The sequence below is a fragment of the Micropterus salmoides genome, unplaced genomic scaffold, assembly GCF_014851395.1.
Source record: "Micropterus salmoides isolate LMB-PRFRI ecotype aquatic unplaced genomic scaffold, ASM1485139v1 Ms_hic_scaffold_4, whole genome shotgun sequence".
NCBI lineage: Eukaryota > Metazoa > Chordata > Actinopteri > Centrarchiformes > Centrarchidae > Micropterus > Micropterus salmoides.
The window spans coordinates 33,569,652-33,713,830 of NW_024043372.1; the positions used below are offsets into that span (position 1 = coordinate 33,569,652).

At 41.5% G+C, this 144,179-nt stretch overlaps 1 protein-coding gene across 1 annotated transcript; it reads right to left on the reverse strand.

Moving 5' to 3' along the window:
* Positions 1–6,361: 6,361 nt before the first annotated feature.
* pdzrn3b (PDZ domain containing RING finger 3b) lies at positions 6,362–100,762 on the reverse strand. Its single transcript, XM_038696736.1, is given in 11 exon segments — positions 6,362–8,756; positions 9,414–9,530; positions 9,773–9,874; positions 10,097–10,159; positions 10,343–10,441; positions 12,316–12,403; positions 15,451–15,704; positions 92,684–92,791; positions 95,156–95,242; positions 99,924–100,477; positions 100,480–100,762. Coding segments are annotated over 11 exon segments (3,150 nt in total). The 5' UTR covers positions 100,637–100,762; the 3' UTR covers positions 6,362–7,235.
* Between the last annotated feature and the right edge of the window lie 43,417 nt (positions 100,763–144,179).

The window sequence follows — 144,179 nt, forward strand, 5'->3', positions numbered from 1 at the left end:
ATTCATACACTGATGGCAGAAGCTTTGGTGTCAACTGCAAAATCAGACACAGAAACTAATCATTCACACACACACACACACACATGGCACGGCCTTCAGGAGCAATTTGGGGTTCTGTATCTTGGCCAGGAATATTGACATGGGACATGCAGACCTTCTGATTAGTGGTCACTCATTCTGATTTACCACCTGATCCACAGCTGCTCATGAGATGTCAGAAATACATTTACATTCATTACATTTCCTGGAGATTCAAGAGAACACTTAATCATCACAGTACATCATGTCGATTAAACTTCAGGGACATCACTCTGTCCAGTTAGGAAGCATAAGTGATTGTGAATCAGTGTCAACTGTTTTGGTGCAAATGAAAGTGACAGCAGGTGCACAGCAAGACAACCCCCAAAGAGGGAATGGTTTTGCAGGTGGTCTGTCAAAGACACTTGTTCTCTCTGTACCTGCAGCCCATTCAGGTTTTACAGACAGTCCAGCTCCTCCAGGTTGGCGTATTCATACATGCCAATCAGAAGAAGATTTGCTGTGTCTCACAGCATAGAGAAGATACTAAGAGATGGGCTGTTACAAGGGCATCATCTCAGTAGCAGGACCGGTCTCTGCTTCTTTGTGGGAGGAGCTACAGGAGGAGCTCTGCATGGGATGTTGTGTATCAGTGCGTCTGATGCCACCATGTTGCGCCACAGACTCTCCAGAAGCTTCCTGATGCTCTGGTCCAGGTGTGGATACCATCCACCGTCTCATCAGGAGCATGCCCAGATGTTGTCGGAAGTGCATAAAGGCACGTGGGGGCCATTCACAGGTCATATTATGAGTTGCCGTGATGAAAGTCACGCAAGTTGGATCAGTCTGTGCCTTTGATTTTCAATGTGATTTTAAATCTAGCCCTCCATGAATGGATGTTTGGCTCTCAATCGATTGGTTAGTTAGCTGTGAATGATTTTTCAAATAAAATGACAAATGTTATATATTTTAATATTTTGTAAATCTGATATAAACATTTTGCATTCACTGCACAACCTGCCATGTTGCAAATATTCTTGCCTATATTCTTTGTCATTCTCTTACATTTTTTTTAATAACATGTCAATTAAATATTTAAATATTTAATGTTTATTGTTATGCACCAAGTCACAAAAACTGATTATGATAATAATTTTGATTCTAATTCTGAAGAATTTGAAAGGCTACTCTTCCTTAACCCACACCCTTCTGTGCTGTTATATAAAATACGGCATATCTTTGTACTCTAAATGGTTTGAATTGACTGGGCAACTGTTTACTGTTCAAATATTAACAATATTCAATTGGGTTATTATACAAATCATATAGCATTTTCACTGGTGCTGAAAAATGTCATATGTTCTTTCCTTTTTTTTACAGTCCCTTTTATACCCTTGACAAGTAAAATATGATTTGACTTGACAGAATGGTATTCAAGTATCAAAGCACGTGATCAATATCTGTCTTCTGATCATCTACTACAATCTCAACTGATAAGTCAGGTTCTTGCATGTTGTCCAGATGTCCCGCAGGTAAACATGTCCCTGTGTTCTTGTCCTGGCATCAATCATTGTAATGGCTCTGTGTTGTTCCATCTCATACTTGTGATAAATCAGAATAGCTTGTGGATTTTATTATTCATTTTATGTTTGCGATATACGGTATTCTGTTACCTTTGCTCATCTATCCTGGCTGTCACATATGAATTCACAGCTAAAATGGAAAATAGAATGACGTCACTTCTGAAAAACAATCCGTAGCTGATGAAAGGCTTGTTGCTTGAATTGTTTCCAAGTTTGACATTATTGCAGGCTGCATGAAAGATGAAGTCAGTCAAGATACAGATAAGTGTAATTTATAGTTCTTCACAGAGTTGTGCTAAGTACATGGGGTTTGCGCTGTCCCAGTCTGTAGCTCACATAGAAAAAGATGTTTGTTATTTTAATATATTTTCTTTTTAACGTGTAATAGTGTCATATTGGGACCTATTTGTAAACCATACATAAAAAATGTTTTAGTAGTTGTATTTTCATTCCTGCAAACTGTAAAATCTTTCAATTCAAGGGGAAAATGACATTTTCTATGAAACCATAAACCCAAGTCAAGAATCAGTCAGAATCATTGCTCTAGACACAAACATCCACTAATTATATTTCAGAAAAACAATATGCCAATCATTATTGAACATATGTACATGATTCAAATTAGTAGAGCTGGAAATGTATTATCTTAAGTTAAAAAGCATTATTTTGTGATATTCACATATTACATGCTGAGCTCCAGGTTTACCTCAGCAATATTTTGTGGGTTGCAGCTTTAAATTTCATTGTGAAATCACATTTTTTTCAAACAGAACTCGTCAAATATTCAGAAGGCAGAGACTAAAACGCTCAAAGGACGTGCCTCCACATCGAAGGATAACCTTTCTGACTGATGTTCAGACATGATGGAGAGTGTGAATATGTAGTTCAGCATTTCTTTCTGTTTATCCTGCACCTTGTTCTCTTTAATCCACGATGTGAGATATGCTAACACAGTCTCAACCCCTGCTGATCTTGCTGAAGTGATGAGGTGCCTCTGAGGTTTTTCGCATTGAGTAAAAGAAAAACAACTTTTTTTGTTTAATCGTAGTTTAGGTCATGCAAGGTCTTACCAAGACGTGCCACAATTGGTTCTCTGAATTGAGTTCCACTGTCAACTGTTACAATGAATATTGTAACAGGCGAGCAGACAGCAGAGGAGCCGCCTCTTTATCAGTTAATGGATGAGTACACTGGAATGTCGGCCTGTTCACCACGCTGACATTTAAACTGATGAGTCCTGCTCCCCAGCCCAAACACAGGACTGTCAAACGGGTGGGGAGACGAACACTTTCATCCCAAAGATAATAAAAATACAAGGGGGTAGTAAAACCTACTACGTGATCGACTAATCTCCCAGCATTCTGTGGTGGTAGGGGGGGGCATCCCAGAATTGATTGGTAGAGGCTTTTTGTTTGCCTTGCATGCCACATTGTTATCTCCCATTAAAAGAGTGTGTACAGAGATTGGTACGAGACATAAATCACAAGGCTTGGGTTCGGTCAGGCTTAAGAAGGAGCAATCAATTATACTCTACCAGACACAGAGGAAGAGGCTGAGCATGTACCCCCAGCTGCTCTCATTATCATAATCATCCCCCTTAAGTGATACAAAGTCAAACATAGAGAAAAGAGATGAATGCATGGACTACCAGGTCTGTCAGTTAACACAAACTAAAGACAGTACCTTTGCGTTCATAAAATAATCCCAGATTTTACGAGTCGCACGAGGGAGGGAGATTTTGTGGCGAGGGTGGTGGGACGTTTGAATGCGAGTCCGTGACCGCAGCGTGATTAGTCATAGCTGGACATGGCTTATTTCCTGATGATAATAAATACATCCCAATCTAACTTTAAAGGGCCATTTCATTGATCTTGAATGTCAAAATCACTTCACTGGTTAAAGGGTGTATACTCAGCCTGTGAAAACACTTAATGTTAATAGCACTAGGAAAGTCTGAGAAAATGACTGAAATAACTTCAGATATTTAATTTGCTATCTCTAAGTGTGTGTAAATGAAGTTCAAAGATTGCAAATCCTAAACCAGCATTACAGTCATGGCGTTTGAAAGACGTGGGCATTTACAATACCAAGCAGAGAGGGTCTCATGAAAGAGGCTGTGACAGGAAGAGTCGGATTCATGGTTTTTGGAGATTGATTATGGATGTCTAAACTTCTACTGCTCCAATTTTGATAATTGTTGTTTTTGTACTAAATTGCTGAAGTGCCGCTTTAAAGGTTCAGTGTGTAATATTTAGAAGGATCCGTTGACAGATTTGTAATATAAGATCTAACTATGTTTTCAGTGGTGTATAAAGACCTTACATAATGAGCCTTTATGTTTTTATCACCTTAGAATGAGGCATTTCTATCTACACACACCGCGGGTCCTCTTATATGGAAGTCGCCATGTTGCGCCACCATGTTTCTGCAGAAGCCCAAAAGGACAAACGGCGCTACAGAGCGCGCTTTGTCACTATGTTGAATACATACGAAGAAGAACAAGTAACGTTAGTTGTAGTAGTAATATGAATTTTGATTCGTGTAAAATCACATATTGCGTATACATATATTGCAAAGATGTCATTTGTAATATGGTTAGGTTGTAATACGGTTAGTTTGCTGTCCACGTAGAGTGAACGAGATGTCTGCGATTCAAACTATTTAAAGCAGGATTTATTGGCCACTTGGGGCAGCAGTCATAAACACAACATTGATATGTTATCACCTTATGAAGCTGCCTGTTTACACATCCAGCATACATGGAGCAACATTAGCATTCATTTGGAGTTGTATTTATGGCCACCCAACAATATTAAAATCTTCTTCTAGCTGTTTTGGTCTCTTCCAACTCTTGAGAAAAATTTCTAGCTTTTGAGCTCATAAAATGGTTCAATATCTTCACCAATTAGTTGCTAACTGTGTGTTGCTGGCCAAGTAGCATATAAAAGGTTTATCTCAGAGTGACCCATTGTTAATATAAAAATATTGATGTGTGAAGCTTTAACCTCAACGTTACCTTAACTGAAGTATTCCATTATGATTAGAGTGCATGACTTATTACGATACAAGTCAAAATACTGAATCTGCAAATGCACTGGAATATGAATAAACAAAATAAATGCATGTTCATTCCCCCTAATTGTTGCCTTATTAAAAAAAAGATGTGTTTGATAAAGGTGAGATGACAGAGGTAGTGCTTGGTATCAGCAGAGAAGCAGCGAGTCTGAGTTGCCTTTGTCCTCAGTAATGAGGCACTGAGCTGCTAATTGAAGGATCATATGGGAGTGAGGGTACAAGGTCCCTCTAACAGATGGTAGGAGTTTTGAGTCAGATAAATAAACCATTAGCACTGCAAGAAGATATTGCCATGTGAGGGTGCCTCATGCCAGCGTCACTCACAGCATGGTTTCAACATAAAACAACATATTGTATTATGTCATATATTCGTTATGAACTAATGGACCACTTTGTTTGGCTGAGGAAGCGCAATCAAAAGATGATGGAGGGCAGCCGCCGAATCCATGTAAGGGAAAAGACTGTCATGATGACAGGAGAAAACAACACATACATATCTGTTGTTTTCTCTTGTCATCATGACAGTTCCTATTTTTGTTGTTAGCCTTCAGATCTGGACAGCTGGGATCTCTGCTCATTGGTGTCTGACATGCTGTTGCCCTACTTGGGCTCTGACATGAAACACAGACACAACCAACAGACTTCTTTTTGCCTCAGGACTTCTGAAATCATTACTGCAAGTTGGCAAATTTACATAAACAGAGAGTCTGATTCTGTGATACCATTAAGAATTTACATTCTGTATTAAAATATTTATTCAACAAGAGAGCGGGGGGGGGGCTTTCATTAGCCAGTGTTAAACGCCACAATTGTAATGTTGAACAAGCCCCAGAAGGAAACAGATTTAAAGTTGGATTGGAAGTGAATCCATTCATTTTCAACCCTGGATCCCCCTCTGATGGATTATTGGGACTCTCCACACTTGATACTGCTCTATAAAACTGTGTGGAATAACGCTGTGTGGTGGTTCATATTATAAACAATCTATCTGTATTCATCACTACAGAACTGGCCATCCATACATAATGGTAATTGGAAACAGTTGTTCAGGGTATAATTTAGAAAGTACAGGTTCGCTTTTGTAAGCACACACTTGCACATAGGAGATCAATTTTTAAAAGCTGATTATATTTTAAAAAGGCCCACACAACCATGTCGCGCCCACACAGGTGTTTCTTCTAATTTGCCTGATTAGACCTGTGTGACCTGGAGGCTGGTGTGGGTGTGTACAGACTCAGCTTGTAGTTAAAAAGAGAGCAGCTATTGGTTCATGGAGTTTGGTGATATCATTCCAGCAAAGCTACAAAAACATCTACCAGAGCTTAGAGAAGGTGGCTAGAATAAGTGACAGCATCTGTCCTTACGTGTGTGTAAAGGTATTAATTAATTACATTGCATGGTACAAATTAGGTTATTTGTAAATGACTGTGTTATTGTTAAAAACTAAACAAAACAAACCAAAACCTTGAAACATGGGACACTTCTATTGTATTACACTAACTGTACCGGTAAGGATGTAAAGGGAGCCTGACAGGCAGAAGAAGTTATCGGCTGTTTCACTTGGACGATGACACAACTGTGCCTTACTAGTTTCCATGTAAAAAAAAACACTTTCCCTTGTGTGGTTATAGTTTTGGTGATCCAACAACTCTTACAAATGACAAATTCCAACATTTGACAGCTCATCATATATAAAACAATAATTTATTATTTCTCTCATTTTACAAGACATCAAATTGTGTGGCTAACTAAGGATTTGTTAAGGTGTTACTCCGTTCAATACATGACACCCTAAGAAAGCAAAAGTGACTACGATGTGTGCTTTAACAAACACAGACATTTAAATTTCAATGTGAGAGACATCTTTCTCTAAAGATACGTACATACACAATGATATCACGGTGTGATGTTCTCTAAATTATGTGAGAGATGGTACATTGCTGGTGGTATTGACTTTGGGAAATCAGCATCATTAGAGAGAAATTAAAACTAAAAAAAGTGGATTTTTTACAAAAATTTTATTTTTTAATTTACAAAAGTCCTTTTGAAAAGGGTTACTTGTTCTACCTTGCAGGAAAATAGCATTGTTTCCATAAAAGCATTAAGTATGCATAACAGTAAAATACTGATAAAGGATTATAGTACGAACAAAATAATGTAAAATAGTGTAAATGCTGGCTGTTTATGTATGGCACACCGTCTTTACACACTTTCAAAACCTGAAAAAGTCAAATATTGTGTTTTTCTCGCCAAAATTATTCAAAAGAGCAAGCACAAAGGTAGAAAAGGTAATTAAAAGAAGTTAAAAAAAAAAAAATCCAAAATCATCCTCATAGCCCATTCATGTCAAGTCCAACCATCATTTGAAGGACCATCTCTTCACCGCCGTGGTGGAGAAAGTTCATCCAGGAAAGGCTTTCTTTATTTCCTATTTACAAAATGTTGCCACATTGAACGAGGCAGGAATCTCTACCCCAACTGGTAGTGTCCTATGTACAGTCCATCACACTCCAGGCTGTCCTCCTCTAGCTGGCCGGTCACCTGAACTCAGAGCAGGACTTAGACTGTGGTCACAGACAAGAGTGAGTTGTAAACCCTTGTGCCATCTGGTGACTTGGTACCGTGGGTCAGCAGTTCCTGGATGGTCATCCAGTTGTCAAATATTTTCTTATTCCTCTTTTTCATCATCTTTTTGTGGCTGAGTTCGATGATGTTGGGCTCCTTTTTGTCCTCTGGGCCGGCCTGCTCCTTCAGACAATCGGCTCGGCTCTGCTTCATGAACTCGCGACGCTGCCTCTGCTCTTTGGCGCGAACGGCATGCTGCTTCCTCTCCTCCTTGCTCCAGTAGCGGCCCATCTTCAGCTCACTTATGGCGTCATCATCCGTGGTCATACCGCTGCGCTCCTCGTGAATGCGCAGGGCACGCTCCCTCAGCAGCTTGTCCCGGACAGGCCGCTTGGTGATGTAGCGTGTGCCGTCGCTGCGGATCTTCACCTTCCACTCCATCTTCGGCCCCAGGTCGTTGGAGGTGATGGGGTCCCGGCACATGCTGACCAGACTCATCTGGCTCTGGGCATACTCCACGGCTGATTTCTGCTGGATCAGCTGCATGTAGCTCTGGTAGTGCTGGGCGTGGGCGGGGATGTGGGCGTGCTTGTAAGGTGAATGTGGCTGGGAAAAGCTCCGCCCGGACTTACTGGACTCTCCCAGCTTCCCCTCCTTGCTCTCCGCCTGCACGGTTCCATCTAGATCCTTGGTGGAGCCTCTGCTCCGGCTGGGGCCACAGGCTTCCTGGACAGGAGACAGGAGCGGTTTGAGCATCCTGCCAATGGAGCTGGTGGAGCCGGACGCCCCAGCCGGACCCTGATTCTCTGCTCCTCGACGGAGCGAGTTGTCTGGGGACAGCTCCAACGTGAGAGGGGTGCTGCGGCAGCTCTCGCCAGTGTTGTAGGCACTGGAGCTGTCTTTGTCTGACTTTTCTGGCAGCTCTGTGATGTCGGACAGCTCATGGCGCCGTGCATCGATGCTGGTATTGTAGTTGCGGAAGCCACTGTTGTGGAGCATCCAGGACTCGCGGCACTGCTCCCTCAGGAGCTGCATCTTGTGAGCACGGACTATATTCAGGCACTCCAGCTCGATGGTGCGCAGCTCCTCGTTAAGCAGCTCCAGCTCTTTGTCTACGCCCTCCTGGTCCTGACCTTCTGCCCCACCACCCTGGTAGTACAGACTCTGGGCTCCACTGTTCCTCATCTGGCACTTCAGCTCCAGGAGTTCTCTGAAGCGCTCGCACTCATCCGCCGGGATGCCCAGAAAGTCAGTGTCAGCGTAGTCTGCAGAGATGAATGACTCGCTGCTGAAGGGCAGGTCGGTGCTGCCGAGGGTGTCCTGGCTGTAGGTCAGCTTTCTGCAGCTGCCCAGCGTGTTGGAGGCCGTGGTCTGGTCGTCGCCGAGGTTCTCCTGCTCCGAGCTCTCGTCGTTCCGCGTACTCTCATCCGTGCGCCCAACCCCGCTGTCCTTCTCGTGGTGGTTGGACAGAAGTGTGGCTGTGTCTGTGGTGCCTCCGTCCTCCTCATGCTTCTTCTGTAGAGACAGACAACAGAATGACTCAGAAATAGTGCTACTCCCAAGGACAAAGCAAGGGCACTGATTGTGAGCAGAAATATTGCAGTCAACATAACTGAACATTTATATTGTGTAACTACACGGGATACTGTGGCGTAGAATTTTTTTTTTTTTTTGACAAATCATTGTAGCTGATGGATTCCTGCTGATTTTGTGAAAGTGTGTAAAACTTCAATTTTGCATTAAAAATCAGAAGCCCATTAATAAAGCAAAAAATAAATAAAAAATGAAATATTTAAGTATATAATGCTGTAAGGTTTTTATTTTAGTAGGGATTCTGTAGTTTTGTTAATTCCAATACTATGTAATATCACAAAGCACACATAATGTTTAACAGATGTCATTTATTTACTTTTATTACTATTAATAAAATGCTACTCATGAAACCTTTTAATTTAAAATGGACCTATAAAAGGGACTGAGCAAGTGGTTTCCATATGACGGTTTCCATTCAAAGAGAAACTCAGTTACTAAAACAATGGAACAGCTGTTCCCTCAGCAGAACTGGCTCGGCCAAAATAATCTATAGATGAACATATGTGTTAGTACAGATTGATTGTGCTACTCTGCCTCTTCACACTGTGTCTGTGTCTGTGTGTGTGTGTGTGTGCGTACCTGCTGCAGCATGCTGGCGGTGAACTGCATGGCCTGATGGTGCTGCTGCTCCAGCATGTCCATGTGGAGGTCATCCAGGAAGTCGTTCCTGTCATCATCCATCCAGCCCTCATCCAGCTGAGTCGCAGCGGTGGAAAAGAGACGCCTCATTAGACGCAAACATTCAGCTGCTAAGTCTTACTCAAATAATGGAGCCTCTACTATTGAAAGTCCTACTCGGTTTTGTTTGGAGGAACACAGAACTCACTTTGAAGGACACCATATTTTCTTCCAAATGTGACTATATGAGGTTTTAACATGAAATGCCTTGTTGTCATTAACCTTTACTGAGTTCACACCCATAATGACTTCCTAATTACCTGGATCTCTGGTCTGGCCACCAGCAGAGAGATATTCTGGTTCCCCTCACTGGTCAGCAGCGCAACAGCATCCTCTCGGTTCTGGATCTCAACACCATTGATCTGAAGGGACAGATTCAAATACCTTATTCAATAAAATAAATAAATAACTATTCGTACCCTTGAAATTTAAATGTAATTCTAACCACCACTTCTTAAAGTTCTTAGCAAAGGTAAAATATTTCTTTTTCAATATATATTCGTTCACAAGCAAGCACATAGGTCATAGAAAAATACATAGAATTAATAGTGAAGAGACATGTGCTGAGATTTCAGTGATCTTACCTGAATGATTTTGTCCCCTTCTCTAATTCTGCCATCCTTTGCAGCAATGCTGTTTGGATCAATCTAAAGAAAACAGAAGGAAAGAGTAAGAGATTAAGGTCACCACTCTGAGATCACACTTTCTGTTGTTTATATTCACATTTTTGGGGACATTTCTTCCATTTCTGAGTTGGAGTGAATGAACATCGTCACTGCTGGCAGCCAGCAGTTAGCATTTACTCACTGAGAGCTCCCTGCACCACATACCTCACTAATGTAAATCCCAGCTTCATCCTCGTCATCGGTCCTGTAACAGATCGTCAGGCCAAGCTTGTCTTGGATATTGGCTCGGTACAAATCCACTTCCTGGTGAGACATATGCACAAATTATTATTCCATTCATCTAAAATTATCAGTTGTTTTTTTTTAAGTTTGAGGAGAATATGGTTGTATATCGGTTTTTCTGGACAGACTGAATATATTGACTCCGAAATGGGATCCTGGAGCAACAGTGATTCATCAATCACTGTAATGAATCTTTCAGCTGGACCGTGGAAGCCATTGGCTTTCTTAGAGGCCCCCTGACAGAATGAGAGATGACGCAGTGGACAGCAGACGGGCAGAGTCTCGTTTTTCACTTGTCAACACCTGTAATCTCACAGATACAGATACAGATACGAGCAGTGCTGTTCTTTGAGGGCAGAGGTGAGGATTAACCCCCCAAAACTGTGTCGTGGTAAAATCATAAAGACTATCTTAAAGAAATGTTTGACATTTTAAGAAGTACATCGACTCCTTTTTTTCAGAAAATTCCATCGCCACCACCATACAAAGACTTGCGTGTAAAATTGAGGAAGGGGAACGTGCCGGAATATTTCTATGATTTGGTTGCACCAGCTATTTGTAAATCCTTGTTTCTGAGCAACTACTAACCAACTAACAAACTAGTGATTTACTTAATCAGTGTGGACCGTTTTAACTTAAGGAACGTCTTTGCTGTGAAAGACTATTAAAGACTGTTGCCAATGTAGCAACTTTCTCAATAGGTTTGATGACTTTTAAGTCAGACTGGCTGTTCTATCGGTGTGTGAATGTGTATTCCAATCACTGATCCCCCTTGTTTGTCCAGGAAACTCCTTTTGTTTTTGTTCTAAATGATTTAACGGGACTATTGAGGTATTTTCCCCAAAATACACAAAGTTTACAAGAGTGGGTTAATTCCAGGGTCTGGGTCCTGGATACGGTTGGTGCAACGGACGTCTGGAGTCACGGCTGGTTGCCTGGCAACTTTACTTTACAAGACACCAGGAAAGAAAGCAAATAAACCTTATTCTCAAATTGTATTAACTACTGTTACATCTGCTGACAACAAAATATTTCACAGAATTAGACAGAAAAACTAAGAGGGCAATCACAAAAACCCCCAACAAATCATATAACAATATAACCAATTTGCATTACTTTACCACTCATAGCCACCTAAACGGACATCCTATTATTTCTATTATATATGTTCTTGTGCAAATTGGAAACATTACAATGCATACTGAGTGACAAACCATGAGGTCCTGACGTCCTGATGCAAACAACATCAGTGGATCCTTTGTCCTTCGTAAGACAGACAGTCATTCTACACGGACACTGGGGTTAGTCAGTGTGTGTCTGCGGCGCATCTGCCATTAGCTGCCCCGAACTTTACCTTTCTGCTCTCAGCCTCATAGCTCCTCCCTCGATATTATTAATATCAAGCAGTAGGTGGCTGGAGTTTAATGGGAGGGGGTGTCAGGGACGGGCGGAGGTCACTGAAGGAGCACAACAGAGCCTTGATCATGGCCTCATCATGGCCTCATCCAGGCATTGTTAGCTTGCATCATCAGATTCATCACTGCAGACCTATTATCTGTCCCATCTAATTATTCACCAGGCCTCATCTCCACTGCGTAGGAGCCGAGGAAGACTTATTAGGCCTTGTCACTAATAAGTAATGATGTCACCGTTGTGCATCTGCTGGAACAAACCAGCAGCTCGATTCCTGTCTGGCCTACATCTCAACGTCTGTATATAGGGAGAGTGCCCCATCAATAACTGTGATGTACCAGGACTTGTGGTCGCTAGCAAGGCCATTGGACTGGAGACAGAGGCGACCTTGGGTCTGCTTATGTAGCAATAATGCACTGCTGTCTTGATGTAGATCTTCATTGAAAGGAGAGTGGAGAAGACGCAAGGGAGCTGATGTTTACCTCATATTCCAGCTCCTCACGCTCTATGTCCTGCTGTATGCCCTCCAGGAAGTCATTGGGGTCAAAGTATGCATGTCCTGGAGGATGCCTGAGAAAAGACAAAGAGTATAAGATAAACTAGAAAAGAGTGGAATGCAAATTAAACACACTCACATAAAAAAAAAGTCAATTACTAACACATTTGTCAATCTGGATTTAGTTTTGCCCTAGAGTATGAAAAATTAAATCAGAAGTAGAAAGGAAGTAATAAGAACTCAATGTAGAAATCACTCTCGAATCAGATATATTGAAGCTACACCCAGAGGCTAATCACAAATTAACACGCCATGTTATTAATTTGTCTCAGAAATCAATTAAAGAAATCTCATTTATTCATGAACGGGCAACTGCGGCTGCTGCCACAGAGTGTAAAATGTGGCCAGACTCCCTGAGCTCCAGGGCCTAACACACACTCACACATAGAGAGAGACAGACAAACAAAAGATGCAATTTGGTAATATGCAAATCCAACGAACTGAACCATCATTTTAATGCGGCTGTGTGCCCCGGAGGAGCTGTCATCTCCTAAAAGTGACAGGGACATTTTCCCTTCAAACCTCCGACACATCCGTGTGATCACAACAGTGTGGTCTGGAGAAGAAGATAAGGTGTCGCTCTCTTAATGAACTATTAAAGGGAAAGGTCTGATTGTGTCTGAGAGTGAAGTGACCTTTTTAACATTGCTGAGTTCTGCTTGAAGAATTTCTGTATAGTCCCTTTGAAAGTGGATTTTCTGGAAACACTCTTAATAATCCTTTTGTACCACAGCCATACTGCAACTAAGCAGTGGGTTTTAAAGTCAGTCTCATGTCAACCAGTTCTTATTAATCTTCTATTTACCTGGGTGGTATATAAAACGTGCAAAATCATTTTCTACCAAAAGTCAGCACACCTGGCACTGGGCGAGCAGACTAGACTAGATTTTGTGGGTGTAGATTGGATATATTTAGGCAAAATCACAATCAGTTCCACTTTGAAGGTTAGGGTTTCCTGTATCAAACCAATGTGAGGATGATACATTGTTTACATTTTCTAACTGATCCGGTTTGTGTTCACAAAGGCAAAACTGAAATGGTCCAGAAATTGTAAACAAAAGCCATGTGACGGAAATGTCATTCAGGGTAAAAATAACACTCCAAATTTCTACCTGGATTTCGTACAACATGTTGGTGTCAGAGGGTCACGCATATGGACGTCTCGTAAGACAGCAGGTATTAAATAATTTAATAATGCAGGGTTAGCATCACAGGTTATACCATGACTTGTTTGCATTTGACATACAAAGTGGGCCTCAATTGCAAACATGCAAAAAAAAACGTTGGCCCATGCAAATGACTAGTAAAGGCCTATTATAGAAGCAGCTTGTGTTTCCAGAATACATTTGTATCTCCTTGAATAATGCATATATATCCTACGACGGAGTATTAGGGCCACATTGAGGTGTAAAAAAAAAAAAAAAATTCTGAGATTATGAGAATAAAGTTGTATTTTTAAGCTACATGTTAGGGGAAATATCAGAAGAGCAGCCTGCCGCCTCCATGTGTTAAAATGAGGAACGTGGAGATGCTTGAGAAGTTATACTTCAGTATAGGTTTCACAAATAACGAGATACTCAATCTTTTGGCACATCAGCACCAAATTATCATAAGTATCAGGACTTTGAAAAGACTATGCAAGAAACTGTCTCTAGTCTGAAGAAAGAATCACACAGACTTGGAGGAAATTGCCTCTTTTGTGGAAGAGGAAATGTAGTGGTCGACTGCAAGGCTATCCTTGGTTATATCTGCGTGCCATTAAAAGGGGTTTTGTGGTTTCTCAGGAAACCTATACTGAAGTATAACTTAACAAGAATCTCCACATTCCTCATTTTAACGCACAGAGGCGGCAGGCTGCTCTTCTGACATTTCCCCACATTTCAACATGTAGCTTGAAAATACAACTTTATTCTCGTAATATTATGACTTTATTTTATTCTTTTATTTTATTACTAGTTTATTCTCATAATATCAATTTTTTTTCTCTCCTCAATGTGGCCCTAAATACTCCGTCGTAATATCCCTACATGCTACATACATAAAAATTCAATAAATCAAAAGACGCCAACCTTTCATCAATAATAAATATTACATTATTATAATTCGCCTATTATTATATTATATATTGTACATATTTGTTGTTATAGTATTTTTTATAGCGTATCTTTCATGTTTTGATTGTAATTTTCTTTTATCTGTTTTTATACTAAATATCAAGATCAAGCTAGCGTTTGCCCTTCTGTTCCACGGGAGGTTTCTGTCCTCCCTTAGCTCGCCTTCGGACACCTGTGTTACTGTTTAACAGGTGTATATATTTAATATATTAAATAGTACAGTAATAATGAATGAGAACTATTTTAAATGGACACACACAAATGTAGCTTCCTGTGATTGGTTCAAATGAGCCACTCCAGAGACCACTCGTTCGAGGCGGCCCGAGACCGGTTGTTTGGTCCACACCAGAGTTAGAGTCAGGCATTTACACCAACCCAAACAAACCGCGCCAAGGGGGTAAATGCTCTTGGGTTTGCTTCAACCAGACCAAGAAGCTCGGTGTGAACGCACCCTGAAAGCACCTGTTCCAGATAACAACTGTGTTGTCCCTGACCCATGAATTTAAACCAAAAACGTGCAAGGTGCTGCACTGGTGGGGGCTTTTTGCTTCAGATACAGATAAGACGATTAAACATGATCCAGTGCTGGTTTTAGTGATAGATCAATCAGTCAAAAAGGCTTATGAGACACCAAAACACTGTCTGCCCAGTTTACAGCTCTGACGTTATCACAGCAACATTCAGTCATTTTATCTTTCACTGCAATGATAGCGACGTAAACTGTAGAAAAACAGCCTTCATGGTACAAAGTAATTTATGTTATTTAATTTAATGTGGCCTTGTAGGCTGACACTGACAAGAGTCCAGCAACCCAGCTGGGTCAGATTTAGGCCATTGCAGAGAGTACATTTTGGCTACCTGGGCAATCAGGAATATGCTGAAAATGTTTTGCATACTTTAATCTTTAATTTTCTCTCTAGTTCTTCATAAACGGAGTTGGTACTTACTCCTCTGGAAGCAGATACTCCTCCAGCTCCGTCATGGGGGGTGAAGAGGGAGGCAGCTTTGTAAGGGCCATGATGTGCTGGAGGGTGATGTCGGTCTGGGTGCTGATGTCTGAGACCTGGGAGTCAGCTGCCGGGCTGACCAATTTGGGATGCGGTGTACGGCGCAGAACCTGGACCATGATGGGCTCCTTGGCGGTGCGGAAGGCCTCCACCGCTTGGTCGTGGGTGGCCTTGGAGAGGTCCTTGCCGTTGACCTGGAAGAAGATACAGATAGAAAGATGAACCATCATATGTTGTTAACCTTTTTTTTTTCCATTTGGTGTTATGATCTCTTAGACTGAAGATGATATTCATTATTCCAAACGGATGTAATCATTATCTCTCATGATTAAGGCCTCTCATGAAGCACTGTGCCCACACAAACTAAGCAACAATATTCTGTTTGAGAAATGACTCATTACCGCCTCAGCTTGTTTTACAGGGTCACAGCCAGACCAAGTAGAATAAGACCTTAATTAGGAAGAGTCTCTCTTTAATTAATCAAGGTCATTAGCAGAGGCTGCATGGAGGAGCCCTCATTTAGCTAAGTAATTTCTCAGCAGAGGATAAATTTGACCTCCTGTCAGAGACAGTGGAGCGGGTGCCGCGCGTTAACCTGAAAAGATTCATTTTAGCAAAAGGCTGCAGCGTGTCGCAGGGAAGAGGCTAATTAAGTTTGGTTGAGCAACTTAAGACCTCTGTATGCTGATGAAAGATGAGCGCAGACCCTCGAAAGTCCCTGCTCTTAAAAGACTGTGTTTACCAGATCCAATCAGACTTGAAATTAAATAAGACACTCTGAACACAGATCCATGCTGTCCAAAATGTCAGGCCGAGCACACAGATTAAACGCCATCAAGTTCACCTCAGCATCTACTGTGGCAACACAAAGAGGATATGTAAAACCCAGGACAAGCAGTAGTGTCCGCTGCAGCCGCCTGCATGCATTTTGCATCTTGGGTCATCACACTGGCCTTACACAGAGCTTCTGTTCCGCTTTCAATCACCACATCATACGGAATTTGTTGGTTTGTGATTCCTGGATGTGTTGAAAGCTTTGATAGGATCTCAGCCTGGGGCTCTTCTCATTTCACAGACGCTCCCTCCTCCTGAGTCTCCACAGCAGACACACACACACGCTCAGTTTTCTTAGAATGAAGCTACTTTCTAGCAGGAGTATGTAGTGTTGCAGTTCATTAGGCATGAAGGTGTCATAAATCTTTAGCATCCCTTCTCACTCCTCCTGACATCCAACCTACATGCAAGTCCATGTTTGAGAATTCATTTTCTGATAAAACATGTGGATGGTTGGTGCGCCTGCCTCTGGCTATGGCTGTCTCATTTGAATTCATGGCATAGGTTGCAGATTTATTTGGGGAGCTGCACATAAGGAGTAGCAGAAATATTAAATCGTCTCCAGGGAATGAATGCTGTGCATGTAAAAAACGTCTTTGACGCAGACAATGTAAAAGCTGAGTACATATTTCTTTAAAGTAGTACATACAGAAACCAAAGGCACTGGGGTTATGAAAGTGTGCTTAGAGGAAGGATGAAGAAGACAGGAAAAGGAGTGAACTTAATTCAGAAGTTAGAAGAGGCAATGTGCCCACTAATAACCAGAGCAGATTAATGCTAATCCTGAGCCAGCAGGATAATTGGATCATCTCAGCAGACTTAACCTTCTACTTCTTCTACATCAAAAATTAATAGCTCCTCTATTTGCAGTTTGCTCTGAATTATTAGACACTGAGAAAACCGAGCTATCGCATGCAGAAATCCTACTCAAAAAAGAGCCCCAAAAGAGCGACCTTGACATTTAAGACCACTGCCCTCTCATGCAAAGAAAAAAAATGAAAAACTGGCCTCGACTGTGGGCCGAAACACAATCAAAACAAGTAATGTCACATTAAGAAGGAAGCCATCTAAAATTCTTATTTGTTGCTGTTGTTGGTATCAGTAATAAGCCCTCCTATTCTCACACAGGACCGCACATCCTCAACCATCTTTGTTTCCCACAGCGAGCCACGATGTTGTACATCAGCTGAGGAATACAAGCGCCTTTGTGCTTTCTTCTCTCTGCATGCAAGCTCCAGTAGACAAACCTGGTTGCCAGGAATCCCAGGCCTACTTGAAGGCAGTGAACCAGAGACAAAGCCTTTAGCCCCCGTCTTGTTGGGCCCGGAGCATTCTGCCTCAGTGCTCTCAATGGGGGGAGTCCCCTCCCAGCTGTGGAGGGGGTCCCACGACCTCCATTCACCATGCTCACCTCTGACACAGAGCAGCCCTTTGCAGCACACTGGGAAAAAACACACAACACTCCCCTGACACAATACACAATGCTTCACCACCGCTGGGCTCCCCAACTATGCCATGTTCAGCCTGTGCCTTCACACAGCCGCAGTTCAGCTGGTTGTGAGGAACAGAAAACTCAATTTATATCAAGTTGATGCAGTAATGAGCCAAAGAAACCAGACTTTAACAGTTGTAAAACCCCCTTAACTGTAATCTAAAGCTAGATTTGCCTTTACAAATACCAGACACATGAGCTGTTGTTCATGTTGACACAATGCAACGATGACTGACACTCAGAAATTACTGTGTCAATCTCTGGTGCATCCTCCGAGAGGGGTCTCTGTTAAATCCATTTTAATGACAAGAGGGCTGCTAGGCCCTACTTAAAGGAATACTAATTAGGTCTAAATCACACATCTGCTGTGTCTGGATCTGGTGAGGAATTTACACAGCTGTGACTTTGTTGTTCACAGCCTATTTTCTTTAATTAAAATATCACATTTGACCTCTAAAGAAACAGTGGAATCGGGTACCAGTATCCTCGCACAGGATTGCCAATTCAGGATTTCAGTTTTCCTCATGTAATAGCTATGCCAGTCTTCAGCCTTCTGGGTAATAATTAGGGGCAGCAGGGGTGAGCTGTGCCGCGAGCTCCGGCGCGGTATCTTCCATGGAACGCAAATCGAGCTAGATTGAGATGTTGATGTGGGAATCTATGAGTGCCTGTTCAGTGATTGCAAACCTGCTGCCAAATAAGTTTATCTGCCAGGCGGCGAGCTCCCTCTCTTTCATTATTATCTTTGTATTATGGTAGATGGGATGAAGCTGCCTCAGGTTTTCATTTATTCTTTATTTAATTTGGCCTCATTGAAATTGAACCTTCTTATTCAGTTAATATAAAATTGAACTGACAGTTCGCCAAGCGCTTCCCCCCTTATCTACTGTTGCTATGCCTGTCAAGCTTTCTGTAATACATCACCCATATGCAGTTTACAATGACAACGGAGGCAGGGTTACCTCTCAAAATTCCTAGTGTATTTCTGAAAGGTAGACAAAAGCAAGCTACTAGCCAACCACTTTTGATATTTCCACCTAAGTTGGCAACTGTCACTGACGTTATCAGCGGCAGCTAGCTAGCTAGCTAGCTAGCTAACTGAGGTAGTGTTGCCTCCATAAGCTGACAGCTCCATGTTTTAAAAACTGTAAAAGTGGTCTTAAATATACACTTGATGGCTACATGTCCAACACTGTTGTGCAGCTGTGCGCCTAGGATGACAGAGAGTGAGGGAGTGTGTGTTTGAATAGGTTAAAGAGAGGCAAAGTGTAAAGTGCATTGTCTGTCAAGGTAGAAAAGCGCTGTATACAGTAAATGCAGCACATTTACCATTTACATGCACATTTGGGTTTCTCCTGCTGGCCTTAGCGAAGGTGTTCTGCTTGCTGTCTGTAGACTTTACATTGTGATGATGTCACAACTATAAAAGCTCACCAGTCTCTGGAAAAGTTTTACAAATATAGAGAACCTAAGTCACTCGCATCCGCTTCCGGCCCATGGGACCTTATTTCGGAAAAAATATGCACGCTAGTCATGGGCAAGAGACAACTTATTTTTTGATCCTGTTTGAACTGTGTCCTGAATTACACATAATTTCTTTTCGGAAGTAAGGTCCCATGTTGGTCCACTGGAATGGGAGGGACTTAGGCTCTCTCTAAAACCTCCACGGCTTAAAAATTCATTAAAGTTAAGCCAACAGCCAATTATAATTATATAATTCTAAATAAATAATTATGTTAACACACAAAAAAACAGGAACATTAAAAGTGAAAAATATTTGCTTAAAGATTAATTGACAGTGACAAAGCTCCCATCAAAAAAGCCATTGTGGCAGTAACACAAGCCCATGTTCTAATCATTATCATACAGAAAAGCCTTTGCAGGATATTAAGTCAATTCGCTGACTGTCTTGTGTAACATTAGTCTTTGATACGGCCATTCAGTCACCACGTAATCCTTTAATAAAGAGGAGAAGAACATCATTAAAGAGACAGTGTTTCTGTTCCTTGGGGAAAAGCAGTGAGGTGAACAGAGTGGAAACTCTGCCAGGCAAACGGTGCCTTTCAGGGCCGGGCTGAAGAAACCTTGGGAACTTCACTTTATATACAAGCATTTTAAAGAGCCTTGAGAGCCGGGGCGCTCGCCTCCTCTTTCTGGTCGGATACACTTCTTAGACGAATTCTTCAAAGTCTGTATTTCGGAACAGAGAGGAGCTGACGTGATAGAGAGCATGAAGACTTGAAGGCTTATTTCCGGGGGGCCTATATAACTTTTGAGTGGCAGTTTGAATGTGGGTCATTCTACTTGAAAAACACAGTTAATCCCTCTTTTATTTCACTTCTAACCATTTTCATAAGAAAGAAAAAAAATTCAAGGACCAGACAATGATTTTTCAATATGTGTGTGTGGATGCGCACACTTGAAATCTGAACATATCCTTCTTTTAACTGACCTGACCGAAAACTGGTGAGGTTTAAAAACACAGCAGTCTTTATTTCCCGCAGTGTGTGAGCTTACTGAGCGTTATACAACAAACAGCTAAAACCGTAATGCTGACTAAAAGAGACACAACTGTTTACTTTCACCCAATCTGATTTAAGCATGGAACACTGTTATCCACCGTTGATCAATCCCAGATCACGTACAGTATGCTTTCTGCTTCTTCTCTCTGGTCTAATGAGCCTAATTGATGGTGGGAAGTGAGTCTCAGGAGGTGCCGAGCTATACTTAACTTGGAGTACCTTTTGTATGACTTTTATTTGGGTATTTTAACTGAAAATGAAGATGCAACATGAGAGGAGAGCTGCATATTAGGTTAGAAAGATACAGTGATGTCGACAAAACACATAACATCTGCCAATAAACACCATTAGTAATGAGCTATAATCTTGTGGCCCCACTTGTAGAGACTCAAACAATAAAATATGCTATGTGCAGCATTTTAACACCAGTAACTCAGTCGTCAGTGTAAGTGACCACAAATAAAACATTCAACTGCTGAAAAAGTTTCAGCCTCCTCTAGAGGTTACCAAGCTCTCAAAAAACTGATAACTTGTAGCATCTTAAGGCCACCTCACAGAGGAGGCTGGGGAAGATTGCCTGACCAGAGTGCAGCTACAGTACACTTTTGCCTGCCTCTTGGTAAAGATTTTAGAACAGGCATATAAGTAATATCAGCAATGCAGGGTTGTGTCATGCTTCATTAACACTGTTATCTTACTCCCTTACAACCCACACAGACACACACAATGAACATGCACACCTCTTCCCCTCGAGGGCTCACAGCACAGTGAGCTCTATGCTGGGGCCAAGTCTGTTTGTTGTCAGCAAAGTCAAGTTTGCAGAGCTGCACAGAGATACACTCCACTGGAAGAAGGGGAAACAGAGGGAGCAGACATGGGACACGCATCATTCACACACACAAAAAAATACCCAAATATGATAAAGCAATAATAAGCGTCCAGGATGTCTAATCTCCACAGACGGATCACAGCTCCTTGGCACCCTCTAAATCACACTGTTAGTGATACAAGATGCCAGACTCACTATCAGAGGAGGAGCTCCTGGGCAACACATTGCTGGCAGAGGCTCCATTTTACAGCCTGACAATGAGAATAATCATCAGTGACTCAAATAACAACAGAAAAAAAACTAATAGACCTCATGGGCCACTCATGTTTTTATTCATTATGGGTGTACACACACAAACTAAGTACTGTACATAGATGCATGTACACTAATTGTATCATCAGCAAACTCTTAATTGTGTACCTACTGTGGCAATCAGGCTAATGTTCTGCTGCTCTCATAAAACAAAACTTATTGATGTAAATTATTAAGAGCACTGTATTAAAAAAAATGATTTTAGTTAATTATTTAAATATTTGAGAAAAGAATCTGACAGATTATTCAAGTCAAGGTCACTTACATGGTATATGTAACATATATCTATATGTATATCTATATATCTATATCTATATCTATATATATCTATCTATATATATAGTAACGTAACTAGTTACTTTTATCACCCAGTAATAAGTAAAGTAATAATATTACTTTTTTAAGGAGTAATAAGAAACTATTTCTGAGTAACACTGGTCACAACTGTCTGGACTCACAGCGCTACAGCTGGTTCTTGGATTACCATCAGTACATACGCCGGTATCACATCAGCTGGGTGGAGTTGATTAGCTTTGCAAGTCTACGTTATCAGTTAAACATTTGTTTTTCACTGCTTCAGAAAGTTTATGTGTGGCTTGACAGCATGTGAAAAATGTCAATTGCATGAGTGTCGCAGATCTCTTCACACCCCTACTGTATACAAAATAAAGACATCTTGTTGTAAGAATTGTATGGCTCCCCTACATGCTGAGAACATTTTACAGTTTATCTCTCCTGAAAAGCTAACATTCCTATATGCTGCATCAATGTCACATGTTAATGTGCTCTCAAAGCTCATTCATAGTTTGGTTTGCACAATCACTGCTGGCTTTCTCACTTCTGTCCTGCTGTATTGTCTGGATGTTGTATATTTCTGTTGCTGCGACCCCTCTTTGTCATGTACTCTGGACTGACAGTAAGTACACAGGCTCCTGTGAGTACTCCCCTGTGGCAGCCGGCCACCTGCTCCAGTGTTTAACAGATGTGACGGCACACCAGGGCTGATCTTAGCCGTTATTAAAAACACACAGTGTCAGGCTCCAGTGGCTGCACTCGGAGCTGGTGATCCCTGCTTTGTCTCTGTACGCCGTCTGTGTCAAGCCTCATTACAGGAGCTGGGACCGAACTGGCCAAGCTGCATCTTTGCTAGTTCCCCTTTTCTTGTAACTGCTTTGATGACGGGGATTTCTGACAGTGGGGTGGGGAGAGGTTTGAAGGGATGAGGGGCTGTCTTGTACAAATATTTCCATCTTATTTTTCTGTCTGTCTGGTCCAGAAGATTTCATACGGAGACCATCTGGCACTATGGCTGCTCGAGCTGAGCATGACATCTTTGCAGCCTTCAATCAGAAATATTGCTAATTAGGCAGCGGCACTTGGAAAGCTTCAGATAGGAAATGTTCCAGCAGGCTCATTTGTAAACTTCTATTGCTCAGCAGATCAATCGTTTTTTTTTTTTTTTTTTGTTTCAGATGCTGTTCCTCTGCAGGGAACAGAGAGAGAAACATCAACAGAGACAAGCAGATTCAGAGAGACCTAAGAGCTTAGCGGATAAACAATAGTCCAGATCAGTTCAGCATGGACCAGAGCCTCAATAGCCAGCTTGTGCTAAGGCTCTAATTAAGCTCTGGGTCTTGTAAGAGCCGCAGCACGGTGCCACAGCCATTACAGAGTGCTTCTGGAGAGATTTAGAGCCCTAGGACTGTCAAACAGAGTTTCCAAGACCTCTACCTTGAAGTCCCTGACAAAAGCAGCTGAGCTTACATCTCCACATGGTGCTTACCTTTAGCTTTGAAGAGAGGACTGAGGGGTTCACTGCTGTCAGAAGGGTCAAGTTTAAAAGGGTGCACTGATCTCGGCACAGCTTAGGCCTTTAATGATCATAACGAAAAGGGAAAACACTAACTAACAAGGCCTTGATGTTTCATCTCAAGGATGGTTTCACTGACAGTGCTGTAAACAACAGTTTGCATAAGTGGAGTTCCTACAATCAAATACTGTATGCAGATACCAAAGTTCTTAATTAATTCTATCCAAATAGACAAAGTTACCAAGTCAAGTGAGCATTTCTAATCCTGCCAGGATTGTTAAAATGCCTTCAGGTAAATAATGATGTACCGTCCGTTGACTTTTATAAAACAGTGTAAAAGCATTTTTTTATGCTTTCAACATGGGAGCTGGAGCTAAGGTGTTAAATGAACAGGAAAGATTTCAAGTGTTCTTGGATTATTGAGTCCACAGAGAGATGACGGGGAGAGCAGACTGGGCACAGTGCCAGGCTCGCTGATCACGAGGATCTGCCTGTATTATCAGAAAGGAGAAATAAGACCTCCCAGAATCCCCTCAGAGGTACAAGCTAGGGATTGCTCACACAGATTTCATTCACTCCATGGGAAGGGCACGGCACCACAAACATGGTTAATACAATTAATGCAAAGAATAGGTTTATGTGTGAGTCCTGTGGCCATGACCAGAGAAAGCATCAAAATATATTCTCGTAAATACTGAGGCATCATCACTGCCTGATGACAGAGCTGTCGTCAGAGCAAGACTCAAGTCCTTGAGGGTAAGTCTAAGCTAAGTCTCAAGCCTTAGCAAATATAAAAACTGCAAGCCTTTATTACAACATCCCAGCACTGGGCTGAGTTGACGTGGTTTGCGTTCACAGATTGGATCAAGCGCTTCAATGCAGTTCTTGTACCACAACTACAAAAGTTTTAATAACCTGCAGCCCTCAAATACATTTGTTGATTGGAGGCATGACTCGTCGGGTAATATGAGCCTGAACTTGGCCATCATTAACCAGCCAGGCTGTGGGTTATGAACGCACCTTCTAGTGGGACACATGTAATGATTAAACACAGAAAGTGTGTCAGAGGGCTGGGCTAGTTGCCTCTGCTTTGATATGCGTTGTCTTGAACTGGTTTTTGTGGTGTAATTGGAGAATGGCCATGGAAAATTCATAATTTCTCATTATTCTGGGAAAATAGACAAAGATATTATTGTAATTTATTCACTCTTTGAATGGAAATAATTACATACAAGATGTGACTTTGGAACTTTACTGGGTCAAAACGGATCAACATTTCACTTTAAAGTCTCAAGTAAGTCAAATATTACAGCATCAACTTTAGCCTGACTCAAATCTAAGTCTACACTATACAGGACCAACCAAAAATAGAGACATCCAAACAAGAGCTCTCTCCACCCGACTGAGAAACACCAACCTTTATACCTTTCAATTTTTTGGTTTCTCACATCTAAGGATAAATGAAGAAACACTGAAGGTCAAACGTTTGGTTGAATGATGCCTTGCTTTTAGAAATTTTACTTTAGAAATTTTGCTTCCAGCTTCTCATTTGGGAGGTTTTGCGGCTTTTCTCTGTTTTATGTGACTATAAACTGAATATCTTTGAGTTTTGGACTATTGGTAAGACAAAAGAGGACATTTAAAGACGTCACACACACTATTTTCTGACTTTTCATAGACTAAACGATTTATCTGTTAAGCAAGAAAATAACAGATTAATCAATAATGGAAATAATCCTTAATTGCAGCCCTGAAGAAAAGGAGTTTCAAGGCTTCCACCTTTAAAAGACCTTTTCCATGCTCGGAAAAAAAAGTGTCCCAGCCTAGACGTGGGTGGAATGACAAATTCCTTCCATGTCTCTTCCAAGAGCCTTTCTATTATTAACCTTTTAAAATACAACATATACATTCACAGTGCACCGGGACCCATCTGTGTTATCTCTGCTGTCATGTGGGGCAGTTGATTGGCTTGTCTGAGGGAAGCAAGTGACAAATGGCTTGTCATGTTTAACCCAGTGTACAGACTTTCTCTACAGGGCCTTAAACGGAGTAACTGACAAAAGTAAAGACTGTTGTGAGACAAACAGAAGTAAGTGAACGGCCTGCCAATCCGGCATAATTGACAGGCAAGATGACGCTGAAGACAAAGCAGAACAAAAGAAGTGACAGCCCTCTTCGATACTCTACGTTTTTGGAGTGGTGGGCTTTCTGACCCCAATATTAGCACACATAATCCATTTATTATGCCACTGCCTAACACCCTTCTTTTCTTTGAGACACGCCAAAAGCTTTTAGTCTTTTTTCTCCATGAGCAGACCTGATCAAAGCGGAACTGTTTGCAGGCACACTGTCAGACTCCCCGTGTTATCTTCCCCTGATGGGAGGGAGCTGTTTTTTAGGGGAGAATAATGAGCGAGATCCACAAAGAGCTGGATCATTACGTTCATTTAGACCAGCCACTAGCCACCCGGCACCCTGTGCAGTAAATCGAGATGTAATTTGGTGTGATAGGAGGATAACACATTTTGGATGAAAAGAGGGAGAAACCCATTCCCCAAAAATCTGATTTGAGGGTGTTAACAGAAACCGGAGTCTATTTATCAAAGTCGTACGATGTCTGTCGTCAGATGGGCCGCTGTTTCACATGGACTGGTGCTAGAATCCGAACACTCACAAATGAATAAACCAGCCCTCTCAGTGCCTTGTCTCAATTTAAGTTGACACCGAAGCAAAGCCTGCAAAGAACAGAGAATGGCAACATGCTGTTGGTTTTGTTCTGGGGAACTACATGCCAGTCACAGAGCAAAGGATATGCTCACGCTTTCTGTTCTGAAGGAATACATAATAATTCAGTCAGCTAAGTTTCATTCGGACTTCAGTATGAAACCACAATAAATGATGTTGAGAACAGAGCTGGAGAAGCTGGGTGCATACTGAGGGCAGAGAAGATTCAGACAGAAATGTGGAAGATGGTTCATTGCTTTGAAATGCTGAACAGCGTCAGGGGAAATTGGCTAAAGCAAAAATTACATTTGATCATTTTCATTTACTTTTCATTCATCATTTACTTATCTTTTCCAAATAAATACAACATGCAAATTCAAATATCCTAAACTTCCAGGATTGGGGCAACTATGATTATTTTTATTAGCGATATATCTGTCAATTTGTTTTCCAATTATAAAACAGTATCAATGCCATCACAATCTCCCCAAGGTCTGTGTGAGGTCCTGAGATTTGTTTTGTCTAACTAAAAGTCCAAAATCCAAAGATATTCAATTAGGTACAAAAAGATATAAAACAAAGAAAAGTAGTAATTCTTCACATTTGAGGAGCTGGATGCAGACATTTTGGGGAAGTTTCTCTTTGACAAATGTTGATTAACTTTTAGTTGCTCAACAAATCAATTAATTGTTTCACCACTAATCAGGATTATACCCAAGTACTGTTTAAAAGATACTTCAAAAAAGAATGATAAAACCTGTCCTGTTATCTCTCTGTGTTAATGGTGCATCTATAACACGCCTGCTTTACTTTCTTGGGTGGAAAAAAAATGTGCAAAACAAGCACCGAAGTGTTAAATATAAACTTTAGTGAAAGTCAAACAGGGGTTAAAGCTGGAAAAGCACAGAGTCAGCATTCAGTTGACAATGAGGAGGTGGGCAGTGATCGGCACACACTAGCAGACACATTGAGAGAGCTGTCACCTCTTCATCACCCCCTCCTTTAAGCACAGCGCGCCACCTCCCGCTGACCCCTGCGGCCAGAGTTCAGGCTGCTCAGCTGCAGGAGCTCTAGCCGGCAACAACTCCACTCCACTCCACTCTACTCTACTCCCACTCAGGCAGTGACCCCAGGGACATAAGTGCAGCAAAGTCAGAAAACACACTAAAATACTAAAGTGACCGCGGCTGTTGCAACAAAAAAAAAAAAAAAAAAAGAGAGAGAGAAAAAAGGACAATATAACAGCCACAAGAGAGTCTCAAAAACTCTTCCTGAGGCTTGGTCACAGTACCTGGCAGACTTCATAGAGTAGTTTATATTGCTCCTCAGGCTTCTGCAGGGTACAGAGGCTGCATCCCATGGTGGAGGAGATCACACCATCCAGGCTCTCCCTCCAGCCACTCAGACAAGCTGAGAGTGGAAGCAGATATCTTCCCCTCTCTGAACGTGACTCCCTCTGTCCACTCTGTCTTTTTTCCACAGCCACACAACGACTTTGGCTGACTGGTCTGACTTCCCCCCCAAGCTTGTGGCTGTATCTCTCCGCTCAGCCTCGTCTCTCTCGCACACCCCCTCCTCGCCTCACATGCTCCCTCCCTCTCAGCCTTCTGCTGAGCTTACTGAGGCCAGTGCCAGAGCTGGGCTATATACACCCCCTCATGTTTATTAAGCAGCCCCTCATTGATTATTCATGAGGGGTGGGGGGTGGGGGGGTGTAAATGAATGGGGGTCACCAAAGAGGCTGTAATCATGCGAGATGAAGTCTTCTTAATTGATGAGCACCATTAGATCTATTGTGTAGAAACAAGTTGAGTGACAGAAAGGCTTTTCATTTCATGACAAGTCTAATATGGTTCTCTCAAGGGGTCCCAGAAGCTTGTTTTTTAACAGTTCCAGACTCAAAATCCAGTGTGACATTCATCTGTGACAACGGATTAACCACTAAATATTTGTGACTTATGTGTCCAAAGCTATCCTCTGCAGCTTTGTTACAGCATACCCTTTCCATGCCCCGTTTACATTAGCACTCTGGTATACTAATCCTGCAGACAGAGACATTCTTTCCTCATGTATTTCTCTCCAAATACACAGGCGCAAAGAGAGGGAAAACAAATAAACCAGATAAATATTTATGCTGGCCCTCTCCAGTGCAGCCAGACAAACTTTACCCAGTGGGGGAGTTGAGCCTAGTGTCAGAGAGTACAGTTCTTTAGGTCCTTCTATGTGTCTGCTGCCTGCAGACAATGGGCATGACTGCATAAACCAGACCTGGCTGCTATTCTGCTGTTTGCTGTGCCACACAGTCAACCAAAGATAACTGCTCATTAGGGGCAAGAAGGGCAACAAATGTTGTTGCTGTTTTCAAGCTGTTCAGAGTTGGGAAACTTTACTTCACGGAGTACAGTATTTGACCCTATGAAGTCTTCGTTCACCCTTCACGATTCAACCTCGCTGTGAAATTCAAAAGGACTGCTTCAATTAAGTGCATGGTGCTAAGCCACATACCTGGATAGATTTCATGGCGGGGGGGGGGCTTTAGTTGAATTGCTGGTGGAATTTCCTCCTGCCAGATGTGTCCAGTGATCCCTATCTATCAGCACTTCCACAGCTCCAGTGCTTCTCCAAGACAGCTGGATTAATACAGGCTCCACGTTTCCAGTCAAATGCCATACAGATTTTATGGAAATTTTTTCAAATGCCACAGAGAACAAAATGTGAAGCCCAAAAATCAGAAAAAACAAGCAAAACGAAAGCCCTTTTATGATGTTAACTACTGTTGGCCATATTTCAAACACATAAAATTACTCAGACACAATGTTACTGCTCAAATTGATGGCCCTATATCCACAAGTTGCAACTCATACTGTACATTGGTGTGACAGTATGTACAGCATTTCTGGAACGTTTTGGTAGACTCATAATTCACATTTTATGTCTACAAAAAATACATTTTTTAAGTAGCTGCCACAGGTTTCATGCTATCATTTATGTAATGGCGCTACTACTGCCTCAAGCAAAAGTTTTTTTTTTGTTTCTTTTCTTTTGTTTCTTTTTTCCAGAATTCACCATTTCTATTCATCTTCCCTAATTTAAATTTGCATAAAAACACTTGGATGGGAATCCAGCTGATGAGATTTCCCTTTTCCATTTAATCTCTGTGCTTGTATTCTCCTCCAAGAGCTATTTACCAAAGGCTGAAATTCTCATCTTTTTCCCACAACCATAACAACAAAGACTATTGGACAATCTAAAAAAAAGAGATCTTAAAGTAAGATCCTTAAGGCAGAAGAAGTGCTGGTGACAAAAAGTTGCCTCGGGCAAACTGTGAAGGTATCTGTATTAACAATCATTCATAATTACTGCAGGCTTTGCCTGTCTGGGTGCTAGGCTCAAACTTTCATCCAGAGAAGCATGAAAACTAATTCTACGCTTACATTAGCTGTACTGTTGTGCCTGGGGCTGGGATCAGTGGAGAGTTTTAGCCGGCGCTCTTGCCCAGCTAATCTTTCTTTCACACTGAGATTATCCCATTCACAAAGTCAAAACGGAGACAGTGCTCTGATACGAACAACTGCTCTAAAGGTTATGGCAGCTGTTGCAGAGAAAATAGGCGTATTAATGAATACTCAGTAGCAGTAAAATATGGAGCAGAGAAGTCAACTGAAGACCACAAACAACTGTCCGTCATTAAATTCCTTGCCCTCTTTGGTGACAAAACCTGTCTACTCCATCCTTGTGCTGTGGATTGATCTGTGGGTTCAGCAGCAAGACACACACATTTCAACTTTATTCATTACTGGTCTAGACGGTGACAGTGTCAGAGGTTCCTCTCTCAGCGGGAGCGAGGCCAAATGATAATAATGTCATGCGGTTTGTTATAATAAACATCAACATTTGGGGTTTTTCATGGAGACAAGAGAGCGAGAGGTTACCCTATCCCCTCCCAATTAGCGATGTGGTTCTTGGGTCCTTTGCATTTGATCTATGCTTGGTTGGATCATTCATATTCATAGAGGCTGCCCGGTGTTGTTTCTGGGTCCCACTGGGCCCAGTTTAGAAGTCATGGCTTTAACTAGAGCCACAGCGGGATCAGGTGGTCATCCCTGCGTGGTGTATAGCTTTCTAACAGATCATCTCCCCTCCCTCTGAGCTCTTTATGCTCTTCACATAAATTGAAAAATGGGCAATTTCACCTGAAGAACATGGCTTTACTACCTGGGCTGCAAGCAATTACTATTTTTATTATCTATTGGATTAAATGATTGTTTACACAGAAATAAATTGTGAAAAATTGCACAGATTCCCAGAACACAAGGAAACGCTTGTTGTATCCAATCAACAGTCCAAAGCACAAAAATATTAAATGTCTAGCAACTGTTTGTCATCTATTATTGTTTTAACTCACCAATTAACATGTTATATCTCATTTTGATATGTACAAAAACTGAAGCATGACAATTTGGCATTTTACTTCCCCCTTGGCCGACAAAGAAACTGTCAGGCACATAACATCCAAGAAACTCTAAATTGTTGGTCAGGTTTTGTATGGATTGTTATTAAACTCAAGGCCGCTCAAGTGTATTTCCAAAAATGTTGAACTATTCAATTGACTATCTCAAGATTTACAGTGTGTAGCAATAATTGCATATGCATGACCCTCATTGTCTTCAGTCCACATGGCGGCATCACTGCAGATCCACTGAAATTAATGTAACCTGATCTCAACATTTCAGCCTGCCATGCGAAAAAATGCCAAGCCATTTATCCCCACATTTTGTGAAGCGAGATCTCACTGATCACAGGTGGATTTAACAGGGTGTGGAGACAAAGTCTGCAGAAGGTGTCAACGTGGCAACATGTGAAGAAACAGGACACCGATGGCTGATAGCGATAACACAAGGAAAAAGCATGATGTCCAGGTCTTCTCACACGACTCTAATGCGCTGTCCAGACGGCAGGATGAGGGAAAGATGGAGGGAGGAAGGGTGGAAGATGAGGAATGATAGAGTGATGGGGAAACTAAATTGGCTACATATTGTAAATCCAAAAGAATGTCGTAGTGTGGCATATTCTGTACATCAGCGGAAGCTGGATTGATGTCACTTTTTTCCAACATGGGTGGATAGACAGACAGTGTCTGGGCAGTGACTTAAAGCAAAGGCCCCCTTTATAAAGTGTTTGTCAGTTGTAACTAACTGATAATTTTTTTCACTTTTTAATAAACCTTCAATTCTGCAGTAATAAACGTAAGTAAGTCAGTAAGTCATGGCGTTCTCACTGTATAATATACAAAGTCCACATTGTTATAGCAGAAAATTGTGTCCTCTTACATTTGATCTTTTATGTATGTTCTATTATTACTATTATTGTTATGTCTTATATCTATATCTATCTATATATCTATATCTATATCTATATATCTAGATATAGATATATATAGAGATATAGATCGATATATATTGTTCTCCTCTCATGGAATGTTCATTCATGGTGTGTTTTAGTACTTCTCTGTTTATTCTCTTTTGTTAATTCTTCAAAGACAACAGTTTGTCTTAACTCAATTATTTACTCAACCCCTCGCCAGGAATATAATTTCCACACACACATCAATGGTTAGTACGTTTTGACTAATTATCACTGCTAAAGCAGCAGTGTGTAAGATCTCATTACGCCATTAGGCGCCCTCTGCCATGATATCCATACTGAGAATATAGCTAACTTCTTCGTACATGGCGCCGTAAAGCATTATGCTGTTCTCGCGATAGGTTTCCTGCCGGGATTCCAAGGCTACACAGTGCAACAGCAGGCACTCCGGGCCGTCAGTGTGCCATCAAAATGATTGTGAATCAACACCAGAAAGGAACTAACAGTAGCCATGATTGTCATGCGAATTTTAAGCAAACTTTTGAAATATAACAAAAAAGAAAATAAGCTAATTAGGTGCATGTCCATCAACTGGCTCGGAGCGAATACACCCGGCTACAGCAAGCGCCGTTACGTCAGTAGTTAACGTTACACATTGACGCTGTAAAAAGAGAGTAGTATGGGATGCCAAACGGAAACAAAACCAGTCGCATGGACCTGAGGACCATGCATCTGAGAAAAACGGAGAATGTGTTTCAAGCAGACAAGCTGCTACTAGCCAAGTCTCCGCACGTCTCTGCACATCTGGAGAGACACCGACAGCGGAAACTAGGGCTGGACGATATGGCCAAAAATGTTATCACGATAAAAGGTTTCATATCTTTCGATATCGATAATTATCACAATAAGTATCAAATCGTTATTTCTTTCAAGTTTAATGGCTGGATTTTGCTCCTGAGTGAAAGTTGAAGTGGTTTAATTGTGGTTTAAACTCTTCTTTATAGTCAACACTTGTGGATCACTTCACAAATCTGATGCAGAACATTCAAAACAATTATCTTTGTTAACAAATTGAGTAAAATTACGTAAAGGTTTTTTCAGTCCTTTTTCTGCAACAAAATAAACATCTTAATGAAATAAATTAAGGCCTAATTTGTGTATGATTCAAGTGAATAAATAATATTATAAATAAACATTTATTGAACATTTGTTATATTGTTATTGAAAAAAATTATATTGAGATAATTATTGTTATTGTTTTATTGTCCAGCCCTAGCGGAAACTGTTCATTAGTTGTGAGTTACATGTTCGCTTGTTCAGAACTTATTCGGCAAAAGTGTTTCCATCTCCCATGTAGTGCATTAACTCTTTTTTGACAAAGGCAAAAACCACCTCATGCTAGCGTAAAACACTTTTTTTTTGCAAAATTAAGGACGTTTTTTACTGATTAGAATTCGCCCATAGCTTAGTCCCCTTCATTTGGTTTGGTTTGAGTCCTCATATCAGCCCTCTAATCTGTAGAGGATATGAGAGGAGAAGGGAGCTACAATGCCGCTGTGTTAATGGAGATACCACATGAGCCAACAGGAGCGGCAAGATGGAGTAAACGCTAACCCAAGGGATGTAAAAAGAAAGTGTGAAGAAGACAGACACATGAGATGGAGGGAAACACACAACCCACAGAGGAGGGAATGGGCAAGGAACACAAACTAAACGTGTGGAGGAGTTTAATGAGTCTCCAGTTCCTCTCAACTGTACCGCTGGGGCCTGAGCGCGCAAGGATCAGTGTGTGTGTGATGTGGGTGCGAGGGTGTGTGTTTGTGTGTATCCACCTCTGAAACACTGGGCTGTGCATAATTTATCAGACAGCTGTCAGCTTTGTACTCCTATTTACTCTGCAAGCTAGATCCTCTGCCAACAGGGAGCCCAGCCAGCAGGAATGACAGCCACCGAAACTGTTTAATTAGAGACTCAAACATCTAATAATGACATTACTATCACTTCAGTGTAATTACTTAAGTATGAGGGGATGTTAAAAAGACCGATATGTTAAAATGCTTTTAATGCTTCTTTCACACACAAATCCCGATATATGACATCGGATATTTTGATATTTTGTTTTTGTTAACAGAAGATTTAAATCTGTAAACCTGTTTTCCTTTTTTTGAGTTCCCTGAGGCTGTCACCCATTATCAACAGCCTGGCAGTAGAATGCACATTATTTTGCTCTGGGCTGAATAAAAATCACCTTCATTGTTTGGGGTTTTGGAAAAAAACAAAAAAAAACAGCTTCAGGCATTTGTTTTGGTGCGGTCACCGAGGTAGTTTACACAAACATTATAACACAAACGTAATTATCAGTTTTTGTGTGTGTGTGTATCAGAGTGGGACCTCTGTCACTCTGCCAACACATGACCCAATTTCCAAAAAGAAAATCACTCACAAAAGGAGTATAGAGGACATCTTTCAGGCTTTCTAAATGAGCCAGAATCACTGCCATGTGGATGCAGGCATGGACAGGATGAGTTTAAGTGTAAATTAATTGGTCTTAGTGCGGACGCACTAGCTCTAGTGGTGATTCTCTTGGCCTGTTCCCCGGCCGACAGTCCTAAAATCCCACATGACCTATGAGAGACCTGTATTTAGCTCCATAATAAGGCTATCAAAATTACCGCCTAACCTTTGCTACTATAAAAACGAGGTATCATAAAATGTTATTTACAGCTAATTATCCAAATGCCACAACATTCTTGCAGAAGGTAACTCACAGCGCTTGTCAACACAGTTATTAGGCGGCATATTAAAAAGAGTTCATATTTCACCCCCTCGCCTGTACTGAGAGCGGGGCTCGATGATGTGACTCCACTCTGAAGCTCCCTGTAGGGCTCTGCCAACTCTGGAGTCCACACAGAGTTCCTGTCACCAGCTAATTCCCCGAGCCTTCATCACTCTCCAGCCTGTTGGCAGCCAAAGTTACCAACGAAAGCCTCCAGCTACACAGAGTGAGGAAGCGCGTGTGCACACACTGCTGATACAGTAGGCAGAGGTGGGAGCTTATGAAATGTGGACTGAGACTGTAAAAGGGCAATCCCATAAGTTCGATAAAGGGTGTCACAAGTTTGGAATATGGAATTGACAGCCGTCCATTTTTTTTGTTTTACAGCATTAGAGCTGTATTTGTCAGTTCAGAGTTGAACAGTCAGTTTTACAGGACTCCCTTGTAAAAGAGACAGTGTCTCAATGGGACTTTTCCTGTTTAAATAAAGGTTTATATATATATAACCCACTTGTGAGTGGGTATCGTTAATTGCACGGTTGGCGGTTCGATCCCTGGCTCCTTCTGTCCACATGTCAAAGTGTCTTTGAGAAAGACAATGAACCCCGACTGCTCGTGATGGTTGGGCGGGTGTGTAAGCGTCTGAATGGGTGAATGAGCGGCAAACTATAAAGTGCTTTGGATAAAAGCTGTAAAAATGCAGTCCATTTACCTTACCTGGAACAGGCCACTTTCTGTTATTTAAGTCTAATTTGGTAGATTAGAAAAAATTTGAAGGGTCAGAGCTGACGTCAGACCTCAACCAGAACTGCCAACAACAGAGGAGAAAGCGGGGCAAAATGACGGCCATAATAGCTGCTCCCAGGATGAATTACCCTCCCACCCTGACCTCTCTTTTGCACATCTTTGTAGCCACAATGTCAATAATCTTACAAACGGGAATGAGTGACTGCTTACATACAGTCTCTCCTCGAAGGTAGTCATGATGTTTCACTCGGTTATTCACACAAAAAGTGATGGAAGTACCGTAGGTGTGTGAAGAAAGTTCAACAGCTTGCTTTGGAGCCTCCACACATCAGGGACAACCACTGTATGCCGTATTGCCGAGGTTCAAAGCCCCCACTTTTTAGAAGCATACAGAGTCACTAACATTTCACCCCATGACCAGCTTCTACTTTGCATTACAGTTGTATTTTACAAACCAGGGCACTCTGGGAATACAAATCAGGTGGTGGTCCAAAACCACAAAGTGCATCAAATCACTTGATGTTTTGTGGTTTGCTCTGCTATGCTCCCGTTTTATGTATTTAATCATTTCTCTGTACTAATTCACCATGTGGCTTTATCCCCAATTCTGCAATATCATCGGGTACAGTACACATTTTGTTCTTACAGTGGATTCCAGTTCCCTCTGGATGAGATCTTCTCCCCACGTGCTTGAGACACCTTTGCTTCACCTATCACCATTGTCAGCACTGCTTGTACTGCAGAAGGAACCTGCGACTTATTATCACCTCCTGCGCAGGGCTGACATTCAGAAGTTCTCCCTAAAGCATGATAATAACTGGAAATGGAAACAAAAGCAGATCCCTTGACTGAATGTCTGCACGTTCCAGTTAATTTGGTTTAGTTCCTGTAGTGGAAAGGGAGAATGTGTCAACCTGTTTGAGTGAAAGGTTCTGAAGCGTGAGTTATAGCCCACCTTCCATGTTGAGCCCTCAATCTCATTACATTACGGTGCTCGTTCAAATGAAAAGCTCTGAGTGAGAGCTGAGGTCATTGACAGGTAAGTGAGTGACATGTTGGTTGACATCACTCAGGGGCCTCAATACCCAGACAGATAGCCGGGTTTAACTGCCCAAAGTCAACTGTGATAAATGGGCCGACCACTCTGGGGAGGGGGTGATATTACACACATTCACGTCTTTAGCAATCCATCAGAATTTGATGAAATTGCCAGTGATGCTAACTGGATATCTTGACCAGTCAGTAAATCTCTCTGCCACGTGACCCCCGGGCCATTAACCAGGCCGAGGCAGTGACCTCAGAGGCCATATGGGCAGTGAAGACCGTGAGCCAGTGAGCAATTTCTCTTCAGATGTGTTAGCCTCCAGTGGCTGCCCGATGACACTTATTCTAAACATCACTTTGACTGATAGTTACCACTTCATATATGGCTGAATAAACCTTTGCATACAAGTAATACACAGGCAAGCTTTTAGCCTGTTCACAGTTCTTCATGTTCCCTTGGCAGCGAAAAATGGTTCAGACAAATCAATTTGGGGGCTTTTAATATTTTACTATAATCATTATTATTATTTATATTCTATTTCCCAATCCAAGAAAAGGGCACTGAGGTAAATCCAACTATTGGAAGCCTTCAACATTAATGTAATGGCTGTTGAAATTGTGGCTAAGATGGACACTGTTCCTTTAACTATTCCAGGATTTGTAAGAGGTGTGAAATGACAAGCTGTACTGGATATCATCATTAAGTGAGAAATCTCACGGGATACCTGAGACAATCTAGTGTGATGATGAAGGTTGACCTTCTGGATTAGACGAGCCACAAAATTCATTTTCTGTCACTGGTAAGTTAAAATGTCTTTGTGCAATGCATTAAGCACTGACATGGTGAATTCAGCTTATCTGTCCTTGCTCTTTATCCTTTATCCTATCCATCGCCCCAGGGGCAGGGTTTAAAAGGTTACATATTGCAAGATTGCATTGTTCTGATTTAAATAAATCAAGACATAAACAAGCTGCAAGAAAAGTCTTTCAGATTATAAGATGTAAGAACATTTCAAAAGTAAAGAAGTATTTTTACTACAAATTTGTAACCAGTAAATATATAATTGCAACAGAAGCAAGTAAGAGTTTGACCTGAAAATAGGATTTTACATGACTGAGTATGCGAACAGTCATGGGTAGTGTGTAATGAATTAGATTTGCCAATAAACCCCTCTCAAATGCGTCCCATGACACATCTGCTCATGACAATACAAACCAGGTTTGCCCAAAGTAAATTTAATTATCAACTCCCAGGATGTGTACAATGTCCCCATTCTCCACAACTGATTCAATGAATACCCCAAACAGTGGAGCTTTTAACAGAGGAAATGCTAATTCCATTAGCATTTTCTGAATGGAAAATTAATTTGTAGCATAAGTCAATAAATGTACTGAAATGAGTGTGCAAAGTGTTTTTAGAGTGCAACTGAAATCATTTGCCAATGTGTTGTTCAGTGAGAGTTCTGAATTTTAATGGAAATATGAATGGCAACTGCAAAAAGATGCTCATGCTGGTATTTTCCTGTTAATTTTCCACATAAACAAGATTGCTACTGACTTAACTCAAAACGAAAGACAGTATTATATTACAATTAAAGTGACACACTTTCCTGCCAGGACAAGAACATGCTAATGTCAATGTGAGGCGCAGGGTGAAAACATTTCATTTCTGATTCAGCCAGTGGGCTCAGTGTACTTCACCTCAAATTGAGAATTGGAAAATGTTCCCAAAGTGCAGGTTTCTCCTCTGATGCTCTGAGCATCATTTACCCAAATATAATTTCTCGAGCACGGTTTCCACCAACACAACTTCAGAACGAGAGTGTTTGATTGAAAATAACAACAACAACTGCGAATTCAGACCATCTACCCCTTTACACCCCAGTCCCTTCTAAATGGAACGGTAGAAAAACTGAAGCATGCTTTTAAGGAACCCAAGCCTGTAATTTCCATCTCGTTCCAACTTCATTTGCGCTGAAGTACCCCGAAAATGCTGCCTTTATAGAGCACAATGCGGTGGTGGCGCTAAAAGGACCCAGTCCATTAAGAGAGACGGGGAGAGAGAACCATCTTCTCTCTCAAGAAGAGCAGCAGAGCAAGGGCATAGAGAAACAAAAGAGCAACAGACAGAGGGGAATGGTGGATGGAGGGAGCAGAAACTGGGGGTGTAAATGCAGAGAAATGAGAGAGAAGGGAAAAGATAGAGAGAAGGCTGTAGTTTAATGAGGAGACAGTGATTTTAAGAGCAAGCAGGGGGTTGGGGTGATCTTTGACCTCTCAGATCCCTGGGTGCGTGTGACAGGCCTGAGTTCAGACGGAGGATTAAGGTAATCAAGGGTAGCAAAGAGAACAGAGCAGACCCGGACACTCCCCGAAAGCAACAATTATGTACCTTGGCCCCGTTTCTCCAGTGTGTGTGTGTCTATACCTACACATCATCTTTGCATGTGGTGGTTTACTTCATGACAGAAGGGGGCCACTGAAGACAGATATAGACATGTGAAATAATTAATGGGATACCTAGCCTTCGTCCCACTTCTTTACGAGGACACGTGTCATTTAACTGATAAAGACGACACCTCAATCCAACTTGATAGGAATGAGTTATTGGAAAGTAGATACTTGAGGGAAAAGAATCATCCAGTTGCCTGTGGTGAAGCTATGCTGTGGTGCTAAAATAAAAAGTCGAACATGCAACAGATATTCAATGGGCACCATTGTGACAACTGATTTAATGAGCAAAAATGTCAAACATTAGCTGTTTCCAGAAGCTGAAAGTGTCTGAATGTGAGGATTTGCTGCTTTTTAAAATCGTTTTAAATTGAATATTTTACAGTTGGTTGGACAAAACTAGCAATTTGAAGGGATCAACTTGGAGTTTGTGAACGTTGAATAAGTGCTATTCACCATTTTCTGGAATTTTAAAGACTAAAAAAAGAATCCACAGATAAATTAGCAATAAACACTAAAATAAACACAAAAATAGTAACTAATTTTACTGTCTTCATAAATTATTTAGGGCAGCAACTAATGATTATTGCCATTATCAATAACTATGTTGGTTATTTTTTGATTAGGGAAACATTCTGAAATACTAATGATGTAAGTATAACTTTGGCATTTTTGCTTGAAAAATTACTTCAATGATTAATCAATTTTGAAAACAGTTGCAGGTCGGTTTTCTGTTGATCAACTTAGAATTGTCACTCTAAAATGAATAATGTCCATCAGATCAACGAGTATCCCTTCCATCCAAAGGTTGGTAGACTGATGTTAGAATTCCCTCCGCTGTCATTACATAAGGGTAGAATAATAATGAAATTCTGCTTTTTTAAAAAGTTTTATATGTTAATTTTTTCTCCGGATAAGTCACAGTACGTGTCTCCGTTACTACCGGCCAATCACAAGTTTAGAATGTTGAATTTGCATCATGAGGTTTAGTTGAAAAGGTGCTCAGCTCAGTTCCTGTAGAACATTTTTTTCAAATCCTTAGTCCAATAGCAAGATGAGGGATAACAGCCTTTCTGTATCCCAGCAGACACCGTGACAAGGTCAAGAGTGAGGAGGTACCTTAAAAGGCCACGCTCTGTCTGCAGCAGACTGGTGGAACATGACTTCATTTTGAGGTCGGCACAATCCCTTCAATTGCTTCAAAAATCCTGGCTCCGGTTTTAACACCTACAAAGGGGATGTTTAAATCCTCATAATGAGGATGCCACATGCCAATATCAACTTTCACAGGCTCCAGTTGACCGGTGCTCCTGCTGGAGTCACGTTCAGTGGCGCACATCCCTTCTTTTCACATCCCTTTAATCACATGTTTTCAATTACTCCGGGATTGCACAGAACCAACTTGTGTTGTAATTCAGTAAGGACACAAAGAGGCGGGTCGAGCAGGTGGGACAGCCGGGCATTGTCCTGGGACAGCTGAGTGACAGGGGAGAGTTTAGGGGCCTGAGAGCACACAGCGGTCACTTTGTACCTGTCAGTCAAGCTGTGACACGGACAGCCTGCCGGGGGGACTTGGGGGACGACTTGAGAGGCGAACGAGGCGAGAGGGCCCCAACCACAGGGCAGTCCCCCACCAGCGGGTCACTCCCACCCTCTGTCAAGAAACGACTTCACATAACAATAAGAGGGGCAGAGCAGCTGGCTACTGCAACACAACAGTCGAGTGTGCAGGGGCGGACATGCACTACACATCCTTAAAGGCCGTCAGTGATGCTACAAGAGCAGCCAGGACAATTACTTGTTGATTATTTATTATTCATTGTTATACTTCAGTTTCTCTTTTAGGACATAAATATCACTCAAAACACTGTTCGTACTGTATATACTGTATATTTCAGACCCACATACCTCATGTACTTAAAAATACCTGCACAAATATATTTATTCCAGCATCCTTTGCACTCTACAAATATTAATAATATTTATGTTTGTGTGTATCTGTACATGGAAGTTTGTGTCTGTTTTTTGTTTATGCTTGTTCTGTGTATGTTCACTGACAGCAATGTAAGACCGTTTGCTTTTTGTGATTAGCATAAAAAAGGACCTTCATCTCATTATACAAGTCTGTGTAGAAAAATGCTAAATAAATCCACCTTGTACCTTGAATCAGTGAAAACTGACAAGCTGGTGGTGTTAGATGAACAGTCAGGATCACCAAAGTCAGTAGACTTTATCCTCTGGGAACCATGACTGTATTTTCAAAATCTGTGAAAAGCTCAGGTCGCTTAACTATATTGACCATGCCCATGTGTCGACCAGGCTCTAGTAAAAAGGGTTGATTTTTCTGGTTAACAATTACATTATAGCGCCAACAGTATGTCTACATACTTCGATATATAATGGATCTGTCTGGATCTGTTTTTAATGGCCCGTTTATTTCCATTAAGGGAAATCTTAATGTACAATCATAACACACAATAATAGTTTAGACTAGAGTGTGCTTCCATCTTCATGACAAGAGTCATAAAGTCTGCTTCCACATGTCAGTGATCACATGACTGCTCTTGAGACTGCAGCCAGGTTCCACTTTGGTTTTTTGGATGCCTCCCCAGAAGAGTGGAGGCTGTTATAGCAGCAAAGTTTGAGCCAACTCCAGATTAACGCCCCTGGTTTGAAAATGAGATGGTCATCAATCATATATGAATTAATGGTCACAGGTCTACTTACCTTTGGCCATATGGTAAATAGTTACAATTACAGCACAGTCCAATTAAAAATCTCCCAAACACAGACCTCTTAAGCAAATAACAATCTAATAGTTTACAGCTCCGGTAGAATATAGTGCTGCAGAAGGCAGCTCTGTTTGCAGTATCAAAATGCATGCACCACTCCATGCCAGAAGAAACTCGGATTTTCTTTCCATTGAGGCTCACACTCCAAGCTCCTCCAGCCCCATCTATCTCTGTCAAAGCTTCTCACTACAAAGTACTCTTTCCTCAGTCCACAACTTACTCCTTCCTTATCTACCGCTCTCAGCGAACACACCATCATTCAGACCGCTTCCGAGCCAGCGAACGTGCCTCACCCAAGGAAGAAAGATCGATTTTTGCAGCTGAGTCGTAGAGGTAAGGAGGTATTATGTGCCAGTCACGGCCGGCTGTGCTGCCAGCTGGAGTGAACGGCTGCAGACAGCAGATCACACAGACCTAGGCCACTGAATAACCCTAACAAACCTGAAGATCAGAGCTGAATACAAACGCTAAAACTAAAGCAGACGACTGTAGTCAGGAACATTGTGATTTACTGTTTGAGATTCCAGCAAACAAGACCGATTATTCAGTCACAGAATACAGGCATGATAACAGCAGTCACAACCCAGACTGATGTACTCATAATGACAGTCCAAAAGGACCAGCATGCGTCTTTATGTGCATTTTGTGTTAGTCGGTTGGACTGACGCTGATATATACATGACCTAAAATAAACAAAACTAGCTAAACAGCTTTGAATATTTAGTACATAACAGAAGAAAGCCCTTCAAATCTGAAAACATAAAAACACAGTTGATGAGTATGGAAGACTAAAATATACACTAGTCTTTTGGGTTTAAGATGGGATTCTGTGCTAATAGATATTCTCTCTCACTCCCCCTCTCTTTAAATGGGGTAATTTTCATTCCAAAAAGGCTTCAAGGAGGCAGTTATTCTAAAGATCTGCAGAATTGATAATGGCACCACATCTGACCTGATGAAGCGGATATGGTATCGGCCATGACGTGTCTGACCCAGATCAAATACATTTTCTTTAATAATGCCATTATAAAAGCTGGAGGCTTTCCATTTTCAGTTCCATTCATTCAGTAGGCTGGGTTTGCACAGTAGTCATCTGTTTCCTTACATGAAAATGATTCCACTAAGTTCTGTGGACTAATATTTTTTTCATTAATGCAGTGTGGTATACAGTAATCAGCATTGGCAGATATCCTGAGTAGAGGTATCAGAATTGGAGAGAAAAGGCTGGATTCTTACATCCGTTTTTCCAGAATAACTGTATTACTGTCAGTGAGAAACAATCCTCTGACACAGCTTTCAAGACCGGGAAAGTTTTGCACTGAAACTAACTTTAATTCGGCATATTTTAAGCCTCAAAAAACTTCAGAGCGGACACGTACACAGACGGCTGCGGACACTACGGACGCAGACTACTTGGTGAACTCGTTCCACACGTGGGTAGCAGATTGGTTGGTGCCCTGGTAGCGTAGTGGGTCACAAACAATGGGAGACACGCGGATGTCCCCACAGAGCTTACACGTACACCCTCTGATAACAATTTTTTTGTCACGGGGACCCTAGCAGTCCCTCGCGTACCCACAGACGCGGAAAGTAGAGCGCTTGCTTAGGTGGAAGCAGCTCTTTAAGGTAGAGAAACTCTGGGTACATCACTAACGGTAGATAAAGAAAAAAAGAAACTTTAATGAAAACTATTAATGAATAAATGTGCTGTCAAAATAAAAATCTATCACAGGCTTTTCCGACAGACTGAGGTGGACAATATGACTAACAAAATATATAAGCATCAACAAAAAAGCCCAAATCAAATCCCAGCAAGGCCAGAAAAGATGGTTGGATTTATGGCCCAAATTCCCCACCTGTCTCTTCTCTCCTCCCCCTCCCAGGTCCCAATGTGCTGTCATTAGCCATACCAGGGTAATATCTCCCCCTTGCTCCTCAATGAGAGCCACAGGTTGACACGGTGTCACACTAAACCCTGTGGCTAATACAGGCTGGAAATTTACAATGAATTTTAGATCTCACCATAATGACCTTGATGAACGTTTGTGTGTGTGTGCGCATCTGAGAGGACTGTAACAATGAAGCTAATACACACACTAGGCAGGACCCCAGTCGCCAAGGAAACACAACCTGTTTCTGACTGTAGCCATGGCAACCTGCATCCCAAAAGTGTCAAAGGCGCTCTTCATGGGCCAATGGCCCATTGTTAAAGATTTCTTTCTTGAGGTTAAATATCTTCTTCAGAGTGTAAGTTACAAAATTAAAATAAGCAATTCTACATGAATTCTAAATGAATGAGATTTTTCATCAAAGTGATCCACGATTAAAGATTGTGCAAACTCAACCAACCCTCTGAGGTCACACCGTCCTTTCAACTGTAAAATAATCTGTGATAATCCTTTCCAATTAGCAAGAAAAGAATTTGGATTCTGAAATATCACTAAATGCGCCCAGAAATGCTAACTAATTCTTTGTTTTTCCATGTCTTTCCTCCTAAATTAAGAATGAACACTGATGCTCATTGGGCAGTCAGTCCAACCCTGTCTACATCAGCGGGCTTGGCATTTGAGCTCCGGCTCTGGTGGCTGTTCAACCAGCTCAGCTACACGCATAGTCATGTTATGCAACCTGAGCCAGGCCGAGAATGTGATTTTCTCCGTCCAGCGGGCTCTAATGCTGCTCTTGATGTGTAATGAGAACGAGGGTTCAGGTAAACTGGAGCTTTTGTTCTCTCCCGTGCGCTCACTTTGGTAATGAGATTATTGGTTCAGATGGGAGTTGGAGGGTCTGAAGGATGGCAGAGCTGCTGATATACGGTGTGTGTGTGTGTGTGTGTGTGTGTGTTTGGAGGGTTGAGGTTTACATGCACGCCTGGGTTGACTGCCCTGAGGGGCTGATCGGCAAGCAACAGGGCAGAGATTAACTCCCGATTACAACACAAATCTGCCCCAAGCCGCTGTCCTCTGCCAATATATGTGGCACTGAGATTTGGATTGTAGAATCCACCCCTCATGACATACACACACACACACACACACATACACGTGCTCTCTGACATGCACATTCGCTCTCATTCCCCCACCGGTGGGGAAACAAACAAGCTTTCCCATGCAAAACATACATAATAAGTGAAACCCTTGCAGAGAGAGAAGCAAGGCCTGCAGTCCAGGTGAAACAACCCTCGGGGAGCTGTGATCACTTGATCTACTCTCATTTGACAGAGAGGTCATGTAATTTGAGAGGGAGAGAAGGAGTCCGCCTTGGGGTTACATCCACAAGGTCAGACCTTCACGGACAGCAGGAAAAAGAAAAGTTAAAAAAGGATTAATAATGGGCTCAGTATTCGTCTCCGGACCTTTGTCACATCATCTCCCTTTAATCTTTCTTCTTATTTTTATTCCTCGTATCTTAAGGAAGCTTCAGAGCTTCTTTAGAGTGAAATCTGTCAATACCGTTGCCCTGAATGCTCAAACTGCAGAAAATATAGGTACATTGCACTGCAATTGTTGTTGTAGCAAAGATCCATAACAATCCACCCTTGTGAGGATCTCACAATACATCCTGTAAAAATATACTATACTGTGTGAGAATACGCTGTGAGAAATTTGCTGTGAGAGATCCAACAGGTAATTTGTCCACAAACACAGCTGGCCTCCTCTAGTGTGGCTCCCTGATGAACAGCAAACCACGGGGGATTGTATGTGCCCCACTTTCAAATGCATATTCATCTACCTCGTTACAAGCAAACAACCTGAGACATCTAGGTCTTTAAGAACACAAAGCAGTAACATGAAATTGTTTTGCATAAGGGGTGTGGGATCAAACCAGGCCAAGGGAGAGAGGCTCTTTAAACACAGCTCTGAGTAAGCTTCCAAAGGGTCATATCGCCACCTACTGGTGATATTTAAAAGTCTGGTTGGAAGACATTGATACTGAGCAGCAAAGGAGCCCCAAATCATTCAAAGCTTTCTGTTTTGCTTTCATGTTAAACAGAGACACTGTAATGACTTTCACAGATGTTCAGTAAGGAAAGGAAAAATTAAATGAGGACAGGGGATGAACAAGTAGATAGACATCAAGTGAGAGTAACAGGGGGTGTGTGTGGCTTTTAGGAAACCGACAATTTGTGGCAACAGCTTAAGCAACAAGTGGCTTAATCCCAGAGTGCTGTCCTGTGGGGGAGGAGGGACTGCACTGGTGTTTACCTGCTAGATTCTACAGCGGACCATCAATCGCAATGTGGGCCTCACACCTACCGCTCCTACTCCTTCTGGCATTTCATCACTCTTCCTGTCCTCCCATCAAGCACCTCTCTGGTCTGCGTGTGTTTGAATGATTCGGGAGGCCAGCTGGTCATGTCGGCAGTGGGAGGAGAGGGAGGAGGATAAAGAGGGAAAGGAGCTTAGGGAGCTGGAGCCATGGCTCCAGTCTACTATGACTCAGTCTGGGTGCATCCATGCCCCTGGGGAAAACACACAAAACATGTACCAAAACACACTGCTCTCACCCCTCCTCACCCTCTGTAATCAGTGTGTTCTGGCGCTCACTTTCCCCCCTTTAACAAACATTTCCATGTCTCTTAGCCCCCCCCTGCTTAGAGCATTAATAATAGCAATGACAGGAGGACGACTGGAAAAGCATTAGTGTCTGTTTGGGCTTTCCTACAAAGAAAGAGAGAGCTGGGAAGAAAGATCTGTGCTAGGCTGCTTCCCTGCTGAAGAGGCTGTGCTGTGGACTGAAGAAAGAGCCCAAACTGCTCGACATGAGAGGGGCCGGAGCGTTCACAGCCCCACGGGGGGATGGCCCACCTGTTTAAACAGCCAGAGCTATCCTGAGGAAATGAAAACTTCCATCTCTGCAGAGCTGTGCGGATCCTGCACACCAAATCCCTTTCACTTCCTCACTGGCTCACTCACTATCTTTTGTTTCCACAGCTGGCTCCGGGACCGTCTTTCTCTGCCTATCTGCACATCTAGACCCGCACAGAAAAAAAATAAAAAATAAAAAATCCAACTCAACTCATTCAGGTGGAAAATTTAAGTCTTAAATGTTTTCTGCAGATTGTCACATATATATCTATAAAAGTTATGGTATGCAAGCAAACATAAAAGTGGGTCACTGGTGCCTGGCCCAGTGCAACCAAAATTATTCCCCAGCCTTCACACACATAAAGAACCCGTAGGAGCTTTGGTGAAGCAGCAGAGGTCCCAAACAGAGGGCCATGGATCGGTAGCAGTGATGAGGACGGGGACAAATGTGAACTGTGACCGACCTTAGCCAGTCACTGCTCACACCAAGGCGTGCAATGACTCTCAAGGTCGAGCTGGGGGTGACCCTTTTTTTAGACAGCAAAGAATAGGTGCCTTATACAGCACTGAATGAACATATAAACCTCTGACACTTTTATTTTCTAACAAAAATAACAAGAAAATGCTAATTTAGGAGAATTTAGGAGGAAAAATGACTTCTGACTTTTATGACTTATAAAGTGCTGTGTCCCCGCCATAAACGAGTTTATAAGGCTAAATGGAAATCTAGCAATTTACTGAGCTGTGCCATTGGACAAATGGGAATAAAGTTTCTGTTGTACAACTTTACCCTAGAGCAAAAGCAAACGTCTCCCAGATTGTGGGTATTAACCTTGAGTCCTTGTCTCTTCCCAGCCAGTCTCGTCCTTATCAGCAGACACAGACTCCTGGCGTCGGACGCGGCAGACAGAGGTACCTGGAAATAAACACCGCCTTAACTGCACCCATCGCTATGGAGATACCCTCAGGGGGGAGGCCAATGAAATACCTGACAATGGGGGAACAGCCTGCCAGCAAGTGCCATCAGCTCTTTTTTACGAGCGTCTAATGTACTCCCATGCCTCTGTCGGGGCTGTCCGTTATTACCGCCGTTCACTTAGTACTCTCAGACAGACTCATCTGATGACTCATGCTGTGGAGCAGGAGGGGAAGAACAAGAGGTGTTGTTAATGTATTCTGTCACCTCTTCCCTTCACCGCAGGTTGAAAAGCCTGAACCTCTGGGTGTCAGAGGAGAGGGTGCAAATGATCACAGTGAGCTGATCCCTGCATGATTTGACAGCAAAGAGACACTCGGTTTTCCAAGTTTCCATCACAACCTCAAATTACACCTTTCAGAGGATTCACAAATCAGAGCTTGTTGGTTAAATGCTTTTGCGTCAGACATAAAACATAAGCATGACAGGTGGGCAAAAGTGAGTCAGCTTGTAAAATGAAAGGAATACATGTAACTATGGTGGAGAGCCATCAAAATTAAAATTCACAATAACCGCTAGTGACATGCTCCTTTCACTAGGACTTTGTAACACACTGCTTTGCTGAACAGCTCTGAAGTTGTCGGTGCAAACTGTAGCCACCAGGGGTCGCTCCATCCCTCTAGAACTGGGCCTCTTTCCAGATTTAAAAAACAGCCTGCAAGGAGCATGCAGCTCCAGCAGGTCGACCTGCGCTCTTTTAACAGACAACAGCTCAGGTTACATATATAATGCATATTTTAGGGAGCACATAAATACTTTATAGATCTGCCACAGCTGGCACTAAAACTTGTAAATCCATTCTCATTTGTGAAAACATCTGCCAAAATATCCTTTTGTCTTGGGATTATTACTGGAGTACAACTCCAGGGCTCCTTTGAAGAACAATGCGAAAAATAAAGCATAAACAATACACTGTCAGGCTAAATTAGAATTTACGTATGAAATCAGCTTGTTTTGCCAATGTAACACACAATGTATTCACACCTGAGAATAGGGAGAAACACACACACAAGATGAGAAATGCAAAGCTCCCTGCTTAACATTTAACTCTCTCTGCAGATGTTGGTGACAAATTTATCTATTTTATTACAAGAATCCAAGAGAACAGCAGAGAGCGTGGGAGGTGGAAAGAGGGGGAAAAAATCAGTTGGATGTTTAAAGGCCTTTTGCTGGTCCCACAGGGCATTGCAGGAGCAGCAACGGCGCGAGGCTCACGGTTGACTTAGCCCATCATGGCCGCATTCAGACTTTTCCAGCAGGCAGACAGGAAGCACCTGGGTCCAAAGGCTGGAGAATGGCGGAGGCCCCCGGCCCCACCCAACGCAACACATCAACAGCTCGACTAGAAGGATCCTGTGCAGGCTACGTAGCGCTAAACAGCACTCCCTGGCTGCCTGTGTGTAAACAAACATACCACCTCTGTATGCAGCAGCGGCACAGGGGGGTACGTACTTTCATTCTGCTTCAACCCTCAGGCATAGAGAACACACAGGAAAACAGCGTGGGGTAGAACTGTTGGCTCTGAGAACTGCCTCTTTACACTAAAACCTTCAACAAATTAAATGCTTTTCCCTCCACTGGCCTAGCAAACCAAACTGCAGCGAGCTGCCACTAGAAAGGGGAGGGAAAAGAGGGTTGTATGAAGTACATGACTGATGGAGTTCTGTGGGGTTTTGGGCGGAGCACAAGTGACTGGGTGGGAGGCCTGGGTGAGCTGGGCCTGGCGGGATCTGGGTCGCGCTGGTTTTGCGTTTTGGTGACTGTGCGGCTGCTCCTGCTGGGCTCAATGGGAGTTGAGAAGCTGGCCACAGCAGCCAGAGGCAAGTGGCCCAATGTAAACAGCTCATTCTGGCGGTGAGGCTGAGGAGCTGCTGTAATTACTGCTCGTCATGAGAAGATGAATAGAGATTTAGAGAAAGGAGGAGAAGTAGATGAGGAGGAAAACGGGGGTATGAATGGTGGAGCAAGAGGTTGGAGGGGGGGGCATGGTTCCAACCCTTACATCGATCTTTATCTATCAAGGATTCCCAGGGAAAGAATTATACGGAGAACAGGCCCGGGGCAGGGAGTGCACTTCACACCAGCACTGCACTGTGAAGTCTTTTTGTTACATTCTCCGTTCCAAAGGCCCTTGGCAAATCAAGTCTAATGCTACTGAGAGCCAGAGTGCTGAAAATGAAGTTAGTGGAAATTCATTTTCCTGTTACAATAGACTTAAATTTGAAAAAAAAGAAAAAAACAACGTAAAATCTTTTCCAAATTTTCTCTGGTACTCTCGTTGTATACCCGTGACCTGATGTGCCTTAAAGAAAGCTCCATGTGGGCTTATAGTTGATACATCCTCAAGTATTCCCCAGGCTAAAAACCATGAAAAGACTATATCCCTGGAAGGGAATGGAAATTTAGGTAATGCTTTTAGTGCAGTATTGTCAGCTTGTCCAAAAAAAGCGCAGTGACTTTTGCACTTATGTTGTTGTTGTTGCTGTTTTTCTGCTTAACCTTCTCTGCATAAAAACAAAGGCCCCTTAACAAACCCTGCAAAGCTAGCCAATTAGCGCCTGCTTATTTGCAGCATGCAAACCTTGATCTGAAGTGAAAAACAAGTGAAAACCACTCAGGGGACTATTTTTCTTTGAAGGAGCTTCTACAGCCGTCGATTAAGGGTTAGTCTTTAACTTTGAGTAACAAGTTACAACCTCAGTGTGAATGATAAAAGAACCCCTTTGTCAAACATTTCTCAGAAACCCTGAATGTTTTAAAGACAGTCTGCTTTAGAGTTCTACCGTTATCTCGTTGCATTCATATTGGGGTTGCAACTGACGATTACTTTCACTATTCCCCAGTACCCAAACTCATTCAGGAAGCAACAAAGCATAGGGGAAGGATTCCAGCTATTTTTACCATATGTCTTTTTAGTTTCATTAATCCATAACTAAAAATGTCATGCATGCCACTGTGTGTAGGTCAGAGGTTGTAACTAACAGCTTTTCTGACTCATCCTCTGATCCCTGCTAGGCTTTTCCTCTAACCCAGCTCTGATTAACAAATTAACAAGCTTGGGAATTTATCCAGGCTTCAGGTAGCGGTGCATGAGTATACGACCCGACTGTTTAGGATTAAGGCTCTTTTATATCCAGATTACACAGCATTTAGCCCCCCTGGCAGAAAGAAAAGGTGGGAAGGGTGCACATCTGTGGGTTGGGGGGTGGGGGGGGCGGGGGGGCATCAGGTGTGCCCTCACAGATTAGCGCAAAGCTCCTGGTAATGAAAGACAGGATGACCACCACTCCCTGCGTCGCCTTTGAAGTCAGATCAGAAAGTGGAATAAAAGGCATCCCGCCCCCCCCAAAAGGAGCCCCCAAAGGGTCAAGATCCACACACAGCCTCCCTGAGGTCGGCACTGATAAGGAGGATCGGGATTAGAACCATCCGGCCTTGGGTTCTCTCCGTCTCTCACTTTCGCTCATTTCACTCCACCCTATACAGTCTTCCTGCCCTTGACCCTACTAATTTAATTAGGTTTTTCATATTGGAGTGAAAGCCTTGCCAGCGGCTAAAGGTGACAAGAGTCTTGTTCTTAAGTTTTCTCGCTCTTGATAGCGTTTGCCAGTTACAGAAGGTCAGCCTCGACTTCTGAGGTTTAGTGGTGCTACTGAAAAAAAAAAAAAAGTGCTATGTGTGAGAGGGTGTGATGCAAACTTTGGGTTGATCTGTATTTTTTTCTTTCAGCAAAGCAGACCAAAAAAAAATTCTCTCACCACATACTCATACGCATTAAATACGTTTTTTTTTTTTTAACTTGTGTTAAGACTGTGGAACCCTGGGATGCTTTATAATTAAGTTTTGCTCACTGTTAAGGCAAGGACGTGGGGTGAGAAGGCAAAGTCGAAAGATGGGAAAAGCTATTTGAAAAGAAGAAGCCCACAGCGCGGAGACGGAGAAATGGTGGTTGAGGAGGCAAACACAGGGAGGGGTGAAATGTGCGTCACAGCTGCGGCTTGGGGCTCACAGACGGTGCAGCAAGGGATGTTACTGATGGACATATCTGACATTGTACTAACAAGCAGCCTGTGGATTGCATACACATACACACAGAACCACATGCGCATGTGAAAGCATACTGTCCAGCACACAGAAAACATATTTCTATCCATGTGAGAGCCATCCGTTGACCACAATAATCTCTCAACCCTAACCTGCTTATATACATCTACATTTAATTTATAAATCCTCCAGATTTTCATCATTAAATCCCATTTTTATACCATTTTTGAGAACTATAGAGTCCCCCACCGTTACTATTCCAACCAATAACCATAAGTGGCGCCATATGAACTAAGACTGAAATCACAACATTAACCTAAACTAACCAGCCATCCATGCCAAGTTTATACACAAAAAACAGCTTAGTCATCACGGGGAGTACTATTCAACCTGTAAAAATTGGCAGGACTCAGCTTTATCAATTTTGACCATTCTTTCTACGTCTCATTGCGACTCACCCAACCTTATGGAAGTGCAGTACTTACTCGCTGGAATTTCCTTTTCACATAAAGACTTATTGCTAAACTTACATCAATTTTAAACCAAGTAGAAAGAAAAACAAACCCTAACTCTAACTTGTTTAACCCAAATATGACCAAGCGCAATGAGGACAAGAAAGGTCTTCAGTCTGGTCAAATTTGTTCCTCCTTCCATCTTTGTAATGGCTTATGGTCCTCGTAAAGACAGACAACAACAGACACACACAAACACATTTTTCTCTCTGAGCAACTCCCATCTGATCCATAGCTTGGTTCGGTTGCTACATGAAGGGTTTTAAATAGGGTGACTGATTCTCTGACCAATCCCTGCCTTGGGTAAGAGGAATGTAACCTCTGGGAGGGGAGGGGGATTTACACAATGTACTAACAGAGGATTTGTATCCATCGAACAGGGCTCCCTCCAGCTGTGCTGCAGTCCAATGGGGTTAAATTAAAAGCAAGCTACACAGCTCGCTGTGTTGGGGCTCTTGTTAAATCCAGGATCTCTTCGTTACAACAGCCTGGCTCATTTTCACATGATCTTCTCCCAGATAAATGTCAGTGACCCCCGTATTCATTTCCAACAGGCTTTAACAAGTGATGCTTCACTGATTCTTGAAGCTGTATTTGGCAATTCTGAAGGGTAAAGCGACATTTGAGTCAGATCTGTCAGTATGCTGCCAGCCGGTTATGACTTACTGTCATTTCACATTGATGCCCCCCCCCAGATCTATAGATGCCAAGGCACTGCCATCATTTGCCCTGATGAGCTGGAGCGGCTAGCTCGTGAGCCAGAGTTGTAATCCCTGTTCTTTTGACCCTCCGTGAAAGTCAATTGACTCCGAGCTGATTGAGGGGATTTGGAGAGAGAGAATAAAAGGAAGAAATACTGATAAAGAATAAAATGGGTAAAAATAGAGAGGTTGATGGGGAACACATGCCTATTCACAGAGACAACCCTGAGGAGTGAGGAGGGCCTGCCAGCCAGTCAGTCATTGGTACTGTAGATGAAGCACAATCAGAATGGCAGATGGCAGTGATAGTGTGGGGAGAGGGGAATGTGGAAGGCCAAGACAAGGCTCATTATCACCTCTCTCTGTATCACATGGCATGTCGTCCCCCCCCCCACCCTCCCTTCTATCACCACCAGTACCTCTCGCTTCTCTTCTGATGTTGGTGCACTGCTCTCCCAGCACGGCCTCTCGGCTTCCACAGTGAACAGCATAGATTCTCGACCCGCTCCGTATCACTGATACTTTTGCCCACACCAATTAGAAAGGGAACATTTCTCTGTGTTTTAACAAATCCCAGTAACATAGGTCTTTCAATTTTATTTGCCATGTTGAGAACTCGTTGGGGTAGGAATTTTCAAACTTTCCTCTCTACCTGAAAATAAATTCAGCCATCCGTTTCTCTCAGCCATCTGATCTCTGATTTCACCATGACCTTCTTAACCACCCCTATTGCGGGCACTAAACACCCCAAAACTGGCCTGGCCCAAGAAAGGACAGGCTGCGCACTTTACCAGCTGCCCACATGATGTTTTATCACGGCTGCTGCAGCCCTTTGTAACCTCCCGTTCAACCCATCCACTCTGCATTTTCACTGGCAGCCCAGCCAACACCAAACCGCATAAACAGCACGAGTTCAGAATATGCAGTGCAAATTCAGTCTACTTGACAGCCATGGTTCTGTTGACCTTGTAGAAAAATACTAATTTCAGATAATTTGATTGAGTAAATGCGATCATAACTGTTTATAAATACTGAGGGGTACCTCAAGCTCAGCTCGGTTGTAAGCCCTAAATGCAATTGAGGGTAGTTAGCAGCCAAGCAAGGCTGAATGTGATCCCTATCTGAGGTCGTGACTACGCGGTTGTGTGTTAAGGAGAATATGAGCAAGCCAGCAGAACTATCAACGTTTAAGGATGTGTGGTCTGGCCAAAGTGGATGAAGGTTTGGAAGGGAAATGAGGTTGAATTTGAGACCGACAACATGCTCTGTTCCTCAGTCCCAACGGCCGGGCTGGCTGGCCCTCTAGAGAAGCAAGTTCAAATGTTCTATGTAACCGAGGAACCAAAATACACCCTTAACGTGGTCTCTGGGTGACGCAGCCGTTTCTTCTCAACAGAGGCAAACCTAATGGGCAAAACAGTGATGATGTCAGCCATCACAGGCAAAACAAGGATAAAACTGGGTCATGAAGGACTGTCCTGGGTTTGAAATGTGGTGAAATCAGGGGTCAAAATGTTGAATATTCAAAGGGTTCTTTACAGAGCAAGTGCTCTTACTCCTGTACTTGGCACCTTAGACTGAATGGAAAGACGGTGTTATGGTGGACCAGTAATTTCTTTCGGGATTTCCTGTTCTCACTGTGATGCACTACTACGTCATCCTTGCACCTTGACCTGCCACGGTACTGTGCTGTGCAAAAACTTTATCTGCCAACATGGGAGAGGCTTCAGTTTGACTTCTGTCCTGTGATGATATAATGCTGCAATAAACAGAAAAGAGGGAAAACTTAATGTACTACATGAACTTCCTCTAAAATTTAACTCTATTTGTTTCCATTTCCTTGCTTTCTCCTTTGTATTTCTTCTTGTCAGATACTTGAAACTGTTGCTAATGCCAACAATTAAAGTCATTCTATTGTTGACTTTGTTTATTGTTAACGATAACGAGGTCTGCGACTTCCCAACAACGTTAGAGTAAACGCACTTATCTTGAACAGCCCCTTGTCATTCGCCCCTCCTCTGTTGCTCCCAGGATGTGGCTGAGGTCGGGAATAGGCAGGTGAGTTATGTAAGCAAGAGTTTTAGATTTAAGGGGAAGCGTGTGAATGTGTGTGTGCTGATGGAGGCGTGTTGAGGCTACATCCACACTACTATCCTTTCGTTTTAAAACGCAGACGTTTTGCTACGTTTGCACCTCCCGTCCAGACTAAAACGGCAAATTCAAAGACCAGAAGTTTGAAAATGTTTCTGATCCCGTTTTTGTTTTTAAACTCTAAAGCAGCGTATTAGTGCGCACAAAACAGAGGACTACTGACTACTGAGTTTTAGTTTTTTGTACTGTGCAAATAACATGGAGGTTACTGTGCACGTCGCCGTATTTGCTTTGCTGCGACTCCTGCCGCCAAAATTGCTTTGTAGTCCAGTTTTCCACATCGTCGTCAGTCCATGCAAAAAAAATCTCTGGTGTGGTTCTTCGCCATTGCTATTCTTCGTTTGTCTCGAGTAGAACTGCTTCCTGTTGGCACACATGTCCGCGAATGGCCACTTAATGTGCGTTTTCAGTCGTTAAAACATAAACGGAGATAAAAAGTCGGTGTGGAAGGAGATCGAGCTCATTTTAAAACACAGTTTTTAAACAAAAACGCAGTGGTGTTCAGTCAGACTCTTAGTGGTCTGTCTACTAATAGAAGACCCCGCGCCAACCCCTGTTAAGCTTCCTGTCCCCTCTGGACAGAAACAGACACTATTCCTTTTACATTTAGCAAAAAAGGGGTTCAACAGAAGAATTACATTTCCAGATAATACAAAATGAGAAAATAAATATCTTAAGAGTCTAAACACACACATTTTTGATGGACAATGTAAAGATCAAGGTGTTCTTTTAGTCATTTCTTAACCTTGTTCTCCTCTATCACTGGGTCTGAGCTCACGGCCCCTTGGTAAGGATTACAGCCAGTGTCACTCATCTGTTTACCTCTGGGCTATTAACTTGTAATACTCACACGCTGCCCACTGGAAGTTACTCTTTAGCACTAAGGATTATGGAAAGGAGTAAGTCAATACAGGTTAAGTCTGTATTATCGCACAGCCAATATTCTCCTTCTGGCGCTAAATTGCCACTGGTAAATGGCTCCTTTTGTGGCACATGCACAATAGAAAAAGGAGGAGAGATAGCATCGGCTTGCGACTGTAATCAGCGGCCAGGTTTGACAGACGCGTGGCATTATTAGCATGACACAGGCTATGGAACGGGAGCTCCCAGATTACAATTTACACGCCATCTTCTAATGCTGCTCAAGTCAAGAGCCTGTCACAACAACAGGTACCCTGGGGATATCTCACACACACACAGGGAAGGGATGTCAGGGAGGAGAAGGTAATGATAGAGAACCTAAATTTGTGACACTGTACTTACATGGCAGATCACAAAAGCTTTTTTAGCACAGGAAGTCTTTCTTACCTGCAGAGAGAGAAAAAAAAAAAGAAGAAAGACAGATGGAGAATGTTAAATGTATTTCTTCAGCGCAGTGTTCATGTCACTTGGTCTGGGTTCATTCTTGTCTCCCTCAGACAGACAGAGAGGGTGACTGGATGTCCATATTTGGCCACGAGGGCACTCCTCTAGACGGTCTCTGTTTAATAACACAGTGCTGGTCTCAGCTGGTTGGGCTGATGGGCTTAAAGCCTCTCGCTCCACAGTTAACTCTTCTCTCCAACAAGCCTGTACACAGAGACACCACATGCCAATGTACAGGACTGGCATGAGTAAAGCTGGTGTCAAACACTACTGATGTCACAACAGATACTATTGCAACTGTTAGTAGTATTTCTTTTTGATACTGCTACCGCTAATACCATTAATAATTCAGTTACTTGCTACCACACTATAACATCTCCTTCTATTAAGGCTAGTGCTACTACTAATAATATTACTTTCAATACTCCTTCTGTTTTTACTCCTAGTATTAAAATACAAAATATAACCATGTACAATTTTGGTTGGCAGACTTACTTAATTATAGTTATATTTAAGTATAGTTATTATATTTTGTTAAAAATAAAAATAGTTGATATTGTACTTTCAAGTGTGAAATTTCACAGAAGTTTTGAAAAGCTTTGGTGCAGTATTTAGGTGATATAGTATACAGCACACAGTTCTACAGTCAATATTTTTAAATACAAAATGGATTAAATAACTGTAAAACAAAAGTGGCCGCTCGTAGTGACAAACTGACCCAGGATCATCACTTCACTTTGCAGTCCCCCTGCAAATCTATTTGGTTTTATGGCCTCTAGGTTTACTCAAAACCAAAAACAGAGCTAAAAGGAGAATGACTATTGGATCATAGACTGTATTAAACGTGCTTTCTGTGACATCACCTAAAGGCTTCTGAAGGGCCATTGTGAAGCTCAATGTGAGCGGCTCCCAGCAGCTCCAGCCGTCCCAACCTTGGCAGTGCCTGACTCTGGCTCATCCAAAAATGGGCACGGAGGTGGAGCTGAGGCAAGCCCAATGAAACCTCGCTGCTGAGCCACCTAGAGGCTAGCCCCCTGAGAGGGCACCCACCTGTCACTCAAAGCCACGACTTTAATAATATATAACTTGATTTAATTTATATGGGTGAGTTATAGAAACATTCACTCCCTGCACAGTTGTCATGAAGGGGGAAAGGGAAAGTTCCTGGCTGTAAAAATCTGATCAGAATTGGATGTGTAAATAGGCAACTGTTTACTAACATGATCACTAGCAAATAAAGTAGACAGCAAGTCAATGTTATACTAACACTAATCAGCATGTTGCCTAAAATATCAAATATTGCTGCTGCAGGACATTTTTGCTAATTTTCATTATAATTTTCTTGATTAATATATTTGCTTTTATTATAATTTAATTACTGCTACTTTTTGTTGTCATTGTGAACACAGCAACTACCACGGCTTTTCACAACATTCAATTGCCACTGCTAGAAACAATTATACAAGAAATTAATAAAAGTTCTGAAAAATAACAGCATGGTTCCAATAGAGCAGGCACACAACTCATGAGAGAGACGGAGAGAGGGGCTGGGTTTCCTCTTAATTCCCTGTCTAATTACTCGTCCCCGGCTCACCCCAGGTCAAAGACCCCGCAGGTCCCACTCTAATCCGTCTCCTCGGCCCACTTCAAAGGGCCCTGATTACAGGGAGGAGAAGCATGAAGTGAGAGAGGGAGAGAGACAGAGAGAGGGAGGACAAGACGGGATGGAAAGACAGAGGGATGAAAGGAAGGACGAATGGGAAGGAAGGTGGACAGAGCCAGAATGGAAACATATCTTGTCTGTCTCTGAGCTGTCTGGCTTGTGCGGCCCGTTTAGCTCCCAGCTGATGCTTCTTCACTGGCTTAGCTCAGCCCTGGAAGGCACAAGCCATGTGAGACTGCGCTCAAATCTGCTGCATGCGAGAGCATGAGGCACACGCAAGCGTATACACTCAAAGCTCTTTTTCCATTGTCATAAAAATGGCAAACTTATTTTCAGTGTGGCAATAAAACCAGGCAGACAAACGTAGCATAATAACAGTACTGTTCTTTGAACATCTGCGTATGTTTTTTGAACTTCTTCCAATCTTCCGCTGAGAGTTTCTAAACTCTCCCATCTTTTACATGATTTGAGGAGCCAAAGTATTCAGAGGAGAGATAAGGAAAGGCTGTGCAAGAACATCAGGGAGAGTGAGCCAACATTTTCCAGTACTATTACCATAACCCCAAACGAGTATGTCCAGTGCAACGTGTCTGTGTCTACACGGGTTGAGGCCCTATAACTATCATTTTCTTCAGAATGTAGAAACAAACAGACAAGAGGAATTATTGTAAAATCATCACATGCTTCGTTGGTGCCTTTTTGCTACATCGTATCATGTCTGTCACTTAGATTTTCTCAGTCTTTTCTTTCTACAGCCACGGCGACAGTCGCTGCTGTTGCTTCATATTGTATTTGTATTCCAAAACAAACATTTTATAGTTTCAGCTGCACTTTCAATGTGCCAGATTATTTTTTTTCCCTTCAGGAAAACATCCTCCCAGGTGTTTATAAAAGTAAATGAAAAAACAGCTTTTATACAAATAGAATCACTGTTGTGTTAGATCCATCAGCAGCTGAAAAAAGCCAGATGTATTTGTTGGAAAATGTTGTGGATAATTACTTAAAAATGGCAGTTTAAAAGGCCAAAAGACAGTCCTGAATGGATTGAATAGTAAGTGAATCTCGCTGGTGCATTGGATTTCACCTCAACAATGCTCTAAGTACTCTAATATATAAATTTTTCGCCCACTTCAGGAGAGTCTGGAGGCTAGAGAACATAGCCTAAGTTATAAAGTATAAATTCAAAGCAGGAGTTTAAAGAAGCGAGGGAGAAAACAGATGAGTGAAGCGAAGGAGAGCAGAGGAGGGAGTGTGAGGAGTAGGAGGACAGACTTAAAAGGCCTGAGGCTGTGTGTCTCTCTCTTTCTCTGCCGTGGAAGATCAGCGGCTGGAATGAGGCTGGCCGCTGGCTAGACTTGTCTGTCCGCAGGTTTAAATTTAGGCTGGATCAGACGTGTCGCCTCGGCCCTCGCCCTCGCAGCCCAGCCGGCGAGTAACTTGTGGAGGCCATCGCTGACCGCATTATCATTTCCCATCACCTCTCAGGGAGGAGGACGAGGCCACCCAACATTTAACTTGACCTGATGCATGCAAAAGTCTCGAGATCTAAGTACCCTAACTGATAATGTGAGCAGCAATGAAGTGAAGTGAAAGCGTTTTCTTTGGTGAGAACTATTTCTTGAACATTTGCTACAACACTGCATAAGCCTCATAAATGTCTACATTTCATTTGTGATGTTTAACTCTTCTGCCTCTTCTTGAGTAATTGTAGTTTAAATTTGCTAGCATACTTCCCACCTAAAAATCTAAATGTAAGCGTACTGTATATATTATCCTCTTAAGTTCTAGACCAGCAAATACATTTCCACTGGATATATAAACAGATAGAGGGTGGAGCCGTTGCCACTTTTCTTTGTGATCGCTATGACGGCACAGAAAAAGTTGAGAGAAAAAAATAAATAAATCAGAAAGCATTGACGGACTACAATGAACAACTGTCCATCAGATTCTGCAGTGTGCAAACAACAGTTCAAGGAGAGGTAAGGATAATAGTGAGCTGTCTTATCAGAACTTCTGATGTGGAAAGTCTGACCAGCATTCAAATCAGCAAATAACCCATAATTGCGGACGGGCTCATTCAGGTCTTTGAGGTACACATCTTTTTCCATCAAAGAATACGGGCTGGAGAGTATCTGTTTACAAGCTATTACTCACTTCCCTGTCTTGCTGGCTTGTTGTCCACATTGTGCTATCTTTTCTGTAATTACGCCTTATTATGCCAGAGCGATAAGGAAACAATCAAACAGGGACACCGCCTCTCATGTAAACATTTGGATGTGATTTCGGCTTTGCGCTTTCTTAGCTGTTCTCGCTCAGTGTCTAATGTGTGTCTGTGTGTGTGCCGGGGGGGGGGGGGGTGTAAACCTCCAACAGGAGGAGACGAGCCGCAACCTTCTCGACAACAACTGAGGAGAACAGACAACATGGAGTCTCTGCAGCTGTTGCTCCGCATCCGCAGAGGGGAGCTTTTAATTGAATGTGAATGCAAGTTCATTTAATATTGGCTTGGCTGGAGAGACGCACACCAGGGTGGGTGGATGGGGGGTTGAGGGGAAGACAGCCCCTGCCTCATCCCCACCATCACATCCTGTCTCACCTCACCTCACCTCACCCCCCCCCCCTTCCAGCCCACACATCACACGGCTCTAATTACTAGCCATGGGAAACAACAACACGTTACAACACTTTACAACGAGACATTGTGATGTGCAAAGATCAAGCGGTAACATCCGCTGAGCTCAAAATCAAATTAGGGAGCACAGACAAAAAAAATGTGTGTGTGTGTGTGCGGGGGGGGGGGGGGGGGGCTCAGCTGTATCCTTGCGTAATGAGCGGAGGGACAGACACGTGACGGCTCCAGGAAGGCGGGCGGGGGAGAAGAGGCTTGTGGTCAGTGTATGTTGGCTACATTACAGGGCATGTCTATGTGTTTAAACAGCTATAATTGTGTGATAACTCCATCGGCTGGCTAGGAAGAGTGGTGACGTGGAACAACAGAGGAGGCCCTTGACTCCTCTTTCTCTTCCCTGCCAGTCACTCTAGAGCACCTCAGTGGAAAACAATGTATGAGGACTAAATGGAAATCCGAGCATAGGGCCATTTTTTTATTCAGAATGCCTGTGCGATTGGCATATGGGTTTCATTAGTGCTGCGCTGTAAGCAAGAGGGGAAGAAGGACAGAGGGAGGTGGAGGGTTAATAGCCTGAGATAACTAAACCTCCATCAATGACTTTGATTCTGGATTTAATGTCCTTGTGGGGAGTGCTCGGCTAACTTCCATGCACTTGTAATAAGTGCAAATGCAGAGCAACAGCCAGTTCTGTTTGCTTTCTTCCTGAAATGTGGGACTGTTTAATGTCACTGATGAGCCCAGTTTGTTGTTGTAGCACTCCTGCCCCTCTTGCATATGTGCGTACACACACATAACCGCACAAACACAAGCAGAAAGGCGGGGAGGTGGGGGGGATGCAAGCCTTGTGTACCCATCCATGAAAAGCACACACACTCAGAGCTCCTTCACACCAGTTGGACTGTGGGACAGAGCACCTTTTCAACAGAAAGCACTAACTCATGGGTTTGCAGTAAAACTGCCTCAGGCCATGGCAGTGGTGTGAGGGCCAAAGGCATGTAAACAGCGGACGACAATGAGCAGACTGACCAGAGTGCACGCTTCTGTCATTCAAACCCTCTTTACAACCCTGTTCCCACAAGCCGCAGAGCTGCGCTGGAAAACAATACGCTTACTCTGCATCACTCACATTCTGTCAAGCCGAGGGGATAGTGAAGCTGGAGCAAACTGGACGAAGTGGAAAAAAAAACAAAAAACTCCTGTGTATGAACTCGGTGGAATGCAGCCCCGCTCAACAAAGACAAGCCTTTGAGGACTTTTTTCAGTGAGAGCAACTTTAAAACTTATCTCTAAACATGATGGTCTAAAAAAGAGACAAATATCATCTTAAAAGCCTCACGAGGCATTTGTTTTTCAAATTACATCTGGAGATGTTTAAATGTCATTAAAATATGTGCTGGCTGAATGAGCTGGGCTCAAATTACAGCCCCAAAATGGCTGGATAACACAAACGTCTAGCATCTATCCTCATCACAACTGTTCCAACATAACACTCTCCCTTTGTGAGCCACTGCACACTGCTTTATCAGTCAAACATTTATGCTCCGTTAGTGTAAAGTGTAAAAAAAAAAAAATGAAAAAAAAGGGGGGGACAGTGCAAAAGCAGATAAAGGCCTCGTTTCCTTGTACATTTGCGAAGACGAGAGAAGACGTGCAGAGAAAGAGTGAGGAGAAGAAAGAGAGGTAGTGATGGTGGGTAGAAACCAAACAGTCGGGAGCCTCAGTTCTGTGTGAGTGTCTGTGTGCGGCCCTTGCCAAGAAAAACAAGGCCTGAGCGACGCTGGGATCTGATTTCAGCATGGAGGCATGGCAGGAAACTGGTTCCTCTGGGTGTGGGGGGGGGGGGGGGGGGGGGGGATGGGGGTAGAAAGGGAGGCTACACTTAATGTCCTCCCAGAGAAAAAGAGAAAGACATTCAGAGACAGAACAACCGTCCTTTTCACTCACCACCCATCCAGCATTGATACAGTCACCATTTGTGTGGGCAGCGTACTTTAACCCGTACAGCACGTCATCAGCGCTGCTCCTGCCAGTAACACTTTCACAGTGATCACAGAGTCGGGCACGAGTCCCCGATGCAGATCCTTGTGCCACAGAGAGGTCAGCTCAGTTCAGAGCCTTGTATCTGCATCTGGATCATAACTCCACTACTGAGGAGCCGGAGGGATATTACTAAGCACATGTGTAGAGAATTAGCACTGGCTACGCAGTGTTCCGAGGCTTAAAAACCCTTTGTTACATGTAACACGCTACTCCGCGTGCATACAACGGTCTTGATCTTATTTGTCACTGGCTTTGTTTCTACGGCTTCTGGGTGGCTTTGCATTGACAGTGACTTCCAGTGTGCTCTGTGGTAGCTGCAAGCTGCTGGCACTTCACCGCGGGGGCCGAGTTCAACTACAAGTGGTACAAGGGGGAAAAAGGAAATGGGGGAGCTCTGCGTCTCATAGGGTTTGAGGTATGGTGAGGCTTCTCTAGAAATGAACAAACTGTTGTGTGAGAGAGGATGAGAGAAGCCTATGTCAGAGGCTTATGTCAAAGGAAAGTTATTTCCCACATAAACAAAGCAAGTAGTCTCATGCTGCTGTTATTCTTGTACCATATTTCATCAACATTTTACTAGTCTCTCACAGAAAGTCGGACCTTTTAGAGTATATTTAATCAAACAAGGCTATGAATCTGACCAGGTACTTGAGAGTTTTCAATACTTGCTATGGCCCAATACATATGCAGATGTGCTACAAATTCTTATTATAAAAAAATAAGACAAGTGTTGTCTAGCAAAGATAATTTTAGTTTAGTTTTAGTTTGAATCACTTCAACATGGTTAGACATGTTGTCCTGCAAAATCCCAAACTTCAAACTCAAATGCTAGACTTCTAAACAGTAGTCGACATATATAATAACAGTGCCTACAAAATTATGCTATAAATAAGTAATATTAATAATAAACTGTATTAATAATAATCAGAGAGAAAAACGGTCCAGACGATCAATGCCGTTTTTTCATCCCCCTTTGCTACGATGCAATTTGCGGTATCTTCAGATGCTACACATTCACATTTTCTCACTTCTGAGATGAATCCCTAAACTCAACAAGTGTTGGCATGAAGCACTGAAGCCACATTTTAGTTTTGGTGATCTAGAGGTAAAGCTATAGCTGGGTATTGTTTAAAAAAAATTCACACTAGCGCTGATGGGATACCAGAGTTTCCCTAAATAAATGCATATATATATATAAATATATAAACACACACACACACTAGTTTTGGTACCAATAGCAAACTGAAAATGTTTTTGACCCCTCTGAGTAAAGAAGTAGTGTTGTACTGAACAATTTTCGGGCCAAGTGCGCTGGAAGACCTCGAGGGAACAGAGGGCACAAACAAACACCGGGGGCTCGGCCAGCAAACACAAACAGAGCCATGTTGCTTTTAGCTAATGTCTTACATCCAGTACCATGTCCTTCAGGAGCCCACTCTCCAACCCTGTCCCGCCCCTATCCACGGACCCCCCCCCCCCCCCCCCCCCCATCCCTTCTCCACGCTGGACAAACCCAAGGTGGAAGTAATGACGCCAGATGTGACCAATCAAGCTGATAAAGAGCAGGGTCTGCTGTGGACCGACACACAGCTGTGGGTGCAGCTGTGCATGGTTGTCAGGCCAGCTCGCTCGCTCAGAGAGAGAGAGAGAGAAAGAGAGGAGGGGAGAAAGAAAAAGGAGTTACAGAGCAAGAAGAAAGAGCTGTACTTTGCTAAAATAATCCACTTAGATCAAAGCATCAACCCTTTTAACCCAATAAAGACTTTGCCATTGTATCTCTACATTCCCCTTTTCTACTCTGTTCTCCTCTTCCTTTTCTCTCCCTTTCTTCCTCTTCCACATACTCTTGTCTTCCTCTCTTGTGCTGGGACAGGGCCTGCTCAACACATTAGCAAGATATCCTCTTCTGACAACAGCCTTAGCCCAAATCCAGCCATCATGAAGAGTTATGCCATCGTAGCGAGCTGCGGATTTGGGAGATCCAATACAAATCAAACCTAGAGGGACCTGGGGGAAGAAGAATGGGAAAAACTGCTCTTGTAAAAACAGCAACAATGACGGAAAACTGGAAGAGCTGCAAATTCTGAGGCGTCGTGCTCAACGTGCTGACTAGATTTGCATGCATTCGTATCATTTGATCTTAATCTGATTAAAGATTGAGGCGATGTTTTTCTGAATAATGCATACGTTTGGTGAAAATAGGAATGTGATATGCACTGCCACAACGTTTCATTTTTTATATTCATACCCATCTCACAGAATTTTACTTGCTATAAAAATGCTACAAAAAGGGTCAGATAATTCCCTTATGCCCACTGCAGTGTCATAAATTTTAAGCAAGAAAATGTCAGTTGGCTCAAAGAAGTTCTTATAATAAGTTTGCATTGGGTGCAGGGGGATTCAAGTATGTCACGTCTACAGGCAGATTTCTTCACTTGTGTTATGAAAAAAGACGATTTTACAAGTCAGTCCAAGCTGAAATGATGCAAGATTTCTTCATGAAGTGTGATCACGTCTTCCCCTGGCCTTAAAAATAGGAAAGTAGCACAGGCTTGCTTACTTTTCCTCCTTTGTTTATTATCCTCTTGCCTTTGTCCATCAGTCTCCCCCACCGCTTTCCCCTCCCTGCCTCTGAGTTCAGCCATCTTATGAACAATCTGACCAAATTAAGATATAGCAGCAGCCGGCTGACACAGCAGCATGTAGCCAGACATTTTAGATAAAGTTATGTTTTGTTTCCTGAGGGGGCTGGGGTTCTGTTGACGACATTCTCTGAACTTTACATCGACTTACTTCCCAGCCATAAAAAAAGTGTGTATTTTACAAAAAGGTGCTTGCCACAGTGTGAGGTTCTCAGTATCCTAGTTCCCAAGAAATTATAGAGTAATTATGTGCTGTATCGTCAAGACAATTACAGTGATTGTCATGTCAGTGCTTTGATCTAAGTGAGGTCATTATCAGTGTAAACACAACCTGATTAAAAACCACCTCGCTTTCTGCTGCATCTTTCCCTGGTTGTACATCATTTCTTCAGATTGTCTTCAGTATTTCTTTTTTCCACAACATGGCAAGTGGTGACAATCAACATCTCTGCTGCAATAACAAATCGGAATGAAAAGGCGATATCAGGCGACACTTTTTGGAGAAGGCTTTTTAAAGTATGTAACACCAGGATTTTTCAAAACATGTCAACATTTCAAGTGAGATGTCAGCGGGATGAGTGGTTTTTAAAAAAAAAAACAATAAAAGCTTCTTTAGAGTTGAAAAGTCCTCAGATACAAGCTCCCCTATTTTGTTCAAGGCTTTTCGCCAGTCCGCACAAACATCATTCAAATTGCTCATGATTGACTCAGTACCATCAGAATCCAAGCTTAGGGTGGACTAAATGTTGCATACAGAAATTGGATACTCGGCCGAGGCATTTTTTTAAGGAGCTGACGCAGCTTCAGACCAATCACACAACAAGCGCTCTGTTGTACGCTTGGAGGAGCTCCTGGCCACCGCTGGGCCTCACTGGATGAATGTGGACCTTTAAGAGTAAACCACACACACACACACAAACACATAGATACACACAAGCAGGCATGAAGGTCGGCAGAGAGTTGCAGTGTGGACACTGGAAAACAGTTTGCACATAAAATGGGTAGCTACAACTTTTCATAACTAACACTCCATGTCTCATGCAGAATGTTTGGATGTGAACGGCACGCCACTCATGACTATCACATAAACAAACAACACAAATGGAGCCTGAGCTGCGATGGGAGAGAGATACCGCACCATGTGTCCGTTACTGTACATTTTACAACAATTAGGACAAGAACTTCAAACGTTCTGACAGAGCCCTCTCTCACTTTCAGCCTCGCTGCTAACAGCAGGCCTCCAAGGTGTAAGGATACAAATGACCTAATCCAGGGTAAACATATAGCTGGGCGGTAGAGGAGAAGGTTTATATGTCTGTGCTATGGAGTGAACAGCACGCCAGTGTTTTAGGGGGGAAAACTACCGAGAATCCCTCCTGGTTGCTTCCCGTGCAAAAGGAATACCGACATCTGAAAGTGTCGGCTATTAATAAAGACTGTTTATGAGCCGTTGCACTGCCTCTTGGATATATAAGTGTTTTTTATGCACTCAGCACTAGTCTAAGCATGTCGTTATCAGCGTAAATTCACACGAAGGCATGTGCAGGCCGGAGAAGAAGTTACACGGTTGTGTGCTCATCAGTGCTATTAGTTTCCACCAACGCTGATTGCTTTGACACTTGCCGTCCAAGTGTGGCGATCCAACAGATCGGTTTCGCTAATGCCAAATTAGAGGTTGATATACAGCTCCCCTTTCAAGGCGAGGTATCGATGCCGGGCTGAGAGCGTGCGAATCAGACAGATTTGTAATTTCAGGATCTGAGGAAGATAACTATAGTGTGTGAATGACAAAAACACACCCGGGGACTGATCCGAGGGCTTTGCCGTAACATGCAAGATTGATCATGAAGGAGCAATGTATACTGAGAATAGTAGTGACACCTGTTAGTGGGTGGGCACAAATTGTGAGTTGTCCTGCCAGGGCCTGGGCCAAAAACAGAACAACACCCAGACGTCACGCTAACGTGATACATAAATGTCATGTTCATGTCAGGTTTTAACGCAAGACTTCTTTATGGGACTTTTGAAATAGAACTTTGTTCCAGTTACAGATAAAAATTTCAGTTCATTAGCGATAAAACACACCCTTGTGCAACTGAATACCCTCGGGGGTTTTGCTGCTACAGTGTGACCAGTAGCGTACGGTGGCTAAAACTTTGGACGGATATTGCTGTGTGGTTGTCATTTGTGGGTCAATTCACCGAATCTTCTCCTCTATTGTTACACAATGATTCTGCAATTACCATTATCTCCTAATAGTCATTTTGTGGCCATTTTTTTAGCAAGAGGTACATTTAAGAGATTGGCTTAGATTCACTGGGTTCAGTCCAGATTTGTGGAATAGTTCACGACCAACTGGAGCACACATCCCTAACACTAAGCTGCACAAAAAAATTTTTTTTTTTTAATCAACAATGGGTCACATGACGATGTGAAAGTTGTCTTGTAGTGTCAAACCCACAGAAAATTATCACCAAACTCTGCAGCTGTATGGAGCTTTTTAGCTATAATTAGCCTTGGACTGTTGTTTTAGTTTTCCAGTCCAAAAGCTCAGCTGTTTTAGCCAAAAATCTCTGATAAACCCACTGTAGACTACCTGCCCGGCACAAAATGCCAGACAGACACAGTTAGCAACTAGCTAGTGGACAAAGTGGAGCATTTAGCAGCTAAAAGCACATATGTCAGTGGAGACAAACTGTTTGCTGACATGTTCATCATCTCAAATTTGCAGGCTACTAATATGTCAATGTTGCTTTTACAGCCTGTTCTGCTGCCCTCAAGTCACCTATAAACCAACCAGTATCGCTTGACATTAACGATTTTTTGTTTGATAAATAATCAAAACTTAACTACGTCAGTTATTAATCAGAAAGAGTGTAACACCCAAATTAGTCTCCTTTGTCAGGAATGTGTGGGTGTAGTCTGATCAGATTTGATTGACAGTGGCTTCTTCCTGGCAATACAAGCAAACTACCCATCATGTGTCACCAGATACTAATTCTTATATTGTTACATTCTGATCGGTATGCGGATATAGGCATCTTTTTCCAGTAGAGCCCCGCCCACCTCAAGCCAGTGAGAAAAGCAAAACACAATAACGAGAAATCTCTCATGTGAAATGACCCGCTTTGATTTAACTTTGGCAGAAAATTGGCTTTCAGGGCCCTTAAAAGGTTTTCATTTTCACCTTACTTAAAAAGACTGAGTTACTTGACAACAAAAGAGTCAATATTTGAGGCAGCAATGAGCAATATGGTGAAGTTTTCTTGGTAGTTATAAGCATAATTTGAAAGGACAGTATTTAAAACATTAAAAGAGATTAAGGTCATTATTAGAGCCACAAACATCACTCTCCATAATGATGATGTCTAACTCCAACAATGTGACCACACAGGGCAGGGAGATATTAATAATGTCTGTAAATACACCTCACTCCAGTCAAATCTCACACACACACACACACACACACACACACACTCACACACATCATCTGCTTCTTCACTCTTGACTCAGACCAGGGAGATGAGCTCAGCTCCAGCTGGATGCTGAGGCAAGCTTTAACTCAGTCAGCCACTCCCCTGGCCCAGCACAGCTCAGCACAGACCTGCACTGCCAAGTTCAACATGGCTGCCTGCTACCTAAATCAGAACCGCTCTAAATCAGCAACACTCCCGAGAAGATGCAATATTTCATTTGCATGTTGTTTCCAGCCAGATTGGCAGAGGGGGAAGCAGAGGCTCTATACGTATTCTGCTAATGAAATTAGAATGGCTCGTCTGTGTGGACGTGAACACGACCCTGGACGAGCTGCCCGTGCAGTGACTTGGCCGGCTTTAAGCAGATTTATGGTCTCCGGTGGGGGGAAGAGGAGGATTTTTGGTCCAGGCCTAAATCATGCCTGAAACTATGAGGAGCTAATTACTAGAGGAGTTCAGCAGCTGCCAGGGGACTGTGTGGTTTTCAGTAGGTCCACCACCATTGAGCATTGTGCTTCATATGAAAAACCTCTCTCTAGCTAACATGATAGCTAGCAGCAGTGTAAAGTGTGCAAAAGAAAAAAACTCGCTGAGTTTTGTTTGGAACATGAGTGCTGAGTCACCTCCAAGTCAGACTTTCTGGTGGTAGTGAAGTAGCCATCTGGGCAGCTTTCAGTAGGCAGAGTACTACCCAGAGAGCTCTGAGCTACTAGCTGTTCATGGTTTTGACAAATGTGTAATGTGCTCTGGGACTCATCCCTGCATAATGTTAAATGGCAATGGGCCTCTTCTTAGCTCTGCTATTCTACCGAGAAGAGCAGAAAACAGTTTTTATCTGCACTGCGGCAGCTCTGGCAGAATCAAAACAAAGTCTTTCAAACCACCTGATTTCCTGAGGGAAGAAAGTGTAGTTGATCGACGTGATCAACTACACTTTATTCTGCTTTATTTAACAATAGCAGTGCAAACAATGGGTGCGACTGAAATGATAACAAGCCTTCAGTGCTAACAATCAAAAATAAAATATATTGATTGTATCTCAGCCAAACACTCCCGCTCTGAAGAACACTCATCAGTCAGTCCCCACCTCCTGCACCAAACTCAGGCCCACACCCCACACTAACTAGGCAGCATGTGTTGGTAATTTGCAAGCAGTTGATGTTGATTAGCTGGGTTATGACACCCTGCGACCTCGGCTGGAGCCAAGTACATAGACACACATTCTCCAATTAGCCCTGTGGGTTGGCTATCAGGCTTTACGGGGACATAAGGGGGAGTTGTGTGAAAAGTCGACAGTGCTTTAGTTAGATTCTGACACACACGTTTACATAAGTAGATAGTTGCACATACACAAAATGCATGCATGGAAGCAGTAATACTGTTATCTATTCAATTATTCACATTGATGGAGAGTTCATCTAAGCAGCTACTCTAGTTCAACTTCACAAAGAACTCCACATCCATCCAGACGGCTAATGATGTACAGCCTAATGTGCTCTTTTCTTCATTAAAAGTTTCACAACTCCCCACTGAACTGCTGTTATCCCGGTCATAAACTAACAATGAACTGATAACAGCTAAATTGTTCTTAGGTAACTTAGGTTTTGCAGCCATGTTGTTGCTGGGAGTGTGAAGTAATTAAATCTGTCAGTTAAATAACACTCATCAATAACATCACCCTATTGGCATAAGCAAGATCAATTGTGACCATTTTGAAACTGAGCTGCAAAGTGGGGAACTATTTTGATTATTGATTAATCTGTCATTTATCAAGCACAATTGCCAAACACTGTGGTTCCAATTGGGTTTGCTGTTTTGTTCCCCATTTTATATAATTATACATTGAACTTCTTTCAGGTAGAAAATGCTAGTGCTGACAAAACCAACAATTTTCCCACTTGGAGAGTTGTGAAGGTTGTTTTTCACATTTTGTAAATTACACAAATAATTTTGAATGAACCTGAAAAAAATAATTAGCCAGAATAATTCATTTTGACAATAATTGCTAGTTGCAGCCCTACATACATGTCTTCAGTGTTCCAGCTTGTGGTGCTAGTTTATCATCCTGTTTCTGTTTACAGTTTCCTGCCAAGTTGAAATGCAATTCAAATTGCAGTGGAATTCAAAGTTGTACAGACCAAGACTAAAAGTCTACAACCATACTAAACGTTGGACATTAAAAAACAATCTTTGACATTTTTCAGTCCAGACCAAAGTGACTGATTGACTGACAAAAAAGCATTGCAACCTGTGTAGCCACGCCACTAGTGTGCTTGTGATTTTAAGTGCTGGTAAGAAAATGGTTTTCTGATGCATACTTCTGCCAAAATGTTTTTACTCTTTTGTTATGATGGGGCGGAGATAATCCAACATCAGTAAATCTTGTTGTGATATCTGGTCAAGCACATAATAAAAGCAGCGCATAGGTGATATCAGATCATAGCTAGCAGAAAAATAGATTCCAGATCCGATTGGTGAGCAAAACCCCACTGAGCTAAAGCCAGCAGCAGTCTCCCCACCTTCATTCACTCCCTCAAAATGACTCCATTACCGTGACAAGAGGCAATATTCTAGCAACAGAGCTCAATGCTTTCTTGGCTCGCATTGCGGACGAGTGACAGATTTAGTGCTGTTCTTGGATCTTATGAGGCTGAAATGACTTAATAAAGTGAACTTGACATTTTGAGTATGAACGTGGAAACCTGAAGTTGAGAGGTTGGAGCGAGGATGCCAGGACTGTTTCCTATCCAGTCGGACGTGTGCGTGAATGCACAGAGCGGGGAAAACCACCAGAACCTGATCTACAGCAGTACATGCAGTAACTGTCAGGACCCTCTTCTACTGGAGGGGGACTTAACGCTGATATTACTGTGGAGACAACCTTGGCAACTACAGCCAAATTCTCAAGTCAGCTTCCTGTGAGGGAAGCCCGGAGCAACCAGAGAGACCAAAATTAAAGTTGAAATAGCCCATCCACACGAGCCTCCTCAACCATTTTGGGACCTAAATATTACATTGTGAGTTGAGAGCTTGCTTGTCTGGGTTGATGTGAACCTTAACAATGTTCAAATGTTGCTGCAATAACAATCAAATCGATTCCTTATGCTATGGTAAACCTGAATGTAAGTTAAGCCCTATATCCAAGGCTTAGTCCTGAAATAGAAGCTTGCAGAAGTGGGAAGAAGCCAAAATGACTTCATTTGACAAAACTCCCTGATTTCAAAAGGTCTAAAGCTCAAGGATGAAAACCAAGAACACACATGGACATAAACCACATACAAAGAAGATTTTATACACAAAAGAATCCAGCAGAATAATATAAAGCCAGACCTCTGGGTTTTCTTAGCTCTGCAACCAGCTAGACCAGTTCTTTCAGTGTGTGCGTGTGTGTGTGTGTGAGAGATTGTACCCCCCCTCCCTCACTTGTCCCACCACTCCCCTCCCTCCCAGACGTGCTCTGATGGAGAGATAAGTTGAAGGTTATCCTGAGAGTACAGAGGTTCTGCTCAGGAATGTGTGGAATAACATTCTCTTGTTCTGTGGACAAAAAGCGTATCACAGGCTGGTATGGTGTCATATGGGCCCGTGTCATCACCGCGGGGACCGATTTAAGCAGGGGACTGATGACTTCATGTGGAAGAGCACGGAGGGTGATACGCACAGTCAGCAGCTCGTAACAACCCAAATTTTCTTTGATTACTCTCTTTCCTTCTGTGAACAATTCTAAAACTAGAGGTAAAATAAGACTTAATTTGAGACTGAATTGCTGCAAACCACCAATACAAATCTAAAATAATTCCAAAACTCTGTCTTGCGTGCAGCTGTATATGCAACCCAAGCAACTGTTTTGTTGCTAAAAGGCTCCGAAAAGCAGAAAGAGGCAAACTAGTGAATATAATTAGAGTGAAAAATGGGACACAGTACTGAAAGAAAGATCTCTTTAAAGAATCTTGTAAAAATCCTTTTACTTTATGCCAAGGGGTTCCTTTTCCAAAAAAAATGAAATACCAGATCCTGATATCACATGAACTTAACAAGAACACTGGCATCAAACCGATGAAGTATGAACCCTTAAAGCTTATCTAGTCTGAAAACTTATGTTTGGATAGGCAACAGAACATGGCTTTTTTCCCCACCACATCCATTAGTCTCAGGCTTATTACTCAAAACAACAAAGGGATCCAACTGACACATCAAGGATATGGACATAGTGGTAACTGAGATCTCTATTGGCAGCGTTAGTCTCGCTCAACACATACACATTAATAATGTGTTTGCAACATTCAAGCCTTTTGGCTGCTCCTATCCAGAGCAGTGGAGGCCGGATGAGTCAGCATGTGAGCTGGAAGAAAATGAATATGGCTCCAGATCTGTCATAGAGCATGAGTAACCTTGCCAAATTCACTGCTGACATATTAAGATCCAATAATCAACAAAATGTACAAGGAGGGACATTATCTTGGAAATCAAGTATGGAAGGCTTCAGGCTTACACATGATATGTCATAACTGCCTATCTGATGCTTCCATTAGCAGGGATGAGACACTTTTTGTAGCAGACCACAGTTTGATTTAGGACGACAACATGGGGCATATCTTAATGATTTTTTCGATATTTGAAGTGCAGCTTGAAGGAGCCCTGTTTTGATCACTAGGGGCATGATATGCAATGTTTTGACGAGTGGGACTTGTGCGTTTTGTTTTTATCTCATGCTCAACTAGCATGTGGACAAATACAACCATAAAAGCAAACAAGCCCGCAGGAGAAGGATACACATCCTTGTGTAGTGCATGCATGCCCAGAAAAATAAATAATAAAAAATAAAAAAAGATCACAGGAAACAATAATAATAAATAAACAATACACTTAAGCAAGTGTTCGCGACGTTGCTAGTGTTTTTAAGATACCTCATACCAGATTAAGACTAAATTACTTCAGCCTGATAATGGCCCGACCTGAAGATGTGTCTATCAACTGAAAAGGAGACTATGTAACATCTCTCAGTTTCACACTATGGGACTGATTGACAGTTGTAGCACTTACACATGAAATGTAGCAAAGTGCCAACAAAAAGCAGAGAAGAAGAAGACTGCTAGCCGGTGTTCTGACGATATATGCTGCCCTATAAAAAAACGCTACCTTATCTGTTCCCTCTTCCAAACCCATAAAGTTATAACTCTCACAGTATTATGACATCATTTCAGGGGTAGCGTATTCTGAGACTAATATCCCCTATCAAATAATGCTCCACTACAGAATAATTTTATATTGCACCACTACTCACTCCATGTGTACTGTAAGAAGATGGGGAGCATGTTGAAATACTATATTATACCATCTTTATTAAAGATATCAGGGATAGCATATTCTGATAGACTAATAATGATTTTTTGTTTTGATATTGCTGACAATCAGAAACACAAGTTTCTTAGGCCTCAAAGATCTGCACAACATGGTTGGGCATTAGGAAGTTATTACAGCATGCCATAGTATTTTAAATTCTGACAGTATGACTTTGAATACCGTTAAAAATACTTGGTAGTGTATGCCCTCAACATAGGCGAGGGACACCGAGTGTAACTGCCGACATCATCTTCAACTCGACAAGCTGCAGCCTTTATTCACTGACAAACTGTAACCTACACCGTGCATTTACTGCTAAACTTCACTGCTCATGCAGCATTCCCCTGCTGTACAATTACACTAATACAATGATAAACCGTCTATGCCCCGGTGAGATGTGAGGAAGGTAAGAAGCTATGAAAAAATAGATACCACACATGTCTAAGGCACAATAGCACAAATTACACTTGTCATTTATCTCATCTCTATCCAGATGTGATTTAAAAAAATTACTTTGACACAAACATACACACATCCGTTAACAAGATCACAAATTTAATACCCCGTCTTGGTTTTCCTTGGCAACATGCAAATCAGAGTAGGCTCATGAGAGGCGGTTTGAGCTAAAGTATTTGTCTCTAATGCTTTTGGTTGCATCTCATCACACAAAAAATGTCTAAGTGTAAACGGAGTAAAACATTTCTGGTGATAAATGCTGACTGAGAGAGGACGCAAACTCCATTAGGTACCTTTAAATATTCAGAGCATAACTGTTACTAATGGGAATCCACTTTTAAAAGCAGATATATAGATAGAGGATGCCGTTTAATATCACCACATTTGTATTGTGGTGCAGGCCCGACAGGCCTCCCCTGCTGATAGAGGCCACTGGGTCTTCCCTTAACTTTGGTGGTCCCCGTGCTGCCAGCCTTTTACCACACTTGCAATGGACCACACATCCAGCTCAAAGGAGAAAACATCGGGGCTGAAAGTGAGCAGTGGGTCAAAAACTAGACCAGACTGGATGTGCTTAGATAAGCAGAACCGGAGGGATCTGCCCCTTAGAGCAATACAGAAGACAGGGATACAGCAAACAGCCTCCAGATACCGCAGCTTTTGAATAAACCAGCAGAAACAGGGAGATCCTGTTTTAATTCCACTCCCATCTTTGTCTCCTTCATATTTTCTTTTGCCAATATGGTTCTGTAGTCTTTTTTTTTTCTGTGCTCCAGATGGGAAACTGTACAGGAATGTTTTCTCAGGCCTTCTCTATAGTGACCAGACAAACGTCCTCCTTTCACCCCCTTCTTGTTTCACATTTTACCAAGCCTCTTTTCAGTACCTCAACACAATCTTTTACAGACTTGACAAGCTGGTGATGTCACACCTGCTAATCAGTGTCCAGTTTGCACATTTAGCACAATCCTTCACAACGGAAATGTTGCACCTCAAAAAACCTGTTCTTCCAGACGTACAGCCAACATCTTGAGCCAGCACAGCAACTCGTGTGAGTTGTTATATCTCACTTTATTATTATTCCCTCTTCTAAAACCTTTTGCATTTAAAAAAAAATAAAAAATTCTTTTAACATGTCTCTATGAGCTGCAAAAAGCACTCTCCAATTTAATTTAATATTAATATCTGACAAAAGAACTGAGTGCATGAAGGGTGCTCAGTTGCAGAAAGTAAAATTACCAAAGGAGAAGAGTGCCTTTTGAAACGAGACTCATTTCTGCCATTTCTGCCACCTCTCTAACACTGTGTCCAATCTACCATACCAAGCATGTTGTGCTCCATCTGAACTAACAAATCCTCTAAACCTGAGCCCGCACACACATTTCTTTATAGTTTCATAAAAAAAATGTCTAAATTAGGCATTCATTGAGCATGCCATAATATTTCTACACTGCTCTACCTTGGGGTTAAGAAGTGGACAAATGAGTAATTAAGTTTGACATGCAAAGATTTTGGCACCAAGACTTGGCACCAAAGCAAAAACTTGAATTTATAGTTTTACAGTTCATGGTGTGTGGCTAAATGTTGCAGGTTATGAATGGTATGTATCTAAGAGAAATAAAAAGGTTTGTGTTCTTATCATTCGACTCAGTATCATTTATTATTTATCTCAGGTGCCGCTGGATCTTAACTCTGAGTTTAGTCCTCTTGAGCTTCAGGCTTTCCTGATCACTTTCCCCTGAAATGTTCACTGCCTCATTCTTTTATCAGGGCCCTTGGCTTCTCCTTTAAGACATGCTTGTTTACGATTTACAGATTAAGCCTGGAATGAACAGCACAAAGGCAAAGATTTTTTTTTTTTGTGGCGGTATAAAAAGCTTTGTTAAGCGAAACAGGCTAATTGACTAAAGTGAATCATGTGTTTGTGGGAGAGCACTGCTCCTTTGGTTCCAGCTGGATGATTCTTGTTCTTGTGATGAGGGGAGTGCAGCTTTACTCTCTGAGTTGACTTTTACTCTCTGTGTAGGAGCTGGACAAACAGCTCAGTCGGCTGTGAAAGTTTCCTCAGGAAACACAACGACATGGGAAGCAGGGTGACACTACAACCAGGTGATGGAAGTTGATGATTAGCTTAATCCCCGTTTAAATGATGTAAATGAAATGCAGCTGAGGTGTTTCTTCATTGGCACTTGAACCTCTCACATGCAAGTTGACCTTTCTTTCCCACAATATGGAAAACAGTCAACTTAATGGAGAGTCCTGAGGTGTTAACCCAGAGATAGACTCTGGGAAAAATCACGCAACGCTGCACTTCATTACCAAGGTGTACTTTTTAACTTGTGTGTCATGTGTCTGTCAAGTCACAAGTCAATGGGTCTTGGTTTGTTTTTACTGTGTAATTCTGAATAATCCGTAAGAACAGATTGAATGTAAGATTACAATGGCACTATTCACAATGGACACTCTAACAGGATGACATTCACTTTCCCCCCCCAGAGGTCCAGACTTAATATTTAGCCCCAAACATTCCACATTGGGACACACCGACAACAAACGAAGCATTAAAACCACAGAGTTGCATTTTTTCCTTGGAGAGTCATACTTGATTAATCAGAGGTTGGGGGAAGAGAGAACAAATGTGTGCTCAAGATGAGGAGAGAACCATCTGAGAAAACAGAGAAAGAGACACCGAAGGCTGTGAGAGAGAGTGAGCGTGAGGCATTCAAAGTCAGGAGCGGCTACTTGTCATTTCAGCACGATGGCACAGAATCCTCTTGGAAAGGCAAACCAGGAAAGTTATTTAACCGCCCCTCGCCGCTGAGTGAGTGGAGTCTCCAGTCTGGCCCCCTAGAGTTTCTGCATCATGTAATTTAATTCATGGGCCGCAAAACACAGCCAAGTGAGGCTTAAACAGGACGAAGACACAGAACCACAGCAGCCATTTATGAATGATGGCGATTTCGTGTTTCTACGGCCAGACAAATGAGCGCAAAAACATATGAGAAAACATTTCTAGTGTTTCTAACAGCAAAGTGAATCCCTTTTTTTTGCGAGTCTTTAAACAGGGAGTGCTAGAATAAGAGCTTTGAGCGAGATCTCATTGTTAGCTCTTTCCTTACTGGTACCAGTGGTGGCTGCTTTTATAGCCCTTCACCTCATAGTGTTGGCATGCTCTTCTCAACACAAAAAGGTGAACATTTGTTTTTTCTCCTCTGGCAGAGTCACGTCCTAGCTATTCTTAGACATGTTATGGTTACGTACATGGATTGTTGCAGTTACAGGAGTACATAAAAATAACTAAAGTCAGCTTCAACTGCCAAGGCATACTACTTAGAGCCATCGTATGTGAGGCAGTGCATAATCAAGCTAATTAACTGATTTAGAAGCATTTGTTGGCCACATTGAAATACACTGCAAAGACCGTAGGTAGAACTATGTGTTCTCAATGGATTTGAACACTTCAAACATGCCCCCATCCTTCATTCCTTGTTAGGTGCTTGACACATAAAGGAATTTAACTTATGCCACTGCAATGTGTCAGAGTTAAGGGCAGTCGGGGCGTGCAAAAGCCTTGGCCCCCATGTATGAAGCTGTGCTTAATTCCCTGGCGAACACCCAGCCTGACATCTGATTACCCCCAGCCTGGTTAGAGGCTTCTGTGAGTTTGAGTGAGAGGAAGGTCACAGATGAAAGAAACGTTTGATCAGAGCTCCGTCGGCCTGCCCCCAAATGTATACGCTTAGATAAATATTGACTGTATTTCCAGAGCCATGTAAATTGTTCAGTGGTAGAAAAGCAGGGAGATAGCTAAAGCCCGCTTGACGGAGTCCTTTAGGCTTTGAACATGTTTGAAAGTGTTGACTTTCGCCACTTGATGAATTACTCACCCTTCAAAGAATTCTTGCGATAATGAATCGTGTTTGCCCATTTGAGTGGATGTGTAACATCCGTGCCGATGGCCACAGTTTTAAAGCAGCTCCAGACGAGATGAAAACCAAGTGCACTTATTTAACACTTGCAAATGGATAGTGATCGATGAGAAAGGTATCTGTCTAGACACATGTTGAAGGAGCCTTCAAAAGGTTGGCTTGAGTAAGGATTTGTATGTTTGTCTAAAAACCTGCCTGATGATTCCGTGACAAATGATGTTGTGTTGTGCAGATAAAGCTGGGCCTCTTAGCAGCCCCGTTCTGCCCAAGAAGAGCTTAGGAGGACAGCGATGGTGGGGAAAAAAAAACATGTATTGTCTCTCATATCAAACCACTCTGCACGGTAAGTCTTTCAACAAAATGTTGCAAGGCGCAGCACATTTGGTTCAGATCAGTAAGGTCGTGACCCACACAGGGTTTATTTGGACATTTGCACCAAAATAATCACAGGGCTCTGACTCTGCTGTGACAGACATTAACAGTCTGGAACCACTTCTCTTTCTAACCCCTACCTGAAACGTGAACTTGGGGGCTGGTCAGTGCGATGAACATTTCCCAATTATTGTTTGAATTATGTGGGTTGTGGAAGTGGAAATGTTTCTTGCAGGAGGCAAAATGCTTTTCTGGGGGCAGGAGAGTATTTCGTTATTATGCGCTGCAGTCGTGGTGTGTCTGCAGGAGCAAGTGGCTACTTGGAGGTAAAGGACTGGGAGGAGGTCCAGATGAGACAGAGCGGCTTTCATTTTCCTCAACCTGCACCATTATGTACAGAAATCGGCCAGACATATGGTTCTTATTTTCACAGCAAGTTTAACATGCTGTGTTAATGTTTGAAAATATTATTCCAGCCATCAAATCTTGAAGTTTTTAAAAAGTGAATGGCAAGTTATAATAAAATAATCTATATCAGAAAGCTGACAGAGAACTCTAACCAGAGATCTGGTCCTATAAATGAGAGTTTGCTTGGGTGGCGGTCCCAGCAGCATTTGCCCATGTTGTTTAAGGCTGATGTCTGCGGGCTGAGCTGCAGCCGTACAGTTCAAACAGCACCAACTCAAACTCTCCAAAATCAGATAACAGCCTTGTCTTCATGTGCCAATGGACAGCTAGGAGATGACTTACATTTCTTTGGCTCTGATTCAAGGAATCTGAGTCGAGGAGCACAACGCACACCCTTTATCTAAGATACCTTGTTTAAATCTTCAACACCAGGGTAAGACAGCAGCTATGCAGCACTTCAGACACTACAGCTAATCCAGACACTTAAGGTCTCACGTCAGACATGAATAAATGTTTTTATTTCTTCCACTAATAAAATCTAAGATAGAGCTGGGGTTGTGTGTGTTTTTTTTTCAAAGCCATAAGCCCAAAAATAAAGGGCCTTGTGTAAGATCCGATGTGTGCGGAAGCCAAGACCCGGCAGTCGGCATGCCTTTGCTGAGAGACAGCAGCTGCTGGCCTGATATAGCATGGCTGGGGAGCAAAGAGGCCACAGTGTTAAAACCTGCCTTGTTTGTTCACAGGATCTCTCTCTCTCTCTCTCTCTCTCTGAAAATACTATTCTTCTTTAATGATGGTGGAGGGAAAGTAAGTACATTCAAACTATCTCTCTTGCTACTGATGCAAAAATAAAACATACATTCTGGGAAATTAAAGAATTATGTCAAAGAGATTACAAAGCCTACAGTGTGATGCTGTTTTTCCCTTATTAAGCCAAATTCTGCTTTATCTACATCAGTCCTGCATCAGGTGGCTGGATTCCTGAGGTCTCATTTTTTCCATGTTGTGTTTTTGTTCCGTTATCACCAGAGTGCGTGTCCTGGCAGAATAAGGCTAGATCCTACCATATGATTTGAAAACAAAAGAGAAATAGATATCTGGTCCTAAATCTAGGTCGTTTCTGAGAGGTGCTGGTGACCTTGTGTTTAGCAAAGTAAGACAGAGCAGAAGTCAAGACTTAAAGGAGAGTTAGCTGGGTTAACTCTAACCCTCAGCTTGGAGACAGTCTCCTTACTTGACCCAACTAACCCTAAAACACATTCAAAGACAAAAGGCCCTCCGCAGAAAATTATATCAAAACTCTGAGCAAATGGACAAAACCAAATTCATTCTCGTTTTAAAACTTCACCTTTGTACTAGGTACATGACTGCATCCCAGTTCAATGTTCCCAGTAAATCTGACAAAAACATTTCTTGCCCACGTGGACTCTCGCCGACTTTCACGGATGCACAAATAAACCGGAACACCTCAGCACACAGGAATAAAAGGCTCCCTGTCTTACCCTGCAATAATTTTCCATCTTCCTTCTTGGCACTCGCAGCCTCCTACCATTTTTTTTTTTTCACGGTAAACTGTCGCAGAAGAAGTGAGTGTGGAAACTGCAGTGACAAAAGGCTTAATTTCCTTGTATTTAGTAGTAAGCCCAAGGCAGCTGGGCTTATGGTGTTATGAGCGTTATGAGTGTTAAAAAAGAGCATACAATGAACTTACAAAGGCCTTTTGTCCAGCCAGGATAGGCATGACGTTAGAGACATTAGATGTTAAATTACACTTTTTTTTTTCTTTCCACGGCCGGCTCCGACTTACAGCTTTGAGACCACTGTTTTCATTAGATGGCAAGGAGGGAAAATAATCTCTTTCAAGTTAGCTGGGAACTCTTACTCAGGGGGATATCCTTTACCACCTGCACATATCAATCACGCATTTGGCAAAGCACTGCAATGCGGAGGGAAGAAGGGGGAAATCTTCTTGGATCTCACTCCAAGATGCAGACAAAATGGCTGCCGCTGTGCGTCCCCTGGCATACCTCTCTGATTAAATGCTACATATTCTAATAAAAGCACCCTCTGTTAGCAGGGACTAAAGGTACCTTTATTGACACCTAGGAGTTGACCTTGGCACAGGGCTCTGTGCTCTAAGCCGGTGGTCCTGGGCTTCTCCTGAGCCTGCTAGTATTTTCTCTGCCTAAGCACTATCATGTGTCATAATCTACAGCAATCTGTGGACACAAACTATTCAACCCCAGGTACAAGGTGTACCATTTTAAGTAGAGGACAAAATATGCAGTGGATCAGGGTGAATGGCAAAGACAAGTATTAAACATATGCTTTCAATAAAAGCTGAACTGAAATCCTTCAGTTTTTCCACTACATAACTGAACAGCTATACATAGGTGGGCTCTGAATAGAGTGATTAAAGTAGCTTATTTTGAGCTATGTAACCTATGAATGTATTATATTAATTTTCAGAGATGGGAAAGGATGTTCTGATTACTCAGTGATACAGAACACGCAGCATATATCACTGCTTATATGCGGGTGGAATTAGAAGACAGAGAAATGTGCACTTGCTGGAGAGCACCTGTATATCCTCAGAGAAAGGGGAGTATTGGGAGAGAAACACTTTACGTTGCACTATAGAATAATTCATCCTCTGACGGGAGGTAAAAAAAGAAAGAAAGACACGAGAGGGAATGTTTGAGGGAGGCGCCTGCTGAACATCTCTCCCTCTCTTTTCGTCACCTACGCTTGATAGCTGAAAAGCTTGCTCAATGAGCCAGCGCCGGCCATTCCTCCAGGCTGTTTGTCAAAAGGGAAGAGGAAGTCTTGAATGAGATGGAGAGGTAACACTTGAAAGGGAACATCTCTCTCAGGGGAACAAGAGAAAGGCCAGGGCAAAGCGGCGTAACAGAGACGGAGGACCACGCTGATGAACAATGTTTTCTATTTGCACACATTTGCATGAGAAAAGGCAGCGCAGTGGCCACCAGTTCCACCAGTTGGCTGGCGAACAGAGGGGAGCACTAAACCTACTCAAGATAGGCTGGGCAGGATTGGGGCTATGGTGGCTCAAAAGTGGTATGTGTCGCTAGGATTATTCGGTAGAGTGAACAAAACATTTTGATGAGGGACACTGGGTTTCCATTTCTTAGCTGTGGCCCATTGCTGCCAGTCAAACCATTGGTCTGTGATACCAAACAAAAAAACACTACTAGCAGCTAACACCATTCTCCATATAGAAGGCAAGGTGCTCAACTTTTAGTTAAAAAAAGAGCACTTGTGCATTTCAGTGTTGCACATGTTCTCACACCAAAAATGTGTGATGTATTCCAATTAGCTCAGATATTACTGAACATCTGTCATGTACAGGAGGGACAATTATGTAGAGTGATGTCAACCCTGTGTGTTTAGCATCTGTTAATTCCTATGGAACCTTACAAAACGAACATCTGTTGGCAGCAGTATCAGCCATGGCCTAAGTTCTGCAGTGTGTACAGCCTGATTAGGCTCACTTCAGGAGAGCTTCAGACTCTGAAGGTCAGATTGGCAACTCAGACGTGAAGGCGCAATACAATTTAAGCAAACGGCCTATGCAGTTTGGAAAAGAAGAAGTTAGGTACCACAACTGGTCAAAACAGCCCGTACCTTTTTTTTTTAAACAACAAATGAGACACTTTCCTACTCTTATTACATATTCCACTGAAATATGCTTCTAAAAACATTTGTGGTAGGGCTGAAAAATTTATCACAATCTTATTTAAATTGCAATATGGCCTACTGCAATTCTTAAATCGCAGGAGGTGCAATATTTGTTAAAGACAGAATGTGTCAAAATGCATTTTTAAATTAAATATTGTCATGCTGCAGAGATGTCCTGGCCTACACCTTCAATTCTACAGACTTACAGGTTCAGTGTATAATATTTGGGAGGATCTACTGACAGAAATGCAATATAATATCCATAACTATGTTTTCAGTGGTGTATAAAGACCTTACATATAATGAACCGTTAAGTTTTCATTACCTTAGAATGACCCATTGTTGCCATGGGTGACATGTTTCTACTACAGTAGCCCAAAAGGACAAACGGATCTTCAGAGCACATTATTGCACACTGAAGTCAGAAGAACGACTTCACATCATCAGAGGAGCACGTGAATGCACCGTGAGCCACCGGGTGCAATTCGCAACCTTCACCATTAGATGCCACTATAATTTACTCACTAAAATTTATACACTGAACCTTTAGGAAAACATCTTTGGTACAGATCCTTGCAAAAATCAACCATAACCAATCAACCATAATCACTTAAATATGTGTTTTAAATGAAAATGAGAACAACTATGTAAAAATGATCATTACCTCCAATATCGCAAATCATATCACTTTAGACGGATATCAATTGCAATATTAGTCAAAATAATCACAATTAGATATTTTTTCTAAATCGTTGGAGCCTAATTTGTGTTAATAAATTGGCAATGCAATGTGTAAATCTTTATTTATATTTGATCTAAAATGCCTAACCTGACAGTTTGATCTGAGTTTCATGACCCAAACTCACTGAGCTGGTCGGATTCATTTGCATTAAATCGAGACTGAGTGCACTAGACTGCTGAACGGGCCGCATAGCTCAACATACCACATTCATCATTCGCTGTGTGGCCGTCATTGCCTGCTCTACAGTGAAGTGAAGGCAGCAACCTGAGGCGTGTCCCCTCACATCGCTGAGAATATAAAATACGTGAATGCTAGAAAACAGCTAGCACTGATGCTAAAATCATTAGTTCTGACCCTGCGCTCCTTTTCATTACCCTTCTGCCCTTGTTGATAGTCTGTCTTGATTCTTAAACCATTAAGCTTCATGATTCAAAATTCAGATCAGACAAAGTGCTTCCAAACAGAATACATACATATTGAGACCTTAAGCGCAGACTGAGTTAGGGAAGCATTAAAAAAAAAAAGGCTGAAGAGATTTTGTGAACTTTTCTGTTCCACTGGTGATGTCACTCAAAAAAAAAGAGTCAAGCCTAGTCTACATGATTAACAGCAAGCCTATATTGATGTCATACAGATCTGTGCGAAAAGAAATGAAGTCCACTTCATCATCTCACTGGAGCAAAAAGTGTAATGGTTCCATGTGAGATGAAGACAAGCATGTTCTGGCATTTTGACTGATGAGGGAAATCTATAGCCTATAATCTGCTGAGGGACCAATGCTGGATCACACAATGCCACACAAACCATGTTAATCACTGTCAGCCTATAGCCATTTCCATAGACACAAATACACGTGTCACAGAGTCTGCCGCCGACAAGTGAGAGATGGACTCTGTGTAATAAAACGGGAAAGTCCCTCCGTGTATCATCATAATGGTTATAACTTATCATAAAAACAGAGTTGTTGTGTCAAAAGAGATACAACTGCAGGCATTTTTCAACTGAATTTCTGATCAAATGTAACAACGAACATTCTACAAAGTTGCATGCGTGTTGTCTATTGGTTTGTTGATTACCGTTTTAAAGCCTCAAGTTTGACATATTGGCTGCCATCTTGTTGCTTTTGGAACCAAACGTGACCATATTTGGACGAGAGTGTGGAGCAGGGGAGGGATACACATTGCAACGCCTGACAGGTCAACGTGGTACTGACTTGTCAATCATAAATAATAGCCTACTTTATCATCTATTTTACTTTAAATGTGACAACAATTTACCAAATGCTGTACTGAAGAAGACTTTAAACTAGTGATTGAGACCATTGACTCATTAGGAAAGTGTTTACTGAGGTAATAAACTAATTCAGAAGTAGGGTCATTCGGTCATAAACTTCACATAGACTTCTTTTTGCAACCAGTGGTTTCACTCCCTGCTGGCCATTAGAAGTATGCAGGTTTAAGGCACTTGCACAATGGCTTCACTTTTCAGACCCAAAGGTTCCTGCTTGGAAAGAAAGGCCTTCAGGATTTCTGGCTCCTCTGCAGCAGAAACCCAGCCGAAAGATTTACAACTTCTTAAATATACTAACACAGATATTTAAACTGTGGTCTACACAATGGAGGATACAGCTGGTGAAAACTGTCAACACTTTCATTACGCTGATGATTTTAGGACTGTGCCACTGTTTCCCATTTCTGTTTTGTTCCCTTGTGGGATTCCTACTGTGATAATCTCAAAGAAGGAGAAGGTTACAATGACATGCTGTGCAACTTTTGGTGCAACTGAACAGAAGACCAACATAGCACTGCAGTACTGATGCACATATTAAACTGTGATAGAGTTTCTCAGCCTCACACAGGGGTTTTCTGCGTATGTGGACAGACTGGTGTCCGTTTGGTAGAAAGATATTGAAGAATATGGGACATAAAAAAATAAATATAAGTGATATAGCAAACTGAACATGGAACTATGCCATGGCCAAATTCCCATGAGAACTTTACAAGTCTCTAATTAACAACACAAACTCAACTATGGAGCTTTTCCAAAGTTGTCAACATTGAAGCCATATTGGAACCGAAGTAACTTTAAGCTCAACTCTCTAATTGCTATTATGGGAATTCTGACGTTAAAAATGGTGGTCACGTACCAGAGAAGCAACAATTACCTGGGCTACTATGTGGTAGTATGTTTCTTTGGTGTAATTAGTTTTGATGTTGATTTTGTGACTACTACAATTTGTAATGTAAACCTTATATTGATCATCAGAATCAGAAGGAGCTTTATTGCCAAGTAGTGTTTTACACATACAATACCTAATGCATTACTATTATTATTATGTAAGCTTTCTTTTTTTTTCTTCTTTTTTTACTGTTATTGTATATCAGTCTATTTATGTAAAAATGGCTTCAAACATTTTGTCTCAGGAATTCAACCAAATGGAAACACACTTGTGTCAAGTAAATGTGCTAAGCCTGTCTCTGCCCTGTGAGAAAGAGGGGGCGGTGATTACCATGCTGCAGTAGGGATGCATTTCAGAGGGGCACTGGGAGGAAACGACGGGCCATTACAGCACAACTAAGGGTCTGTTAATCAGCCTATTAGGGTTTAATTGAGGGTAGTTAATTAGGAGTCTGTGGGCAGTCTGTGCTTGAGGGTCAGGGGCTGACATGAGAAGCAGCTGGCAGAGCAACCTGAGCCAATTGTTACTGATCCATTTACACAAGGCCAGTGATTGATTGGCAGCAAAATTAGTCTTAATTACAGATGTCTATTTCTGCCCCCTTTAAACCTTTTAGGAGCCATAAATTAACCTACTCGGCCCAGTGAACAAGGAGCCGACGAGACTGTGTTGGAGCAGAGCAAACCCGTTTACAGTAAGCCCAGACTGTAAGTCTCCACAAAAATCACCAAGCACCGGCCTGCCTTTGAGGACACAAGCTGTTTAAACTGAGTGGAAAACACAATATTCTGTGTGTGGTGAGGGACAGAGAAAAAAGCAGCCTTCTGGCTGGAGCGATGCATAAGCTCAGCTCACACTATCTCTAGACTGAGACGACTTCACATCTTTAAAAAAAAAAAAAAAATCACCCTAATATAGGGCAGTGGAAAACAAAGGTGTGCTTGTCCTCACTTCTTAAAACCAGCTCTGCATAGGGCAGCGGCTACCACCAGAAGCTGATTATGGACTCTTTAAAGTTAAGAGTTGATTTAATGTCCTGCTCCTGCCCCAGCTAGACCACGGGGCACAGGAATGTGGCTCGCTGCTAGGATTGGCCCGCTTAGCCTGGGGTAGATTCATCCTCCCTAGGGCCAGACAGGAGAAACAGAGCGGGGCCACATTCAGCTTGCCCATCTGGGGGAATAAACACACTGCCTGCACAGGGGCCAAAATCCAATAAAGAGCCTGACAAAGGCCTGCTTCTTGCCTCAGAATGCCAAACAACATGTGATCCCCCTGAGGGAAATAGCCTCTATGTCTGTGCCTCATAGCCCTCCGGGTCAGAAATAACGCCTGGGGAACTTTTGGCACATGTCCTGCTAAGGATGCCATGTGCTGCGACAACTTGCTAGTGACAGTTGGGTCACACAAATCAGTTGTAATCTGACATTTTTTCTCCAGGAGGACAGGGGACATCCTAAATACACCTCTAAAAAAACTGCTGTCAGATTTGTTGACATTACATGTACTCAAAAAGCAAGTCTGAGAGCAATAATCGTCGGTGGAATCATCAAGTATACAATTTCATTCAGAGCATGCACACACTATAGGTTTTATAGTAAAATTACACTTAAGATCAGCATTGTACAACATGCCATAAATTTATAAACACTTGTGAACACTTATTGAAACTAAGCTTTTTGTCATCACAGTCTGCAGGGATCAGAATAATATCTGGAATGTCCAATTTGCTCATTTTCAGCAAAAGGCAGCGTTTACAAATTCTTGTTAAAATATCATATCTCAATCCTTCTTGCTTTGGACAGCAGCCCGGACACCAAAAAAAGAATAAAGGCTCATTGACATGAATGCTTCGGACCCACCTCCAAGACAGCTCAATTCGCATTTCTGTCAGTCACTGCTAAGTGCTATCTGGCTGGGTTTTAAGCTGACCCTGGCCTGGTGACTTGATACTTAAGTAACTGTGGGGAGGTTTGAGGTGTTTAGTGGCTCACTGTGGGTAACCTCGCAACTCATACAACTAGTGACAAGTAAGAAACTGCAGATGTGGTGCTTTTAAGGAGTGTCAGACATTATTGTGCAGTACTAATGAGATGAATTATGTTTTACTATTTATAATGAGTTAACTTTAGACACTGATAATTAGTATAAGCTGCAGCGATATTGTCATGGGAACAGGTTGTGTCAAACACAATAAAGCAGATCTGGGTGTAGTGACTTACAATGTCTCTCGATGAGTGTTCAAATTTATATCCTTTGCCAATAAAATAGCTGTATTTAGGGCAGCCCATTTTGCATTTCTCACACGCTTGATTGTGACCCCTGACATTTTTCCACCACATTACTCCTGCTCTTCGTTGAGCTAAATTTTTCAATTCAAATGACATCCAGTACACATATTTATATGAACACCGTCTTAGCTGGAACACATTTCTGCCCCCAACCCCCATCCAAAAACACACATCCAACCTTGTCCTCCATATTAGAACTGACTTCTCCCAATGTCAGTTTATTTTAGAGTAGCTGTTGCTGTTCACCTTCTGCGACCTAAGAATGTTTGCTGAGGATTTACAAGGCGACATTTACAACAGCAGCCCAGGCGTCTCCATTCTCTTCCTATTTTCACACTCAGAAGCCCACACAGAAAACATCCCCGTCACTCACCCTAGAGCTCAGGCATGGTCACTCTGGGATTGTGACATTGGCTTAGTCATATTGCGCAAGTAAAGAGGCATAAAGAAAGTGCTAGGTCATTTTTGTAGCAAAATACACAGCAGCCTACTCTCGCCGGGGCTCCACCATTGCTCAATGTGAAAGGAAACCAAAGAGGAAAATACTGGGATTACGTTTATACGGTAAACACATAAATATTATCAAAATAACATGTAAGTGCGCAATCAATCAAGGTATCTGAAAACACGATTAGAGAGTAAGCCAGGCATGCAGAGCACATCCCTTCATACCAGACCAATCCCACTGTAACAGTGAATCAGAACTCATTTCAACTTATCAACCCCCGGCGGGCAAACACGGGCAGATCCTGACCAGAGTGCTAAGATTTTTCAGCTCGCAGAGGGGGCTAGCAAAAGCAAACACAACTTGAGGTTTTTATAGAAAAATGCCTGGCTGAACAAGGAGGCATTCATGTGCTGATTCATACCAGCCTGTAGCTCTGTTAGAGGACAGCCATCTGCTATCACACTCCCCCGCTATGAGCCTGTTATAGAAGGACGAGCCGTGGATCATCATGTACATGTTACATCCATATAGACTTACTGGAAATTACATCTCTACTACAGGAAGAGAAAACAGCTCCGGCAGTGGTTTTCTGCCTCCTCAGGTGAAAATGCTTTTCACTGCTGCATGTAACATGATTGTCCTTACAGAGAGTGGTTGATCCCCATAGCAGGGTTATGCTATGCCTCGTGAATGGCTTCCAGAATTGTTGCCTCTGTAGGCTTGCAAATTTCATGTGTTAGAGAAAAAGGCAAACATTTCCTTTCCACTGTAATGGAAAATAAGAGTGATTGTGATGCACACAATTAATTAAACACACATTTCTTAAGGTTATCTTTAAAGCTGCACTTGTCAATATATTTACATTAAAAGTGGATCAAATTACTGATGTGTAATGCCAATGAAGTAACTCATAGAGACAAAACCCCAGAGAATTACCACCCAAATCTGCAGTTCTCAGCTATGGGGTCTCTTTTAGCTCATTGTTTTGTTTTTCCAACGCACAACTCCGCTCTCATCCGTCTTGTTTGCAGCTGCACCAGGCAGCTGTTTTTATACAACATAGTGGCATATCTAGGAAGCTAAGCAACCAAAAGAGAGCTGGAGAGCGACTAACAGACTTAAATTCGTTAAAACCCCAAATGACTGATAATGTTGTTTAGTGTCTGCTGGATGTGTAAACACGACCTGTTTTGCTGACATGTTCACCAGATCATTCAGCTTTACAATAAGGTAGACTGCAAAAAGGACTGACAAGAAGGTGGTTGATAGAATGTGAAGAAATATTGGAGCTTAAAAGGCCAATCTGAAACGTTTAAACTGACATACTGTTCAGCTTCAACTACCAAGAGCTCATTTAAGCTAAACCTTTTAAACTGCATTATGAAAGCAAGCTTTCTGACTTTTACTATCACTATAACAGGTGCAGACACGGTTACTTGTTGAACAGTTCACAGTTCATCAACCATGTACTAAACCTATTTCTTGATAGGAAGCCACTGATGTCATACAGGATTTGCATAAAAAAAATACTTCCTGAGTGGCTTCTGGTTTTCTAACTCACTGCGTCCCACACAGGATGCTAAATAACACAGAGTTACGAGCTGTTGGTTTCAACCCACAAGTTCAAAAATGAACATGAAACTGCCTTTGGGTGCCTGGGATTAAATTCCTTTGATTCACCACTGTAAACCAGAGTTCACAGACCCCATCACTCGAGGTTAAGGATGCAACCCACACAATTGCAAACATGTTCGTTATGACGTTGCATTTCTTATTGTGGGCTGAAAAACCATGACATGGATTTTTTTTGCTTTAACCAACTAACAAAGGGGGAGTCTTCGAAATATGAACCACCTCCAGTATCAGGTTTCCCACCAGATGAAAAGCGCCAATGTGGAACAACAACTCTGAATTGTCTATACATTCTATTTCAATGGGCGAATGATTTATTGTGTTGCTTTATGTCTAGTAATGCCTCACCTCTTGAAAAGAGAAGGTCACTTAATAGGGTGCTTTGCTACCTCCTTAGGCTCTTCGCGTCCTCTCTGCTCATGTGTTCTCCTCATTGGAGAGATTTCGTGACTTCAACCACAATAGCTCAAAAACAAGACAAACGCAAGTGCAGCATTATCCCAAAGCAAGAGCTGTACTTTCTTGTCTTTCAAAGCCGATAAAGTGGATGGCCATCTCAACCCGAAATCCTACACAAGATATCTTCTCAAGTAACCAAATCTAGCAACATTTGGCCTGTTAACATGATTCCACAACCTTCACACACACCCAGGCAAACAGATGCCACGGAAGCTTATAAAACAGACACACTTTAGTTCCGATCGTACATGTTCATGTGGCATCTGAAAGTGACCCACTCAGCACGATCTGAGTGAATTGCTGATTCAACCTTCCCTCTGTTAGGGAATCTCATGACAAATCTCAAGTTACAGAGGGCCCGATTTTCAAACATCCCAATACCAATAAAGGGTACTAAATTGCGTGTGCATTCTAAAATATTGCATGTGCAATTTTAGTACCTGTTATGGGTGATTTACTAAGAATTATTGCTTAGATGACAACAGGACAACACAATGGAGGTGGCAGTATTTGAATGAGGGTTTTGCGTGTTTTAATGGTTTCCGCCATGAGAGTCGAGAGGGAAGCAGCCACTGCGTAAAAACCTTGGTTTGTTCCGTTCAGTGCGTCCTGAGTATGTGGAAAGTATGTACCTGCCCATCCTGCCTGAGACTGCACTAAGTACTTGGGACAGCACACCTGGAAAAACTGCTTTGGCAAACCCCAGCAGAAACAGCTACTGTATGCTGGAATGACCCAGACGCGAGGAATCACCATCAGATCGTGCTTCGTCCAGCCAGAGAGAACAAGAACCGACCGTCCGCACCGTGCCCGGTCGCTCCGCGATCTCCTGGCCCTGTACGCCCCAACGCCCCATCCCCTCACTGATACCTACAATGAGTTGTGTCGCTATTACGACCGGCACGCTGTGAACAGTTGGTGATGTTCCCTCTGGCTGGATGAATTTTACGTGCGATCAGTGCACTACTGCAGCTGGGGGCTCTCTGCAGCGCCACACAACTTTCTAAATTCTTCCCTGTCATGGAGAGAAGAAGTCAGGTCAAAACTAAATTTGCATGAATGTTAATACAACATTATTGCAAAAGCTAAAGGAAAATACAAAAATAAAATCTATTCATATAGTTCATCAAGTAAAATAAAATATTTGTATTTCTATTCATTGGATATAGAATAATATTATCTAATATTGTTCATTTCTCTACGTTTTCTTTCATTATGGCTGTGTCTCCTTCTGGCAACAATAACAGAAGCCATCTCTGCGCAACACTTGGCAGTTTCCACCTTCCTTTCAAATGTATTAAATACAGAGGCTGTTGCATCACGTGAAATCGTGTTTAGGCTTGGTAGATCATATTCCGTGTAGTAAATAAATGTATTTGCATGTTACGCCCCAAATTGCATTTTCATTAAGGTAAAAGTACTAAATGAACAACAGGTGCTATGTTGTGCTTTTGAAAGACGTCACTCTGCGTGCACACCGTTAGTAGATCAGCTTACGTGCTAATTTGCAGATGATATCAAGTTTGCACACGTTTTTACTCACGCAAACCTTTAGTAAATCGGGCCCAGAGAGCGTTGACATAGAATCACTTAAAAGTGATTATAACTGAGAACTAACATGTCAGATCTTAGTTATGGTGTTGCTGTTCATAACCACAATATTTAGAGCCACAGCGCGAGGCTTTTGCCAGACGACTAGTTGCTTTTTTGTACTGACTGCGTGAATGACAGGACTGAGTAATCAACACAGTCCAGATGTCGGAGTCCTCTTTTCTTGTAAACACTTTCCACAAACATCTCTGTGAGCAATGTGCTGGTCAAAATACCCCGGGGCAATTTCACAGAGCTTTGACAACAAAGCCTGCGACAAACCATATTTGTCATCTTGCGGCACGCGGTAATACACACTTGTAATCCACATAAACCCCTCCGTTCAATGCAGTCATTGTGTACGATTCTGGCTGACAACTGTTCTATAAAAGCCACCTTTGTGATGTTAGGTTTTTTAACGCATCCCCCAAGTTGACCTCAGGGTGAGATGGCCTTTTCACACAAGATTCTGTTTAAAGGCGAGAGGAGGATGCTACACGGCAGCTCTGTCATGAGGGATTTGTCAGCTCTGAAGCACACACAGGGCTCTGTCTCACTCAGCCAACCAAAAGACAGACAGCCTCGCCTCAGGTTTCTCTTGGTCTATCTGCAGCGATGCCCCACTTAACAAAGCCTTCGCCCGAGTGTTGATTGGTAGAAGTATATGTTGAAACGTTAGCTGCCTATAGGATTTACTTTCTTGAGCTCAAGTAAAACCTCAAAACTTAAATGTTCATTCAGTGTGTCACATTCGCTGCTTTCAGCCAGAGTTTAATTTTCAGAAGTCACAGGATCATAACTATTAAGTAATGGTTTTGTGCTTCCTCACGTTTATCATCTTTATAGGATACACAGCAGCTGTCAGATAATCCAACTTCCCCATCTACAGTACATCAACTTCTGTCGTCCGCCACATACCTCTATTATTCTGTCATGGATTTGAAGGCCTTCTTCCTTGTCCGCTGGACCTCTTTCAATGATCTTGGATACAAAGATCCCCTCATTCGAAGTGCTGTCATTGTCGTCCTATAAAATAAATGGCAGTTGTTGTTATTGAGAATGTGTTAAGGTGAATAGCAGTGTACACATTTCAGGAAAAACCTTTGAAACCTTGTTAAATGTCGTGCTGAAACAAAAGACGTGTTGGAAAAGTGCAATCCATCGCTCAATAAAAGTTGGTATACTACTTTTAAAAACCCTGGAGACATTCAGATGGTTTGCCCACACCAACAAAAATAAGTTTTTTTAAGTCTCCCAAGCTCAGTGGTCAGTTCACCCAAATAACAAAAAACATTTTCTTTTATCGCTCTACCCGAGTGGTACAGCCATGCAGGGTTTTGTTTTCTGAGGTTTTGAGGTATCCCCCTCTGGAACTTTTGTTGCCATCCCAATAAAATGGATGTGAACTGAATTTAGTGAACGGTCTGACCCGCTTCAAGAGTTTCTGTCACTCGTTTGTGAGAAGACGATTAAGCTAGCCGCACCTAGATTTGGAGTGCACACGTATTAAAGCCTTTATGGTAAATCCATTGAAACGGCCCAGTGCGAGCTGACAAGGCAGGTTAGAGACTTTATCCTGTCAGTTTCTCTCTTTACAAAGACAAGTGTTGCAGTATGAGTCCTACCTGAAGAGAAGCTGTGAAGTCTTCATGTTAAGCGATACGAGAACCGCAGACAACATTATTTATCAAATTGGGTCGGAGTTGATGAATTTAGCACGAGGATACAGATGTGACAACGTCCGGGTTTCGAAATAAGGTGTCTATACAGTATGGAAATATGATTAATTGGATTATATTCACAGAAAGTATAAAACATATTGTCCTTTCAAAGTAAATGGACACATGTCATTTACTTTACTGGACCCTCTTGGGCCTCGGATCCACCCACCATAGTCTCTCCAAATCCTGCAGAAAACACTGAGTAAAAAAGCACATTTTGACTATTTAATTTATGCGATGGTAAAAATAAATGGAAAAAGTGTGAATGTACTTGTTCGGCAAAGTTTTCCATTAAATTCAGTTTCAGCTTCGGCCAAGAATTTTCATTTTGGTGCATCCCTACAGCAAAGGGCCCTAAATGTTGACATGTAGACATGTTTCAGGTAGTCTACAGTCAACACTGACTGGCTTTAAAGAAAAAAAACCTGCTGCTAACATCTCTCTTACTGCTGCCTTCAAAACTACATAAAACGTGTTCTACTCCTGCTGAGCTCTGCAACACAACTACAATTTAATGAGATACTTAAAGACACCTCAGAAGTCCCAGCTCTAACTCTAATTAATAATTTCTGGCCTGCTTCCTCTTCCAGGGGCATCATGTACAGTGTTAACACAGCAATGCTTTGCTATACGTTTTTTGGCAAGCGTACTACTTTGCCTTAGAACTACCCCAATCTTGAGAGTTGTAGACAAACTAGCCCTTCGAGAGACCACAAAACCTGGCAGCTGATTGCTCTTACCAAGCCATGCCAGAATAACAGCCACATGAAACACATGTGTCTAAGGCTACGGGGATATTAGCTATTTCCATTTTAATGAATAGCTTCTTACACCGACTGCTGATTTGAGGCTAGCAGGAAAAGCAAAAGCCAAGTATTATCTCTTCTCTCTTATGGGTGAGTTTGATACATGGTTCTGTCACAAGAGCGAGAAAGGTTGCAAATCTATGAGAGCGTGGACTGGGGTAAGAAACACAGCTTTTTATGTGTAGGTCTTTTTATAGTTTCCCGCTGTAAAAAGTTTTACTGTGATAATCTATGTCGCTACAGAAAAGTGCGTCACTGTGGCTGTGGAAAAACAGCCCTGTAACAGTTGTGTACAGTCCCGATGAAACAGATACAGGGAACACCATTTCAATAGGACCTCCACTTCAGAACGAAGCTCCATGTATGGAAGATAGAGTTGTAACAAGTGTCGAGATATTTTCAAGCGTCTACCCGGCAGAGGCTGTGGCATCATTAATGACTTTCACTTCAGGGCCTCGAGGTAGAAAACATAGTGGCTGTGAAAGGTTCAGGCCGGGATAAAAAGACCCTTTCCTCTCCTCTGTGTTTACCTCACCACCAAAATCCCCTCAATTAGAGACAAAACAACTGCGGTCAAAGCCATAATCCCAGATTTAACTCTCATAAAAGTAATTATAGTTTTTTTAATCTGTAATGCCAAATCCGCTAAACCAGACCAATATATAAACACAATAAAACTTGATAGATGCGGTCCATCTATCCACAGACTAGAAAACACATGCATGACTGTCTAAGCCGTGTCAGTCAGTACAGAGAAAGCTTGTGGTGCCTCAAGTATGCGCTATCCATTCCTGGGCAGCCATATGACACTTGGCTTATCACCGGGGAGGTGAAACCTCCGAGACGCTCAGCTTTCAACCTACCGCGCATGGCCTTCCTCCTATGATGTTAAAACCCAGAGATCCGCCCTCACGAAGAAGGACAACCGTCGCACTTTTAGTCTCGCCTTCCTACAGACAGACAGAAGAGAGACACGTGAACAAAGAGATGGACACGGGGTTATTCATAATGATCCACTGTTATCTCCAGGTGAGCGGCAGAATTATCAAACTAGGAGAAACAACAGAGCAGAAAAAAATTACCAACAAATTATCGACCTTATTAGCAGATAATAACACTCAAACACGTAAAATTACCAATGGAACGAGGTATAGGAGTAAAAGACATTAATAACACCCTCCTCTACACATTAGGGGGTGATATAAAAGTGCAACAGTTAAAAACAAATCTGGCTTAATGACATCTCTGTATTCATCTCTTCCCTAGGGCTGAACAATTAATTGTTTGAAACAGTGCAATTTTTAAACTGCAATCTAACAGCAGTTTACAAGGTGCAGGAAATAAAAGGTTTTACACACAGCTGCTGATTCAACCAGCTGTAATGACAACTATAGCTGGCATATTCTACTCATCTGTACCTAATGAATGTTTATTCTGTGAGTTAGCCAAACCAAAAACTCACTTGTTCTTGAATGTTCTCTAGTTAATAAGCTTTCCTCATGTCTGTGTCTGTACTATTAACGTTCAGCCACAGATGGTTTCGTTGAATGATTATAACACTCACCGCACAAAAACACCAAAAGAGTGGCGATTCTGTCTCTAAATGAACAATCTCGGTTATCGTCTAACTCAGACAGACAGGCAGCTAACGGATAACGTTAGCTCGGTAGTTGTCGAGTGTAAATTCAAGTGCAAAACTGGTTAAAAAATGCAAATTGCAAATCCAATGCAAATTGTTCAACGCTAACCCTCACCATTCTCAGAGGTGACCAGGTCAAGGACCCAATAGTCCTCTCACAAACCATCCTATGTAAATGAATACACCAGAGGACCTCTTACTTAATGGCAACATGACATGAAAACCTCTGAGAAACTCGCAGAGTCAGCTCTTAATCTGTTTTTTAAGTGGAACTTAGAGTGGAGTTATGAGGTAACACAATTTCAGCTGCCACTCCAGTATGCTGTGCGACATAGAGAGACTAAATATAAAGCAGATATTATTGGCATGTACAGTGTCTTGACTGCCATGTAGGCTAAAAAGACCATCATGTGCATGTCAGGCCATTCAGGAATGTGCGCTCCTGCCATGTTACGGCAGCATAAGCGACACATTATAGAGACCACAGCCGTTACTGTCAACATGAAGACAGTTGGGCATTACGTGAAAAGTGAGTGGAATTTGACTGAGACAAATGAAAGCTTAAAAGTAACAGGCTACTCCATCCTTGTGAGTTAGGCCTCTACTGAATCTGTGACAAGCCTAGCAACAAATTAGATGCATTTTAAAGGTGTTTTTTATTTTGTCTGCGAGAGCCACTAAAATGAACTCGCAGTAATTAAGGAGTGTTTTTCCCACATCTGCGAACACTTTAGCTAAGCTCTAATCCCTAAGAAATGAAGTGAATCTCTTCACGAGGTTGAGTATTTACTAAAGCATTAGGTATGCCTAGGTGATAAAAACTGAAATGTCGTTACCACCAAAACTCCAAAACATGATCACACTGGCATAATTTGCGGCTATGTCAGGTAAACAAACTTTTAACAATAACTTTAACAGACAAAAACAAAGAACAGGGCAATTTGTTACTGAGACAAGAGAGCAAACTGGCAGTGAAACTTAAGACTGCTGCTCACTGGTGCACTTGGCACACTCACAGCGAGCCTTCACCTCAGGACTCGTCACACTTTCCAAGTCTGCCCTCCATCAAAATGCTTCCCCTCCATCTGCCCCTTAACACAGCGTAGATAATTGTACTCAAGTACTGTAATGCAGAATGAAAAGGAAAATATTGATTCACAAACTATTGGCTTGAGATTAAGAGGCAGAAACTCACTGACCTGGTCATAGGCAGTTCAGATTGTGGAAAATGTTGTATGGTAGATTTCAAATCAATTAGTCTAGCGGGTTATTACTCAGTTAAGCTAAGGTATGTATGCAAATGAAGCAGAAGCCTACTGACTTCGTTCTTTGAAGGGTTACTAATAAAAAAAATAGCCAGAAGTCACTGGATGGCTTTTATTAATATCTCTATCATATTCAATTGACACCCATGTGTTAGAGATAACTAATGGCTGCCTTATTCTGTTAAATGATCTCATAGACTCATGCTTTAAAATTAGACCATAATTAGCCTTATCAGATTGAGCCCATGATTAGACTCCAATCAAATTCCATGGAGGCTCAATCTCTTTGACGTCTTGTGATTTTGATAGACGCTCTTTATCGCATCAAGTAACACACACGCACACACTGTCACCCATAGTAGCTAAAGAGGAGCCTGGTTCAAAACAAAGATCTAAGACTGAACGGAAAGTGTGACAGCAATTCTAGCAGCCCCGAAGTGAACCAGAGCGAGATCTGAGCTTTTTGTTTTTGCTTTGTTTTTATTGCTCTTGCTGGCTCACTGAAGAAGTTTAAACAGTGTGAGGACTATTATTGGAAACTCCAGTCAGTTATTCCACATAGCCAGGTCATCCTGATCTCCCTCACAGTCGCTGCCTGGATATTAAAAGAAGACATTAAAATCCTCCATCTGGCTGCTCAGGAAGCCTAAGCCAAGGAGCGACAGAGAGTGAAAAACAAACTAAAGTGGGTTACCCATCATGATGGGCCTCTATTCACTCTTTGACACTGATTCAAGGAACAAATATGCCAAAACAAATCTGCGTTTGACGCTTTCTCGCCACGGAACTTTTGAATTGTGAAACACAGCTAGTAACGGATGCACCCCGTTTAGTTGTTCCAGGTCCATGGTATTGTGAATGCTGGCTGACTAGCATGGCTTCAAAGGAACAGAGCCATCATCAACATGACATCAAATGTCATTACCTGGGTTTTTCCTGGGATGACAAATCAAAATACCCACAGCGAGAAAGGTTTAATAGGCAGGAGATGTCATCAAATCTGATAGCAATTGATAACTGACATGACTGGGAGAGTTTCAGTGGCAAGTCACACACTTCCCATAGCTAATCCCATGTGTGATGCTCTGTTCCATATTGCCATGTGTGTATTCACGTTATCCCACCAAACAATCATGTTCATTGCTTGACTGGACACAGTGAATACCATTTCTACAAAAAAAAAAATAAATAGCCTTTCCACCTAACCACATCATCCACATAATGCTCTCTCTCTTATGTGGATGATTTCCGGACCAATTCCCGCACCTTTTATGTATGTTCAAGCTGTTTCAGAACAAAGCACTTTATTCCTTCTGTTTACATTAGCAGAGTTTCACTGGGAATAATACACTAAGCCTATATCTCAGTGGTTAGACTGAAATGCCGCTGTCAAATGAACTATGATAACCAGCTGTGCTACAGACCCAGCAAGCCTCTGTATACCAGCATGAGCGATTTCACCATTTCCTCGCATCGGTGAATTTGATGCGCAATTTCCAAGTCTACCGGAACACATTTTGCTGGGAACTGAGCCCATAACAAACAAATGAAAGCACCAAGCAAAAAAGATGCGCAGGACATAGGTAAGAAACTTCAGTGACAAAAATAGGGAGGGAGCAAAGTTAAAGAAGGGAAATAGTTCATTCATCCATAACTTTGTGTACCACTATCAGCAGTGTGTGTCCAATCTTTGCAAACTGTAGTGAATCAAAAGCTCCTCCTATTGTTCTTGGACAGATTTTATAAGTAACCCTGATTAGGCCTACAATCTGACAATTCCCCCTCTGCTGATCATAGCAGCAGTTCAACCACCATACACTAATTCAATTCATTAACTGACTTATGAACCTCTGCATCCTTTATGATGTTGATAATTGGTCATTACAGGAGGCATCGGATTTTTAAATTTCAACCATAAAACATCTATACACAGGGGGCTCCTGGACTTTTTCCTCAATGGGAGCCTGTATTTGCCCACAGACATAATCAAACAGTGACTAGCAGACAATTCTACATCTTTGATCACTGTAGGTGGAAGGGAGTATATCAAATCTGTCTCATCGACACAGTGCTCATTATGCACAAAACATTGGGATTTCAAAGGCCTTTCAGCCCCTCCCTGTCTTCCAAGCACTGTTGAGGCTCCTACTGATATTCAGCGTTTTTCACAGCACTCGCAACTTTGGTGCCAGTGACTCTGCTACATCCATGTTTCTAATTTATCTGATTGTCTCAAGAAACGGCGAACACCCGATGACAGAAAGCCTCAAACAAGCCCGCTGCAAGGAGGCAATTTAACTGGAACCTGGCTCTTGTTGTGTACAGAACTGCAGTAAATATTTGGCCCTCCCCCATTGACTGCCAGCTGGCCAGAGGCACAGCTGACAGCCATGTCTCAAAGCAGACAGCAGAGAAACACACTTCTGGGCATTGTAGGGCTGGTTCCAAGGACTGTTCTCAGGAAAATCCTCAGTAAAGTTTGACTTCAAGTTTGATTTTCATCTGGGAAGTAGTTAAAGAAAAATGTCCAAACAACACTGGGGGCCCAGTAAGCAAACATGCTGAAAAAGACATTTTAAAGCATGTTGGCCATGAAACATTTGTACAGCAGGTAACAATAAAGATGAGTTCAAATGTTACTGATTGAGGCAGAAAATCAGAATGTACTGTGGATGAGGGGGAGGAAAGTTGCTTGTACTCCCTGAAAGTAGAAGCTTTGTTGCTTACCTTGCAGGAGAAAGCCACGGTCTTGGTGAGGGAGTCGATCCTCTCGCTATACTCGGTGAATTTCTTCTGATATTTCAGAGCTGTCATCTGTAGCTCGCTGTGCACGGCGGAAAGTTGTGCCAGGAGTGACTTCTCCCGCTTGTTGGCTTTAATAGTCTGCTTCTTGAACTCTCTATCCAGGCTGACGATTTTGCACTGTAGAGAGCTGTTGTGCGCCTTCAGAGCAATCAGGCAGCAGTGGCTGTTTAATGTCTGCTCTTTATGGGTGAGCATCAGTCCACAGCCGTTCTCGCACATCCCCACCGGCCTGTAGTCGCACGTCTCCCGCATATGAGCATCCATGTCCCTCAGGTTGAGCACCTCGTTGCATCCTTTATTCCTGCACTTCGCCGGGGAGTACTCGCACATCTCGGCATGCTCGGCCAGATGCTGCAGCTTCACCACCGCATCGCAGCCCCTCGCGTGGTTGTCACATTTGATCTCCAGCTTCAGGATGAGGTTTTTAAGAGGCAGGACGTGGTTCAGCTCTTTGGCGGAGATCCGTTGACATTTGACGGGCAGCTGCTCTGCTGGACGACCCAGGGCAGCACGCAGCCGGAGCAGAAGACGTGACCGCACGGAGTTGTCAGCGGGTCCTCCAGGACTTTGTTGCACAAGTTGCATTTGAAATCCGGGTCCACGGTGCCCTTGAAGCGGTCCAGCTCGAATCCCATGGTTTTGAAAGTCCAAATCCAAACTTGTTGGCTCCCACCCCCGCAGTTCTGAGTCGGAGCAGTGGGGCGTTCTTAGCTGGTCATTGGTGGAGCGCTCACAGACCGACTACAAGCTCTCCTCACTGTCTAAACTAAACTAATTGACCGAGACTTTTGGTGCCTTCAAGTGCGCCTCGTAAGTCCATTCTTTAAAGTTAGAACACTTTGTAAGTCCAACAAATAAATTAATTTAGTTTACGTTTCTAGTAGAAACAAAATAGTTATGGACATGCAAAGTGAAAAAAACAAACTCTGGATAAGGTTGATTGTTATTAGGCTATGACATCTAAAAGTTAGACCATAAAAATCTAAATATGAAGCTACAATAGTAGGCTAGTCTATTATGCTATATGCCAAATTTGTATTCTGTAGCCTATTCATGACACATTCATGGTCTTCTTTGTCCAAAAAAATATCAAATTCAAACTCTCTCGCACGCTCTTCACGTCACCGTAACCTTCAATGCAACGATTCAGACAGTCCGTGAACGCAGCCTTTCTAGGGGCGAAAGTGTGGAGGAATTCTCTACCGTACATGCTGTATTAACTGCGCATACGAGGTTGAGACTATCGTTAAAATATATTTTGCTGTCAAATATAGAAGTTTGATACATAATAGAAGTAACTCATCTCGTTCATACACTTGTAACCACTGAACACCCCATGGTTGTGACTTATTGGTTCAAAATATGGGCAGATAAAAACTTGCTGAGACTAATGTGAGATGTAATAAACTTGACAAAGGGCCCTTATTTGTTTATACATAGTCTGGAATTTTGATGCAGCCTACATACTGAGTAGGTATAACAATATAATTTGACAAAGTCTCTCATGGAGCCCTATGTTCCACACCTGAATATTTCTGAATAAGTGATCAACTTCCTAATTCCACTACATAAATGTTACACAAGGTGACATGACAGTTAGATATTTACAACACAGTGGGTGAGCGTTCAGGCATGCACAACACTTGTGAAAACAAGCAACATTGGAAGGACACTACGGGTACAACCACAAGCAAGACTTTCAAGTTGCAACACACTTTGAGTGAGGAGGAGATCAGGTAAAACTTGGGAAAATCAACCTGGATCACAATGTGCGGAATGAATATTTGAGGCACCACCGTGGGATTCGAGTTTGAACACACCTCTTACCACACTCCTTAAAGACAGTGTGGTATTACACTGTTTTACCACTTCATTTGAGTGCATTTTCAATCCCAGCAGGAAGCCCTATAGTACTGGATACATTTGAATTGTAAATGAAACTCCAGTGGGTACACTGGATGTGCTCAGTGAAGGAAAAGAATAGCCTCTGCTGCTCAGGCAGAAACACACAGCCTCCGTTGGTTCTCACCCTGCCTTGATTAGATACCCATTCCTTCAGTTTGTCTCCTCTTTCGGAAATCCAGTTTTATGCAATGCCATGCTCAATAAAACCTTTCCATATGTGCATTATCCAGAACTAAAAACAAGAGCTTATCAAAGACTTAATGGACAAAGTGTGACAGAGAGAGGCTGAGTTACGGGTAATCCTACACTGATGTTATGGGTTGTCTTAGATGGGGTGGAAGAAAAGCTCCCTGTGCAGTCACGTCAAAGGTCCTTGTTTTGTGTATATACAGCCTGTTTTGTACCCACTGTGTTAATACATATTTTTCTTAGCAGGTACTCTTCAGGTCAGATGTGGAAAAATGAACAGATGAAAAGTTTAAGAGAGGGCTGGTCTTTTACTTTAACACCTGTTTCTTCTGTCGGTTTTAGAGAAATTTGAATTTCTCCATGTGTCACATCTAATTTCACAGTTCAGAGCTCAAGGCTGCTAACACGCTTGCTCAGGGTAACTTAGAAGTGTTATTTTGGAATACTGTGTTCAGCACGGCAGAATCAAACCAGCAACCTACCAGCTACAACCAGGCGCTTGACCTCTGGGCCAACCTGCAGGCTGTGATTTATTACTTCAGTCCAGGAACAAACAATCTGCCTATCCGTGTAGGGCTGTTTACTGTCTGTTGTTTGGTCTGCCTCGGTCAGAGAAATGTTTGCTCTCAAAATGAAGTAAGAAAAAAAAAGCCGTTGTTTTTATAGCCTGTGTTCAGAGCAAGCATGAAGCTATGGCATGATACAGTATGCTAAAGAAACTGATATGCTATCTGTTGGACTGGTCTGTTTAGGAATGTTTTCCATGAAGCTGAGTGAAGTAGGATCAGGGAGGGGGGCCCAAAAGACAGACAACATCCCAGTGGAGATAAGAGTTAATCCCAGTCCTCAAACCTAAACTGTGAGTGAAGGATCGGGACAGACTGGACGTAAATGCTCCCACCAGACCTGTAGAGTCGAAAGAATTTGAAGATAATTTCCATGCAAGAACCAAGCATCCAGTTTTTTGGCACCAACTGATTTTGATTAAAAGGAAAAGTCAGTAGACAGTATGGGAAATTTGCTTACTGACACGTCCGTTGTGCAAATTAAACAAAGAAGATGTAACGTGTCAATTAGTGAGCTGTGGAGGTGCTGTAGGCATTTTGTTACCTACAGGCAGAGCTAGGCTAGCTGTTTCACCCTGCTTCCAGTCTAATAGCCTGCTGGCTGTAGCTTTGTATTTAGTGTACAAACATGAGAACGGTATAAATCTTCTCATCTAACTGCTGACAAAACAGCAAATATTTCACAAAATGTCTTCCTTTAAGACAAAATCATCAAAAGCAGTGTTTTCTTTAAAAAATAATTATGTATCACATTAAAGATGCACAAATATTCAAAGTGTGCAAAGTAATGCATGCGCTGAGTGACATGAACAGGGCGGTCCCGGGTTTCATTGTTGAACCTTCATACTTGAAGCCTTTGTTGTAAAGCAACAGAGAGATCTAGTTTTCAGCGTGTGTGATGAGGGTGTTTTGTGTATGGCTTTGGAGTTGGGCCATTTAGTAATCATCACCACTCTTCTTTAGCTATGTCAAAGACATGAGGGCCATGTGGGAAACTGCAAAGATGAGTTATTGCTCTTCGAGATGCCTTTTCATGTTCCACAGAAACATGATGTACTTACAAAAGGAATACACTATCCATCTCTCTGTGGTTTCCCATGTGCCTGCAACTCCCCTGGGAGTCAGTAATATTGTCAAAACTGAGTCTAGCCCCCAAATGATTTAGAGGCAAAAGCATGGTTTGTTTTTCTTACATCAGTGACTTATTGTGCCTTTCACGGGGGGAATCGGAGTTTTGTGGCTCCAGTGCCTTGAGTGAATGAATAACTTTAAAGGCTGTTTGGAAAGGTCTCGGTGACCTTATGGCCAGGTTGGGCTTGTGGCTGGGAAACAAAAGAGGCTCCGCTGCTTTGCTAGCATGCTTCTGACAGACGATGTGAACCAAATAAGTACTCTGGCCTTGTCAGTCTGTTATGACAGAGAACAGCGGCTCAACCGTCACAACATCCTGCGATTGATATAGGTTGCACAACACAGGTATCAGCAGTGGTGTTGTTCAAATACACAAACACCCTAACAGTATACAGCTATGGAACTCCAAATTGATTGTTAACAGCTAAGAGTCTTGATGATCAAATCCAGAAAAACAAAATCAGAGTAGAGTTAGTGAAATATGTGAAGACTGCTATCACAAACTGCTATGTGTAAAATAGCCAATAAATATTTTGCTTCACTTCGCACAGCAGACTACTCTGCATTCTCTCAGGGAGGTTAGAAACAGGATGTGGGTCAATGGAACCCGGATTTACCCCAAAGCAAAACTGCACAAGTAGGGAAAATCCCCATTTGATATGAACTAAGTCAAAGTCTCAGAACAAAGTCTGACCTAAATCTGCAGTCACATACAGTAGCTAATTAAATCTTCATGGCAGAGACATGCAGACAGAATATAAAGACTCTGTGCCTTTGCCCTCTTTGGCTGGACTGCCCTTCTGGACCAGAGAAAAATAATGATTATCATTGTTACAAGTTTTATTGGTGTTGCCACTGCTGCTGCTGCTGCTGCTATTATTATAATAATTATTGAGAGAAAGCCTTCCCTCTACACTATTCTTTCTTGCGTCGTGCATGAGTGAACATGCATATTCTTTTTTATTATGCAGGTGCTGTTTAGTTAGTAGTTATAGTTTGGTGTGGTTGGTTTGCGTGTTTGCCTGAGACTCATTTATGACTGCTCAATACTTGCAATTTGTGTTAACAAAGTGATGCAACAGTGCACCAAAAACATAGGAGAAAAACAACCATCCAACCAAAAAGAAAGAAGTGAAAACAGAAAGTAAAAAGCGGTAACTCCCCAGAAGCAACTGCAACAACTTCCATGCACAATGATTGAGGTCATTACTGGTATAGAAACTGCCTTCCTGCATTAGCGTTAGTTATCTTGCTCATAATAGCTTAACTCTGTAATAAAAGCTAATTGTTGACCGTAGTTACCTAATGTTAATGTGGCTTTATTAATGGAATAATATTAGCAGATTGAGACTGAGAGATGAAGAGCTTTTAAAGAAAGCGCCTTTTTTCAAAGCAGCAGGGGACTCATTATGAGCATCTTTGGATTTAAAAATAATATTCAGTTAGGTTTTGCCTACATTAGCCTTTTCTGTGTTCGCAGCAACAAAAATGTTAAGCCCCTTGATGAAAGCTTCAGTTTTTCATCTCACAGTTTATATCAAAACTTCCACATGGTTTTTCATAAATCTACCATAGATAACTATATGTATACAAGGATCACATGAATCCCAACAAATATGACCTCGTAACATCATCTAATGCGGCTCCCATGTGAAGAGAAACATTCACATGGCTGCAGTGCTTCGTTCTGCTTCAGGCTATTTGAGCGGTGCATGGTGCTGAAATTAAGTATTTTAAACTTAACAAAGATCACAAATAAGCAAATAATTTAAACGGAACTTCTGGCTTGATTTAAATGCAGTTTTGATTCCATCGGCTTTAGCCTATTGGACCACCACCCATGTGTGTCAGTGACTGTACTTTAATTCAAAATTCAAATAAAAATGAAATGGGTCACTGGTGCTGTGAGGATGACCTGTGATCAATTGCATCTCTAGTCTCATAGTGCAACACAGAACATAAGCTTCTGTATACAGTGTGAGTAATGTTGTTGCCAAATGTAACTCTGCTATCCCAAATTAATTATTAAAATAAATGACATCTGCCCTCTGATACTAATTAACACCAATTGCAAAATAAACAGTTATATAATTCATTCTTAATTAAAATAATTAGGCACTTGAGAACGAAAAAAAAGTTCCTTTCTGAAGCCCGTGAAGCACTGTTGATTTTCTGGAAGCTCTGTTCCCACTGGGTCCACAAATAATGTTCAAAGTATAGCCTACTTGGCACAGCTTATCTCAGCTTATTAAAGAAAAAAAAAACTTAAATAAAGACGTTTAAAGATGAATCACATAGAATTTAAAAGTTATGATTTCACATCCATATACAGAACATTTAATCTTTAATTCATTGTACAATTTAATTTTTTTTTTTTTTTGAACTGCAGGGCGTAAGGATGGCAACACTTGACTGGTACATCCAACATGTTGAACCACGCAACGCATCTTGACAACTTTTCACGGTTCCACAAGGATCACATCTGATCTTCCCTTCATGCTCCACAGCTTGACAGCTTTCCGCTATAGATACACTTTCCTGATTAGCAAATTACCAACACGTCCTCATACCTAAATGACAAAATAGGTCGATTGCAAATTGTTCCAAAACAATATATATGACAGTTCCCCAAAACAAAATGTACGAGCATTGTCAATTACCAGTCCAGCGACAGATGTACCGGACCTTAAGCATGCTACGTAAGTCACATGGACAAAGTCACATGATGTTTAGCATGTGGTAAATGTTGTGAAAGGGTGTAGTTTGGTTAGGTTTAGGCAACAAAACTAGTTAGTTAGGTTAAGGATAAGATTGTGGTTTGGCCTCAAAAAGTAAATTGCGTAAGTCATGTTAGTCACGTTATTTAACTCAAATCTTTAAAGAAGTCAACTTTGACTTTCTTTCACGAAGGATTCAAACCTCAGTCTCCTGAATGAAAGTCCTGAGTTGACTTGACACATTCATTCACCCCCTCATTCCTTATGTGGACTTTTTTAAGCTTTTAAGCTTTTTTAAACGTTTTTTACACTACGCCACCTGACTTCTTCTTTTGCTTCTTTTGTTATACGACCACTAGATGGGGGATCACTGACTTCCTGTTGGACAGGAAGCAGCACGTGAAGCTGGGAAAACATGTCCCTGATTCCAGGACCATCAGCACCGAAACCTGTCAAGGCTGCATTCTTTCCCCCCTTCTCTTCTCCCTGTACACCAACAGCTGCACCTCCAGTCACCAGTCTGTCAAGCTCCTGAAGTTTGCGGATGACACCATCCTCATTGGGCTCATCTCTGGTGAGGATGAGTCCGCCTACAGGTGGGAGATCGACTGATGGGAGAACAGTCTGGAGCTCAACGCTCTGAGGACAGTGGAAATGGTCGTGGACTTCAGAAAGAGCCCAGCCCCATCATCCTGTGTGACTCCCCAGTCACCACTGTTGACTTCTTCCGCTTTCTGAGCACCATCATCTCCCAGGACCTCAAGTGGGAGCCGAACTTCACCTTCCTATCTATAAATGCCTGCCAAAGACAATGATGGTGCACTTCTACACCGCCATCATTGAGTCCATCCTCACCTCCTCCATCAGCATCTGGTATGCTGCTGCCACCGCCAGGGACAAGGGCAGGCTGCAGCGCATCATTCGCTCTGCAGAGAAGGTGATTGGCTGCAATCTTCCATCACTTCAGAAAGACAGCTGACTCCTCCCACCCTGGACACAAACTGTTTCAGACTCTCCCCTATGGCAAGAGGTTGCAGTCCATCAGGACCAAACCTCTCACCACAAAAACATCTTCTTCCTGTCTGCAGCTAGCGTCATCACTGCTCCCACTGACACTCCCCCCTTGCAAATAATACAAACGTCTCTGCACATGTAAATAGTATTTCATTTAATTTCATGCACAAACCTGGCACATTGCACATATTTGTTGTTAATTGTTAATCTTTGTTGCTATATATTTTTATATTGTCAATTTATTTATTTATGTACAAAACATTAACTTCCGTTGCAATACGTCTGCACAACACAAACTCAGAATAATGCACGTGTAAATATCTGCGACGTTGTTCTTTCTCTGTAAATAGTTGTATTATTTTTCTCTATTCTTTTTATTATTCCTATATAACTTACATTGTCTATTCCATATTTATATATTTCTACATTTATTTATGTCAACTGTATGTTTGTCTACGTGTAGAACCTTATCACCAAAGCAAATTCCTCTTATGTGTAAAACACTACTTGCCAATAAAGCTCCTTCTGATTCTGATTCTGATGTCGCGGCCTAACAATAAACATAATTATAGGTTGTAATAAGTTTTTACCACATACATAATGTGGCATTCTGCCAATTTGCACAGTGGCCCCTCATGGAACTGCAACAAAAAAATCCATGCAGCCTTAAAAGCATTTCCATATTGCCATTTATAAAAAAAGACATCTGTAAATTGCTTGAAAGTCCTCATCAAGTAAACAAATACATACCATTAAGCGTGATGTTCATTAAAGCAGCTATAATAACAATGTGTCAAATGGCAATGTGAAAACAAGAACACATGTGAAAGCGGTCCCTTGTAGTGATGAACCGACAGATAATTATCACCCGAATGTGCAGCTGCACTCAGCTTCATAGCAAGTTTCAGCAAATTTTTGTCTTGTGTTTTTTTGGTTCACCCTCAAATCTCTCATAGGGTAGTTTCCAGCAACAGCAGGGAGATGTTTTCAGAGGAAAAACCTAACACTATCTGGCCAGCACCAAACAGTAAGACAAAGGTAGTGACTATAGCTGATCAACCTAGTGGAGCATTTAACAGTTAAAGACCCAGATATTTCCCTTAGGAGCCTGTAGAGACCAAAAACAGAGCTAAAAGAGTGTGAATATTTGACTTACATTAAATAAATGATTACATGCATCTAATTTCTGATGCTGTATGGTATTCAATGTTTGATTTAACAGGATTTGTCAGCAAACATTCTTAGGTGTTAGTGAAGCTTTGCTCTTGTGTAACACCTGAAGCAGGGTGACAGCAGGACTGGGGCTGCAGATAAAAGCTGCTATGTTGAAAGCTTGTTGATAATGAACAGCGACCATGAACCAGAAAGCTGTGACTATAGTGCTGACAGGTCATGCAGCAGGCATAGTTCACACTTGCACACTCCTACTAACCGCTCATGCATGGTTGAGCAAGAGCATGATTCCTTTTACTTTTGAGAACACAACTGAACTGCTGTTGTTTTTATACTGTCACACCCACCCCCAGTTAACCTATAGAAAAGTTTAGATAAAACAAGTCATGGTAACACAACTGTATGGTGAGTTGTTTATAACAAATCCAAAAGGCAGACTAAAGGGTTAAAACTGAAAGCGGAATCCTTATCAGTCACTTCAGCTGACCCAGCAAGGGTTTCATGAGTTCCAGCAGAAAGTGAAGCCAGATTTCAACTCAACCGAAACAGAGGATCTGATGGCCTGAGAATTCGCATTTCTGTGTCACTTGCTCACCACAAAGTCTCTAGGCTAGCTGTTGAGTGGCCACTCTGCCTCCATTTGTGTCACATCATATGTGGGCAATCGCTGATGAACGTGACAGTATATCCCCCTCTGTAGAGCAGTCGGAGTCGATGGCATATGACACATGCAGATGCTTTTCTGTTATAGCTCTGGCATGCAATTTTAATGAATCTTCGATATAGATCATTATAAATATAGTTACTGAGCACTGTCAACATTTCTCTGCTTTTTATTATACAAGTCTGCAAGCAGCTCATTAGATTACTTATATTTGAATATGGTAAGGGTAGTACATTTGAATGTAATAAGACAAACGCTGAATTACAAGCTTCTGTTATTATATCTTAAATATTGAATTTCTCTTAGCTACAAATCCTAACTCATTCCTGACTGTACATTAAAGGGCTGTTTTGGTGTACAGTGCAAAAATGTTCAAAATAGGTCAGCTCAAGATTAAGATTTGGAGATTCATAAATCTAGTGTGTGGAGTGTCTTTTCACAGAGCTAAAAAGGAAAAATAGGGATATACAGTATGTTCAGCCTGCTGGTATCTGTTGATCCCTAACTCTCATGAAGGTACAGAACTTTTTTTTTTGCACGAGTGACCAGGTGTGACCTTTTGTTCTAAATTAATGATTTACATAGGGGTCCTGATAGATTGCTCACCACTAATAGCTTGCTAACTAAGTTGCTACGCTATTGTTACACAGAGCGGTTTTAAACGCAAGTTTGTTTGGCTGCTAACAGGACAAGTTACAAGTTGTCAAGTTTATTCCAGAGATGTATTTGTATCACCAAACCTTTTCTCATAACTGCCTGGAAAAGATATGTCTTTTTTTCAAACCACCCGAAGAGGAATGTTGAAAAAAGGCGGATTGCGCAACATAGCTAATATGCTAGGTTCTCCTGTTTCGGACTCCTCAGCTGTCCTTTCTTTCAAAAGTCAGCACTGTCTATATTGTTTGCTATTGGTCAACAGCACAAATTTGCATTTCAAGGTTGAACTCAAGTTACGTACATTCACTGGCCACTTTATTAGGTACACCTCGCTAATACTGGGTTGGACCCCCTTTTGCCTTCAGAACTGTCTTAATTCTTTCATACTTTCAACAAGGTGATGGAAACATTCCTCAGAGACATGATAGCATCATGCAGTTGCAGCAGATTTATCGGCTGCACATCAGTGATGCAAATCTCCCGTTCCACCTCATCCCAAAGGTGCTCTATTGGATTGAGATTTGGTGACTGTGGAGGCCATTAGAGTACAGTGAACTCATTGTCATGTTCAAGAAACTGGAGTTCCTGGTGAGTTCTGAGATCAGCTAGCTGTACAGTTGTACAGTACAGGACTGTTTGGGGTGAATAAATACAGACACACTCCAGCGGTTAAATTTCTGCAAATATTTAAAGGTGAAAGTTGGTTTTGCACACATTTAGGGAAGAAGTTGTGATCTTATGAATCTTATGAATGAAATTTGTAAGGTATGGGGGGGCTTAATTGTTGTGATTAATAAATTCAGCAGAAGCAGAGGGAATACATTGTTTATAGATATATTCAATTTGCAAGCATGACCACGGTCATGTCTTCACCAAATAATTAAAACCATTCAAACAAATGTGAGTTCCTTCTCCAGGGCCATTTCAGAAAAGTGATTAGTTAAATCAGAAACATAATATTAGGTGACAAATATTGGGATTGAAAAGCAAGAATAACGGACTGACAGTGTCATTACTGTGCGTGTGATCAAGGACAAAAAACAAACATCCTGATTGGAGCAGTTATTCCAGTAGCACAATATTGCGTGAGGGGTTCACTGAGGGATAACTCGATATACACGGAAACAAGGCAATGGTCTGTGTAAGTTAACATTAGGAGCTAATTGGAAACAAGCCCCTTCTAATTAGCCATTACCAAAATAACAGACTGAGGTCATAGGTATTGCTTTCCCTTATGGGGAACACTAGTCTGGGTTTGACTCGATTTGAACGGTTGCAGAAATGAGGTATCTATAGACTCTGAGTTTTAAATGCAGCTTTCATCTGAACAGATGCCCACATAATCAAGTAATGTGATTGTCTCTGATGTTATTCATTGTTATATGAGTAGAGATTATGTTATAATTCATGTTAATTATTATTATTGTATTGTTATTAAACTGTAATTTTCTCCATCCTCCATTATATACATCACTTGTTAAGGCAATTAATATGTTAAGGAATTTTAATTTTCAGTTGATTAGGTTTTTAAAAGCACTAAAAAACTATTTTCTCAATCAGCCTCTTATTATGACCAACATAGTCCTACAAGAACACGCAATGTTCTGTCAAAGTTAGAAATAATTGGGTTATTTTACATACAGAGAGATTTCTGTATGAAATGTTTGTGTCTGTGCTCTTCCTACTGGTTTGAAGTGGACATGGCTCACTGGGGAAAAGGTGATGTTTTTCTCCCTGAACTTTAACTTTTATCGTTTCTTACTTAATCATGCATATTTAACATTACAGAGAACTGCTTAAAAGTTGGAAGGAGCTTTTAAGTTTTGTGTCTATTCAGTCATGCTGGCTTTCACTGCTGATGTCAACAGTTATTCTTTGGTTTATTCTTAAGAAAGAAAGCACTGCAGCTGTTAGCATAAATTACAACAAAAAATCCACACCAACCAACACAAAGGAGGATTTTTCTTATGACAGATCTTGCCAACAGCTGGAGCATAATTTATGCTAAAAGAACATGTAAATATAATAAATGATAATGATTGTATCATTACCTTTAATTATTCTTTTCTGATGATCAATATATTGCAAAGAAAATACTTAATTAGAATCACATGATTGCAGGGCTGATGGTTATCCACCTCTCACCATTGTATGTCAAATGCCTAAGAGGCAAATACTTTAAATCCACTTGGTCCAATGGAGTCTGCCTGCCAGTGCTGCTGCTACTCTACCTGGCCCAATCAGATGGGAATGGAGATAGCGTCTCTGCTTATTTTCTTTGGAGTGGTGTGAAAACAAACACACCTCTACTCCACAGCTGAAGATAACCTTCCTCTAAACACTGTCCAAAAAAAAAAAAAAAATAAAAGCCCACTCTCTTTTATTTTGCTATTTTAGACTCTGGTTGTTCTGCAGTGAAAGGGAACAGTGCGTGGGCTGGGCTCAAAATAACACGCAGTAGCTTTGGTTTAAAAATATTATGTGCAAAAATATGTTAATTTTTTGTACAAAACATGAGTATCCTGTTTTGCATTCCAGTTCCTGACCTACTTGTTACAAACAAATGAGCAATGCTTGAATAACTTCTGTATTTTGTAGAAGAAAAATATGAACATATTAACCTTGAGGCTGTCCTGCTTTGTGTCCCTGAACACATTGTGTATCTCTTTTGGCTTCTGTAATGACATAATATAGAGTAAATATGCAGTGTGGAGTAAATATTGATAAGCAAAGTGCTTTACATACAGCAAAATGACAAATTAAAGCACATGAATGGGCAAGCAGAGTTGTGGAAAAATAAACTAGGGCATGTAAAACGTAAGAAAAAGAACATACAATAGAGCAAGCAAAGAACACAGTAAAACTAAAAGAGCTAGACCCCTGAACAACAACTTCATGGTCACCTCAGTTTGAGATGAAGCCTCAAACTAATCTGAGCTAACATTTCAAAGTAATCTGTACAATCTGAATTTTTTTAAGAAAACAAGATGGTCAAGGAGAAATGAAGTTTAATGGAAAATACCAGTATTTTTGTATGTCTACCCCATACTACAAATCACATGTTCCTTACATCACAGCTCACCATTCTGCAAACCATGCCATTGTATCTTAGAAATGTAATATTATTGTTTCTACTGCTCTAAGCATCCAATGGTAATAGTAATAGTAATACTATTTAAGATCAAATTGATTACAAAAGTCTGCATTGCATTAACTGATAACGATGATGTAACTTTGACAAAAACAAATGCAGACTTGATGTTCACTGTGTTGTATTACTCAACTTAAGCATAGTCATTTGTATCCTGTAGGAAATAGATGGAAATCAATGGTTGGGGAAATGCATCCAAAAATCTAAAACTGCATAGCATTCATTCAAAAATGTATGTTATGGTCCTTCAAGTCTTAGAAGTTTAAAAGAGGACAGCACTCATTAAATATTTTTGTTTGAACCAACAAGTCCTCCAAATTAAACACCAAAATATGTTTTCCACGCCCTCTAGAAGGACACAGAGAAGTGTTTTTGTGATGTGACGTGTTTTATGAAGTGACAACGCTGTGGTGAACCTGCTCAGGTTTAGGCACAAAAACAGCTTTGTTAGATTTAGCGAAGGCTCACACTTTGTTAAAATTAGAAAAACATTGTGGTGTGGGTTAAAACAACTAATTCGTTAAGATTAGTCACATACCTCTAACAGTCAGTTTTTGAAATATTCAACTCTGAGATTTCGACCTCCACACCAACATGATGGAGGTGAGTGGAATATTGTTTGTAATGAATTTTGTACAAATCAACTGATGTTTTTCTTGCATTAATGTTCTGATTATGCTGCATAATCCACGTACATCACTGTGAACAGTTTTATTGGAACTACTTCTTATCAATATTTACAGTGGAAATTGTGTTTTCTATTACAGTGACATTGTTTTGGAAAGAGTTGTTGATGAGTGAAACCCAAAACTGTCTGCATGGCTAGACACCACCATAGGCGTAATTCGAGTTAGCCGGCCCTTTAAGAGAAAAAAAAAAAACACAGTCCAAAAAAGATCAACAGCCTTACTCTTACTGTTAAATAAAAGTTTGTGTTTGACAGGTAGGAATAACAGGGGGTCCTTCCTATCTATCAGATAAGCTGATGAGGCCGGTTGAATGCTGAGCTCAGCTCAAGCATAACTAACACTGCTCACAGAATCACAAGTCCATCGGGACATCATTAGCAACTTAAAGAATAGCAGCTTGAGTACTGTGGTGCTTATTAAAACCAGACCTTTTTTTTCTAAACGACGTGTGCAGCACTGAATCAATAACACATTATTCATCACACTTTAATATATGTGACACCTTTTGGACACACTTCAGTGGCTTTGTTTTCCAAATGAAAATTATAAGCATGTAATGAGCTTGATAATGATCACTCAGAAAACAATCTCTACTCTTACGGAGTCTCAGTACTTAACACTTTTTTTTGCATTTTGTGCATGAAATTCAAGTTCCATCTGACTTTTTGTTTTGATCTAAGTTGTGTTATCATCACATCCATATGTATGATCTTGTAATGTTAGTTTATGCTTGAGAGGTATTTTTTTAAATCTATAATTAGAGATGATATGGTAAATCTTTGATGCTCATTATCTCAGAGATAGAGATTGCTTTGACTTTGCTGTTTGATACAAAGTCATCAAGTATGCACTGGCCTGTGTGAGCTGTCCATCTGGCTGCCCTGGTGCCCTCCAGGTCAAATGTTGACTCTGCAGCGGGTCCAAATCAGTGATCTTCAAGGAAGACTAAATAAACCGTTGTGCTGTAATCCTTTTATGCCGCATATAATAAAACTGAGGCTGCATGCACAGTCTTCACACCAGATGGGGCTTAAATGGCTTGCATATCCTGCCACTTTTATCTGGACGTTCTCCAGCACAGCTTTAAGTTAGCCCATGATGTCATGCTTCTCAGTGTTGTGGCCAGACAAGCACTTTTATATAGTTACAGAGGACTATGTCAATATCTTTGGTCATGAGAACACAGTGAAACCACAAGAAAGGTATGACTTTGACATAAAACAAGTTTCTACAAAGTAGAACAACCTCCCCTTCCAATTTACAAATCTGTGTAAATTCACTGACTTTGAATGCTGCATGAATGCATTGAATATTGTAGCAGAGAACCACTTGCTTTGCTCAAAAACCAAAACATCTGTGTTAAATGTAACATTTGTGGCCATATAATATGGAGCAAATCCCCACAATTAAATCACCATGATTGAGACATGTAATGGTTGAAGAGGTAGCTTCTCAACAAATTATATTTTATGACCGTACATGTATAACATGTAGGACTAGGGCCTACATGAATGAATTGGTAATGCAATATGATACAGTTAACATAAGATTAAAGGATTAAAGGGGTATTCCACTGATTTAAAACATCATAATCAGTTTACTCCTCCTGGGAAGCATTACTTACAGTTGTTACCCTGGAAGTCTGAGTTTGAAAAAAATAACCCTGGTGATGTCTTGAAGCTTAGAGTATCTCATCTTTATAGTGGACATGCCAATAAATATTGCTCACTCCTAATGAAGTCTCTCATGACTGAAATAGCGATGTCATCCGGATTATCTTAGTTTGCACATTACAAATGTATAAAACAAAGTTACAAACTGGGAGTGTTGACTTTGAAAGACATGGGCATTTCCCAGGCAGGAAGCTATCGAGATGCTATCGAGTTACATCAGGGGAAGTGTAGGATGCAGCTTTTTGGAAGTTGACCCTTATTAGGAACTGCAAGTCGACCTCTGCAGCTTCCAGTTTGACCATTCTTGGCCACACTTGCAGCTTTGCCCCAGTAAGTCCTTTCACCACTTTGATCCAGACTGAAATATTGGATTACTTTTGGATGGATTAATTGCAGTGACTTTTGGTCATCCCTTAACGATTTATCTAGCTTCATCATCAGGTTAAAATCTTAATTTGTTAATTTTAATTTTGGTTTATGACCAAACGCTAGCAAAAGTAATGACATTCCCATCAGCCTTAGCTGTAATTTATGTTTAGTGAAAATTACCAAATGTTAGCACGTTAACACACTAAACTAAAATAGTGGACATAGTGAAAATGACACCAGCTAAGCATGTTAGCATGTTGATGACAGCATTTAGCACAAAGCCCCACTGTACAGCCTCACAGAGCAGTGCTGTATTCTCTTATATGGGCTGTTCACACATATGGACTCAAAAGCTGGGACAACATAGGCCTGGCTTCTACTTTGTGGCCGTATGTATTAATGCAGCGTTAAGTCTTGTTAAAACTGTCTGTCACAACTTTTTGGAAGTGCAACATTAAATCAGTGTAATATATGATAAATAAATTGTTAAGTTGCACAAATAAAAAATATATAGCATAGTATGTTGTAAAAGTGAGTTTCATATTTGTCAAATACACTTGAATGTCTCCAGGGCATTAGCACAAAATACTGGACCCTGTACATAGACATTCTAAAGGGGCCCTTTTCTGCGTCCATGGCTCCTGTGTGCTCAGTTTCCCTTTTCGCCGCCTGTCCTACGCCGCTGGGTCTACCATCCCCTGAGGTTAAAAAGGTAAAAACTTAATGTTACAAACATGTTGTTCTGACAAAATCAAGCATACACTCACAAAATGAATAGCTATTATATTAACCATCACATACTGCTCCAATGTTGATGTTATTCAAATAAACATGCCTCTATAATACAAACAAATCATCATCAAATGGTTAAAGTAAACCCTTTTCCTTAAGAGTATCAGTATCAGTATCAGTAATAATAGACTAGCTGACCAAAAATATAGAGAGGACACAGCTGTATATGATTGACTCACATTTAGTAAGCAAACAAAGTAACATATCACATGATTCTTGAGTTATTGATGCCAGAACCAAAATATGAAATTTTTTTCTAGTGATTTTAGGCTTTCACTGATTCACTGCAGGGAGCGTCCAGCTCAGCTCAGGACACTCACACTCACAAGCTCTTTTTAAGAGGCATTAGGGAGTTTTCAGTGGCCCTAGCGGTGCGGTTTTAAGATTGTTACCAGGTGTGTGCTCGTACGCTTGTTCGCTCGAACTCATAAGCGCGCATAATCTAAAACACAACCTCTTTCATACAGACATCCTGCAATAAACGCAGAAACATCGGCAGGCAGACTGTGGCTGTTCACACAGACATGTTCAGGCTCTGTTACTTCAACGTTCCCGGCTCAGAGGCAGATCAACACCGGCTACATACCTTTCATACGGCGCACTGAGCCACGTGTTGGAACAGTGAGTGTTGGCCACTGCAACGCTACAGTAATATTTTTATCAACTGCAGGTTGAACTAATCCATGCTCGTTGATAATGGTACTTTATTGCATTTAGCCGACGTGCTACAGCGTTAGCTTGCCTGTCTGCTATTCAGTAACTATCTTTACTATCTGTGTATCTGTCACCGGAGGCTCAGCAATGTCAGCACAGCTAAATGTATTGAGTGAGCTGGACTGAATATTATAATGAGATTGTGTCACACTTTATAACAGTTAGACCGCAACTTTACTGCAGTGGTAGTGGATGGTTCTTCTTCTGTGTTGCCATTTTGTTGCTGTATGTATTATGCGGGTCATGTTAGTTACAGCGACTAAGAAGTGGAGAAGCTGTGTACCTGAGTATCGGTAAAACCACAATAAACCTAGAATTCTTGAAGTTACGAAGCAAACAGTGGCAGGTCCAAGCTAATGTAGCGTTAGCTGGCTGCCCTGCCTGCATCACGACAGGCTAGTAAACAAATCGCTCCACATTTTCTTTTTGCTGTTACATCCTTTCTTGCAGGCTAAAATCAACACTTTAACATAATACCGGTCGTACACAGGATAGTAACATGGGTCGCGTAAGTTGATGCAGTAATGTGGAAAGCGATGCAACTTTGCACTGGAGAACGTTAGCAAATGCTCGGCGTTAACCGGCAAGCTAATGTGACTCTCCAGCTTTTCTGATGTTCACTGTGTTTATATCATCTGAATCTCTTTGGTCTGATGGGCTTCATCACATAAACCTTTATTGTTGTTTTGTATCCTTACGTGGAGTTTATGTTGGAGTCTGTGTTGTGCTGGGGGCTGGTTGTTTTGTGGTGTTAGTGGACTGCATGTTGTTAGCTGTGGTGTTGTCGCTGTAGTCGGTGAGAGGCTCGGGAGCACGCACAGAGCTACATCTCTCACATTTAGAGCGGAATAGTGGCTGATGCAAGCAATAGAGAAAACAGGCGTGTGCTTCATTTCTAAGTGAGTTTTGAACCCACTGACAATGAGGCAATGAAAGTTTGATTTATTAATAAGTAATTTCATTGAAAAACTACATATAGCCCCTTTAAAGGGTCTCATTATGTGATATTAGTTCATGTAAGTTTTTCTTCCCATAGGATCTGCAGCAGACCTAATATACCTGCTGGATGCAAATAAGTGTTTTCTCATAACTGAGAGGATTTACTTTGTGGAATCCTAATTAGGCCATTAAGATTAAATTTACACGTATCCAGGAGCACATGAGATTGTATTAATAGTAAATTACTGTACATTGAACATGCCTGGAGAATATAGATGCAAATTATAAATAAGGTTGTATATTATTAGACCACAACACAGATTGTTGTAATGGTACTGGTTGTCTCTCTCAAATCAGTTCCTTTCAATAATCCCAATCAATTTGAATAGTAACACCACAAAATCAATCAATTAATTGCTACAGTTTTTAAGTCAAGCATCCATTCTTGAAACAAGCAGTGAAGAGAAGAGGAAAAGTGGGATTCCTGCAAAGCTTACTGTACATCAACATGACTTCAACATGATGCTGCCCTGCAATTAGTGTTTGAGATTTGGCAGCTGCATAGTTCAGTGCCCCCCCCCTTTCTTTAATCTGCTTGTGCATGCTGAAACCACATCAGCAGTAAACCGCAGAAGACGTGCAGGAAAGATGTGGAGTCCCAGTGGTCAAAGCCTCATCATTAACCTTCGTGAACGGCACGAGAAATAACTGAACGCCGCCTCAACTGTCCACTGTTGCTTAGTGATGGACTATCAATTACACAAAACAGACGCACAAATCAATAGTAGTTGGTCCCACATTTGAAATGGACCCCACTTTCCCCAAAATGCTTTGTAACCGTTTGTAACCAAGGAGTTGGTTAAAGAGTTAATGAATAAATAAAAGTGCAACACTGAGTGCGAGAGTTGAAAAGGGCAAACATTTGTAACCATTTTAGAGCCTCTGATGGTGGAGCGCAGCAGTTTACGTGCACACATTGTATTAGATAAGAGGCAAATACTTTCCAAAATGTGATTTGTTTAAGGCATATGCTCAGAAATGACCGGTTTGGGTAGCTTCACCAGCAGTGTGTGGAGTGCCTCCCAGATGTACCCAGGGTTAACCAGACTGGTGAAAGCACCAAACCTCCGGCCCAAGAGTTTGTAAACTATCCCAACCACACGTGTGGAGCTGGGCATCTGATGCTGAAATGTAGGCCCTGTCATGTGCTTAGCCCCAGGGTGATAGCATAATTAAAAGGGCCCTGATGAACCCAAGACATTGGTCGAAAATATTTGTCCACAAATCCGTTAGAAAAATATACAAAACGGATGAAAAACAGCATTTTTGTTTTGCGTGTCACAAGTGGCTCCTTGCTGAAGGAGCAAGCACTGAGCAGTGTGGTATACGGGGCTCCCAGGGACCTCTGCTGCATGACATATGTGTTCCATTACAGTTCATTTTCAAACATTTCTCCGGGACTTGTGGCTTCACAGTCTGCTTGAGAAGGAGGATTAGGCCCTCCCGAAATTGATTTATTTCTGTGCCCTAACTGTTTATTAAATATAATTGACCATCAAAGTTGTCAGAGAGAGGAGGGGGAAAAAGAGCTGCTACATGTACCACAAAAAGGGGACCTTTCTTTGAAAAGCTATTTATCTAAAGAATGTCTTAGTTAGAGGCTGCACTGGGAGGCAGAAAATAGGTCATATTTCAACCACTAATACTTGGTGGCTGCAGGATTAATTAGAGCCAAAGTCATAAATAAATGTGATAAGTTGTCTCGAGTGAAATAGTAGGTTTATACAGCACTCGAAAAATGGGTTTCCTGAAATATTCAATAAGAAAATTCCCGGTGTTGCGTATACTGTGGTAAAACTAATTCATCTTCAAGTTAATACAAATTTAACCTGATATTCACTCTTGTGAACATGTTAGATAGAAGGTTGCAAAACCTCTGTCTGTCTGTGTGACTTGGATGGACTGTTTTACTTCACAATAGCAACTGGACTTAAGACAGGAAGAGATCCCGACTGATTGACATCAACCATATCAGCACTCAGTGTGCCATGGTGGTCTGATTGTCATTATCTGTGTCTTAAACAGACATATGTCTGGTGTCTTTTAAATTCCATGCAGATGCCAGACACACTACAAAAGGGCAAATTGGCTTTTTTCCCATTTGAGCTTATAAACTTCAAAAGCTGAAAGACAGTTCCTCTTTTATCTCTTAAAGGCAAAACAATAAAAGCCATTAAACACTTAATACTTGTTATGTTCCTATCATATTACAGATTGCTATCTTTTTTCCTCCTCCCAATGTGTAAATCACAGTTAACTGATATTATTAACTAAATGCAACTCTTGGTAGAGCGTCAATGGAAATGGAGAATGACTGCATGAAAGGACAAAAACAGACAACATGTAATTTAATAACAATATAACAATTCTTAACATAAGTTAAATGGGTTTTTAGCATTAAAACAAAACAACACTCCTTGTGCTGTCACATATTTTGTTTAATGTTCATTAATTTTCACTTACACTGATGCAAATTTACTGTATGTTTAGTCATGCTACTTTGAAGAGATTGGGGTGTATGAAGTTTACAGTTGGATGGAAATATCTGCATAATGACAACCAGGCTAGTCAACATTGGCCTGTTAGCCACACTTTGGCTTTGCTAACATCAGTGCTACACTACACAACTATTCGCAATGCAAAATCAATTCCATATCTGTTTTCCGACACCAAGTCACATCATGTCCCTACAAAGCAGAAAGATAAAGTTAATAACAACTCATGAATTCTGTTACACCTGGAGAGGATAGAAAGTAAACTTCTATTTTATCACTGTTAGAAAGAAGCCCTGCTTTCTCCTCAGTGTGTTCCTATCTATTAAGTGAAGCGTAAAGTGCAGCTGAGAAATGAAGGTACGAAGTGAGACTATCTTTAAATGGCTGTGGTCCATTAGCAATAGCTCCTCAACTCACAGGTAAGGTCACTTAGATGTGCTTTTTTGTGTGTCTGATTGATGAAAGCTAATGTGCCTTTGGGTCACATTAAGAGAAATAGAGTAGAGCTACAGAAAAGCAGCACTGTTTAACTAACACAGGTGCTGTTAGCTTGAAATAGCTGCAGTGAAACTGATGAATTGGACATTACGTTTTTGATGTTGTTTAGGTGCCCGCTTTGACTGGCTCCCTTTTTAAAGTATCGATTTCTGAAAGTAGAGAACAGAGTCTCAGCAGAGGTATTGTGTATATCAGAGGGTCTCTGTGATAAGTCAGACTGTAACTAAAACAAGTTGAAAAGTTTCCCTGTCCTGTATTTGATTGATAATGTGGGTTGAATTGTTACCGGCGTCCGTGACAAGCCATAACCCTGTCTTTTTTTTTAACTTAGCCTTGTGAAAACTCATAAATTGAGTTAAGGTAAAGCCAGGCTGCTCTTGAAAGGAATTTCTCCGCATTTTCCATTCTTCCGTAAATTTCCACCTTGTCTCAGAAGTGAGTTGAACCATGTTGAGTTTCTCTACGGTAACAGGAGAATAGATCTAGGTTGTCTATGCCTTTCAAAAACGTCGCCGTCTCTTTGGTCTTAATTATCTGTATTAGGGACACATGACCAAGGGGACCGTATCCTTTACATCATCTGTTGGCTGTTCTGATGTGGTCAAAATGAGCTGTTACCCCTTTTAAAGTTTTACCCATGAAAGTCACATTCAACTTCTCACAATGATGAATACCATTAGGACTCACAAATGCGTTGACAGCAGGGAGGAATCAGTGTGATATATCCTTATCCATCATCATTATCTAATTTACAGTTGTTTGCATTTTTAGTCGACAGCATGCACTCCTGCCGTCGACACAGTAGCAAACTGAAACTGTAATGATCTGTGTCATTGATGAAAGCTCCCCACATAACTGAGCTGCAAGCGATTTCTCAGAACACTGACTCTCAATCATTTCCAACATCTGGAACAACTATGGAATACATAAACAAAGAGCTGGGGTGGGGGTGGGGGTTGGGTGCCATCATCACAAGAAATTCAAAGGAGCATGGGGCTGTTTGAGACAGAGTTAGTTGAGGGTTTACTAGATGGAATGTAAACAGTACTGACGGAGGGGTCAGTAAAGCTCTCTGTTGTCCTGAGGAAGTCTGGTCAAGAGCTGCAGGACCCCCACTAACAAGCCCAGATCATGTGGAAATGGGATCTCAGCTCTGGGGAGAGCATTCTTCTGCTCGTGCTGTGCGCTTACAGTGTATGAAAGTCACATCTGAAACTTCCCTTCTATGTTTTCTCCCTGATGTTCTGACCTATTGCCTTGCATGCTGCTGGGTTTGTAGACGATGTACAAGTGATCTTCAAACAGAGCATTCCTCTTTGCAAAGTCTATTTCAAAGCTTGCCTCACTTTGCCATGCTGAGTGTAACTGCTAGGGGACTGCTAAGTCAAATAGTATGGGATTAATATCCTGCCTTGATTCAAAACTGAAAATAAATTTCTGAAAGGTTGAAACTAAGTGTTTGAAAACTCAAAATCTTACAAAAAAAAGTTTTGCAAGATCGAAAACTAAGATTTGCAAGCTTGCAAAATGTAAAAAAATAAAAACTTCTCTGCAAACATTGTGTTTGTCAGTGTTCTCCCAGTGTATTAGTTTGTTTTCCAGGTTTGAAACCTTGTAAATGGTGATCTGAAAACTGGTGTGCAAATGTGTGAAAAAAAGTTTTGAAACTCTGAAAATTGAGGTTCAAAAGGGCGATTACATTTGCACTCCTATTGCAGACTGTTTTTTCAGAGCTGAGTTTACAACACCCACTTTGCGGAGATACGCCTACACAGTTGCGAGCTTACGACTCACGTGATTTGTGGCAGCGTTGTCACGCAGCTCTGCTCTGAAACTCAGACTGAGCGAAAATGAAGCTTTGCAACCTCGCAACTTAAAAAAAAGGCCTGGAGGCAGGCACAGGATACGTGTTCAGGAAGAATAGCTCCCTGGACGGGCTGGCTGTCTCTGTCCAAGCGGTGCATGGATGTGGAAAAGAAATCTGCAACGGGTAGTAGCTCATGGCGGTTTGTTCATCAGCACTATGTCACCCGTGGTGTTGTGTCGGGAGACGCACTAACTGAACCAGCCGTGAGTAAGAAATAGTATAAATAACATTATAACAGTCATTTGTTAAGCTACAAGGAGAGGAAAAGTCAGCTAGCCGCTAGGCTAATTTATGCTGTGTAAAATGCAGGCTTAATTTAGCTAAATATAAATCATACAAGAAAATCAAACAAATGTACAGGTGCCGGACCCTTGGGGAAATTTTAGGGGAAGTGAAAAGCAGAACAAAGAAATGCACACAAATGTCCAGACTAAACAATATAACATGTATCCAAAATGTGCATAAAGCTATCTCAAAAATGACTTTATCTTTTTATTTACATCCCTAAACCAAAATCTGAATTTTAAAAAGTCACACTTGTGTCTGGATTTTTCAACCTAAAGTCCTCAAACCTAAAAGACAACATTGTTGTTTATCCATGCCTCCCACACATATAAGCGTTAACTATGTCACATAATTTGTGAAACAGTCATATTTTGGTTAGGTTTAGACAACAAAAATTACTTGGTTAGGTTTGGGAAAACGTTGTGGTTTGGGTTAAAGACGGAAGTTATATAACGGATGTCACATAAAGTCAATAACGCTATTTAAATTAAAACTTAAACTTAAAATAAATCAACATTTACTCGGTTTCACTACCAAAACTGTCAAAATCGATTCTTGGTTCAAAACAATTTCAGATTCAAAACTGAATCTCAATTCCATACATAGGGGTGCTAATTACTCAATGCCTGTGTGATAAAAAGTGTGTGGCAAATTATGGCATGGAAGCAGCTCTGGGTGATGGCGTGTGATGTGAGCATTTGTAGTGTTACCAAAAAACTTGGTTTTCATTTTTGCTTGAGGGTCCACTGTTACAGTGGGATATGAACTATTTTGATTAATTTAATTTATTGTTATTAATTTTGATGTTGGAGTTTTGGCTGAGGTTGGCATTTTTATGCATTGAGTACTTTTACTTTTAATACTGTTAGTATCTTTTTTTCTGATTATACTTACAAAATTTTAGTCAGTAACATTTCAAGTACATCACTTTTACTTGAAACAGAGTATTTTTATTGCATGGTCTTAGAACCTTTACTTTCAAGTAAAGGATCGTGGCTATTGAGCAAAATAGTTACTTAAAGTATTGTATTTGCTGTCACTGAAGACAAATAGAAAGCCCCTGTTAATGCAGTGTTACTGCAGTGCCCTACTGTATTCTTAACAGCAGAGCTGTGTGAAACTTACCATGGATAAATGACCTGCGGAAACATTGAGCTAGTGTGGTCAGTCAACTTATGTGTTGTAGTGATGAGAGTAGGCATTTCAGCAACCATCAAATGTCGTCTGACCTCATTTATATTATTTGCAAATGTAGTTTTTTTACATTTGGTGAGTGCTTATTTCGGACCCTGTCAGGGAACTATCAACAGCAGCCATCTGTTAGTCTCTCGCCCTTTACGGCTCACAACTTTTTTTCTGCAGAAAAATAGATGATATTAGATACAAAATGATTTTCTTGTCTCCAGCTACATCTTTCAATTCGGCAGTGCAACATTCATATGTTGAATCCCGGTTACTCTGTGTTCTTCTTTTTTTGATACTCTCACTCTTGCTAACATTCACTAAGCAGATGTTAGCTGAGATTAAGTCTGTCACAATAATATGATGATATTATGAAGCGGCAGTTCTGAGCAGGATATTTTGATTATAATTAAAGAATATGACAGTAGTTTGATGTCTTGTCATTATGCAGCTATTATTTTGAATTGGAAAGGCCACAGCCTAGAAACAGGAAGGGGGTGGTCACATTAAACTAGAAATAAAACATCTAAAAAGTATCGGTATCGGCAATACCAGCCTGGGTATTACTTGGTATTGGATCATATAGGAATTAAATGGTATTGCCCTGTAGCTCAGGAGTTAGAGCGGGTCGCCCGTTAATCCGAAGGTTGGTGGTTCAATCCCAGCTCCTCGCGTGTCGAAGTGTCCTGAACCCCTAATTGCCTCTGGTGGCTGTTCCGCCAGTGTATGAATGTGGGTGAATGTTGGCGTAGTTTCTGTTTGAGCACTTAGGCTCAGTGAGTGAATGCAGATGTAGTGTAAAAGCGCTTTGGGTGGTCGAAAAGACTAGAAAGGTGCTATACGGAGCATTTATTATAGGGTCGCGGGGGGCTGGAGCCAATCCCAGTTGACACTGGGCGAAAGGCGGGGTATATCGTAGGGCATTATACACAGTCATGGATGTAATTTCCACTGCTTTTCTAATGATATGTACTGTATTTGTCTGTAATGGCGGATGATGATTCCCACATTATGAAATTAGAGGCCTGCTTGTGAGCTGTAAATTTTTCTGATATATTTTCTACATCACGCACCAATCCTTGGGCTGATGTCTGCAACTTTGCTGCAGTGGTATAAAGGCACGCGTGACTGAGTTTACTTTCTATTGAGATAGTTATTGTAACACCTTTTGTGAGAAGGATCAGGGTCCAGCCAGGACAGCTCGTCCTCTAGTGAGGAGGAAGTTTGATATGTAGTGGCAGAAACCTGTTTCCATGAGATGAGATGAGACCTCTCTCTCTCTCTCTCTCTCTCCCTCTCTCTCTCAGACCTATTGCCATGAATGTTTAGGTTGCAATGTTGCCAGAGCACAAATTCACATATAAACAATGAAAAAAATATATAATTAATAAACAATGAAATGACATTATAAAAACTAAAGAAAGAGGAATAAAAACAACAAAAACACAATATAGGCCTTTGTTACATTAAAAATATGTCTTGCTTTTTCACAAGCTGTAGAATTTTTCAAAAACAATGTCATATTTAAGTTACTTTATACAAACAACAATTGTTCTCCGTTTGTTGCATGAGAAAATAAATTTAGCTGTAATGATACGGCAATAAGTAGGAGAGTTTCTGTGTGTCTGATTTAGCTCTCTCTCGCACACACACACTGTTTGGAGCAGCAGTTTTTTAGTCTTTCTTTTTTTTGCTACTGTGGAAGGAAGTTGGTTCAACATAAATTTGGCCAATACTGTGTGTGTGTGTGTATGTGTATATATATATATGACCTAACTATAAAATATTAAAAAATAAACACAGCTGCTTTTGCCACATTGCTGTAGCTTAGATTGCTACATTTCACTGGGGGGTAGCTTCTGTGTAGTGAAGCTTCATTTAATGTAGAGTAGCTAGTAGCTTAACTCACTACATTTTCCAAGTAGCTTGCCCAACACTGCCTGAATGTTATATAATTTAGTGCTCCTAAATTCTGATAAAACTGAGATGCTGGTCATTGGCTCAGCTCAACATAGACACCAGTTTGATCAAGTAAGTAAATAGCTCTTGAGAACTGTGTGATTTCTCAAAGTTTGAAAGCCAAGACTCTTGGTGTTACTTTTGGTCCTACTCTCTGTTTTGATCAGCACATAAAGAAATCACCAAGATGTTCTTTTTCCACCAATGCAACAAAGCTAAAATGAGCTCTTTTCTGTCCTTGGGAGATGCAGAGATTCTAATTCACGCCTTTATTCCATCCGCCGCCAACTAGGTGCTTGTACTAAGAGGCTTCAGTTGGTTTAGAATGCTGCTGCTAGAATCTCAACTAAAACGAGAAAATGTGATATCACACCAGTTTTAGCTTTCCTTTTTGGCACTCTATCCATGTCAGACTTTAAGGTGCTTCTAGAGGATAACATGTGGCAAAGGCCCAGGCTGGATTCAAATCCAGGCTGCTGCAGTAAGGACTCATTCTCAATACATGGTACAAGCTCTACCAGGTGAGCTACCGGTGGCCCGTGTCTGATCTTAGTCCATGTTTTTCCCGCAGATGAGATACTGTAAATTTTCGGAAAACCACTGCATCTCTCTAACCCTCTGCACAGCTGTGGGCCTCTCTTTCCTCCCTCTCTCTCTTTTGCTTAAAATTCTCCTCATTATCCTACTGTAATTTTAATATGTTGATCTATTCTGTACACGCATCTATTGCATGCCTGTCCATCCTGGGAGAGGGATCACTCTTCTGTTGCTCTTCCTGTTAAAGGGCTTTTTGGGGGAGTTTTTCCTTATCTGAATCAAGGGTTTAGAGGGTGTCATATGTTACACAGACAGTAAAGCCCCTTGAGTTCACTCAGGGGAGAGGAAAGAGAGCCGGGATAGGAGCCATGTTGGCCCAGCTTTGACTTAAGGCTGCTACTAAAGACACAAAATGGAACAGAAATCAACAGAAATCAGAGATCATCGCCACATCTTCAGAGACCTGCCTACCATCCTGGATCAAGCACTCGGCAGGCGGTCCATGTTCCGAGCTGTCAGCGCAAGACTCTGGCAAGACGAGAGGAGGTGTTTTACATCGATGATGCTTGGTGCTTTTTAATGTGAAGATGAAGCTGAAACTGAAACTTTGTTTATTATTTATTTATATACATATATACTTATGTGTATATATGTATATAAATAAATAATAAACAAATACCATATTTTAATATAGGCTACATTAATAAATAATGTAGTAGTTAATAAATAATAAACTAATATATGTTAAGCACTGTGTGTGTAGCATGAATGGACTATAAACTTTGTTTCGGCATACAACCTTGCTGTATAATGAAAAAAATAAACTTCGTACCTTGTACACAACTGACTTGACTTGAATTGTTAATCCCCTAAATTTTATTGTAGTGTCATCATCAGATTTGTCCAATACTTTGGTCCAAATGCTTGGAAAATTAGTGACTTTCCCATCAGCTTCATCTGGTTGTAGTTATTAATTTAATTATTAATCAGACTTCCAAATGGATAGTTTAGTACATTTTTTGGGACTAAATCAGTTATTTGGCTATGATGTTCCCTTCTTTAAAGATGGTGCCCCTTAAAGAGCAGGTGGATTTGATACAAGTTAAATTCTATCATTTAATATAAAAATTGATTATTTATACTACAGTACATCTATGAAAATTGATAATAATTGTGCTGTACCTCCCTGCGATGGACTGGCGACCTGTACAGGGTGTACCCCGCCTTTCGCCCAATGTCAGCTGGGATTGGCTCAAGCCCCCCCGCGACCCTGTATGCAGGATAAGCGGTTGACAATGGATGGATGGATGGATGGATGGATGTGCTGTACCTACATCAACAACATACTTACTTTAACCTCAATCTTTTTCTAAACCTTACCAAGTTGTTTTTCTGCCTAAACCTAACCATAACATTAACATTGAGCACTTTGTCGTTTAATTTGGAGGACTTTTTGTTTGGTGCTAGCAAACGTTAAAAAAAACTTTCTTTCCACTTGAAAATTCTGCCTTCTTCTTTTGTAGCCAAGCTCCCTCACATTAGCACCTGAATGTTAGGAGACTTATTTATATCCCTGAGCCTGGGGTGCTATTTACATATCCTGCAGATGAGCTTTCATGTCAGAAGCTAATTTCCCCTCAAGATCTAAATCAGTTTGCAAAATCTTACCCTCAGGATGACATATTAAACATCAAGCTTTGGAGAAAACAGCATGCTGGAGAGGGATCTATCACAGTTTTTTTATGTGGCTACTTCTTATTATCGCGTGTCCTTATCACAGTACGATTCTTGAGAAACATCAACACTCTCTTGTTCCCAGGCCAGAAAATCAAATGTCTTATCTGTGTGCTGACTGTACGCTATCCACACACAGATGCACGGATGCATGCGGGACAATTGAGGCACGTCTGCTCCTGCAGCCTGAAAGCTGCTTGTCAGGTAAGAGAGATCTGGGAAACAAGAAGCCATCATTCAGGTCCTGACCTGTCTAATGAGACATTTCTGCTCTGGAAAAGTGTCACTGATATGAATGATGAATGATGTTAAGTGTCACTGCCTGATTTGGTTGGCCTTGTCACAAACTGTAAATGTGTGCTAGAGGAGATTCCGATTTACAATGGAATGGTGTTCCACCATGGCTGTTGACTTCACTGCACAACAAAACTGTACTGAAATGTGTTTCCTGCTGATTACATGCCCTTTATAAGGAAATATAAATTGAACATTAGCATTAAATATCCTGGCATTTGTTCTATGTCCCTTAGAGCAAAAATCCATTCTGAGGTAGAACTCACACTTGCAGTTGCTTTTCAGCCAATATTTGAAAAAAAATTATCAACTCTCCAAAACTTAGAAAACAAAAAACAAGGTCATTATTTGTGAGAGAAAACCTGGAACTGCTTGGGTACTGACAGAGAGTTTGTGGGAATTTTGACTTCAAACTCAGCTTTACTTTCTTGTAGCGATAACAGCTATAGAACAGGGTGTGTTTACTTTGATGAAAAATTACATTGGCTGTTACCAATCAGTCCACAAAGATCTTACCTCCTTCATCAAATATCCACTATCATCACCAAGGTCTGTCTGAAAATAGACTGGGGTGTCCAACACCATAAATATAACATACATACGTTTTCCTTAAATTTTATTTCTCTTTCCAAGGCAAAGATCTCTGGAAACACTTGACATTGTATTGCACATATTATTTACAAGATTGCAAGTGGCAGTTCTCTGAAAAGGATAAAATAACTCCTTTCTAACTAATGCATTTACTATATTAGGAATTTGTTTTGTATTCCAAGGTGAAGCAATTCTTCACTTTAGTCAGAAAGACAAATGATTGTGGCTTTGATAGAGAATGTGTTTTTAATACCTACAAGGATCATTGCATACATGTTCTTGGTTGGGCAATGTCTATAAAATTTCATTGGGCTGGAGGATGATAACAGGGGCGTGCGCGCAGGGAAAGCGGTTGTCTTATGTGCATGTGTTCACTCGCACAGACTTCACTCGGTTAAAAACTTGGTAGCCTATGACGTTACAAGTCGCAGTGGATATTTTACAGGCACAGACCAGGTAAAGCAGCATTGAATATACAGGGTCCACATGTTGGTTTCAGTTGTTTGATAGGCTGCGTTGTTAACAAGCCCACAAGCGGCTCACTGCTGCCGTGATAACGGATTGGGGTTGGAAAAATACGGAAAAAAGACAAATTCTGTGTCTTTATTCATGATGCCTGCTCAACCATCCACCATATGTCAGCCATGATGGACGATGGCATCGTATATCGGCCCAACCCTACTTCTTGATTTACATAATCACAGCATTCTAACAGAGCCGCTCTTTGTGTCACTGAAATCTTGTCAAAGAAACAAGACTAAAGCTATATTCACTCTACAGGCCTTGATGCTTGCTTCTCAGTTTTTGCCCAGATCCAATTTTTTTTTGATTGACTCTTCACTGACCTTGGAACCTGAAAGTGACCTGCAAGTGCAACAGAACACAAGAAGACAATGTTACATGCAGCATATGTCATATGTTAGTAAACATGGAAGCCACAGAGGTTTAGCATCTACGGTTTAATTTTTAAGTTGATTTCAGGTGGAAGAAAGGGAACGTGTGAGCAAATGATAATGAGGCTAGGACAAGGACAGTTAGAAGAGTTGAGACTGACAACCTCCATCACTGCCATGTTTGCATTCACCGCGGCTACCGCTAGCACAGAATTGTGACAACGGTTGCTCTAGAGATTCCAAGCACGCAAATTCCAAAAAAAAAATTTGTAAAAAAAACAAACAGCAAGACATCTGAATGAATTTTCATGGCAATCCATCCAATACTTGAGACATTTCACTCAAAATAACAAATGTCAACCTCATGGTGGCACTAGAGGAAAGGTCATGAGCATTCATCATCTGGGAACCATAAATGTCTCTTGTGCCAATAAATTCAGTTGATGTTGAGTCAGGATGAGGGAAAACCTTGACTTGCTGGTGGTGCTAGATGAAGGTCAGGGACTCACCCATGAAGTACGTAGGCTTCATCCTCTGAGGAGCATAAATGTCTGTACAAAATTCTATGACAATCCATGAAATAGTTCTTGAGATAATTCATTCTGGACCAAAGTGATGGACTCAATGGGTGACAGCATCTCTGATGACTAATTTTCCTATTTAGACCTTCTCTACCTAGTACACTCCCAAATCTTTAACACACACTGTGTAGCCCACATCATAAACACCAACAATGTCCTGTGTCAGGAGAGAGGAAGCAATAAAGATGGGAAACAGATGTAGCTTGAGAGCAAGAGAGAGTTTATTTGTTTTCAACTTCACTGTACCTGGCATAAGCCACTTAGACTAACATACACTGATAGTGCTAATAAGCAGCAAAATAAGTCAAATATCAATATCAAACGTGTTATCTCATAACCCTTCAATGAGTATTTGTGAAGCTTTGAGGCTAATGAATTGGTCTACTAATATGTGCTGTATGTCAGATTTGCACATTTATAAAGCATTTTTCCCATAAAAAAAACTATTGTATTGCAAATATACAGCGCAAAAATCTCAAATTAGCTAATTAAATGTATCAACAAAATCCACAGTGGAGCAGCTATGTTAAATAAACAGTAGACACATGGCTATTGTCATTGCTTTTGATCGTTGCCTTGATTTGAGGAATGCCACTCATCATCAACACACTGAAGGAGTAATTTTCAGCAGATGTTCTCTGAATTCTCAGAATGCCTTGCCCAAAAGTGTTTCATTTGGCGCTTTGACAGAGCTAAAACAGAACATCTATTGCTACAAGTGCAATGTGTGGACAAGTTGTCATTTCTTTATGGAAAAGGTTTTTAGAAGTTTTGATCAGACATCAATTCTTCTCTTCATTCTGGTAAGTAAAGTCATTTCTCTCTCCATTAAATTCCATTTTCTTGCTAAGTAGAGGGCTTGGAACCAGATATGTAATGAGAGGAATTACATCTTTATAATTATGTAAAAGCTTTTGGTTTTTATTAATTCATTGATGTACTGTATATGGAATTTGTGATCACAGTTGGGTCCACTTGTTTGTTTTTCTCTTTATCTTCAATAAAGGTTTAATTAGCTTCTCTACATTCAGGCTCCAGGAATATTTATTTTGTTTGTAATGGGGAAAATAACGTCTTTTTGCCCTCCAAGGGAGCGTTTTCCTTGGAACGTGACGTCACAATAAAACCATGAGTTGATAGTTGGTGGCGGTAACACGCAAGAGTAGAAATGTGCCAATATCGGCAGAGAAGAAGACTGCTAGCAAATGAACATGGATATAAACAATTTAAAATTGTCCTGAAACAATATAAAAAATATATAGTCTCTTTTGTTGATTTTGTTCTCCAAAAGGTCAGCACAGTATATCATTTATAGGGCAGACCTGCGTGGTGTAGCAGAATTTTCTAGTTTTAGTTGGACTTGAATAGATCTTGCATTTTGCTGATTGCATTCTTGTCAATGAAAACCTTAAAAGACAATCTCCTGCTGAGGGTTTTGACATTGTCCAGGCAGGTTAACTTGTGCGAGGTGATGTGATCCCATTGGGCTTAATACCAGTGTGAGTCTGGCAGCACGTGCTCCTGTTTAGCATCAACACTTTCATCAGCCATATCAGACTGTTGGCTACAACACCTCCAGACTCACTATCATTTCGTGTCAGGTCAAAAAAGTGAGCAGTAAAGGCGTCATTTGATTTCATGGATTTTTCTGTTTTGAATGTGGTCTTTCTCGGTCTGAAAAAGTGCATTACATACTGCTCTTTGTTTTAAGAGCTCTTGACCATACTAGACTAAACCCTCGTCTCCGCTGTTCTGACGCAATGCTCAAGTTGTCAAGACAAACATTGGTTTGTTCTTGGCTATTGTGTCATTTTGTGGTTGTGTGCAGAAATGTCATTGTCTTGTATTCTGCTGCACTGCAGGTCAGTTAGCCACAGCGAGTATAATAATGACTGACCTGACCTGAGAGACTGCAGAGAGGTACTGACTGTGGCCCAGAAATGTCTCTTTGGGTTAGTCTGACCTGACACGTTTCACTGCAGGTCATGGTGCTGATGAGTCGGAGGCACCAATAGCAGAAAAGAGCCGGAGAGATAGGTTCCAAAAATTCCTCTGTCCTTGACTGTGGGGACTCTGTCAGTGTTGATTCATCCTGCCATGCTAACTCGTCTCATGAAGCAAATCTCCAAAGGATGCCCGTGCTGCTGCTCTTTCTCAGACACCACCTGGCCCTTGTCCTCGCTGACTTTCTGACCTCTGGCTCAAACTGCCACTGGGAAGTAGATGAAGGCTGATGTGTTTAGTACATACAGTATTTTGTACTACGAAAAGCTGTATTAAGAGACTGGCCTTATTGACATAATTTTTTCATTATGTGAATGCCAAATTGAGTTGAAAAACAAGCAACATTCTTCATGGGCTGAATCGCATTTACCAGAAAACCCTTTGTAGGGTTTTTAAACCTAGAGAGGCTTAGTCAAAGAAGATTTGCCACTGTTACTTCACCATGGCTTGTACGTTGGCATCCAGGTCAAGTCAGTCTCTACATCAAGCTCCATCCACCTCCCCTCAGTAGCTCACATGTGAACAGAGATTGGACAGAGTAAAGACAGCTAAATTAGACCCTGCAGATAGTGGTGAAGGGACTTTCCTCTCAGAATCAGCAGGGAAACGAGGAGTCAGAGAATCAGATGGAGTAGATTAGCGGTCCAGAAGCCAGTGCGGCTGGGGAAAATGGGCCTCTGAGGATAATGAGTCTAACAGGGCATCTACTACATCCTCACCACCACTCTGCTTCCTCATGATGTTGCAGCAAAGGTATTGACTAAAGCGGATGGTAACCAAAACCAAATCCACTAGATGCTACAGGAGTCATGTTGTCTCAAGCACAAAGACATCTTTGTGCATCACTCAGACTCAAACAGCATGGGACTGACACCATCCAGACGTTACACATCTGAGAAGTCTCCTATCAGATGGAGGAGGGTGAAAGGAGAAAAGACACAATGTAAAGTGGAGCTTATCAGCAAATGTGCTACAGTTGTGACAGAGCTTGTTCTCTCCCCTCCTGGAAAGCTCTCAAAATAAACAACTAGTGACCTAAAAGCATTCTGCTTGCCATCTCAGACATCACATGGCACAACCCAGCAGAAGTCCACAAACCACTAAATTACATACCTAATATTCCCTCTGCTGGACTGTGAATGTGAAGTAAGTGAAAAATCAGCGAAAACTCTTAGACAAGCAGGCACCAAATAATTGAACGTCATGACTCAATTAAACGTTTAAATCATGTCAGTGAAGGTTAGTAGCTGGGCAGCAAACTCTGAACATAAAACAGAACATCTGGATGAACCATTTTTTTCTTGTTAACATGGAGTCTCCGCACAGGTCTCGCCTTCATGTTGTTATTTACAAGTCGGTGTCAAAGTAAGAACACGTATTGCGCAAGCCAGCATGAGAATGCAAGCCCCATAATTGCCAAACCACTGGAAGAGGAAATGTAATCATATACAGAATACAAATTATGGCCCAATAAAGATTAGGTAACAGCATGAACAAATTAAAGTGCTGTGAAAACGGAAGGATTAGCACAATTACCCTCATTACACAACATGAATCTCTCTGACCTGAGTCTGGGCTGAAAAACAGAGAACAGGAAGGAGGAATCCATAAAAGTGGAGGAGGGAAAAAGGGAGGATTGTGAGGAATGCTGGAATCTCTTAATACACACATCCAGGTCGGAGGCAGAACATATCAACATGTCTGAACAGCAGTTGAAGGAATCCTAAGTGGAGCTGAAGACACAGTCGTCTGAGTACCCTCCTGCTGCAGGGCCGCTATACAGATGATATTACTTATACTGATACTGCGTACCACAACGGAGAAGAGTCAAGTCAGAAGATAATGTTTTTCAAAAGGGAACATCTGCTTGATGAGTCTAATTGGAGTCATCGAACATGCTCTCAATCTTATCTGGGCCAAGTAACTTGACAAGCAACCTCTCAGACAATGAGGAAGCAAATATAAGCATCCCTGGCATCCATCCAGCTATTTGTTGTTTCTTCAAATTAAAATCAGTTCTGCACAGTTAAACAACAGACAGGGAAACCTTCCCAATCAGCAATGGTAATGAAAGAACATTATCTCCTATTTACTTTTGCAACTTTGAATGCTAATTGCAAGACTGGCTTCATGACTATCCATGCGAGTTGAAGCTTCTGAACCGCTAGGTTTGAAGCAAACTCTTCTGTTGCTTTCAAAAGACTGACAGAAAATTTGACCTTATTTGGAAGGATACTGGTGATGCTAATGACGGGTTGTTGATGATAACAGTTATGATAATTTTACCGGCAACAGAGGTGGCGATGATGGCAGTGGTGGCTATTAGGAGTGCTGATTGGAATAATGAGGATGATAATAATGATAACAACTTTACAACAATTAGCTGAAAGGAGACAGAGGGAGACAGACACAGGGATCACTATTTTTGTATGACAAATCTCAGCGAATGTTTAGGTTATGCTCACTTGGGTCAGGGCAAACCTTTTGAAAGGTTATAAACACATAATGAACTAAAAATATGTGGACACATACGTATGTTGCTCAAAATGAAGATCATTTGAAGGATCATGAAGTTAGCACAATTTGTTTGATTTTATGTGATTTCCTTTAATTTGGCGCATGCAGAGGACTATGGATGATTTCTTCAAGTCGAAGTCAGCCATTGTGCCAAAACAAATGTAAATGCTCCATATTTGTATAGCGCCTTTCTAGTCTTTTCGACCACTCAAAGCGCTTTTACACTAAATCCACACACATTCATTCGCTGAGCCTAAGTGATCAAACAGAAACTAACATTGACACACATTCATACACTGGCAGAACAGCCACCAGGGGTTCAGTAACTTGCCCAAGGACACTTCGACATGCAGCCTGGAGAAGCCGGGGATTGAACCACTGACCTTCTGATTAATGGGCAACCCGCTCTACCTCCTGCCTCCCCAAAGCAAAAGAAGTGGCTTCCACATGTTAATTTAAAATGTGTGATGAGCGAACAGTTCGTCTTTCAGTGGATCTCCTGCTGCTGCCTTTAATCAACACAACTCCTCAAACTTTATTTCTGTCGCTCTTTCTCACCCTGTTGCAAAGGGAGATGACAATCCTGTCAGAGTCAAAGTTAAAGGCAGCAATGAACACACACACACACACACATACACACAGGAAAAAGCAAACCTGTTCCTTCCTGAATGCGCCTCTGAATCACTGGAACAGGAGGACGCTGTAGCTGTTTTCTATGTTTTGACCCTCTCTCAGGCTGAGGCATTTAAGCTCACGCGCATCCTTCAGAAGTTCAAGGGGAGAAAAAGTGAAAGGAAATCTGAACACACGACCCTCTTAAAGGACACGCCTCAACTGGCCTTTTGTATTGGCTTCGCTTGACAGACACCAGGTGCAGAAAGAAAAATTCTTTGGTGAGGAAACTCGATTAGATTTGAAAGGTTCCGAGATGGGTTACGTATTAAAGACAGCGTTGCATCAAATGAGGCATTTGCAGAAAAGTATTCAAATCACATAATGAGACACATTTATTTTGTAATGACAAACAATCAACTGAAGAAATCTGCATTTGATAAATTGTTGAGTTGAATTTCTGAAGTTCAACTGAAATAGAAGTCATTTTTAATTTTAATTAATTTAAGTAAGGAATTACATCCTCAGTGTTGTGACTTGTATACTCACTGTAAATAAAATAAAAACTGTAAATACCAAATGGCCCTTTTCCACCGCATTAACTCTCTCCTTTTTTGTTTTCTACTGGGGAAAAGTTGTACCTGGTAACTGCTTCTTTTTTTCATATCAACTCCGTCGAGGTTCCAAGCGAGCAGAGTTGAGCTGGTACCACAAGGTGACGTGAAAACATTGCAGACGGGGCAAGTGTCGCCACACGGGGGACAGTGTTTTATATTGTATAATTTCCGTATGCTATTTCATCACTAAATCCACTTCTGAGAAGTTCTGAGGCGAGAAATCAGCTTTGTAGATTTTGAATATTGGCAGTTTTTCGAAAATTGATGGTGGATAGAAAAATGTGTTCCAAATGAAAAAGTAGGTAGGCATACTGATAATATGTTTGGTGCAATATCTGTAAAGGCAGGCTCTAAAAATAGCCACACTAGTTTGGGACTGATGTTGTTAGCCATTGCTTAGCCGTTGGCTAGCCATTTGAGCACTCCCTACATTTCTCTAAGACTCCAAACATTACTCCATGTCATGATTCAAATCCTGTTGTAAAGTCTAGAGTGATAAAATTACTGTTTCTGTGAGTTTTGACAGTCTGGTCATTTGCCACCAACATAAACGGACCGACAAATACAGCTAGCGTTAGCTAGACCCCCTCCTTTATGTAGGACAAACATAGCACTGCGTGTATGGGAGCTGCCAATGGAAATGAGTACTAACATCACAAAGCTAGCTGTCTATCTTGTAGGCTACTTTTGAGTCGTAACTAGCTAGGATACCATACCACCATAGAATAAAAGTTAACTGCTGCCATGAGAAACATACACACACAAACATTTCCAAAAACTAGGCCTACTTAAAAAAAAAAAAATTATGTCTTAAATAAAAGTGAGGAGCTAGACTTTAGAAGTATTTTGAGCAATGAACTGACAAAAACCATCAGCTACACACACACACACACACACACACACACACACACACGCACAAAAGAAAGACAGGCTTTAATAGGAGATAATAGATTCTGGGTCAACACCTGGTAATCCTTACATCAGTGAAGGGGAGGGCCTTGACATTTTCCAGAATGTGCCATACAACATGTCTACAATAAGAAGGTCAACTAAATTTCAAATAGAGGCAGGCTGGAACAAAGGAAGCACACAAACAGAATTTGTGAAACCTTTATATCTGAAATGGAAAAAGGAACACATTACTCTATCAAGTATTGAAGGCAAAGCTAAAAAGAAATAATTTGTGAAATCAAAATGTGTGTTTTCATCTGTGGCAGCTACAGCCTCTGATGGAAATTTTGAATAGATCTTTTAATCACTGGGTTGGTGATTTGAACTTCTAACCAGATAATCTTATTTTGGCAAAAACAGTAAAATGTTCTGCCTCAGCTGCATTTATAGGTTGGCTTTGGTTGCCTGTGTGTTTGCGTGTATGCGCATGCATGTTTATAACCACAGTCATTAAATCAAATAGCATGTGTAGTCAGTGTTTCAGATGATTTCTCTATTTATAAACGTGTATAGGATATGGTTAAGTTGACCCAAAATAACTTTTCCTCCAGGATTGTCTGTTCTATGTCCAGAGACAGCTAATTTCGTTCAGTTCTTTTGTAGGCAAATTGAAAATACCAGTGTAATTCAGAGGCTAAATTAGAACAAACAAGTTTCAAAGGGCAGAGCGCTAGTCATCTCAGCCAGGCGGTAGCATCATTTTCAATCCCTGTCCCAGTCTGATGGGCTGTGATACAGGCAGGTGAGAGTGAGAGGCCAGAGATGATAGAAGACGCCTGTGTTCTGACTGTGAGTCTGGAAACACAATAACGCCCCCTGCTGTCCGAACAATCACACCCACGCCACTCCCAACCCCTACAGTCCCCCCACCCCCCCACCCCCACCCCCCTGAACCACACACACACACACACACACACACCCTGCTGCTCCAGCCTCCAGCTGGGTGGCTGAGAACTTCGCCTGGTGTAGTGTGTGACCTCACGGCTCAGTCGCTCTTCATGTAGACCCACCGCAATAATGAACTCCTCGACCCCTCGACCCTTCTGCTCACCACACAGAGTCTCACAGAAAACCTCGCCAGAGCTATGCATTCCTCACGGTTTGGCTTGGTGAAAACCCTCCGAACCACATCTGGTTTTGCTTTACTGAGATCTCTCCCCACATTCAATTGGGTCTTAAAAATACGGTTTCAAGTAATAAATGGAGGGTTGTGCTGCTTATTTGTACACTGTATGAAGAAATTACAAGGGCTGTAATTGGTTACTTCCGTAATTGCATTGAAAGTAATTTATGTACTGCCTTAGGGACCCCAAATGAAATCAACTGAAATGATAACAGCAGTGGAATAAGTAAACATTTATTGGATCTTCTCTGTGGATCCTGTCATTTCAGCTCCAGGAACATTTGTGCAAGCAAGCACTGATGGAATTGGTTAGGGCGGCGGCGTGCTGGAGTGAGTGTGTGTGTGTGTGTGTGTGTGTGTGTGTGTGTGTGTGTGTGTGTGTGGGTGTGTGTGTGTGTGGTGTGTGTGTGTGTGGGTGTGGGTGGCACTGAGTCGTACTATTATTAGAGAGCCACTGGAGGGCAGTGAAAGTACTACGTGTGGCAGGCAGGATCATCACTGTTGAAGTATGTGCATGTAAGCCCGGTAAACAATCAGCAGGGTGTGAAAGAGAGGTCATGCATCATTGGTGTAGAAACACAAACATGGAGCTCTGCCTTGTCTGTCCCCCTGTGTCTCTTCTTGGGCTCTCCTTCTCTTTGCTTTGACAATGACATACTGCCATGCAAATTTAGGAAACTGCAGAGCTATTGGTAGAAATATTCAAACTGTGATAGACACATATGAAATTGTCTTTGAGCCTTTGTAGTTTGTGCTGTGATACAGCAGGTAGAGGTTCATACAGTACATGATGTGCAAAACAATAGGGTTCAGTGCTACAGAGCTCCTGAACAAAATGAATGTTATGGCCGTGTCTGTACAATAACAGCTTGTTTCTGCTGTTTCTCAGGGGACCAGTTCTTTTGTATGTAAATTAACTGAGACAACTGTAGAAGGAAATAATCCTGCTGCAGTAATAACAACATAATGGAGCCATGGAAGTTAAACAGACTTACAGTATACAATACAAATGCTGTTGAATATATCTTTCATCAGGCCTGTAATGCCTGTCCAGACTTTCCAGTGACTGGCAGGCACACAAAACAGTTTTTGGTAACAGAAGTAATTCTATTAGAAGATGTAAAAGCCCATCAGCAGGCTGCATGCAATACCAATGCAAGTCTTATAATGGAGAAATATCACAAAGTGTGCCAAATGACCATTTACAATACTACCACATTTTGAAATGAAACGCTCAATTTGAAATTGAGGGGAAAAAGCGTTTTTGAGTGCTAGATCACATTCCACACAGTTGACTACTCTGCTTCCCGAGAGGACAAAGGTAGCACCATTATAGTAACAATTCAAGGCTGTTGAGGTGAAATTGCATTGGAGTCAGAGTCAGAATTGTGGGCTGCTGGGTAAACTGGGTTCATGTTTGAAACCTTTACAGTTACAGTTGCCTGGTCTTGTGTCTGGCACTTCAAAAGGAAGAGCGTCTTTTTAGTGCAAATCACAGCATACTGCTCAACAGCCACGGTCACATGCCGACACTCGCAAAGGTCATAGATGGAACAACCTCAACTTTCACGAAAATCTTGCTCTGACAGCGGCAGACAGCTGATCAAGTTCACACTTTTTTTTCTCTTCCCTGCTGTCATTCACCTGTTTATTCACATTACATCAGTGGGCAACCCCTGAGGGACTGCATCATAAAGTTGACAGGTAGCATCACTGTTCTCCTCCAGCCTCGGCTAACCTTGTACATCCCCACCCTGAAACAGTGTTTGCATTGATTGCTTTTGAGATATCCTACAAAGCTAAAATGTCCTTCAAAGTTGTCTAGTTAGTTTTTTTGTGTTTGCTATTTCAAGGCAGATCACTCCAGATCACCATGTCCAAGCGGTGACCTATTAACATGTGAGAGAAACCATCTACCAAGTGGGGTATTAAAATATTTTACATTTCTATTTTTACATTGCTCAATCTTGTTACATAAGGCACATGCAGTAGTGTTTTCTGGTCATCATAGCAAGTTTTGCTGCAGGGCAATCAATTCAGATTTTTCTAAAGTGGATCCTAATAACACCCTGATGCCCTTGAAGTAGAGGAAATGACAGACATTGCCCAAGTCAGAGGATTATTACTATTCATTTTAATAAGATCCTACACATGGGAAAGCATACATTTTTTGGTGACCAAACTCTATCAAAGACAGAATCTCAGAAACACATGTAACAAGGGCTCAAATATGAGCTAATGGTGGTAATGGTGTTAGTTTGAATGAATGAATGTGCTTAGCAATGTGTGTCACACAGACAACATAGTAAGATCAACAACAATGGATTGACAACGGTGACAAGAAGATATTTGAGGCCCAATTTTGCTGAATAAAAATCTGGCATTGGAGCAGCTGATCTTCAGATAAGAGCACAGAGCCCATTTTCAGGTCTTTACAATATATTCCACCAGCCCAGACTTTGTGTTTTTCACATTACCATACCAAGGTTATTGGGGGAGCCTTCGCTATTCAGTGTACAACTAATAGCTGTTAAATGGCTGTTTGTAGCTGTCGCACTACTGTAACAAGCACAGCTGGTCCACCTGCCTGTCTACATAGCTACCTGAGCATAGTCTACCTGTGCACTCACTGCACATGTAAATGTTTTTCATATTTTCAATGGGATACTTTTGAAATCTATGGCCTAATCCCAATGTCTACCCTCACAGACTCACAGACTTTGAGGCGCGTTCCCGGGAAGTCCATGAGGGCTTAGGGCTGTGCCGCGGTCTCTAGCGGACATTTTGAGCCCTTTTTAGAGCCTTTTTGTAAGTCCGCATTTCTGCAGACTTTGGCTGAGGGAATTGCCCACAGTTCATAGCGGTATGACGTGAAACACAGGGGTTAACGGGGGAAGCCCGAAGGCGAGGCAAATATCACGGCAAATCCGCTTTATAAGAGAAGAAGAAGAAAAACGGTAAACAAACAAGCATCGACACTAACGCGGATGTTAACATTGTTGAAAGTTTTCTTAACTTAGATGAATGCAAAAGCTTATTACAAACTATTTATTTTAGTTTTTGCTTAATGATGCTGTTTTGACCAACAATTGTGTATTGATTATTGATAAATATATATTGACATTTACCTCACCTCCACTCTGTAGGACGAGAGCTTGCAGGACTTAAAAATCAGGCAAACACATAAAATAAAAAGTGTGCAACCTGTTTCAGCATCGTCAAGGTAACGTGATAAAGTGGCAAAGTGTTGTCCCATTCCTGTTTAAAACATTTTGAGCCTTTGTAGCCTCTTGCACTCAATCACTTTCCAAGTGACGTCAGTAAAGTCTGTGAGGGTTCAGGGGGGACATTGGGATTGGGCCCAACTGTCTCTTGCTAGTCCATTCAGTGTTGCCTACCTTAGCTTTAACCTTTGCTATTACATACATATATTTTTTAAGCATCTATGCCCTGTGATTTAATGTAGCATTTAACAACTTTAATAGTATCTACTTAGGGACATCAACTTAAGCCAAAACAGTGCAAGTGCAAATGCTAAAATTTGCTAATCCAACTGAAATAAAATTGAAGCACTGTGGACAGAGGTGTATTTTAAGAATAGACTCCACCGTAGGATAGCCTGCGTCTTGTCAGAGATACAAATTAGTATTTTGAACACTGCATTTATTTAATGAGATTATCCACCTAAATTCTGTCTTCAAAGTATCAAACACTGACCTCCTGGTTTAAAAGGTGGCTGTGTTTAGGTTTAGTTTTCCTGCTCATAAATAACAGAGCTTGTGGTCACAGCATCCTGTGAGTCACAATGGATTTATTTGGTGTTTTCACAAGGGACAAACGAAATGGACTTGGACCGCTCTGTAGCATAATTCACTTCTCCACTTTCCATCTGCTTGATGACCATGTTCCAAACGGCCATTGCCCAAAAACTCCTGTATTTAGCCATGTTTTAGTTAAGTAGTAAGAATTGGAACCCACTTAGCACGTGATGAAAGGACAAGTAGAAAGTGCTTTATTAATAATTTCCTTCCTGTCAAAGTCCCGTTGACATTTGTAATAACAAAACAATAATAACAAAAACTTGAAATATTATTGAACTATATTCTGAGATGTATTTGTTTTTAAACAATCTGATATCGCTGTTTATTCACTATTTTTGTTTTAAATGGTCTTTAATGAACACCATTTCCAATGAGACCAAAATTGTTGGTGGATATTGTAGATATGGACACAAATTTACATAAATAAATCATAAAAGTTTAAACTTTAGTGTATAGTGGATGTTGATTTGTCTTGAATAAGGAAAGTAAACCCCAGTAAAACATTTCTTTTTTCAGAAAGACTGATGGAAGAAGTGTTGAACAGATGATTGCAGTGAGTTGCAGAAGCTGGTGGAACAGCAGCGAGCCCAAATATGACTCCGTGACTACATACATAACTACAGCTGCTCTCTTTATGAAGACACTGCTAACTGCTAACATCCTTGAGCTGGCGCATGTTTTAAACTCAAAAGATAAATTCAAAAGATATAATCTCCTGAGACTGCATGTTTTTATCCTCAGATATTTTTTTCAACATAGCTTAGCTTGTGTACTGTGTACCATAAATATGTTTACTTGATATGTAGCTTCCCTACTAGTTTCCATCTTTGAAGTGTCATATTTCATCCCATGTACAGACTTTTAGCGAAGTACAACTGGATATCCATGAGACACTGTAATGACTTGACCTCACAGAAACCCTTGTGGTGAGGCCACATGATACTGGTTTACCATTGCCCTTTGATCACACACACACAGGAAAAGGCTGAACTTTCCATTTCACGTTTTATGTCAGATAGCTTTTTTTATAGCCTCTCCTGGGCTGTGCCACGCATCAGCCATACTATTCATCTCCCTTCTTCTTAACCAGCGGCAGCGTTGGGGGCTGCCGGCAAGATGAGCAGAGAGGCTCAATGGAATAAAACTGAATTTGTATGTGACTGAGTGGGTGTGTTTGGCTACATTCATACCCCAGACCTTCATGCTCAGTTCTG